Source organism: Microcebus murinus, chromosome 16, assembly GCF_040939455.1.
Source record: "Microcebus murinus isolate Inina chromosome 16, M.murinus_Inina_mat1.0, whole genome shotgun sequence".
Taxonomy (NCBI): Eukaryota; Metazoa; Chordata; class Mammalia; order Primates; family Cheirogaleidae; genus Microcebus; species Microcebus murinus.
This window is the reverse complement of record NC_134119.1, coordinates 51,478,215-51,607,716: the sequence shown is the minus strand read 5'-3', so window position 1 is coordinate 51,607,716 and position 129,502 is coordinate 51,478,215. Positions and strand designations below refer to the sequence as shown.

Sequence of the window (129,502 nt, the reverse complement as noted above, 5' to 3'; positions counted from 1 at the left end):
GAGGGGGCGCGTCCTACCCCAGCGCAGTCGCGCCCCAGCCCCCACAGCGGCTGACTCCCTTCGGTGACGTCAGGCTCCCGGCTGAGGCGTGGATGTGGGAACAGGAGAGAGCCTCAGGGAATAGGCGGGAGCAGGTGGCCCCCAATGTGCGTAGCTGCAGACAGGCGGGCAGGAGACAGGCCTGCGCGAGCCTGGAGCGCGGTGCGAAGGCCTGGCCTGGAGGAGCATTTAGGAGGCAGAGGGGCGGGAACCTGGCCCTGCATGCAGAGAGAGGGGCCAAGGACTATTGGCTTGGGCCAGGGCTGTTTGGAGAAGCTACCAACAAGGGAAAGAGGGCCGGGCACGGACATGTGGACTCTGAACGGAATAGTGAGACAGGAGCACATATTCCTCCCTTGCCCCCAGCAGTGTCCATCTATCTACTCCTAAGAGTTTCTAGGACCAGAGGCCAGGAGCGCGGGCCTGGCACGCCCCTTCGGGTAGCCCCGCCCCGCCCCGAGCCGGCGGCCGGCGCACCCTGGGAAGTGTAGGCGCCCCTTCTGAGAGTGTCCTAAGCACTATTATGGGATGCGAGTTGTTCCAGTGATGTTGAGAGAGCAGCCTCAGATCCGTGGGATGGGGGTCAGGTCTTCTTGAGCCAAACTGCTTCCTGTGGGCACCAGATTATAAATTTGGGGTCCATTCCTGGCGACTTGAAGGGGGTCATAAAAAAAAGGAATTAAATGCAAAATGTGCTTTCCCAAATGTCTGTTGAATATATACAACGAACCACTCAGTTGAAAAGTTCAGCCAGTGGTGGTGTGTCTGGGAATGTTTTTTCTGCATGGGCTGGGCTGGGTGAGGCTTCCTAAAATATGAGTCCTGTGACCCATGGGTAAAGACTCTTTGTTTGCATGATAAATGCCTCTGTGACAAGCACAGGCACCTGTCACTACTCTGCAGCCTTCAAATTGCTTCAGAATTAGGGTCATTTGTCCTGAAAATGCTCTTGCCCTTTGGAGAGCACGAAGGTCTTGGAGAATGTAGTGTAGGCTGAGTGGGGTGTCAGCTGGCGTGGCCCCTGGAGTGCCAAGGTCATGGGCTGGGGCATGTTGGGTTTCTTGAGGCTGGGACAGGAGGGCCAGGACAGAGGGTGGCCAGGGACCGGTGGGCTGGAGGCTGCTTGTATGGGACAGAAGAGCCTCAATGGAAGGGTCCTGTCTAGGCCTCAGTGGATGGACTCCACACTGGAGCTGGCTCAGAGGTGGAGGGGGTGAGGATGAGTATGAAAGCACACTGGAGGGGGACCCTCAGGGGCCAAACCAGGTAAAGCAAGTAGTCTCGACCAGGGCTGCCGTGTCCTGGGACTGCTCTGTGCCAAACCTCATATTTTATAAATGTCATTTCAGAGGGCTCCATGATCATCACCATCATCCCCATTTTACACATGGGAAAACTGAGGCATTAGCTCACCCACTTGTAAACTGTGTCCAAGTGGAGGATGTAGGATGCTCACACAGGCCCTTCTGAAGAGGAGCCGGTGGGCTCTGGCACCTGGCTGAATGTCCTGAATCTGTCATCCCTGCAAGGGATGTGGGGAGGCCAATGACGAGGCTGAGTCATGGGCCAATCATGAGGTGCGTGGCCAGGGGAACCTGCCCCCGGGACCCAACCCACACGGGGCCCTGTGACCCCGGGCTGCTGGGAATGCCCCGTCTTCTCCTGGACAGCCCAAACTCGCCCGCTGGACTCGGGCTGAGACTCCCTCCTAGGAGAAGCCTCCCTGGCCCTGCGTTCCCCAGGCTGGTCTGTCACCACCATGTCGTTCCCCTCTCGAGTTTTGTTCCTGTCTGGCTCCCTCACAGATGCCAGGCCTCCTAGGCAAGGCTCCACCTGGCTACCCCCGGGGACTCCCACACATCCTGGGGGTTTCTGAGCACCTTGGGGTTCCCAGCGCAGAGGGGAGGAGCCCGGACCACAAGCTCAGCCCACGTCTGCGCCGCAGTCCTGTGGAATCCCCCACGCGGCAAAGGAGAGAGGTCAGACCCGCCCCAGCCCCTTCCCTCGTCCCTGACCTGTGCCCGGGTTTGCCAGGGCTTCCTAAATTGCTTCCGTGGAGAGCAGCAGTGTGGCTGGGCTCACTGGGGGCCTGGTCTACAGAGGAGGTGTCCCTTTGGACACCTGGCTGCACACAGTCCTGCAAGTCAAAGGCACGTGGCAAGCAGCAGCTGTGTCCAGAGGCCGGTAGCCCCGCTCGATAAAGGAACCGCCCGGCGTTTTCTCACCAAAGCTGCAGGTGGCTTTGTCCTTCCTTCACCTCCAAACACGGCCCAGGAATTGATTTACTTTACAGCCAAAGGGAGAAACAAATGAAATATGATTTCACTGTGGGATCTTTCCAACTGCTCAATAATTTAAAATCCTGCCATGTGAAACCAGGAGTAAAAATAGCATGTGACTCGCGCTCAGAGCCTGCCTCTCACACCCAGACCCACACACCTGCACTGCTCGCCCTCACACACCTGCGCTCGCCCTCGCACCCTCCGCTCGCCCCCGCACGCCTGTGCTCGCCCCCGCACCCTCCACTCGCCCTCGCACACCTGTGCTCGCCCCCGCACGCCTGTGCTCGCCCCCGCACCCTCCACTCGCCCTCGCACACCTGTGCTCGCCCCCGCACCCTCCACTCGCCCTCGCACACCTGTGCTCGCCCTCGCACACCTGTGCTCGCCCCCGCACCCTCCGCTCGCCCCCGCACCCTCCGCTCGCCCCCGCACCTTCCGCTCGCCCTCGCACACCTGTGCTCGCCCCCGCACCCTCCGCTCGCCCCCGCACACCTGTGCTCGCCCTCGCACACCTGTGCTCGCCCCCGCACACCTGTGCTCGCCCTCGCACGCTCCCCTCGCCCCTGCACCCTCCGCTCGCTCCCGCACACCTGTGCTCGCCCCCGCACCCTCCGCTCGCCCCCGCACCCTCCGCTCGCCCTCGCACACCTGTGCTCGCCCTCGCACGCTCCCCTCGCCCCTGCACCCTCCGCTCGCCCCCGCACACCTGTGCTCGCCCCCGCACACCTGTGCTCGCCCCCGCACACCTGTGCTCGCCCTCACACACCTGTGCTCGCCCTCACACGCTCCCCTCGCCCCTGCACCCTCCGCTCGCCTCCGCACACCTGTGCTCGCCCCCGCACACCTGTGCTCGCCCCCGCACACCTGTGCTCGCCCTCACACGCTCCCCTCGCCCCTGCACCCTCCGCTCGCCCCCGCACACCTGTGCTCGCCCCCGCACCCTCCGCTCGCCCCCGCACCCTCCGCTCGCCCCCGCACCCTCCGCTCGCCCCCGCACCCTCCGCTCGCCCCCGCACCCTCCGCTCGCCCCCCGCACCCTCCGCTCGCCCAGTCCTCCAGGCGGTCAGGAGGCCGCTGCCCTGGGTCACACGTGCACTGCTCCTCTCTAGCGGCCCAGTCTGGGCCGCCGTTGCAACTGCCCGCGCAACTCTGAGTGGTGTGCAGACCTGTGTTTTGCCATCACAGAGGATCACGAGTGACGGTTCGTCACATTGCGGGAATGAAGTGGAATAAATAGGCCTGATCCAGAAGTGACTCACCCCGCACGAGGCTGGGATTTGGCCGGCATCAGAGCCCTTCTCTACTCACGCCCCGCTCCTGAGCAGCGGAAACAGACGGGGAGAGCGAGGAGCACGTGAGAGGAGCAGAGAGTGGGGAGGAGAGCAGGCAGCAAGATGATGCACTGCATTTAGTGAGTGCCTGCTGTATACTGGCCCTGCACTGGAAACAGGGATGAAGAGCACCTGGAGCAGGCAGGCGCGTTGGTCAGCTAGGGCTGCGTAACTTCTGCAAGCCCTCTCTTCTGGGCTTGCAGAAGTGTCACCTCGATCTCTGCCTTCTTCTTCATGTGGTTGCTCCCTGTGTGTCTCAGTGTCCAAATGTCCTCTTTCTGTAAGGACTCCAGTCGTTTCGGATTAGGGCCCACCCTAATGACCTCATCTTAGTGAATTGCACCTGCAACGACGCTATTTTCAAATAAGGTCACATTCTGAGGTCCTGGGGTTAGAACTGAACATGTGAATTTGGGCAGGGAGACACAATTCAGCCCATTACAGCAGCGACAGGTATGGAGAGAGGTCACTTCAGGATGATGTGTGGGTGTGTAGTGGGTCCACAGAGTGGCATTTTGGCTGTCCTGGAAGGGGAGGGTGGCCCTGGCCTGAACCAGGGACATTGGAAGGGCCCAGGCTGGGTGCAGGGGAGGCCCTAGGAGGCCCAGAAAGCACATGCGCCCACACCCAAGCCACCAGGACAGGGTAGAGGCAGCTGGGGCCCTGTGTGGGAAGCCTGTGGTAAGAGGGAAGGCCGATGCTTGTCCTCAGGGCACCACAGAGCCCCAGAAGCTTTAAGCAGGGGCGAGACATGGCCAGCTTTGCATCTTGGAAATATCACTCTCCAGCACCTCAGGCAGAGGAGGCAGACCCTAGCAGGGGGCTGACACGAGGTGAGGACAAGGCCAGGCCAGGCCAGAGGGGGGAAGGGACAGGGAAGGATTGGGGGAGTGAATGTCTAGAAAGCACAGGTGTCAGGGCTTGGTGCCTGGACGTGGAGAGCCAAGGAGGGCCAGAGTTGAGGGCCCAGGTCCTGGGACTCCCTGCCCAGAGGGCGCAGGAGCACTGGAGGAGCGCCAGGCTGGGGCACTGCCAGGACGGGCACCTGGGGTGGGTTGAGTAGGTCGGAGGGACCTCCTGGGAAGCTGCCTGGTGGATGCTATCTGCGTCCAAGGCCCAGGGCCACAGCACACGGGAAGTAATTGAAGCGGGGAGAGTGTGTGACAGCACCAAGGGGCAGTGTGCCAAGAGGGGCAGGAAGGGAGAGGCAGGACTTGAGAGAGCCCACAGGTGAGGGGACCCAGGACAAGGGGAGCAGGAGGGCCGGGGAGGTAGATACAGAGTCCATGGGGGAGGGGGTTCAGGAGGGATTGGGGTGGGTGGATTTGTGTCCTAGGGCTGCCATGACAAAGTCCCACCAGGGGACGTGCTTGTCCAAAAGCTCTAGAGGAGGATGCTTCCTGCCTCTTCCCCCTGCTGGCGGCCCAGGCACTCCTTGGCCAGCAGCTGCACCACACCACCCTCTGCCTGTCATGGGCCACCTCTGCACACGACTCTCTCCTCTTTTCACAAAGACTCACCTGCGATGTAGGGCCCACCCCCAGGCAGCACGGGATGACCTCAAAGACTCTATTTCCAAATAAGGTCATGTTCACAAGGGGCTAAGTCTTGGGGTTAGGACTTCAATATATGTCATTTTGGGGTGCACAATTCAACCCACTCTCAGAGCTGTTGTGCGGTGTGAAGGAGGCATGGTTTGATGGCTTCATCGCAAGCTCACTCATGTGCACCTTGTAGAGGGCTTGTCCACACGGCCTCTCATTCCAGCATTCCTTTGAGGTCACAGTGGTGAGTACCGCCCAGTTTTACAGATCAGCAGCCTTGGGCTCACCAAGGCTCAGCGACGTGCAGAGGGCACCCTACAAGGGAGAGGCCAGGCTGGGTGGGTCCCTTGGTGACCAGCACAGGGCAGTCCCCACTAGAATTTATTTTTTGGGGATATGGAATACCACTGTGGGGGCAGCTAAAAGGTGCATGTTCTAGAAGCTCTGCATTAAAAACAAACCCAACACAGCCCCTAAGACCCCAGAGCTCCTCATAGCGGACCTGTGACCCCCAGGATCTTCCCAGTTGTGTTTCTGGAAAGAAGACTCATCCCTTGCTGTCTGCACTAACTCACCTGCCACTCACCTGCAAACCCCTCAGTCTGCCTTCCCCCCAACACCCCGACGCTGTCAGTCACACACTGGGAATTACCAGGTGCTTCCACGCAGTGGGCAAATTTTCTAAATCCCTGTCTTGAGCTAATTTGCTGTCTCAGCAGGTCCCACAAGGGCCCCTTCCTGATGCCCTGTGCTCTGACCCCACCTGTCATTGGCTTCTCCAGCTCTGACCCTCCTTGTTCTGCCCACCTCACCCCGTGGGCAAGTGCCTGTCACAGAGGGGATCCCACCTCTCTGCTGACCACTGCTGCAGTGGTCAGCTGTGTGTCAGCTCGGCCAGCCTCCAGTCCTCAGTTATCCAACAAACATCCACCTAGGTGTTGCTGGGATGATTTTTAGATGTGGTTAACATTGCCAGACTGTTGACTTTAAGTTGAGGACATTATCCTCGATAATGTGGGTGGTCCTCATCCAATCCATTGAAGACCTTAAGAGCAAACACAGAGGCTTCCTGGAGGAAGAAGGAATTCTGCCTCAAGACTACAGCACCAACTGCTGCCTGAGTTGCCAGCTTGCCATTCTGCCTTGTTGATTTTGGACTTGCCAGCTCCCACAATCCTATGAGCCACTTCCTTAAAATAAATCCTTATCTATCTACCTAACTTCCTACCTACATACCTACCCATCCACCCACATACCAATCTGTTCATCCATCCACTCATCCATACACCCACCCACACATCCATCCACCCACCCATCCATCCATCCATCTACCCATTCCCCCCATCCATCCGTCCACCCATCCATCTATCCATCCATCAACCCATCCATCTATCCACCTATCCATTCATCCGCCCATCCCTCCATCCATCCATCCATCACCCATTCATCTATCCACCCATCAAACCACCATCCATCCATCCAACCATTCACCCACCCATCCACACATCCATTTCTATTGGTTCTTTATCTCTCGAGAACCCAGGCTGATATACCTTCCAGATCTATAATTTCCTGGGCTCCCTGGCTGATCTCAGCCTATCCTCAGCTCCTCCCACCTCCTCTCAGCTCCAGAAATGGCACCTGCTGCCACAATGTTGCCCTCCCCCAACACCCCAGAATTCCTCTGGGGCTTTTCTACCTATTTGATCTAGCTCCAAGTCCTTCCTCCAAATCCTTCCACTTGTGCCCAGCTCTGCCCCACGGCCCTGGCCTGAGCCCTCTCCTACTTGGATTATCACAGATGCTTCCTCCTGGTGTCTTTGCTCCCGCTCCCTCCACCCCAATCCCTTCTCCCAAAGCCAGAGGGATCTGCCAATCAAAGCAAATCAGACCTTGTCACTCCTCTGCTGAAACCCTTGGCCAGGGAGGGAACTCCCTGAGTTTCCACGGTCCTGGGGCTTCCCTTTGCAGCCCTGATCCGTGGGGCTGTTGTCAGCTGTTTCCTTGTCTATCTCCTCATTAAACAGGGAGCTTTGCATACTGTAAGCTCCTCTGAGGGAGCTAAGATCTGCGGGAGATGGAGAAGCAGGCTGGGTAAGGGGCGAGGCAAGAGAATCCAGGCAGGGGAGCGTGTTTTATTTGACTATTTATTTATTTATTTATTTTGAGATACAGTCTCACTCCGTTGCCCGGGCTAGAGTGCTGTGGCATCAGCCTAGCTCACAGCAACCTCAAACTCCTGGGCTCAAGCAATCCTCCTGCCTCAGCCTCCCGAGTAGGTGGGACTAGAGACGTGCACCACCATGCCCAGCTAATTTTTTCTATATATTTTTAGTTGTCCAGCTAATTTCTTTCTATTTTTTAGCAGGAACGAGGTCTCGCTCTTGCTCAGGCTGGTCTTGAACTCCTGACCTCGAGCAATCATCCCGCCTCAACCTTCCAGAGTGCTAGGATTACAGGCATGAGCAACCGCACCCGGCCTATTTGACTTTTTAATTCCAGTATCTAGGACATTTAAAAATCGAATGCTTACGCCCTATCTTGTTCTAAAAAGTATTTGGGATTTCTTACAAAGAAGACTTAACTATAGAAAGATCTTAAAAATAGCTATTAATAGTAAGAAAACTAGAGTTAAGGAAAACTATGCTAGGAAGAGTAGGAGGAAGTCAGGGCTGCAGTCAAGCTCCGAATCTCTGCTGTGGGTGGTGACACAGCTGAGGGCAGCCCTGCCTGTCTCCGCACTGCCCAGCAGCCCCAGTGGAGAGGGACACGGCCGGGCACATAACTCCCTGTGTCCACAAGACCAAGACAGTTGCTGAGAAGAAGCGCGCAGTTCCCGGCCCCGACACTTGGCAAACGTGCTCCTCCAGGTCCCTCCTGGAAGACCAGCCTGGCTTCCCCTGGAGCCCACAGCAAGTGCAGTACGTGCCCCGCGGGCTCCTCTCCTGGCCACCCTTCCCTCCTGTCCCTTTGTGTCCCTGATGCAGAGGTCTGGGGCTGCTGATGGGCCCAGGGCACAGGACGCCTGGCCTGTAGCAGGTGATGAGCAAAGGTCTCCTAAAAGGAACTTAGTTGTATTAATGAAGAGGTATTTTTTAACAGAAAAGTTACACATAATTTTATGGGGAAAAAACATGCTATCATCCACACTTCTCACAGTACCGTGCTTGAGGGAGGCCCTAGCTTCTCAGCAAGGCGAAGGAGCTTCTCCGCTTCGCTGCCCCCGGTGGCAGAGTGCCCTAACTGCAGGCTTATCAGGGAGCGCGGAGTCCCCTCCCGTCTGTGAAAAGTGGGCATACCTTGCTCTCTGCAAACATCTGTTTTCAGCCAGGACAGACAGACAGAGAGGAAGGGGAGATTTCATATGAGATCTTTAAACATCCCACCCTTCCTGATTCTGTGGTCTTGGATTCAGGGCTGTGCCAGTTTATAACCACAATCTAAGCGTATGAGTGGAGGTGGGGGGCACCTGCCAGAAATCCCATCGCCTGTCTCCTGGCTGGCTGTTCACTCAACTCCAATCCCTCTGCCTCTTGCTTTCTTACAGAGCCCCGATTTTTGTTCAAGGGCCACTCCCCCTCCCCCATGCAGCCCACAGACTTCACATAAGTGAGCCCTCGCTCAGCTCAGAAGGGGCACCCAGAAGGGGCTGGTGGTGTCTCCAGCCACCCCTGGAGACAGAGGTAGGCTACATCAATCAATCAGCACCCTGTATTCCCTGGACATAAGGGTCTGCTCCAGGAAGGGCCTATGACCCAATTCCAGCCAATGGGACGTAGCAGGTGGTTTCCAGCTGGAAAATATGTCTTCTCACCTTTAGGAGAGATGCACACCAGTCAGGGCTATTGGAATTTTGCCCAGTATGGGAAGCCAGCCTGAGAACAAAGCCAACACCCAGAGAATCGTGGACAGGTGGGCCCAGAGCCCCTGGATCAAGCCAGTCCTGAGACCCATATTCCTATGTATGAGCTCCCAGGTCCATGAGCCAAGGAAGACCTTTTGTTTGAGCCACTCAGACTTGACTTGATTCTTTGTTATTTATAACCACCAACCCTCAAATCATCGGTGTTTATAGTGTCACTGAAATGAATGCCGGTAGGCTTAAGTGTCCTTGGCACAGTCTCCCTCCAGATAGGACAGTGCTTGGGTTGCCTTTGATCTAAGTGGCAGAACAGTTGAAGGCCCTAACCCCTCACCTGCTCCGGCTCTGGCGGGTGTGCCTGGAGGATGCCTAAGAGCCTTGGGCTTACCTGACCCCTCTTGAGAGCTGGAAAGAAAGATGACACCTCCCAACTCTGCTTTGGGCAAGATGCAGGGGGAAAAGGGACATCCACTGTGGGTCAGGGAAGCCAAAAGATGAAAGGGGAAGTGAGTTCACCATGGAATATCCTCCAGGTCCCCCAATCCACCCCCCAACGTGGGCAGAAAGTCTTACGGACCAGGGTGAGGATTTCATTGCTGATAATAAGTGGCGGCATTGCCTGTGCGGGCTCCTGAGGAGGCTTCAGACCAAAGGTCCCATTTTGCAGCAAAGAAGGTGGAACAATGGGCCCCACACCACAGGATGCACTCGTCCTTCCACACACCCCACCTCGGGGAGCTGCGGCTGCCAGAACGGCCCACCCCAGGCTCAGCCCACTGAGCTGTGCACCAAGGCCTGGGCCCTGCTTCCTGGGACGCGGCACGTGCCCCGGGCCAACGGGCACAGCTTGGGGCCCGGAGCCAAGGGGCAGAAGCTCGCCCTTTGCAGCAAGCCCCTGTCGACTGTGCAATTAGAGGTCCTGCTTCAGGGTGGGGGTGGACGCTTCCACCGAGAGACAGAGTAAACGTCCGCGAAACTGTCAATGAGCGCCTCATACCAGGGGCCCAGAAGGCAAAGAAGAGTGGCTCTGGCGGGTGGGGGGGTGAGACAGTATTGGCCCCCACTGTCCTGGGGGGCGGGGAGGAGGAAGGAGTCACTGGGGCATTTCTAGGTTCTTCCATGCCCAGAGATAACAGCAGATAGACAATTGCAGCAGCCACTGTGTGACAGGTGCAAGCAACTTGGGCCCAGAGCCCGTGAGGGTAGAGGTGTGGGCTGCTGGCCCTGGCCCTGACGTGTCTTCAGGTGAGTGGCAGCAGGTGGGGGGAGGAGATGGTGGTATCGTGTGGCCTCAGGGTCACCTGCAGCAGTGGGCCCAGGGCTTGTCCACTCCGCCTCCTGAACCAGTCTGCAGAGACGGCCGATCTGGGGTGGGCTGTGTGGACCAAAGGCAGGGCCAAGAAACCCGCTTTGCAGAGCTAGAATCTGAAGCCCCACTCGCCTCAGCCTGCAGACGCTTCTCGGATTCTGCCCTGGCTTCGCCACACTGGGCGGGCAGCTCGTGGGGCCTCCTGGTGCGGCAGCCCACGGGCGAGGGAGTCGGCACCCACAGCACTCTTGGCCATGGGCGCCGGAGCCTGCACTGGACAGCCGTGAGGCACGTTCCACAGCCCCGCAGAGACCGCGGTCATCACACGCAGCCGCCCATAGTGTCCAGCTCAGTAAGGCCCCTTTCTCGGCTGTCCCCACCCCCTCTCCCCAGGCCCACTCTGTTCCCTGGGGGCTTTAGAAACAAAGTGCCTCTTCAGGAGCCCTGTCTCAGCTGGGCTTGCCGGTGGGAGGGCAGGCTAAGGCGGGAGGGAGCAGGGAGAAAGCGGGAGTGGAGGTAGCCTGGCTGCCCAGGCGGGTCCTAAGAGCCTCAAATTCTCAAATGCCGGCAGACCGGGCAGGTGCGCTCCTTGGGATCTTGGCTAATGAAAGTGGCTGAGCCTTCGTGCCTGAGCTGTTTGAGTGACGGCCATTGCAGACCAGGAGAGACAGGCCGACAGACCACAGACTCCAGATCCAAGGAAAGGGAGGAGGGAGAAGGAGGTTGAGTGAGAGAGAGAAGTGACAGAGGGGTAGTGAGGGGGGACAGAGGAGCTGTGACTGCAGGATAAACTGAGCAGCCTTCTCAACCAGGGCTCCAAGCGCTGGGCTCAGAAAGTGCCAGGAGGCCTGCGTCCCAGCTGTGCCCGGGCCTTCAGCACCAGGACGCTCTGGGGCAGTCAGTCATTACAAGGAAGGATGCCGGGGCATGAGGGCTTGGTTTCCTCGTGGAACCCTTGCGAGAAAGGTAGAAGGGGCCGGGCACGGAGGCTCACGCCTGTAACCCTAGCACTCTGGAAGCTGCTCAGATGTTGCCTTTTCCTTTTTCTGAGCCACCCCAGGCTGCAGCGAGGGAGAAATGAGAGGGTGTGGAGAGTGTCTGCTGATGACGGGTAATCTGACCTGCTCTCCAAACAGCAAACTCTCCTCTTTCTTGCAGACACGGCGGGGGGAGAGAGGGAGCCGGAGCGCCCAGACACCACTGGGTTCCGCGGTCTTGACTGTTTAATCAGGGAAAATTCCACCTGCGGTTTTCTCAGCAGATGTGCCCGTAACCTGACTCGAGCTTGGTCCTTGTCACGCCACCTTTCCCTCGCTGGGCCTCACTCTTCTTATCTTCAAATGGGCACGTTCACACACATCTCGCAGGCCGGTTGTGACCGTTTCCCGAGGTGACGCGTATAGGCAGGTGCTCATGGAACATCCAGCGCCCTCACACGTGGATGGCGTGAGGAGAGGCTCCCCGGCCGCCTGGACTCTGAGAGGTCAGGTCCTCGGGCGTCCTGGGCCTCCAGCCCCCGTCATGTGCTAAGTATGTCCCCCATGCCAGGGGTCAGGGGAGGCCACTAGAGAGCTCCCAGCCTCCCCGCAAGCTGCATGTGCCTTGGGGTCTGACCCTAAAGAGAGCGCTGTGCGGTGCACCACGGGCAGCTGGCCAGGCGCGGCACAGTCCACGCGGAACCGACACGGGAGCCCCATCCACACGGACCAGACCAGACCTGACCAGCGGGACGTCCGACCTAGCCAGCTCCAACGCCTGCCAGGGAAGACCTTGAGTCCACAGGACCTTTTGTGGGGGCTGGTGGATCTGCTTTTCATTTTTGCAGGGGTGGTTTCATGAATTTTGGGGGTTTTTTTGAGACAGAGTCTCACTCTGTTGCCCGGGCTAGAATGCCATGTGCCATGGTGTCAGCCTAGCTCACAGCAACCTCCAACTCCTGGGCTCAAGCAACCCTACTGCCTCAGCCTCCTGAGTATCTGGGACTACAGGCATGTGCCACCATGCCAGCTAAATTTTTCTATATATTTTTAGTTGGCCAATTAATTTCTTTCTATTTTTAGTAGAGACGGGGTCTTGCTCTTGTTCAGGCTGACCTTTAGCGATCCTCCCGCCTCAACCTCCCAGGATTACAGGCGTGAGCCACCACGCCCAGCCTGATTACATGAATTGACGCATACATTGAAACTCAAACTGGTAAGTCAGAACAATATAGATTTTACTGGGTATAAAATGAAATAATATGTACAAAAACAGCACATACACACCCTCCACACACAGGCCCGAGGCATTCCCAATGTTATTGATCCTCCTTTACTGACCCTGTGTTATGGTCTCCCTTGCACAGCTGGGGAAACTGAGGCTGACTCAGGGAAGGGGCTCTCTCAGGGTCACATAGGTGGAGGTGGTGGTGCCAGGACTGAAGACCCAGGCCTACACTGTGTTCTGTAGGTGCACAGTAGGTGGAGAAGTTGTTTTGCTAGACTAGTCTGCATTCTGGAATGCATTCTGGAATGTTCTAACTTGACAAAAGTAGCTTTGGCCAAAGCCAAGTCCTGCCTGTCCACTATGCCAGGGTCGGCGTGCCTGCATGCTCGTGCCCTCCTTCTGAGAAACCCCTCCCTGTGGCTCCCTAACCAGGAGCATACCCGGTGGTAACTTGAGCCACCACTGCTGCTCAGGGCCACGATGAGCACGCCTGCCCCTGCTGGAGCCAGGAGCGGAGGCGCCAGCCAGCTTGGCAGATGGGGGCCGGGACCAGGGCAGAGGCCTGGGAGGGTGGCCGTTGCAAACCCAAGGCCCAGCCACGGCCCCTCCCCGCCGCTTTCCCCTGCCTTCCTCAGGGTCTCCAAGCCCCGCCTGGCCTGTGGCCCTGCTGGGCTGGGCCTGGGTCCCCAGCAAAGGGGCCCTTGGAAATGAGAGAGACCCAGGCAGGCGTCCTGGCCCTCACAGCCTTGGCTCCTCCTCCCCAGTGGGGACGCGCTGGCCTTGCAGGCCGGGGGCACGAGGAAGAAGAGGCAGCTGTGCAGGGAGCGCCGCTAGAGGCCTGGGCGGCTGTGGTTCAGTCTCATCCGGTGAAAAGGCAGAGCAGGGAGGCCAAGACCGGCAGAGGTGGTCAGGAGGGGAGAACGGGGCAGGGCCACCCCACATCTGCATGTCGTCCGCCCCACCTCCCCGCCGGGGACACTCAGGCTTACAGAGAGTGAGCACTGTGCCTGAGGTCACACAGGCAGCCATCGGCAGGGCCAGGGACACACCCAGGGGAAGAGCTTTCCAGGGAATTGGAGGGACCAAGGGGGCCTGCCGGAGCATTTGATCAGCTCACTTTCATCCTCATCCTTCCAGATAATCGGGTTCTGTTTGTTATTTGCTCTCCCCAGATGCAAACATACCTTGGGCCTCCCTGTGCTTCCTTATTCAAAGAAGGAGCGGACTTTCCAAGGCCTCAGGGAAAGGGAGTGGACACTCGGGGAGCAAGTGGCAAAGAGCTGACTCCAGGACAACAGGGGTCCACCTGAATGATCGCATTCGTTCTCCCAGCGCAGCCCCAGGCTGCTAGCCCCATTTTGCAGATAAGAAAACTGAGGCATGAGAGGGTGTGCCCTCCCCAGGTCAACCCACAGCCAGTAAAGGGCGGAGAAGAAGCCCAGCCCCCACATGTGCTTGCCGCGCGCGCAGTCAGGCCGTAACGGCCTGTCTGCCGCCCTCATTTAACCACAGCAGCCCTCTGTGTGCAGTGGGGAGACGGTGGCGGGAAACGTTCGTCTTTGCAGTTTCCGTGGGTCAGGAATCATGTGCTCTGGCTCAAGGTCTCTCGCGAGGTGGCGGGGGTGTTAGCCGGGGGTGTCGGCCCGGGGTGCTGGCCAGGGCTGTGGGCTCACCCGAAGGTTCGCTAGGGGAGAATCTACTTGAACTTGGCCCTGTGTGAGGCTCAGTTGTGAGATGAACAGACGGAGGCTTGGGGGGGTCAAGTGTCTGACTCCAGAAAACACAGCCGAAAGCCTCAGAGCGAGGTGCGTTCATCACCTGTGCAGAGAGATGTGGGGCCAGGTGGGAACAGCTCCCGGGGCTCCCCCGGGAATGGAACCCGTTCTGTCTTTGATGGCAGCTGCCACCGAGAGGAGCCCGCAGCGTGCTCCACAGACACCGGTTCACTGAGTCCCATCCGGGGCCAGCTCCTCCTTATTCCCGTCCTGACTTCACAGATGTTACTTAGGCTCGGGCTGGGGCCTGCCCACGGCCCCTCACTGGGACCTGGTTTCCGACCTGCAGCTGGAAGCCCGTGTTCCAGTCTTGTTCCCTTGTGTCCAGTGGCAGAGACACCTGAGCACTAGCGCAGGGCCCTCACCTGGACGGGCCCGAGTGATGACCCTGGGCATCGTGGACACGGCGCCACAGGCACAGGCACAGCCCTCTCAGGGAGGGAAATATGATGGCAGCTGGTCACAAGTCCAGGCCGTGGAGACAGAGCGCCCAGGCCGTACCCACGCTCGCCCCAGTGACCAGCCTGGGATGTTGGGCGCCCACCTCCTGCCCCAAATCATCCCTCTTTACTTTACAGGGTGAGGCCAAAGACACCCTCACCAGGCTGCGCTGCCATGAGACAAGGCGATCCTTGGGGGCAGCACCTGCCGGGGACAACACCATGCCACCCAACACACATGTGCAGTTCAACTGCCAATACCACCGTGTGCTTAAGATTAGGGACCTCCCAGCTGGAGAGAGCCAGGAGAACCCCAGCTCACCTCTTGGGAGGGGCTCCGGAGCCTGTCCCAGACCAGCTTGCTGTTGGCCTTCGGTCTTCCGACAGAGGGCAGTGGTGGGCCGAGGCCGTCCCTCCCCTCCGGCTGGGCGGGGGAAGCTGAGCGGCTGCAGGGGGCGGTGTCTGGAGCCAGGAGGGACTTGTTCAAAGCCATCAGGGAGAGGCGCCCCTGGCTTCCCCAGGCCAACCACACGCTTGTGCACAATGGGCACTTGTGGAGTGGCAGCACAAGCAGGAACAGCCTAAGGCCCTGCAGACTTGTCCTGGGGAGTCGGGGTCCCCACCAGGATCCCAGAGCTCCAGGTGTGAGGTGTGAAGTCCCTGGGCTAGTCCAGGGGCTCTGGACCCCTGCAGAGGGGACGCCTCTTTTGTCTATAAACTTGCTCAGAAACACCTTCTTTTATAAACTTGCACCAACAAATAGCTTTTATTATCACACTAATCACATTTTTTTTCTAATTGAAGAAATCATCATCCTCCGATTATAACAGTAACATACATGGGAAATACAGAAAGAGGATCATGAACACTTAGTCACCCAGCCTCACCACTCTGATGACCACAGTGAGCGTTTTCATATTCTTTTGTTCAATTTTTTTCCTCTAAGGAATATTTTTAAAAGCAAAAATTGAGCCAGCCATGGTGGTGGCATGTGTAGTCCCAGCCACTTGGGAGGCTGAGGCAGAAGGATCACTTGAGCCCAGGAGTTCAAGGCTGCAGTGAGCTATGATTGCACCAGCCTGAGTGACAGAGCAAGACCATGTCTCTAGGGAAAACAAGGCAAAAACGTGGAACAGAATCCATGCTATTATGAAATCCTCCCTCCCCAACCTCTCGGAGAATTCTCCTAGAGTGTCTCCCATGTAATCCCAAACTGTTCTGCCCAGCGGCTTCTGATGCCTGTCTGGGCAGGGCAGCCCCCTGGCATGGGACGTGCTGACTTTGGGGAGGACAGGTCCCAGTTGCCTTCCCAGCATGGACCCCAGAGTGTGGTGAGGGCGAGCACCTCGGCCCCATCAGAAGGAGGGAGTCAGGCCCTGTGTGGCCTTGGCGTTGGCCACCTGGCTGGCCTCAGCCTTCCGTGTGTGCAGCTGGGTTCCCGGACTCTGTACCCGCCACCGCAGCTCCCGCCTCTCCTCGGCCTCTGTGCACGTGGTGCTCTAGCCCCAGGAGCATCTCTAACCCCAGAGAGACACGACCAGGCGCAGTCCACTGGAGGTGCAGCACCTCCCTCCACTGCTCTGGGTCTTGGAGCTCCGCATCTCAGGGTGGCCTTCACTCAGGGGTCATGCCTGTCCCTCAGGCCGCCTCTCACCTTTCACTGAGTCACTCGCCCCATGAGCGCCCCAAGAGGTGGGAGACCTGCTGCACACAGCCCCACTCAAGCCTTGATCCACCTCTGGGCAAACAGGGTGGCCTGGCCAGCACTTTTAGGATCAAGGCCAGCCAAAGGCAGGTGCGCTTGGCTGTATGTTTTGGGCAAGATTTCTAGAATGGTCTTTAAAAGAATATGATAATAAATGTAGGACTTAGGTGATCTGTGTGTTTTTCAATCATTTCTGGCTCCAGTGTCCATTTCCAAGGCACGAAGAGTCAACACCCCTGGCACACACCAACACAGCCCCTCTTCAGTGTGAATTCTGAATGCACCAAAATCAGATTAAAAGCAGAGGGCTGGGAGGCTGCAGTGTGGACACTCTGTTGTTGGGGCATTCTCGAATAGTGAGAAGTGGGCAGTGCTGTCTCACCCCGGCTCCCGACACCGCCCAGTCCCCCAGCCTGGCCGCGGCATCACCCCTGGCCGGGGTGTCGGCTGGAGAAGGAACAGGCGTCCTCCAGTCTGGCAGGTGGAAGTGCTCGCCCTGCGCCCCACCGCGGGGTCTCTCAGGGACCTCCTAGCACAGCCCTTTCCAGAGGGGGATGGGAGGCTGAGGCTGGGGTCTGGAACGCAGGGCTCCTGGGCAGCTTCGCCCGTGGGAGGCCAGCTGAGCTCGGGGAGGGCAGAGGTCGAATCTCCAAAGAGCTACTGGACCCTGCGCCTTCGGTGGAGGGAAATCCCGAGGCAGGACCAGTCCTGGCACAGACCCCAGCTTGGGACTTTCAGGCTGAGATTCTGTCCAAGTTGCTGGGCTGCTTGGCCCTGGTCTGTGCGCCTGGAAATGGGGCCAGCTTCACAGACCTGTAGGGTACATAGCATCAGAGCCAACAGCATTTGGGGAAACAGCCAGGAGGTGCCCAGCCACATTCGGGCTCCGGACCAGGGGGAGGGCCCATCGCAGAGGGTGGCCCAGGACTAATTGCCTCTAAGCCTCAGGGCCCGGGCTACCCTGGTCTACTGGCCAGACCACCACATGGCCGCCAGGTGGGGTCTGTAGGTGCCAGTAGGTGCCTGGGGGCTGTAGCAATTCCAGGGACGGAGCCACAGGGGTCAGTCCCAACTCAGCCCCTGCAGAGTGTCAACCAGCGGAGAACCCGCAGGCCGTGGGCACTGAAGATCTCACCCCACGACGTGGCAGTAGGCCCTCAGCGCGCCAGGTGGGCGGGCGGGGGGGGGGGATCCATGCCCGTGGGACTAGGCTTCCTGGATTTTCAAGAATAGCTAGATGTCTGGTTTCACTGTGAAACCTCCACGCTCTTCATTGTTGAGAACTAGTTCAGAAGTCTTTGACCATGACACCAGTGGGCTGAGGGCTACTGACAGTAGGAGATGCTCATGGGAGCGGAGCTCCAAAGGCCGGGGCTTGTCTGGAACTCCTGGTCCTGGCCCAGCACCAGACACGCGGACAGGTGCCCAGCGACCACTGTGGAAAGGAAGGCCAGGCCTCTGGACTGCAGGGGCCGATCGGGGTCCCTGTGACTGTCGTTATCAGACATCAACGAGCAGGGCACTGGAGAAGCAAGTTCAGTGCTCCCTAGTTGAAAGCAAAGGAAAGGTCAAGCATTTCACACGCAGTCGTTCATGCGTTCATTCGTGCAGGTAAGAGCTGAGTGGGCAGCTCGGCCCACAGCCCAGCCGGCACAGCGAGCGGCACCGTGTGTGCTGAGTCGCAGTCGCCGGCACCAGGCGTGGGTGCACCTCCCCCACCGCCCGGCCGGAGGACATGTGTCCCTTCTCTACCCGACACCCCATGGCACCGGCCAGGCGGGGCCGTGGGCGCCGTGAGCCAGGGTGAGATGGCGGCGCCCCCTTCTCGCCATTCGAGGATGCCCCACAGGAGCGTCCACACAGCGGCCTCCCAGCCGCCTGGCTTCATCTGATTTTGGAGCATTCGGAACTCTCACGAGAAGATGCAGACGCGTGGGAGTGTTTCAAGCCCTGAATGTCTACTGACTAGCTTAATCCTCGTAAGCACCGGATGAGGCAGGCCAGCTACCTACTGTGCCTGCGTTCCAGAGGCTGGGAAAGGAGGCACAGAAAGGTTAGGACACCTGCCGTGCCACACAGCCAGGCATCGGTGGCAGCCCTGCCCCTGGCGGTCTGCGGAGGGGCTGAGGAGGAAATGTCTGTCACAGGCGACTACATCCTGCTGAGGACCTGAAGGTGGAAGTGTTGTTTGAAACAGGGGTTCCCAGACTTGCCTGATAGCAAGCATCACTCGGCAACTTGTTAAAAATCCAGATTTCTGGGCCCTGCCCCAGGAGATGCTGACACAAGGGCCCAGAGTCAAGAATCTATAACTTTAGGCCGGGCGTGGTGGCTCTCGCCTGCAATCCCAGCACTCTGGGAGGCTGAGGCGGGAGGATCACTTGAGCCCAGAAGTTTGAGGTTGCTATGAGCTAGGCTGACACCACGGCACTCTAGTCTGGGTAACAGAGTGAGACTCTGTCTCGAAAAGAATCTGTAACTTTAGGCTTTAAGGTGTCCCAGGTGACTCTGTCTTGAGCAAGTTTGGGGCCTAGTCTCTCTGGACACCACCAGCGAGACACTGGCCACCCTTGCGGACCTCCTGCTGGCCTTACGCTGGCCCAGTGCTACACAACAGGTGCTCAATACACATTTGCTGAGCTCCCCACCAGCTGCCATGAAGGCCCAGCTGCAGGAACCAGGCACGGGCAGGAGTGGCCAAGCTGTCCTCATCCCTGTCCCCGGGGCCCAGCCCCTCTCCTCTCTGAGGGCGGAGGGCCAGGGAGGTAGAGCCTGCCTCCCCCACCCCACGCTCCCAAATCCCCTGGGAGCTCCAGTTCCAAGCGCCTCCTCCCTGCCCTGCCCAGGAATTCGGCCCTGGAGAGCTGACTGCCCTGGCCGATCAGGGGAGGAAGGTCACGAGGAGACCCAGCCCCTTCCAGGAGGCGTGGTGGGCGGGACGCCACAGGCAGCACAGCCAATGATCTGGGCTGACAGCTCAGGCCACCTGATTGGAGCCTGGAGGGCCGGCTGGCTGAAAATGTGCACCTTCCTGCCGGGACCGGGCACTGCCCTGGGAACGGTCTGGATGGGCTGCAACAGCAGCGGATGCACTGCAGCAGGCAAGGCGCCGAGAGAGCCCGTCCCTCCTCTTCCTTGGCAGTGTCTGACCTCCTGGCAGGGTAAGTTTTAGACCTTTCAGCCGGGTCTGTCCCCCAAGGCTACAGCCCCCGAGCCCCAGGCTCAGGGTCACCTGTCCAGACAGGTGGGGCAGGGAAGATTGTGCGTAGGGCAGGGTGTACCCGAAACCAGCCTGGCCAGCAACAGCAAAGCAGGTGCTGCTTTGGGTGGGGCTTCAGGCATCCCGGGAGGGGCCAGCCTGGTGTCCCCACATCTGGGAAACAGGTTGAGAGCCCAGCCGGTGGAGCTGGGTGCTGTGAGGGTGGCAGGTGTGAGGTGGGGCTGACGTTCCCCACAACCTCACGGACTGGGTGGGCAGGTGCCTCACAGGAAGGTGAGGGCCTGAGCGGCATCCTCCAGAGTCTCCGGTCCGGCTCCCACTTCTGGCCGAGTGCTCTCGGGCAATGGTTCCACCCGTCGGAGCCTCAGTTTCCCGGTGTGTAAGATGAGAGTGTTCATGGTGGCCGTCCTGTGCGGTATCCACGTGCGGTCAGCAGCCACAGTTGATAGAAACAGTCCCGTGCCTGTGACCCTGGGGAGGTGGAGGGGACCTGGGCTGGGGGCCAGGGCTGTGGCCCCTCCAGTGGGTGCCTCTGCTGCCCCTGCCCTCCCAGGACCCCGCTCTGGCACCTGGGGATTCTGGCTGCTCCTCCCCCACCCCCATCACAGCCCTTCCCTGCCTCTCCAAAGCTCATCCACCCCCCACTTGGGGACAAAGTCCCTGCCAGCGCCTGGGGGTGACCCCTCCTTCCCTCAGGGGTAGGCTCCAGGTGGTTTCGAAGGAGGCCCCAAGCCCCGTCAGGGCCCACTCCTCATCCACACTGCACCTGGGTTTGAAGGGGTCAGAGGCTGTCAGGGCGGGAGGAGGGGACGTGCCCCACAGCCAAGACTCGAAGGACGTCTGTGAACTTTGCACTGGCTGCCCTGGGGGTGCGGAGGCCACTCTGGCCCCAGGCGAGCCTCGGTTTCTCAATGTGCCATGAGCCAGCCCCCCAGACTCCGTTCCCCACGGGGGCTGTGAGGACTGACTGGGGCCCCTGCGGACTGTGGGGGCAGCGATGTGGCCCCAGCTCTGCGGAGCAGCCTGTCCTCGCTCATCCTCATTTGCAGAGGAGACGCCAAAGCACAAGGTGGTGCACCTTGGCCGAGGTCACTGGGAGGTGGTGGCCAGAGCGGGGGTGCCGTTCCAAGGCCTGCCTCAGCTTCCCTGGCGTGCGGGACAGTAACCAGAGGCCAGCTCTGCCCCAGGTGTCTCTGCTCCTAATGTTCCAGGGAGGAGGAGAGCACTGTTCCTCCAGGTGAGGTTCAAAAGGCTCCTGGGCTGGCCACAAGGCAGGTGGCCTGGGACGTCACCCAAGCTCCAGGCCTGGTTTGGATCCACAGGGTGAGCTGTGACACCCTGTTGTTTTGAGACCTTAATGGTTCATTCTCCAAACACATCAAGCTTCTTCCACCTTGCTGGGACTTTTTTTAATAGACTTGATTTTTGAAGGGAAGAGTTTTAGATTTACAAAACAATTGGGAAGATAGCACAGAGAGTTCTCATAAAACCTCACCCGGTTTCCCCATGAAGAGCATGTTACATTAGTATGGGGCATTTGTCACGGCATCGACGCCTTACTGCTGCCCAAAGCCTAACCTTCATCCACATGTCCTTGCTTTTACCCAACACCCTCCCTGTCCCGGGCTCCCACCCAGGACGCCAGGTCTCCCGGGCTCCTCTGGGCCGTGCCCGGTTTTCCCGCCCTTGACGGTTTGCAGGGGACTGGTCAGGGTGTTGCAGACCGTCCCCACCTGGGACTGTCTCCTGGCAGGCGGGGCTCCTGGGGGAGGCCGGGAGGGGGCGCAGAGGCGAGCATCGTCCTCCTCGCGTCCTGCCAAGGCGCACTCTGCCTCCAGGACCGTCCCCGCAGGCGCCATCGTGCCCAGCTGGCCGCCGTGGTGCCTGCCGGGTCTCTGCCGAGAACATCTCTGTTTTCCGTTTTACTCCAGTTGCACACTATTCTCTTTGGAAGGAAGTCACTGCGCTCAGCGCACACTTAGAGCAGAAGTCGTGTCTCCCGTCGGAGTGGAACAGCTGCGGGAACTGCCTGGAGTCCTTCCCGGTCCCCCAGCTATTCCACTGCACTGACACGAGGACAGACCCTCGGCGTTATTTCTCACTTCGGGTCATAATCTGATGCTGCCTTATTCTTTGCTCAAATATTTCAGCTCTTTCCGTTGACTCCTGTGTCCCTGTGACATGTCCCCACCAATGTGAAATTTCGCTCATTCACTCGTCCATTCCCTCATTCTGCGCAGCCTTACTTCCTTATATGCTTCCTGGCCGAGTCCTAGGAGCAGCCATTTCTCTGCGGGGCCTGTTTCTTCTGTCGGGGATGGTGTTACAGGCCAAGATCTACCTGGGCACCAGGTCTGCTTGTTGCTACATGGGCATCTTGTCTTTTAGGTCCTCTCAGTCGACTGGGCCTGGTGACACACGTGTGCATGCTAACCCACACATATGTGCACATCTGTAGGTATTCCTACAGGTGGCATCTGTATCTCTATGGAGTTAAATGTGCATTCATGCCAATGTCTCCAACCCGTTCTCATGTGGACCACTCCAACCACTGCCCTGGTTGTCTGTGACCTCCCACTGGCGCACTGAGAAGCCCCGTCCTCACGGCAGCCGCCCGCCCCTTGAGGGCTCAGTCCAGGCTGCGTGCACAGAAGTATCAGCATAGCTGAAGCGAACCCAGGGGGAAGCGGCTTCTTCAGCCCAGCCACGGCGCATGCGTCCTTTCACCTCCAGCACTCCAGCCTCCACTCATTTCTAAAGCCACAAAGGCAGGGACCTTTCCCCCCTCTTGGTAAGATTGTTTCTTACATTTGTAACACAGTTAATTGTTTTGTCACATCCTACATCCATGTAGAAGGATTCTTCTGTCCTATATATATATATTTTTTTAAGACAGGGTCTTGCTCTGTCGCCCAGGCTGGAGTGCAGTAGCTCCCAGGCTCAAGTGATCCTCCTGCTTCAGCCTCCCAGGTGTTCCCATTTTGTAACAAAACACAGCAAGACATATGTATCGCTCTGCATCTTGCTTCGTTCTGCTTAATGTGTCTCAGGGTTCTGTTCTTCTTGGCACAGAGAGAGAGTCCTCATTCTGGCTCACAGCTGTTTGCTCTTTGGTATGTGGATGGGTGTGATTTGCCAGACACCTAGGGTGTTTGCAAGGCGTTGCTGTTACAGAGGAGCTGTGGGCAATCTTGAACCTGCCGTTGCAGAGGAAGGCGGTACTCTGCAGCGTGATATCCCAGAGCTAGGCTGGGGTCAAAGGGCAAGCACTATTGCGGGTTTATGGGTGTTGGTCACCTGCCCTCAGATTGGCCCTGTTGGCACCATGCCCTCTGCAGCCTGCTGAGGGTGTGCTGACAGGTGCTGGGTGTTGCCAGTCCCCGAGGTGACAAAGGGTTCCTCGGGGTCATTTTGCATGTCTTTTTTTTTTTTTTTTTTTTTTTGAGACAGAGTCTCGCTTTGATGCCCAGGCTAGAGTGAGTGCCATGGCGTCAGCCTAGCTCACAGCAACCTCAATCTCCTGGGCTCAAGCAATCCTTCTGCCTCAGCCTCCTGAGTAGCTGGGACTACAGGCATGCGCCACCATGCCCTGCTAATTTTTATATATATATTAGTTGGCCAATTAATTTCTTTCTATTTATAGTAGAGACAGGGTCTCACTCTGGCTGGTTTCAAACTCCTGACCTTGAGCAATCCGCCCGCCTCGGCCTCCCAGAGTGCTAGGATTACAGGTGTGAGCCACCGCGCCCGGCCGATTTTGCATGTCTTGAGAGGGCAGAGATTGAGCAAAAATGTGTTTTCGGGCAATAGACAGGAACTGTCGCTCCAGTCCCTCGCTTTTCCTCTGGCGTCTGAACGGAGGCTGCTTCCCAGGTGTGGTTTTGTTCTGCAGCTGCTGGCAGAGGGGCCGGGGTCCAGCCCGACTCTGTGAAATAAAACCAGCAGCAAATTTTGTTTGTTGAAAATTAAAAGTAAAGGGACTGAGAAAAACACCAGATAGATCCCAGCTGAAGTATATCCACAAGCAATTCATGGCCAGGCCTCCCAAACTGCCTAGGCCACGGTGAAGGGAGGGCGGGAGACGGTCACAGCCAAGAGGAGCCCACAGAGTCACCTCGCCTGGGTGCCTGGTCCTTCCCGCGGCGCTGCGGCAGCATGTCTTCCCTGCTGGCGCGATGAGACCTGCCACGTGCTGCCCCGGGCGATCCGGGAGGGAAGAGGGACGCTGGGGAGCTAAGGAAGTCGAGTGGCGGCACCCTCGCTGGCCACCGCTGTGCCCACATGCCCTGGTGGAGGCAGATGGTAACTTCGGGGAAGCCCTGGACTGTCGTCCGCCTTCTCTGTCTATCCGGAATTGTTTTAAACTAAAAAATATAGCTTTAAAAAGACATAAAAGAGGCTGGGCGCGGTGGCTCACCCCTGTAATCCTAGCACTCTGGGAGGCCAAGGCGAGAGGATTGCCCAAGGTCAGGAGCTCAAAACCAGCCTGAGCAAGAGCAAGACCCCGTCTCTACTAAAAAATAGAAAGAAATTAATTGGCCAACTAAAAATATATAGAAAAAATTAGCCAGATGTGGTGTCACGTGCCTGTAGTCCCAGCTACTCGGGAGGCTGAAGCAGGAGGATGGCTTGAGCCCAGAAGTTTGAGGTTGCTGTGAGCTAGGCTGACACCATGGCACTCACTCTAGCCCGGCAACACAGTGAGACTCTGTCTCAAAAAAAAAGACATAAAGGAGAAGAGCCGCTTGAGAAGGTGAAAGGACCCAGACTGTGCTGGCTGCGTCCGAGGCCGCCTGTCTGGCTCCGGGCGCCCGTGAGCCACTCTGGCGACTGCGGTGCAGCCACACCCTGCTTGAAACCCCAGCGCAGTCCCGGGGGTGAGGACCGCCGCCCCTTCCACAGACAGGGTGAATGCGCGAGTGGCAAGACAACCTCCCCAGGCGCCCCACCAGCACGAGGCCAAGCTGGCACTGGGTGGGATGCCTGCAGAGTGCCCGCTGCGTGTCCGGCACCAGGGCTGGGGCTGAGCCCCGGGCCCAGGCTGGGAGAGGCGTTGCTGCGGTGCCGGGGAAGGGCCAGCAGCCAAGGGAGGCGGGGGTGGGAAGGGGCAAAGGGAGACGCTGTTTCCTCCCCTCCTCCCCCAGCTCCTGCCCAGAAGCAGGTGCAGTCTGGGAGGACTGCCAGCGGAGGTGATGGCCGAGCAGGGTTTAGAAGGATTCATAAGAACGGTCAGGCAGCCCGGGGTGGGGGCGGCCTGAGTAGGCCCTCCTTGCTTGAGAGGGCCGAGTGCAGGCTGTGCAGTCAGCTCCTGTCCCCCTGCTGCCCGGCTGGAGAGGGGTGGCGATAAGGGCAGCGCGGAGGCCCAGGCCGGCCGAGGCACACCCGGGCCTGTCCTACCCCCAAGTTCCTGCCCACCCCCAGAGGGGCATGTGTTTCCGTTGAAGCAACCCCTCGTCCTTCAGGTTCACGTTTAGAATCTAAAACCTGAGACGGGCTGGGAGGGTCCGCTGTGGCGGAACCCGTCAGCCTCCCACAGAACCCGGCAGATGATCTGGGTGCTCACCGGGCCTGGGCCTGGGCCTAAGCCCTCATTTTGCTCAGCAAATTTACCATCTTTTGGCCACCGTGGGGCCTGAAGAGGGCTGCTACTCTGTCCCAATGTCGCTTGGCCCCTCCTGGGAGCCACATTCCTTCCCCTTCTCAGCAAGAGAGGGCTGCAGGCGAGCAGTACAGACCTTCCTCACTGTGGCTCCTGCCCCCCTCTGTCCTCCTCCCACTCCCCATCTACCCTGCTCGCTGCACCTTTGCCCATCCTTCAAGGCCCTGCTCAAATGTCACCACCTCCAGGAAGCCTTCCCTGACTGCCAACCTGAGTTAATGTCCTCATCTGTGCCCTCACCATCCTACCCCATCTCTGTTCTACATGCTCAGTTGGATTTATCTGATGTTTTTCTCATGACTAGGCTGGGGTTATGGCTTCAGAAGAGGGAGACCACAGAAGTAAAACACCATTCTCATCACATCCTATCAAGCAAGGGCTCACACTGTCGCCAGGGCTCATCAGTGCTGGTGCTGGCCCCCGGCACTGGCTGCAGTGGTGTCCGCCAGGAGCGCCCCCAGACTTCCTCCTTCCCTTCCTCTCCGTACTGTCCTCCTTGGAGCCCACGCTAAGGAGTGGGGTCATGGCCCCCCGCCTTTGGTTAGGGCAGAACTCCTATGTAAATATTCAGAATTCTTCTGCATGGGGGTTTGCCTCTTCTCCCCATCTCTTAGTTATACAATCATTTATTTATATCCGTGTGGACTCATGGGCATTTATTTTATATTTTGTGTATAAATTAGTACCACTTACGTGTATTTGCTGCTCAGATTGCTCCAGCTTTGGCCGTTGGGAGCTCTATCAGTGGCTCCTGTGTCCCCTTGACACACTCCCTTGCTTGGGGGTCTGTTGGTCCATCCATCCGTCTGCTTATCGATAGGTCAATCGCACTTCCTGACTTCCTGGCACTAAAAGATGCTCCAGGCCCACTGTGTATGTTTCCTCCCAGGAAGTGCATTTCATGAATGTGTCACGTGCCACGGCTGGCTCTGACCCCTACTCCAGGCAGCCTCCCGGCCATTCACAGGGGCCGCTATGCCCGCTGGCTGCTGCTGAGCTGTCTCGTCCCGTCTGTGCCCTGGGCTGCCTGTGCCTCGAGGCCGGGCGCTCTGCAGGGCAGGTGTCTGTCTCACCCATGTTCCAGGTGCTCAGCCCCGGGCCAGGCCAGAGTAGGGCTGCACATTTGGGGCTGGGCAATGCCACCTGCCGACTGTGCCCCTGTGCCCTTGTTGAATGACAATGACAATGTTCTCCTTTGTGGGGACCCCTTCTCCACGGTGGGCACTGGGCCTGGGCAGGGCCAAGGCGAGCGGTGAAGCCACTTGCCCACGGGCTTGGACCCGCAGTCGACTCCAGAGTCTGCTCTCCATCCCCGTGTTGCACCTTAGCGCGTGCTGTACGGGTCAGTGAGGGAGTCCCAGGTCAGGAGGCTGAGGTGCCGGGGCCACCACACTCCCCTTGGTGAATGGGGGGCTATGCCGGAGTCAGGGGGTGTGGGACACGTCTGTCCTGCAGCAGGCGAGGGTAGACCTCAGGGCCCACGCCTGGCCAGGCACCAAAGTGGCGTGCACTCGGCCATGCCTCCCCGAGATGCTGCCTGGGAACCATCCCAGCTGGGCACCGGGCACGTGAAGCCTGCAGGTGTGGACATCGGCCTGCCCAGGGGCTGCTGCCCAGAGCCCGCAGCAGGGACCCGTCACGAGGTTGCCCCCCTGTCCCTATCTTTGCAGCATCCCAGGGAGGTGTGGCGAGTGCTGCAGCCAGCCCTGCTCACATCGTGAGTCTCTCGTGAGGTAGGACAAACCAGCACACCTGCCTGGCTCTAAGCCTGGGTAACGCCTCCCACCCGGCTGCCGCCTGGACAGGCAGGAGAGACGTGTGTGACCGCAAGAGGGGTCAGCATCCCGCACAGCTTTGCTGACGAGGCGCTGTTTAATCGCGGTCTGGCCACTTGCATGTCTGGGAGAGGCAATCCCGTTCGGCACGCATGGGGCCGTAGGCTCCACCTGGCTTGGGTGGCCCAGTCCCCCGTCGCAGGCACTTGATTTGTTAGTCATTCAGCAAACACTTGCAGAGTCTCGGTGCTGTGTTGGGTATGGGGGCCGCAGAGTGTAAGGCCCTGCCAGCGGCCTCCCTGGAGGAGCCCACAGCCGTTGGGGGGGGCAGGGGGGACCTGCCTGTTAAGCAAATGCAGTGATGGATGAAGGTCCCAGTTACAGCACAGTGTGCTCAGGGCTCCCGGGTGCCCGGCAAGGGCTGTCTGGCCATGGTCATGGTCAGGGAAGCCTCCCTGGGAGGTAATGTGCCCCAGCCTGGAGGAAAAGGGGAGGCCTGAAAGAGTGATGGTAAATTCAGGGAACACGTGAGAGAGCACAGAGTGTAGGACCCCACCAGAGATGGGGTTGGAGGGGCGAGGCTGGCAAGGGTAGCTCGGATGTGACCAGGTGGGGAAGGGAAGGGCCGAGTGCCCAGTGACCTGCAGTACCACTGACTAACCCCAGGGAGAAGTGGGGAGGGGGTGGGCAGGCCACCGGGGGCAGCACCTGCCCCGTCAGGCTGTGCGATGTCCGGGCCGGCTGTCGACGACTCGAGGGGAAGCCCTGCGGCGCTGGCTCAGGCACTCGGTCTGAGCTGGAGCCCTGGGGATGTCAGCGTGGGCTCTGGAAGTCCCTGCCTGGGTGAACTCACCCCACAGAGGGGATCCTTAGAGGGAGCGAGACTGTGAGATGGAAGGAGGGCTGGGGCGGGAGAAGGTGCTCAGAGGAGGGCGTGGGCAGTGGATGGTCACTCTGAGAGGTGAGTAAGGTGAGGCTGGGAAGGCTGCTGGGCTTGACCACAAGCAAGGTGCTGGTGACTTTGGCCAGGGTAGTTTTGGGGAGTGTGGGGAGGCCAGGGGACGTGGACAGTGCCTAAGGGTTTGCAGAGGGCCGAGAGACAGGAGGCAGTGGGTGGTGAGGTGGGCAGGACCCGCGTAGCCACAGGTGCCCACGGTGGCCGTTGCCAGCACCTTAGGGAGGTCTGGCATGGCCGAGATGCAGTGGGAGGCTGCAGCAGCCTGGACCTCAGAGCCTCAGGTTCCAGGCTAGGAGGACTTTGCACCCCAAGGAGGTGTAGGGATGGGGGGACGTGTGCTTGGGCTGGGTTAATGTTTGCCTGAGACAAGGTCAAGATCAGCCCCCTGGAATTCCAGCCAGGGCCCCATGCTCTGAATCAGGAATGTTGGGGCTGGGGTCATGCAGGCCCGTGGTGTCATCTGAAAGCTGAGTTTGACTTCCCCAGGCTCTCGGGAAGAGCAGCGACCACGCAGCATGCGCCCTGCACCCTAGCCAGGGACCCTCTACCCCCATCTCCTCCACACAGCCCTCTTGGTCACCCTGCAACCCACCAGCTGGACGGTCCTCCAGGCCTCACTGTTTCAAAGGAGGGGCTGCTTGGGGCTGGTGGGAACTGCAGGGCTGTCCTGGGGTGTGCCAAGCCCCTGGGTGGCTCCCGTGTAGGCAGTGAGTGTGACCTTTCTGGCCAACTTCTCTGAAGGGCCAAAGCAGCATTATTTTGGGTGTCCCTCTTATGAAACTTTGCCTGTGCAAGCTGCTCACCGCCCGGATGAGGAGCACTGTTCTGAGGAGTCCCAAGGTCCTAACCCAGGAGAGGAGGAGGGACCTGCCAGCCTGCACAGTCAGCGATTCCCAGGCTAGAGGGCGGCACCCACCCCACAGAGAAGGACGTTCCAGGCAGGCGGCAGCAAGCGTCTTGGGTCCCAGCAGAGGCCCGGGAACTGCTGACCGTTTCCTGCAGGCCTCTGACCCGGTGCCCCGGCCACCCTTCCGGCCTGGTGGCCATCAGTCATCTTGCAAGGCTGTTTGGTCCTTGTTTTGCAAAGAGCAGTTCCTGAAATCCAGGGGCCTAGAACTCTGCTCATCTTTGATCAAGGGCTGGTTTCAGCAGTGAAGTCCAGAAATAACGAACATTCCAAGCATTTTCCAAGCGGGGCACCGTCCTAGCCCTCCAGGGCCAGGCTCCAGGCGGCGGCTTATCATACTGCCCAGACGTGTTTGTTCCCAAGCTTGGGTGTGCAGAGGAATCCACACAGAAAGAAACCTCAGGGCAGATTTTTGCAGACCTTCCCCCTAGATCCTGGGTCTGGGTGGAGCTCGGGAATGCCTCACCCCGAGGGTGTGTGGTGGTGTCTTTGTCTTTCTGGGAAACACTGCCTTCAGCCCAGACAATTCGCATTTTACATGTGAGGAATCAGAGGCCAGCAAATGTGACTGGGCGGTGTCACAGCTGGGCTCGGGCCAGGACACATTCACCACGGGTGGGGCTGATCTCTCAGAGTCCCCTTTAAAATGAAAGGGTCATATAAACACCAGGAACTCTCCTTCCTGTGACCTTGGGTGAAGGCCTTTCTCCTCTGGCACCAGCCTTTGCATTTGCAAGCCTGAACATGTGAAATTACAATCTTATTACCCAACTACCGGTCTTTATTTGGGGCCATCTCTCACGGTCTAAGTTCAGGTTCTTGACAATACTTGATAATTTAACTGTCCGTGCATGTGTGTTCACAGTTGCAGTCATAACCGGGGAGCAGGGAAGCTGGGCCTGGGCAGAGGATGAGCTCAGCTCCCAGTCTGCAAACCACACCTGTGGGCCAAATCCGGCCCCATGTTTTGTAAATAAAGTTTTATTGGCATGCAGCCACACCATTCACTTGCCAGTGTCTGTCTGCTCTCCTGCCATAATGGCAGGGTGCGGTGACCCCATGGCGGGCAAAGCCAGCCACACCCCACTCGCCCTTCACAGACAGAGTGCCTGCCCTGCTGGCGAGTGACCTGCACGGCTGGAGTGGGGAGGGTGCGGGTAGCCCGCACTGCCCACCCCCAGGCCTCTGCATTCCTGAGAGTGTTTTCTGGCCCTTGGTATGACCTGTTGTAGATTAACCCTGGGGGTAAGAGTGTTCCTGGGTGGGGCTCTGCACTGGCTGCCAGTATCTGCGGTCCTCTGTCCACTGCATTGTCTGTGGGAGACTTTAGCACTGTGCCTAGAGCACAGCTGTCTGAGCTGGTCCTGTCCCCTGAGAAGCCCTTTACACCCCATCTTTGCCTGGTTCCTCTCCCTCTGAGTCTCCGCCCAGGTACCTCCGCTGTCAGGAAGCCTGCCTGGGTTTTCCCTTCCCAGGTTTCCCTTGGCCGGCTGCTGCATTGATAACCCTGTGTCATCCTGGTCTGTTTAATGGTTGGTTTCCCCACCTTGTCTGAGAGCTTCTATAGGGTGGGGTCCTAAAAGGCTGAGCTGGGATGGGGGGCTGCCATTGTGGGGGGCAGGCGTGGCCGCAAACCACAAAGGGTGGAGTTCTCGAGGTGGAGAGTGCTATTCCTCAGCGAGGCACGAGGCCCGGGGATCCCAGGGGCAGGGCCAGGTCCAGGTCCCCTCTCCAGCTGTGAGATCCTGTGCTTATATGGCTCATGGCTGTCTCAGAGGCTGAACGTGCTCTAAGATGACATGAGGAAATCAGAAACCATCTTTATATGACTGCGGCTGTCACTGTTTTCCCCAAGGGTCTACAAATAACAAAAATAAGAGCCTTCTGCCAGGCAGGAGGAGGATGACAGGCCCACCGGCCCTGCTCTCCCGGCTCCTCGGTCGTGCCGGCCTGTGTCTGTGGATCTGGCAGGGCTGTCCCGGGCTTACCCGGAAAGCCAAAGCAGGAGGGCTGGGCTGGGGGCTTCACGCCACAGCTGGGTCCTGAGGAGTAGCAGGTTTGGCCACTTCTCGGTGCCACCTGGGGGGATGCGTTCCTCTTGAAGGTGGCCTTTGCGCATGATCCGGGAGGAGGACGCTGGCTCCAGATGCAAGTGGCAGGGTGTGTCGCAGGAGACGCTCGGACAATGGCAATCGCGGGCACCTGCGGCCCGTGGGTCCAGCCCCGCCTCACTCACCCGGCTGCCTCCTGGCTCTCAGCCCCTTGGCATAGCCCCAGCCCAGCACCACGAGGGCCGTGGCGAATCCTCCGTCTCCGCTCTGAGCCTGGGCCTCCCCCGGGGTGAGCCCCGCGTACTACGCTGACAGGGGCCCGCCCTTGAACTTGACGACTGGATGGTCACAGGAAAACGTCCGAGGCACACGTGCTTGAACATGCGTCCCTGGCACTGGTCTGCCTAGACTCCTGCGCGGCCAAAACACGTGACAGGAAGAACTTGCCAAAAACGTCCTTATCCCTCCCTCGGGGAAAGCCCCTCTTAGGGCCTGTTTTGCTTCCCTCCAACCCTAACGCACCTGTCCTCGCTCCGTCCTGAGCGGGCTGGCAGTGGGTCAGGACATGAGGAAGCTCTCAGAACATCCCCTCGTCCTGCCAGCGGGTCACCATACCTTGTAATTCAACAAGCACTGGGGAAAGGGCCAGATCGCCATGCTGGAGGGCAGGAGAGTTTGCTTATCTGAAAACCCCAGGCTCCCTGGACAGAACTCACTTCCTGAGGTTCCTGGGAATTGGCCACGGCTTAGAGAGCCCCAGAGGGCAGCCGAGGGCAGGGGGAGCACAGGCTTGTGCTGGAAGGATTGGGCCCCAGGCCGGCTCTGCTGCTTGGGAGCTGGGAGCCGCGCCCCCGGCAGGCCGTGCCTTGTCCGGGGGTCCTGGGGGTGCTCACTCTGCTAGGGCCGCTGTGGAGACCCACAAGGTGATGGTCCACGCGAGGGACTTGGCATTCTCTCTGCAAGTGATGACTTGAATTTGTTACAACCATGTGAGGGATCAGAGCTGTTGGCTGGCACTTAGAGGTCCCAAGCCCAACTCTACCTCTTGCAGGAGGAGGAAACCGAGGCCCAGAAAGTGACAGGTTGTACGGGAGGGGGGGGAGTCCAAGGCTGAGCTGGGGCTCCAACAGGCCCTCGGGCAGGCAGAGCTGTGTGACTCTGCCCCCGTGTCTGCAGCCTCCAAGAGGCACACGTGCTCACAGCCCTGGCCCTGCACGGCTCAGGTGTGTCCCTCAGAAGGCCCGGGTGCACTGTGCGGGTCGGTGCGCTCTGTGGGGAGGCCCGTGGAAATCCGCCTGGCCTTGGGCCGAAAGCACAGCTGCAGAGACAAACAGGATACGGGGTCTCCAGCCGCTGCGGGGGACAATGGCCAGGAGAGGAAATGTCTCCAGACCCTTGTGTAGACGGAGCCTGTCTGGGGCCTCTTTCAACACAGCTTTTAGAAAAACAAACGGAGGCGAGGCCGAGCACCTCTGGCCAGGGAGGAAGTGTGCTCTGCACGCTGGCGCGCGGGTGGAGGTGTGGGTGCGATGCAGCGCTGGGCCACCCTCCCCTTGGGCCCCACGTCACAGGTGGAAACTGAGGCCAGGGGGAAGAGGAGGATGTGTCACGGGCAGGCTGCGAGTCGGTGGGGGATGTCTCGGGCGCTCACTTTCCACTTTTCTCCACAGCCCCTCGGGACTGTCACCTGAGCAGTGGGACATGCCAGCCCTGTCCCATGGGGGCCAGGGGAGTGTGAGGAGGCGCCGACCCCTGGGGACAGTGGTGCTTCCCCACTGGCCCACCCAGCACCCTCCCCAGCGCTCCTGGCAGGGCTGAGGCCCCAGAGAGGACAACACTGGCGTCTGTTAAGTGCACCGACGTGTCAGCACGACCGTGCTTGTGTTGGACTGTTAGAAAAGTTCTCGAATCTATTTTAATCCTCGTGATGACCCAGAATGCCCCCCAAGCCTCTGAGAGGACGGAAGCTCTCCGTGAGGCGTGTTGGTGCGGCGCCCCGGCCTGCCCGGTCCCGTGTGTGGTGGCCTGGGCTAGGGGGGAGTTGGAGCTGGAACAGGCGTCGCCCTTGGGTGGAGGAGATCGCGCGAGGGGAGCCCCAGGGGCCAGAGCTGTGCAGAGGCAGGTGGGAGAGAAAGACCTGGAGGGGACGGGGCGGTGCGGGGCATCTCGGGCACACAAGGGTCCCAGGTGCCCATGCAAAGGGGGGCTTGGGGCATCTGCCTCTACGTGGAGGTGGCAGCTTGCCCAGAAAGCGGCCCGAGCAGACGAGAGGCTGGTGCCCTGGGTCACACCCATCCTATGGAGAAGGCGCCAGAGAACTCCAGCCCCCAAGGCCCTGTGGGCCGTGGCAGTGGGACACCATGGAAGGTGGGGCGTCACTGGCCCCAAGGGCTGACAAGGGGGAGGCAGAGGGAGCTGGCCAGAGGCCACCAGTGGCTGAGCGGGGCAGGAGGCAGCTGAACTCTCCTGAACCGAGGCAGGAGGAGGTGGGAGACAGAGCAGACAGGTGTTTGCAAGGCAAGGTGTGGGAGCAGGTGCCCAGGGCCGGGGTCAAGAGGGGCTTTAGGGTGGGCCCCTGACCTTGCTTAGTCCATCCCCAAGGCCCGAAGGGGGACCGGGAGGACATGAGGCGTGAGGGACCACAGGCCACTGAGGCTGAGGGGGTTGTGACCCCGTCCCTAGCCTGCTTCATGAGCGAGCACAAATGCTGAACTGACCCCAAAAGTCAGGTCCACCCAGAACCTGTGGATGAGGCCTTGTCTGGAATAAGGATCTTTGCTGATGTGACTAAGTCAAGGGTCTCGAGATGAGATCCTCCTGGGCGACCCAGGTGGGCCCCAAGTCCGGTGACAGTGTCCTTAGAAGAGACAGAAGGGAAGACACACACAGAGGAGGTGGCATGGAGACGAGGCAGAGACTGCAGTGACACTGGGAGCCACCAGATGCTGGAAGGGCAGAAAGGAATGTCCCCCAGAGCTCCTGGAGGGTGTGTGGCCCTGCAACACTCTGGTTTTGGACTTTTGGCCTCCAGACTGAGAGCAGGGGCCTTTGCTGTCTGAAGTACCCAGTCTGTGGCCTTTTGTTGTGGCAGCCCCAGCACACTGATGCAGTGACCGTCACAGCTACCGCGGGGAGACCAGAGAGACCACTGTTTCCAGCACACACAGCGGCAGCCAGGGCTCCAGAGCTGCTGCCCTCTGTCTGGTGGGTCAGACACTCAGATTGCTGTCATCGGGGACTCTGAACCTGGCCACCACGTGCCTCTTCCTGCCCCCATGTGGTCACCGAGCATGTGTGTGGCCTGGGGGCCTGGGGAGGTGGGGGGGCAGGCCTGGCTCTGCCCCTGCAGGCCTTTTGGGGTGGAGTGGGACAAGCATCTCCACTGGGCCCTGGCCTCTTGGGGGTTGTTGTGACTTTAGGGGCTGCTGTGCAGAACCTCAGAGGGCTGAGGAAGTGGAGGCTCGAGGCCAGAGCCCGTGGTTAGAGGACAGAGGGTGGGGAAGAGGGTGGGAGCCCCCGGCATGGGCTGGAGGGGTGCTGCCCAGACCCCCCAGGGGATGAACACCTGAGCTGTGTCTGGTTGTCGTGACTGGGGGAGGGGCTGCTGGCATCTGGCGGGTGGAGGCAGGGATGCTGCTGATCACCCTCTGGTGCACAGCACAGGCCCTCGCCCCGCCAATGACACAGCGTGATTTGGCCCCAAATGTCAGCAGTGCTGTGATGGAAAAATCTAGGCCTAAAACTCCAGGCAGACCTGGTTCTAGTCTCATCTTCTAGCTGGTCACTGGCCCTGGGCATGTCACATTACCTCTGAGCCTCAATTTCACTGTCTATGAAATGGGCACATTACTATTTAACTTAGGGATTATTCCTGGTGTTATTAAACCAGCCCACCACAAGCGCACAGTGGAGGGAGCCCTCCTTCTGCGTCCTGGGGCTGGGCTGGAGCCATCAGCCCATGGCGCTGAGTGCGCATGCCCATGGGTGCCCACTCCCGGGCGTCAGCAAGGGTATGGGAGCAGGCCAGCAGGTGGGGGCTGATGGGGCCCGAGTTCAATTCCGGCTTCTTGCCCCAGCTGACAGGAGACCCGGTCTGGGCTTCCCACTGAGCTGGGGTGAGAATCCCGCCTTGGGTGGCCCCAGCCTAGCTAGGAAGGTTCTTTTTCCCAAACCGAGACCAGCCCTGGAACCAGTGGGCGGGTAATGAGGTAGACCCCTGGGAGGCGCCAGACTCCTGGGAAGCAGAGCTTGGGGAAGAGCAGGAGGGCCCATCTCTCCTCTAAAATGTTTCCACTGATGGGCCATTGGGCCAGACAGAGACTGAAGGGGCTGCATGCATGTGTTTGTGCATATGTGTGTTTGTCCTGTGTGCACACGGGTGCCCATGTGTCTGCCTGTGCCCATGCTCATGTGGGTTTATGTGTCTTTGCATGCATAAGCATGTGTATGCCTGTGTGTGTGCATGTGTGTCTGTGTGCATGCATGTGTATGTTTGTGTGTGCACTTATGTGTGTCTGTGTGTGCATGTGAGTGCATGTCCGTGTGTACGCACAAGTGTGTCTGTGTGCGTGTATGTCTGTGTGCACATGAGTATATGTGTGAGCATGTTTGTGTCTGTGTGAGTGTATGCCTGTGTGTGCACACGAATGTGCATGTTTGTGTGTGAGTGTGTGTCTGTGTGTATAAGTGTATGTCTGTGTGTGCACATTAGTGTGTGTGCACATGTGCAGTAAGTGCAAGAGGAGCAGAGAGCAGAGCTGAGGCTGGCAGGGCACAGGGCTGGCACTGGTGAGTGTCCCCTGGCCTCTACAGTGGAGCCTGGGGGCTGGGCAGTGGGCAGGCAGGACAGGGCCTGGGGCTGGTCCAGGAAGGAGCTAATGATCAACCGGCTACAGGCGCTGCGCAGCGCTGGGCCTGCCTCATCCGCCCCCAGGCGCGGGGAGGAAGTGCAGCAGGAAGCAGGGGCGGTGGCGGCCGTGCAGTCAGCCTGGCTGTGGGCGGCCCCGGCCTGCCCTGGCCAGCTGGAGACAGCCAGGCGGAGCCAGTCAGCGCTGAGCCGGGATCAGCCACCTGGTGCCTGCGTCCTACAGCCGTGTGGGCCTGGGAGCTGCCCCTGAGGAGCAGAGCAGGTACAGGGGTGTGTGAGACAGGAATGGGGGACTCTAGGGCAGGTATAAGGATTCTGGGGCAGGCATGGGGGCTCCAGGCAGGCAGGGTGTGGGCCCACCAAGCAGGCTGCGGTCTGCAGAGCTGGGGCTTGCCACAAGAGGTAAGAACCGTGTCCCACCTTCTACTTTGTCGAGGACTTTTCTGGCCTGCCTGGGGTCAGGGCAGAGCACTGCTGCACTCTGGGGCGCGCGAGGCTGCCCGCACACTGCGTGTGGGGCTCATGCGCAGTGATCACAGACAGTGATTTCAGATTTGGCAAAGCACCACTGCTCTGGGACCTCGCTCCACCCACGCTGCCCCCAGCGAGAGTGGCCCAGGGTCTGGACGGGACACAGGGATCCCAGCAATAGGGCATACAAGGTCCAGTGGGTCTCAGTGTGACCCCAGCCCTGGGTTAGCTGAGGCCACATCGGCAGGCCCACGAGTGCTGGCACAGTGCCTCTGAGCCGCCCCCGGGGCCGCTGTGGCTGTGACCTGGCCATTCGGGCATCGCCGTCCCTGGCTTCCTTTCCATCCACCAAAGGGACCAGTGACTTGACCGGGAACACCAGCCAGAAAGTTCCAGGGGAGGTCCTGGGTTCAGCCTTCCAACTCCAGGTGTGGCCGGGGCATGTGGTCCTATGCACACCACCGAGACCCTCTCTGGGCCTGGGGGTGACCCCCCAGGAGCCCTGCCCCGTCTGTGAGGTGGGAATTTCTGACCTTTTGCCGCCTGCAAGGCTCAGATGCGAGGGACGGCAAAGCGATGTTGGGGAGGTATGGGTGCTGGAGCCGGGGCAGCCTGCGCGGGGCTGCCACTCGCTCGGGGCGGCCTCCCAGCCCCACAGGCGGGCGAGGAGCTGCAGCCGAGCTTGTGGCTGCAACAGGGGCTGGGCGGAGCCGGTGCATCCAGGTCCAGGTGGGGTCCCCATCCCAACCATGTCCCTGACTGTATGACCTTGCCCATACAGAGTCACTGTGGCTGGCAGCACGTCTGTGAAGTGGGCCCGGTGGCACCTGCCTCCTCCAGGTTAGCCGAGGTTGCTTAGTGAGCACCTCAGAGCGGCCTGTTGTCACATGGCTGTCAACACCATTGTTGACGGCCACGAGGCTTCCTGTGTCACGCATTGGGTCAGCATTTTATACGTGTGACATCATGAAATCCTTTTCACAAAAATGCACTGACATGGGTAATGTTGACCCCACTACGTGGCAGAGGAAATCAAGGCACAGGAGGGTACGAGGTGCGGTATTTTCCCGTGGCTGCTGTCACAGAGTATCACCAAGCGGGGGCTTAACGGCAGCATTTGTTCTCCCACAGTCCCGGAGGCCAGAAGCTGGAGATGGCAGTGTGGTGGGGCTGCACTGACACCCGCTCCGGTCTCTCGGAGGGGCTCCTCCCTGCCCCCCCAGCCCTGGTGCCCCCAGGTGTCCCTGGGCGGTGGCTGCAGCACCCCATACTCTGCCCCCCGGGGTCACCCGGCCTCCACTCACTGTCCCCTCTGCATGCCTGCGTCCTCTCTTTCTTACAGGGACGCCAGTCACTGGACTCAGGGTCTGCCCTAGTCCAGTACGACCTCATCTTAACTAAAGTTAACTCCATCTCCAGAGACCCTATTTCCAAAATGTTCCCATCCAAGGTTCCAGATGGGCATGACTTCTGGGCGTGGACAGTGTTCACTCCAGGATATGGGATGCCAAGACACCTCTGCAGAGGTGTTTTGGTGGCGTGGGTGAGGTCTCCATGGTCCCTCAAAGTGTCTGTTAAGTACAAGCCCCAAGAAAGCTCCGGCCAGACCTCTCCAAACCCATTCGGGGGGTCAGAGCCATGTCCCTACTTTCAGCCCACAGCAGTTAAACTTATAAAGCAGGAGCCCATCTGTTCCTTCCAGCCGGCCTCCTTGTGAGGTGGGCGTGTTCATCCCATTCTCTGGTTGAGTAAACTGAGGCATGGACAGGTTTCCCCAGCCACTGTGTCTGACCCCAGGTCTGCATGTTCTGGTGCCAAACTCTCCTCCCCAGCGGCTGGAAGCTGGAGTGGGCTGGACCCCATGGCTGGCCCACCCAACAAGCAACTGAGTAAGATGAAGCCAGCTGGAGAAAGGTCCCACAGGCTGCTTGGTGGTCCCCCTAATCTGGTGAGCTGGCACTGGGGAGCCCCAGACACCTGCCTGGCCAGGCCTCCACCTCTGCAGTGTGAGCCAGGCTGCAGGGCCCAGGGAGGCGGTCTGCTGGAGCGGCAGAGGGGGAGCTCTGCGGAGATTGAGCCCACTTCCTCGTGGGGCTCTCACCCAGCTGTTGTGAAACTCCCTGAACCTGGGAGCCTTCCCTTTTCTCAGAAAACAGTCCCTGAGTCCCAGCTCTGGGGGGCCCGTGGGGGCCCCAGATGCTGCCTCACATGGAGCTGTTCCTGGCCCGGAGGAGGTGCAAGGCGGCGGGAGGGGCAGGCACCAGCCAGGGGGTGGAGAGATGACCCGCTGCTGGGGCACCTGCTCCAGGAAGTAGAGACATCAGACCTGGCTCTTGAAGAACCAAGTGACAGAGAGGGGACCCAGGGTCAGGGTCGGGAGCGAAGATCCCATAAACCAGGGATCTTGAGCATTGTTGGGATGGATTCCAACGCTACTGAGCTCCTCCGGGTGCTTCTGAAGGGAGGGCAGGAAGACAGTCTGGGCTGCAGGCCGTGGGCTTCCTGGTCCAGGCCAGACTTGGGCCCCGGCGGCAGTACCCACGACACCAGGTGCCAGGACTGTGGTTCGGCAGTGAGGAGAGAAGAAAGGAAAGTCCGAGGCCGGGGGAGGGTGGCCGGGCATCCCCAGCTGCACACTAAAGGGTGCCGAGGAGCTCTCCAAGCGTGGCCGGGGTCCTGGGACGAGGGACAGTGAAGCCAAAGGCACCAGGCATATAGTCATCCAGCAAATGCCCTGGTGGGAGCCCCGCACCAACACAATGTCCCGGACCTACAATCCTGCGTTAGCTTCGTACTCTGGAAAACCGCACGTGGTTGGGCCTGGGCTCTCCTCCCTGGGGCTGCCTGCAGGGGTCCAGGGGACCCTGGGGGCCCTGTGGGGTCTGAGGCCCCCTCTGCTTTGTTGTCCCCCAGGCCCTGTCCCTGCTCCTCACAGGTAATTGGGGGACAGGAAGGGTTCAGCCACAAACCAACCAATCAGGTTACAGTCGGAGTTGGTGGGCAGGTGGGAGGGGCTTGCTGAGGCCCCTTCACAGCTTCAGGGCCTCCTGCTGCCTATGGCACAGCCCACATCCTGTGACCCCAACTCTGACCCCACGGCTGCCCAATCTGACCCCGTCCCCTGTGTGTTCCCTGCGCAGGGACCAAGGTGCAGGTGGGAGACAGGACAGAGCTGGGAGGCCCTCGGGTCACCAGGGGAGCCTGCAGCTGCCTGGCCTGGCCTGGCGGGCACGTCTGGGCTGCAAGGCCCTCACTGCTGGGCCAGCCATCTCTGCCTGCTGCTGGGTGGCCCGCCCCCCAGAGTCCACCAAGAAATGGGCAGGCAGGTCCACAGGAGGCTGGACTTGTATTTTTATCCCCAGACAAGGAGTCAGAGGTGGTGCCCCATTTCTCCAGGCACCGTGCAGAGGGAACACCTGCCCGCTGTCCCAGATGGGCAGAGTCGAGCCTTCCCAGCACACAAGCAGCCAACGGTCAGGCCTGAAATGAGCAGGCCGAGGTGCTGGGCATTCCTGGCCACACTCCCCCTACACAGGCAAGGCCTCTCGTTATCCCCCTGCCCCTGCGGCTCAACTGAGGGGTCGTGGTGGATCCCATCCCTGCAGGCCCCCAGCTGGGGTCCTGTCCCCTGTGTGCCTCAGCCCTGGCCTAGGCCGCCAACCTCATTGGCTTCCACTTACACCCACATTCGTTGCCTACAGGGACCTCTGTGTCCTTCTGTGTCATCCAGTGGGCAGCAAAGCACTAACCCAACCCTGGGAGCACAGTCCATCAGGGCGTGACGCCCCCAGGAAAGGGTGCTGGAGGGGAGAGGCCTGGGAGTACCAGTGGCTCCACCCTGAAGGTGAGGAGGGGCTCTCTAGGCAGCAGTCACAGCTGTGCAAAGGCCCTGTGGCAGAAGGGGGCACAGCAAACGCGAGAGTGAGAGGAGGCAGAGGCGGGTGGGCCAGATTACACACACCACGCCAACATGGCATGGTCACACTAGGGCCCCTGCTGGGTCTCAAAGGTGCCAGGCACTCTGCGATGTTGGCATTCTCTCCTCCTGGCCCCACCTCTGGCCACAACGTCCATGCCAGTCCTGGCGGCCTGTCTCCCTGGAGAGGCCGTCCCTGCTGACCCTACCCTCTCCTCTCTCCACAGAGGCCAGCCGGGCATGCCGTGCCCTCAGCGCTGAGACCACAGCAGGTCATGGAGGGCCCCGCCACGGCGACTGCTGGGCAGCTGGCCCTGATGGGGAGGGGCCTGGCAGCGCCCCCGGGAAGCTGCAGCAGCAGAGATGAGGTCCAGACTGTGGCCCTGAGCTCACCTGCCGGCCAGGAGTGCGCGGGGCCTGAGGAGGCCAAGGCTGCCATCAGAGGCGGTGAGTCCATCCCACCCGCCCGTCTGCCCTGCCCACCCCTGCCTGCCTTGTCCCCCGCCCGGCCTCCCTGCAGCCCCGGAGCCGGGGGCTGCTCTCTGGCACTTCTCGTTTCCTCCCTTGGCTTGTGTTTGGAGAACAACTGAGCCAGTGAGTCATCTGCCAGGCGAGGGCCAGCTCACGCTTTTCCAGGGGTGCGTCGCGACAACAAAACTGGCAAGGGAACAGGGAGAGGGCCTGGGGGCCACTCGTGCATTCAGAGACTGTTCTAGAAACACCTCCCAACAAGTTTGGCCTTTGCATTCCAGCCCTGCTTTGCCCTCAGAGAACCCGGGGATTACTGGGGATGGGGCATCCCTCAGTCCCGAGGAGGAAAACCAAGTCCCACAGAGGGGAAGGGCTGGGCCCACGCAACCCCATGGCCAGTGCCTGAGCAGGGGCAAGCGTCCGGTCTCCTGAGGCCCTGGGTGGGGACACCTTCCACCCGACCAGCCCCATTGAGCGAGGACGAGCTGGCCCCTGGGAGACCTGGTTCTAATCCTGATGGTTACTGGGCCACTGCTTGACTTGGGCCTCAGTTTCCCCCTTGGAAAGCTGGGAGGTAGCCTAGGTGATCTCCAGGACCACTCTCCCCACCACCCTGGGACCCTGGGAGAGAGGAGGGAAAGGAGAGGGGAAGACCAAGGCCTGCCTGGCCCTGCCTCGCCAGAGACCACTGTGGCCCGGTCCCTTCCCGGCTTCCTGCTCACAATGTCTAACCTCAGCCCAGTCACCTGCCTAGCTGCCCATTGCTTGGGTCTCCGGGGCTTGGCACATAGCAGATGCCCATTGCTATTTGAGTGACGGATGAATGAAGGACGAGTTGGGAGAATGGAGTCAAAACCTCGTGTGCAGCTGCCTGGCCCAGAGTCTGACATGGCAGGTGCCTGGCGCTCCGAGTACTTTGTACCTGGTATCTTGTCTTTCTGTGTGTGAGGGGACTGGGAAGGGGCCATGGTGGCCCCTGGGTGATGACCCACAGGGGAAGTGGTCTTGCAGGCACTGCCCACTGGGCTAGGACGGGAGGACTTGGAGGGCTGGGGGTGCGGCCTGGTTCAGGGGAGCCCACTGGGGCCACAGAACCTGCTCCCTCCAGAGCAGGCCTGGGTGGGAAGTGCAGACAGCAGGGCCAGAGCACCCTCCCACGGAGTCCAGCCCAGGAGGAGTGGCGAGCCTCAAGGAGGGGGACCGGGGACGCCCCTGCGGTGGCAGGAACAGGAAGCATTTGGCCGAGTTGCTGGGTGTTTCCTCCCTGGAGGCTCAGCAGAGCACGCTGGCATCGGCACCGGAATGAATCTGTGGCCCAGCCTCGTGGCCATGAGCTTCTGCTTTCCTGGGAGGCTCAAGGGTGCCAGCAGCGCAGCCAGCTCGTGGGCAAGCTCTGCCTGTGCCCTCAGCCCCACTCTTCTCTGCGCAATTTTGGACCGGCTGCGAAGGTTGCAAGAAATAGTGTAAATAATTCTGTTTGCCCTCACCCCAACTCCGGGTTCCTCAAATGTTCATGTTTTACTCATTTTGCTACCCCGCCCCATTTATTTTTTCTGACAGTTTGGGAGTGAATTGCAGACACAATGCCTTTCATCCCAAAGGCATCCATATTTCCTAAAACCAGGACATTCCCTTACATAACCACAGCACAATTATTTCAATGTTAATTTCCTGGTTTTAATAATACTGTTACCTAATCTACAGACCTCATTCACATCTTACTGTTTGTCCCAATATTGTCCTTTATAGCCAAAAAAAAAAAAATCCTGGGTCATGCCTTGTGTTCTGTTGCCACCTCTCTGCGGTGCCTTTTAATCTGGAAGTTGCTATTTTGAAGGGCACAATTCTTCAAGATGCAGGTAGTCATACTGTTTCTTCATGGTGACATCAAGGATTGGGGGCAGGAATCCCCAGAAGTGATATGTCCCTCTCAGCACACCGTGTCAGGGGCCTACAGTGTCCCTCTGTTTGGTGACAGGAGATGCTGACTTTCGACCCTTAGTGAAAGGGTGCCTGCCACTTCTCGCCACCTACGGCTACTATTCTTCCCTAGAAAGGAGCTCCTGGGAAGATGCTGGGAGACTATGTGAATATCCTGTTCACCAGACTCATAAAGCCTTGTGTTGTCATCCATGGCTGGTTGTGGCTGAAATATTAATTACTAGGATGGCCACCAGACAGTGACTGTCCAACCCGTCACCCCTTCTGTGTCCATTGGCTGGCTCTGGGGTAAGGAAGAACGGGTCCCGCTCCCGTTATCCACGTATTTATTTTAAGGTCGGCTCATACATCTTTAATTTAGTCTCTGAACCATAAAGGCCATTCTTTATTTTGTTGCTCAAATCGCCCCAATTTGGGCTTTTGAGAGGTCTCCCCCACTCTCTGAGCATGTCCTTACTTTCTGGGACATGAGATGTCATCTTGCGCGTCCCTGCCCGAGCCCCAGGATCCGTCGTTTCTCCAAGGAGCCCTGGCTCCTGAGTTGGAGGATGGTGTTTAGAAGCCAGGATTTGACAGACGTTCCCGAGCCCCCACTGCTGGGCTTGGGCCCGGGACGCAGAGTAAGCGAGGCCCGTGAATGTGCCCTGACCATACAGGGCAGCCGGACTCCCTGGGCCGGGGTGTATGCAGACAGTCAGCAAACGTGGTGTGAAACGAGCACCGTCGGGATGCAAGGTCCAAGGCCACGTGGCTGAGCTGCGCCCCGGCCTCCAAGCAAGATGTCTGGCTGGGCTGAAGTTCAGCCGCAATCACAGGCTTTTCCAAATTGCCTCTCCCTTGATCCTGGGGCCCAGGTGAGGAAGCCGCACAGGGCAGAGACGGGGCACCCAGGCCAAGATGCGGACCCTGCAGGGCGGCGAGGGTAGGAGCTGGGGCCAGAGGGGGTGCTGACCAGCCGAGTCTGAGCGGCCAGTGGGGGTCGGCGTCCCGGCTCCCACTCACACGGGCCGCGAGGCTAAGCCCGTCTGGGGTCAGCAAAACACAGAGATGTCCCGGTCACTACGCCTGGTCCTGTGTGCACTCCTCATGCAGCAGGCGGGATCAAGCTAAGGATCTTGTGCTGGGAGATGACCCTGGATGGTCTGAATCACGGGCCTTGGTAGCCAGAGGTAGGAAGGACAGCCAGAGCAGGAGTCAGAGCCCGCTTTGAAGACAGAAGCTGGGGCCACAAGCCAAGGGTCGCAGCGCCTCCCGACGCTGGAATAGCGAGGACGGGGGTCTCCCCAGAGCCCCCACAGGGAGCTGGCTGCCTGACACCTTCATTTTGTGAAACCCATTCGACTCGAGAAGGGCAAGGTCATCCTTTGTGTTGTTCTGCGTGTGCCACTGTGGCCTGCGGGAAAGCACGGCTCGGCAGCGCGGCACCGAGCTGGAGAACGGCCGGAGGGCACAGGCGCCTGTGCCGGGTCGCACCTCTTTCCTTGCAGAAAGACCTGGGTGTTCGGCCCTGCGGGGCCCCAGCGCTGCTCGCTCTCCCCTAATGGTAGGACCCTGCTGTATTGCAGACGCGGCTCCTCCCCTGGGCACCCCTGGGCCTGCTGCTGAAAGCCCCCCGGGCCAGCTGGGAGCATATCCCACAGGTAAACGTCCTCCACCCCACACAGTACCTCAGGTTCAAACTGGGCACCTGGGAATGTCTAACCCAGGGCTTCTCAAAGTGGCTCCAGACTGCCTGCCTTAAAATCCTGGTGGGGGACAGGACTTGATAAATGCAGATGCCCAGGCCCTGCACCCAGAGGTTCTGATTCAGCGGGGCTGAGGCAGGGCCCAGGACTCTGCAGTTCCATCTGCCCAAACAGCGAGCATGCCCCTGGAGGCCCTGTAGGCAATGCTCTGGGGGACGTGGAACGAGGTGGAGGAGGGGGTTGTGGGGGACAGGGGAGGGCAGAGCCCTCAGGAGAGGTGTCCAGGCACAGGCTTCCGGGGCTTTGCAGGGCTCCGAGGAGAGGTGGGATCTCCGTGGAGCATGGGTGGTGGCAGTAGCACACACAGACAGGGCCAGGAGGCTCCGGGCCCAGCAGGTGCAGGTGCCCCTTACTCTGGGGACTCTCCAACCCCAGCTGTGGGGGAAAGGAGATCCCGGCATCCCTTCTTGGCCTTTGACCTTTGCTCACACCCCTGCCTGTCCTCTGACTTTCCTCTCGTGTGGTCAGTGCTGCCTGTGATCACTTGAGATAAGCAGGATCTTGTGCTGGGCAATGGGACAGATTATTTTGTGTCTGAAAGTGCCACACCCACCCTCCTACCGGAGTAGGAGCTGTGAGCGGTTGTGAAATGCTGGGCCGCTGCTTCCTCAGGGGTCATGGATTCCAGATTCCAGAAGTGTCTGTACTACTAAGCGCCAGCCCTTCCCCCCAGGGCTGGGCATTTGCTCTAGAGTCGCCCCCAAGAAAGCCTGAGGCAGGTGCTCCCAGCTTACCCAGGGGGTGGGGAGCCAGTCTCTCTCCCCCCCACCCCGCCACATCTTTCCCCTTCTCCCCCTCCCTCTCCTCACTCTGTAGAGGGCTGGCAGCCCTGGGACACCACTGCCAGGTCTGCACTTGTCCCAGCCTTGGGCAGCAGGGGACTTATTCCCCACATTCCCAGGCCTGGGACTGGGTAGGGCCGGGACAGATTCTGGCAGGAAATCACATCCTCAGATGGTGGCAAGGGAAGGTGGCCCCCAGCTCTGTGGCCCCATATGGCTGGTGGCCAATGCATGGCACAGCACAGAGAGAGTACACCTCCAACCCTGCAGAAAGTTCTGTCGGACCATGCCACCAGGGAGGGCCAGGCGCTGCCAGGGCCAAGCCAGAGCACATCGTGCCAGGCCCTCGTGCTCTGTGTAGACCAGGGGACTGGCCATAGGGAGGGCCAGACACAGACAGCTGGGCCTGGTCATGAAGGGGACAGGGGTTGTGTTGGGGGCAGAGCCAGTGGGATTTGCTGGTGGGCCAATGTCCTGTGTGATGGAGGGGCGGTAGGTGGTCTCAGCTTGGTTGGGAGCCCTTTGAGAGATAGGGAAAAGGGGGAGGAGGCAGTTTAGAAGGGCAGAGTGGAGATTTCTGGGATGCCCCATGATCCCAGACATGCCTCCTTAAAATCACCGTGGGGTGGGGGAGGAGCTTGTTCAATGCAGGTGCCCAGGCCCTGCCCTGCGTCCAGAGGATCTGATGCAGTGACCTTCTGGAGCTGGGGACCACATGTAGAACAGCCACTCTGTGCTGGCCTGCCCTGGGGGGACACGAGTCCCTTCTCCCCATCTCTCTGTAGGATGGGCACCCACAGCTAGGGACACCAAGACTGGCGGCTAGGTGACAGCCCCGGGTCATCACATGAGCCCACAGCCCAGCCTCTGGGGGCAGGTCTGTGAGTCGGAGGTTAAACAGGCCAGGCCAGCATCCCACAGAGCCCCGGCCGGGCCAGGCTGACTGCCCACCTCCGTCTGCCCCTTCCAGACCTGACGCTGCAGCTGCTGGCCGTGCGGAGAAAGAGCGGGCTGCGGGACCCCCGCCTGCAGCAGGCCCTGCGGGCCCGGCTCCGCCTGCTGGAGAGCGACAGCCGGGCGGTGGCGCGTGCACTGGGGGTGAGTGGCCCCGTGGCTGGAGACGGGTGCTGCAAGGAGCCGCAGTGAGGGAGGTGCAGGGGCTGGTGCCTGAGAACAGGCAGAGGAGGAAGGTGCAGAGAGGAGGGCCACTTGGGGAGCACAGTGACTTTGGAGGGGAGGGCTGTGACGGCAGCCCTCGGGGTGAGGGGGTTGGGAAGAAGGAGGCACCACCCCACCAGCTTGCCTCGTGGGGGTCCTGGGGCCCACCTTGTGCTGTCCTGGACCCCAGCACAAGTGGACAATGCGTTGTCCCTCTCTCCATGCACCCCCTCCCTGCGAGGGTTTTCAAAGCCCCTTTGACAGGGAATCAGAAGGGCTGGCATGAAGCTGATCTTATTGGGGAGGACAGCGGGGACATTGCTGGGCAGGGGTCCTGGGGTTTGGGAGCTGACTCGGGGTCAGCCTGGGCCAGCCCTGCTGCTCTGTGAGCCCAGCTTTCTCGGCCGCATACCAGGGAAGCTTGGAATTTCGTGCCCATGAGGACTGTGCCCCCAACACACACCAAGCACCCGGCATGGTGCCCGGCAACAGAGTAACTCCTCACGTGGGCTGCCGTGGTGACTCGGACAGGGTGGGGCAGTTAAGGGGGCTGGCTCTGGGTGTGAATCCTGGCTGAGCCATTTACAGAGGTTCAGACCTCGGCTAAGAAACGGGGCCTGATTTCTTATCTGTCAAGTGGAGATGACTGCAGTAGCCCCGGCCACACGAGTCAGCATTTGTTCGTGCTGCCGTGTCAGTTGGTGCTGCTTTTAATGCCCCGTCACCACCAACTAGTGGAGCTCAGAGCAGAGGGGACACTAGAGTTAGACCTGAAGCCTGAGTGGATGCATCCCGGGGTGCGGGGAGGTGAGGTCGGTTCACCCAGGACTGAGAGCACAGCCTGAGCAGGACAGAAGGTGACAGGAGAGCCTGGGGCCATTGGTGTGCAGGCAGTAAGGCAGGTGGTGTGGTCAGGAAGGCGTGGAGGGAGAGGGGCCAGGGCTTGGAGCCCATTCGGGCTCTGGGAAGGAACGGTGGGCTTGTGAGCAGGGGAGGAGTTGACTTGGGCTGTAAAGGGACCCACCCTGTCCGTGCCACTCTGTCCCCTGCCAGGGCCACTTTTACAAACTGTTTCTGTTGTGTAGCTCCTATCCTCTGTCCACCAGATGCCCCGAGGCCCTGGGGAAGGTCTCTCATCCCTATTTCTTTTTCTTAAGGAATTATCGGCAAGGCTGTTGTCTATCCACAGTGACCAGGATCGGATCGTGGTGATGTTTAAGACTTTCGAAGAAATCTGGAAGTTCTCTACCTACCATGCTCTTGGTAAAGAAGTGACCCTCCCATGATCGGTTACATAACTTGATAACGGTCATGGCCGCAGTGGGGGGTGGGCTGGGCTTGACCACTAGAGCCCAGTCCGACTATGGACCGCTGGGTCGTGGCCAGCTCCCTGGGTGCCCCAAAGGCAAGGTTGAGGGTCTCCCTGGCCTGGTCAGTGCAGGGCTCAGCCAACACCGGGGCCACACAGGCTTCCCTGCCCCCCTGAGCCCACTGGCGACTGTGCCTGGCCTTCCAGGCTTCACGCATCACTGCCTGGAAAACCTGCTCGTGGACCAGGCCTTCTGGCTGCTGTCGCCCGGCGAGGAGGAGGAGACGGCCATCCGAGTCCACGTGGACGAGAACGCCTTGAAGCTGACCCACGAGAGCCTCCTCGTGCAAGAAGGTGAGTGCTGTGCGGGGCGACGGTATCCTTGACTAGGTCTTGACAGGCACCCTGGTCACTGAGACCGTAGTCCACCCACAAAGACACATGGGCACCCGGGAAACAGCAGAAGAGACATTCTGTCTCGCAGCAGCCCCAGCCCGCGTTCCTGACTTGGCTACGGCATGGGCCTTGCGGCTGGCCCCCGTCTGTGGGGCACGGAACACAGCCGTCTTTCCTGCCCTGCCACAGAAAGGAAGGGGCCACCCAGCCACAGCTGGACTCGCTGGTGGCAGTCGGAGAGGAAGGGCCCTGGAAATCACACATCTGTCCCCACACAGCACAGATAGGGAAACTGAGGCCCAGGCACAGAAGTTGAGGCTAAGGCAGCCTCACAGAACACGTCGGGGCAGAGCCAGTTCCCAGCCCCCCATTCTGGGTCCTTTCGCGTTTCTGTGGATATAGAAATTGGGGGTGGGGGGCTCGTGCAGGTGGACTCCCCTTGTGTGTCCTGGCTGGGGGGATTCTGCCTGGCAGAACTACAGCTGCCCCGGGCAGGCCACCCTGAATGACCTCCTCCATCCCTTTTGAAGGGCCCTTCTTTGTCCTGTGTCCTGACCACCACGTGAGAGTGACGACTGGCCCTGGGGGTACAGGGAGGGGCCCCCAGCCCCTCAGGCGGGCTTCGGGGGGTCCCCAGGGAGAGGTGGCCCCAGAAGCAGGCCTCTCGGCGAGCCCCAGCATGTCCTGCGAGGAGGTGGCAGCGGCCACCCCAGAACCGCTGATCCCGTTCCATCAGTAGGTACCAGCCATTGCTGCTCTGCTTCCTGCCAGCTCTGGGTGTGGTTGGGCCGTGGGGAGACTCCCAGGCCCTGGTCTGTCCATAGGCCAAGTGGGGCGACAGAGAATGGTGTGAGCCCCAAACAGACCTGGCCATGGGCCATTCTGCTGATCTCCAGCTGTGTGGTCTTGGCGAGTCAGTCCAGCTCTCTGGGCCTCAGGCCTGTCACCTGCATGATGGGGCAACAACATCTACCTGGCAGGGCCATCCTGTGTTTAGACGGCACAGGAGTATGTGGCATGGAGCTCTTGCCAAACTTGTTCTGAAAAGATTTTGAAGGAGCTGCATCCATGCATACCCACAGTGGAGAGGCACACAGAAACCTGCACAAACCAAACCAAAGGCAGGTAGAGCCAGGGGATGTGAGGACAGGTGACGTGTAGGTTCCCGTTCATTTGCAGAATGTGGGGCATAAACTTGGCTTGGAACTTCCTGTCGGCCAAAGCAAAGAGAGAAACTCAGTCTCCTGATTTGCAGGGTCCGTGAAGTAACAGGCTGTGGCTCAGCTTTCCCGTTACTGAGACCTGGGAGGAGTTTCTCCCAGGAACCCTCCCTGCGTGCTGTGGGCAGGGCTGTCCCCACAGGGGCACAAAACATGTTGTATGCCACCTGGGAAGGAGGAGCTGTCAATCATCTAGTCCAGCTTCCTTTGATTCTAACCAGAGGAACTGAGAGGCCCAGAGAGAGGAGCACTCTGTCCAGGTCACATGGCAAGGTCACAGTAGAGCCAGGATTTGAATCCAGGTCTCCAGATCCTGGGGCTGGTCCCCCGTCACCCCGTTGTATTGAGCTGCCTTGAGGGGAGTGATGAGGCAGATGTTTGGGGATGTGCAGGGCTCCCAGTTAGCAGGGATGGTGGTGTCCCCCAGGACGAGGCACCTAGGCGGGAGGTCTGGGGCCCCCGGAGGCCATGTCCCCGGGCAGGTGTGCGTGTGTGTTGGGGGAGGGGTGGGGCGCACCGAGGCTGCTGGGAGACAGCTGACCTGTCCAGTCTCTGCACAGAGTGTACCTGCCCCCAACCCCCAATCCACAGCAAAGACCCCCCTCTCCCGGCTCCAGGTGGGCTCTCAGGCTCCACTGGGACCCCGTCGATGACCCCGTGGGTGAACCAGCGACACCCAACACCCTGCTGATGGGTGAGTGCTTCCACCGGCCTCTCTTCCCCTGGGGCAGGCAGGTGATGAGGGGTGGCACCAACATTTTGGAGGTTTCTGTGCGTGTCCTGAATCCTCTCCAGCCGTGAGTGCCTGAGCTCAGCCCTGTCCACAGGCTGACCCGAGCCCACAGTGCGCAGGGTGGCCACGCGGCCTGTCACAGCCCCAGAGAGCTCCCAGTGTGACTTCACACACAGTCTGACAGGACAGCCTGGGGGCTCTTTTTTGGGCACCACGCTAAACACCTCGAAGGCCGGGCCATAGTGGGTGGGCTCTGGCTGGGTTTGCCACCTGCATGCTCTAGGGCAGGACCGTGAGGCCCGGGCTTGCCCTGTCACGGGTCCTCTTTGAGAGAAGCTGGCACTGCCAGAAGCCCCTGGGCTTGGACGCCCGTCCAGCTTCTTGCTCTGCGAGTTGGGACGGCCCCGCACCTGGGAAATGGGCCCGAGGCCCCGGGCGCCGAGGTGGGGAATAGGCGAGACTTGCGACCTTCGCCTCGTGGGATAAGAGTGCCTCTTTGAGGGCCACGCAGGCGTCCAGCCTCTCATGTTCGGGGGACAAGCTTCAGCACAAACCTCCGAACGGGCAAAAGACGAATTCCCCGTGTCCAGGGTGTCTGGGGACCGCCCCATCTGCCCGCCCTGGCCCCTGCCCAGGTCTGCCCTGCACTGACCGTGCGGCCCCCTTTCTGCAGCTGTGGGCCTGGCCTCGGCGGTGGCTGACTGCCAGGGCTCGGGGCCTGAAGAGATGACCTTCCGGTGTGGTGACCTCATCAAGATCCTCGGCGCCCAGGTGCCTGGCCTGCCCTGGTGCGTGGGCCGACACGTGGCTTCAGGCCAGGTCGGGTTTGTGCCGACCCAGCTCATCAGCGCACAGGGCCCAGCGACCGAGTGAGTGGCTGGGGCCCCGCCCCTTTCCCGAGCCCACCCCTCCGCTCCTGCGGGCGCCTTGCACCTTCCACCCCGCTTCCCATGCACGAGGCTGGATGTGTCCTGGGCGACTCCTTGTCCCTTCCTTCATCCCAGGCTGGGCTGAACTCCAGCCGCTGCCCCCTTGTCCCCAGTGCCCTCCCGCAAAATGCTGCCAGGAGGGTGTTCTCTGAGACACACTTGCCCATGTGTATGTGTTTTCCGTGGCTGCTGTCGCTCAGCACCACACACTGGGGGCTTACGGTGACAGAGATGTACTGCTTTGCAGTTCTGAGGGCCAGAAGTCTGAAATCAGTGCCAGCAGGGCCGCCCTGCCTCTGTAGGCTCCGGGTGGGCCTCCTGCCTGTTCCAGCTCCGGGCAGCTCCGGGCATGCCTTGGCTCATGGCCGCCTCCATCCACTCTGCCTCCACCTCCATGCGGCTGTCTTCCTTTGCGTGTCTATGTGTCTGTGACTCATTTTTCTCTTCTTATGAGGGCACCAGTCCAACCTCATCTTAACCAAACAAATTACATCTGCAAAGATCCTAGTTCCAAAAGATTACCTTCCAAGGGTCCAGTAGATGTGAACTGTGAGGACAGTATTCAACCCCCTACACCAGCTACTCTCCTCTATAAAGCCCTTCAAATCTGCTGGACCCAGCCTTCAAGGCTCCCCATGGCCCATGCCCTGGTGACTCCTATTTCAAAGGCTGCCATCACCACTGGCTTGCCCTGAGTCTCCTGCACAGGTTGGCTTGTCCCTTCTGAGACAGGTCTGGGTTGACATCGCACCCTGTCCAGGTGCCCCTTTCCATCTCGACCTTCTGGTGTTCCTGGGGGCTCTCACCAGCCACCAGTCACACCTGTAATGGTTAATCCCCAGGGACACTCCTCTGGCTACACACTTGTCCCTGTATGAGCTGCTCCCCACTCCACCCAAGACTGGCCTGCCACCATCAAGGAATGCCAAGAGGAGGGCTCTCTGGCCACCTCCGTGTCCCTGCTACCCAGCCTGGGGCAGCGCAGGGGAGTCTTTGGAGAGTGGTCGGCAAGCAGAGCTGTGCCCATCCTTTGGCAGAGTTCCATCCCCCTGGACTTGACCTTGTCAAGACGTCAGCCAAGAAGCCCAGAGAACATGGGTATATGGGAAGGGCCCTTTACTGGGTCATGTGACTCTGGTCCTGTCCCCCTCTGTGCACCTCACTTCCCACCCACGAGATGCTCGTCTTCAGTGGAGCTGTTCTGTGTTTGGTGCTACGACAACCCAACGCCTCTCAGCCCAAATCGCAGAGGCTGTTTGGTGTTATGCCTTGTCCAGCCAAACGTCTCGTTTTGTCCTCCAAGTTTAAAGTGTCTGTCTGCCTTGGTATCTCTCGCATCCGTGCCTCAGAAGCAGGTAGCAGCTGGCCACGCCAGCATGCTGACAGCACTGCTAGGCCAGCGCCTCCCAAAGTGTGTTCCTCCCCGAGCTCCGTCACGCACATGCTCGCCCATGTCTCCTTGTTGGTGCTCTCCAGGGATTCCCAGCACAAGCAAGGTGTCTTTTCCTGTTGAAATGCATTTCCCACAGTTATTGACTTCCAGAATCTTCTTCTCACACAACCCTATTTGCTTTTCGCCAGGTTGGTGTTCCCTGGAACACTTTTTGGGGACCCTTTGTCTAGCTATTCCCACCATCTCCAAGGGAGGCTACAGTTTCTCAACAGACTGCTGGGGCTGTGTGCACTGGACACGTGCTGAACTTGCCATGGGTCAGAGAAGAGCTATGGGAATGAGTTGGTCCCTTCCCTTCCCTTAAATCAGAAGGATGACAGGGCCGAGTGCAATTGGTCCTATCTACAGCCAGAGAAATCCTAACCGTTTCCTTCATTCAGTCAGCGGATGTTCGCTGAATATCCTTCCTGTTGCAAACCCTGGATTTTCATCCGTTTGTTTAATGAACAAGCTGGTGACTCTTCTTTTTCTCTTTTACTTTATTTTGACATACTTGCAGACTTACAAAGAAATTGCAAGAAGAGTATAAAATCCCCATATGCTGTCACCCAGATTGCACAAATGTTAACATGTGACAACATTTGCTTTATTCTTTTCTCTTTTTTTTACTTCTATTTTTTTCCTAAATCGTTTGAAAGTAAATTGCAAACATGATGTTCCTTTACCTCTAAATAATGCAGCACATTGTTTCTAAAACCAGGGTATCTGCTTACATAACCACAGTACAGTTGTCAAAATCAGGAAATTAACTTCAATACCATGCAGTTATCTACAGACCTTATCCAGATGTTGCCAGTTGTCACAATAATTACCTTTATAGCCAAGATAATTCCATACCCTGAGTTACATTCAGTTGTCCTGTTTCCTTAATTTGAAACAGCTTTTCACTTTTTCTTTGTCTGACATTTTTTGAAGAATACAGGCCTGTTATTTCATAAAATGTCCTGCAAGCTACTCTAAGACTTAAAAAAATTTCTCAATCGGTGCATTTTGAAGTTTCACATTATTCTGGTAATTTAGTCCTATAAGGAAAAATTGTCTCTTCCCCCCACCCCCGCCCCGTTCCTTCCTGTTGTCTTCTCCCTGACTCTGGGGGACACTCTGTGCTATGGTTGTGCTGAGCACTGTGGGATGCACCTGCAGAGGTGGTATGAGGAGCAGAGGGAGCTGACAGCGTGGAGCAGTTGGTTCTGCCTGTAGATGCCACAGCCAGCTTTATGGAGGAGGGAGCATTTGAGATGGGGCTTTGAAGGCTGCCTAGGAGCTCACCTTCCCAGGATGCCATGACCCATCACAGCCTTTCCTGCTCCTGGGCATCTGCTCCTGGCCAGACAATTTCCTGGAGGACAAGATATGTTTTGTTTTTTATCTTGTGGTCCCCACTGCTGGGCAGAGAGCAGTGTTCCAGGACTGTCAAATTAGGGAGTGAAAATGGGTCCTCCTGTGAAATGTTTACTTTGTTTGAAAATATGTTATTTTAAATAGAGCACTTTATTTTTTCAAGGTTGGAAAATGTGATCTTTCTCAATGAGGAAGAAAGGTCATTCTTCGGCAACGAGGGCCGCTTTTCTGAAGAGGACGCCAGGCAGCTACTGAGGAGAATGTCGGCTGCAGCCGTCTGCACCGGGTACAGCCTGGGTACGTGCGGCCGCATGGCGGGCGGCTGCTTCTCCCTTCCCTTCCGGCCTTTGCTGCCTTCATCCTCTGACAAACGGCGGCTGCGCCCTGGGCACTGCGAGTGAACAGACAGGTGCTGTCACCGCCTGCGGGGCATGCGGGGCTGCAGAGAAGCCAGGCACAGGGAGTGGGGCCGGGGGTGTGGCCCTGAGCTCCTGCTGCCCAAGGACCGGCCCCAGCGCCAGCCCGAGACACACGGACAGCCTGAGGCCTCCCTCCGCGGGCGCAGGGGAAAGCACAGGGCCCGATTCTAACTTGGCCGGCACCGTGGGGCTCCTGCCGGGGCCAGCCCTTACCCCCGTGCTCTGCTCCAGCGGCCTCTGTGGGAGTGACTTTCCTCCTGTGTGGTTTGCCTGGGTCACCTGGCGGCTGGGCGTCAGGTGGGAGCCCAGTGCGGCAGGCTCTAGACAAGGCTGCTCCTGTCTTAGCTCCAGCCCCTGTGTGTGTGAAAGGCGTCTCCGCAGGCTGCACAGCAAAGCCTGCACAGAGGTGGTGTGTGCACCTCTGGAGGGCAAATGTGGCTGGGGCAGTCGTGGCGCTCGGACGGACCTGCCTGTCGGCCGCTGCAGGCAGTGGGCCGCAACTGCGGCTTCATAGCTTTATCCTACAGGGCGGAGAAAACACAAGCGAGCGTACACACCCACCCGTGTGCATATATGTACACACAGACACACACTCACAGGTGTACATGTACATACAGACACACAGGGATATACACACACACCCACGTGCCTACACGCATGTACGCACGCCTACACGTGTGTGCATGTATGTATGCATGCATATTCACACGTATATGTGAATATACGTGTGTGCATGCATATTCACACGTATATGTATACATACACAAGTATAAACACACATTTCTACACACACTTTTTCCCTGCATGCTCAATGACATGCATTGCAAGATCATTTTTCTCACCGATGATAGATTTAAACTTTTTAGACCCCACAAACCAATTTCTCTTCCTAAATAGACAAACTTGAACCTGACTTTAATATATCAAGGCTCAATCCAAGGTGATTACCATCTCCTGTCTTTTCTAGGAGGCAGGGTTGCGACCCTTCATTAGGGGACGCGGCATGGCGGGGGCGTCTCGGGGGCCTCTGCGTGCCTGATTCTGCGTGGGACCCCAGGGCCACATGCCTGTGACCACAGTTCATGGCACTTTATGCTTCACACATGTTTTTATAGCTCTTTTTCTCATTTGATTTCTATGGAAACCCAGCAGCTAGTGACGGCTGCCTTGGGGCTGGGGAGGTGCCTGCCCTGGGATGGGGGGGCCGTGGGGGAGCAGTGTCAATCCAAGCTCTGTCAGACTCGGAGCTGAGCCGCCCCCTGTGCCCCACTCCCTGATGGAGCCAGTGGAAGTCCAGGGGTGCCCCTCAGTGAGGGGTGCATCCCCTGTCCCAGAGGATGGGGGGATGGAGTCCCCTGGGGGTAGGCAGGGGTGGGGGCAGACAGCTGTGTCCTGGCCTGAAGACCCTGGAAGACAGGGATTCTCCAGCCCCCTGACCAAGGGTACCCGGAGCCAGGCCTCTCCCTCGGGAGTGTTGGTGTCAGGCATGTTCCTATCCTGGTGCCACCATCCCAGGTGGACATGACCCAGGCCCAGAGTATGCTGGCCAGAGGTGGTGAGTGCCTCTCTGCTCTCCCTTTGCAGACAGATTAGAAGAAACTGCGCTTGAGCAGCCAGAAGGACAAGGTAGGTCCTGCCCGTGCAGCTGGGGTTCTTCTGGTCATAGTCTGGGCCTTGGGGGTAACACGAGGCGGAGGCAGCAGAGCTGGGCCCACTTGGTGTTGGGTGTGGCTGTCACTCCCCGGGGGTTCGGGCTGGGGGTCTGGGGGAGGTCGCCTGAGGTGGGCCTAATGTCACCCCCAACTCCGGATGAGGCAGTGGAGGCCTTGGGGGCCATGCCTCTTCCAACGAACGTGCTGGGCCCCACTGGCTCCCCAACCGAGGTGGGGTATTTCTACCTCTGCTGAGTCCACATGTGCCTGTGGCTTCCTTTCTGGTGACCTCGAGGAGCTGCCACTTGTCCCAGCTCTGCCTCAGAGAGCTGAGGCCAAGCTGCCCTCAGAGGGTGGTTGAATTTGGAGCCTCAGGTTAGAGAGGATGCCTCTCCCTCGACTGAGGTCCCTCGAGGGTCTCCTCCTTCCCGAGGGGCCAGTTTGGGGAGACCCTCCCCATCGCCCCTCTGCAGCCCCCCTCTTTCCTCACACAGGGTCCACATAGAGGTGAGCCTGGGCTGTGGACACCCAGGGGCCTTGGAAATCCTCTGGGTTGTGCTGGGGTATGGCGGGAGGGGAGGCTGGGAGGGCAGGCCCCATTTGCCTCCCAGGGACAGGGACAGTTCCAACCCTGCTAATGTGCCCTGCAGCAAAGGCTGGGGGTCTCCTGGAGGCTGCACGGTGCCTCTGGGGCACAGGAGACGGTCGGTCAGGTCAGACACTCGCTGCCAACCCATATTTAACTTTTTTCTTATTCCAAGGCTTGTAAAAATCTGAGTCTGTAAGACTAACAAGGAGACAGTTTGTTTGAAAATATTTTTTATATGTGAACTCGAAACAGAAGAGTCTGTTTAAATTCTGATTCTTTCCTTTCCAGTAAATTCTCCTTTAATCCCATGTTTTCCAATAGGAAACACAGCTTGTTTGCTCACCTACTGAGACCCAGCTCTGGCTACTGTATCCACCAAAGCCAGCAGTGGCGCCAGGGCAGTTCTGGCAGCCTGTCCTGTGTTAAGTCTTTTTTTTTTTTTTGAGACAGAGTCTCACTCTGTTGCCTGGGCTAGAGTGAGTGCCATGGCGTCAGCCTCGCTCACAGCAACCTCAAACTCCTGGGCTCAAGCAATCCTCCTGCCTCAGCCTGCTGAGTAGCTGGGACTACAGGCATGCGCCACCATGCCCGGCTAATTTTTTCTATATATTTTTAGTTGGCCAATTCATTTCTTTCTATTTTTAGTAGAGAGGGGGTCTCGCTCTTGCTCAGGCTGGTTTCAAACTCCTGATCTTGAGCAATCCACCCGCCTGGGCCTCCACGAGTGCTAGGATTACAGGCGTGAGCCACCGCGCCCGGCCCTGTGTTAACTCTTTAGGAACCGTAGGCCTCAGATTCTCAAACACCGGTGAAGGTAGAGCCCCAGGTTCTGCGAGCTGTCCCGATCTTCCCTGTTGGACCCATTTCCCACAATGGAGCTAGGCAGAAAGACACAACACCCTGCCCTCCGCTGTGGCTGGCTCTGTCAGTCTTGTGGGGCAGCCTTGGAGCTCGTGCTGATCAATCGCTGATTGGCTGATTTCCTGGATTCCTCTACCTGATCAGAAGCCTGAGATGCTGACAGAATCATCCATTTGCAGTTGTAGCACTGAATGTGGATGGGGCCAGTTAAGTGGCTTCGATTCTCTGTAAGAGGGAAAGGGACCTTGGAATGATCGCTGAGCTATTGGACAGGAGGTCTCCTAAAACTACGCTGTCAAAAAGGCAAAGGAGGCTGGGCGCGGTGGCTCACGCCTGTAATCCTAGCACTCTGGGAGGCCGAGGCGGGCAGATTGCTCGAGGTCAGGAGTTTGAAACCAGCCTGAGCCTGAGTGAGATCCCGTCTCTACTATAAATAGAAAGAAATTAATTGGCCAACTAATATATATATAGAAAAAAAAATTAGCCGGGCATGGTGGCACATGCCTGTAGTCCCAGCTACTTGGGAGGCTGAGGCAGGAGGATTGCCTGAGCCCAGGAGTTTGAGGTTGCTGTGAGCTAGGCTGATGCCACGGCACTCACTCTAGCCTGGGCAACAAAATCGAGACTCTGTCTCAAAAAAAAAAAAAAAGGCAAAGGATAGGAAAGGCAGGTTATTTGGTAAGAGAGTCGGCCCAATAGGTCTGTACTCTCCCTGCAATCGTAATTACTGAGTTCCCACTCTGCCCTAGGCCCTGGTTTGGCAGTTCACATAACTCTCCAGTGCTTGCTGGGAGCCAGTGGGGAGGTGTTGTCTGGAATGTGCTAAGGGAACACTAGGCTGGGGAAGGGGAACCAGGACTCACGTCCAGACTCTCACCCATCTGGATGTTTTTTGTGACTTGCAGAAATGCCTCCACCTTGCCTGAACCTGGAGCCTCATAAGACCCTGCGGAAAGTGAAGAATATTCTAAAACAATGCAAGACCTCTCCGGACTGCCCTAAGGAGCCAGCGTCCTGGGGTCTCCCTGCAGCGTCCAGTGCTGTGAGCTCGCTGGACACAAAGGAGCCCTTCCACCTGGACGCCGAGGACGACTGGGCCGACCCAGAAGCCCTGGGCCCACTGCTGCTGGTCCTGAACGCCCCTGGGTACCAGGCCTGCTTCCGAGGCCTGTACGACGCCTCGCTGCCATGGCTGAGCAGCGTGTTCTGCAGCTTCACCGACGAGGAGGAGCTGACTGCGCACCTGGCGCAGGCCCGGGGAGCAGCCAAGAAAGCCGGCCTGCCCATGGCCCTGGCCAGGCTCTGCTTCCTCCTGGGCCGGCTGTGCGCCAGGAGGCTTAAGCTGTCCCAGGCCCGGGTTTACTTCGAGGAAGCCCTGGGGGCCCTGGGGGGCAGCTTCGGGGACCTCTTCCTGGTGGTGGCCGTGTACACCAACCTGGCCACCGTTTACCTGAAGCAGAAGAACAAGGAGAAGAGTGCGCAGGCGGTGCCCAAAGCCGCGGCCCTGCTCCTGGGGACGCCCGGCCACGTGTGCAGCACCGAGGCGGAGGCGGAGCTCCTCAAGTACGCACTGCGGCGGGCCGTGGGTGGCCGGAGCCTGCAGGCCGAGGCCCGGGCCTGCTTCCTGCTGGCCAGGCACCACATCCACTTCAAGCAGCCCGAGGAGGCCCTGCCCTTCCTGGAGAGACTGTTGCTCTTGCACAGGGACCTGGGGGCCCAGGAGGCCTCGTGGACCTCAGACTGCTACCTGCTCCTGGCGGACGTCTACAGCCGGAAGTGCCTGCCCCACCTGGCCCTCAGCTGCATCAAGGTGGCCTCACTGCAGACACAGTGCTCACTGGCCAGCTCGCTGAGGAGTGTAGACCTGGTGCTCCGGAATGCCCCCCGTCTCCACGGCCAGAGGCAGGTGGCCCACAGCCTCCCCTCCCAGACGGCCCACTACCTCAGACAGGCGCTGGCCTCCCCGGCCTCGGGTGCGGGCTGTGCACTGCGCGGCCACCTCTACGCCAGCCTGGCCCAGCTACACAGCCACCACGGGCAGCACGGGCCGGCCATCGTCTTCATGATGCAGGCGGTGGAAGCGGATGCCGTGGCCGGAGTCCACCCTGTTGTGGATCACCTGGTAGCCCTTGCCTGGCTGCACGTGCTTCATGGGCAGAGCCAGGTGGCCCTGGGCATCCTGGAGTCCGTCCTGGATGCGGCAGTGGCCAGCATGGACCAGGAGGGTGTGATCACCAACATGGCAGCTGTGGCCCTGAAGAGGACTGGCAGGACCCGGCAGGCGGCTGAGGGCTACTACCGTGCCCTGCGTGTGGCCAGGCGCCTGGGCCACCTGCAGGACCAGGCGGTGGTGCTGGCCAACTTGGGGGCGCTGTGTCTGCACACGGGTGCCAGCAGGCTGGCCCAGCACTACTTCCTGGAGGCCGTTGGGCTCTTCTCCAGGCTGCCCAGCAGGGAGTGTGGCCGAGACTTCACCCAGGTGCTCCTGCAGCTGGGCCACCTCTGCACCCACCGGGCCCTCACCCAGCAGGGCAAATGCTACTACGAGTGGGCCTTTCTGGTCGCCGTGGAGACGGACCACCTAGAGAGTAGGTGCTGCCCAGTTACCTCTTCCATACCTCCCGGGGATCCTTGGGGTCTACGTCAGGGCTCAGAGCACACCTGGGCTGTGTGATTCAGAGGCGAACAGTGGTTTTTCCAACAGAGAGAATGCGGAGTAGGTGAAACCAGCAGATGTTCGCACACGTCCTTGAAGAAGACTGTTTCCACACGGGGCGAGCATCATGCTTTGCCTGGGGACTTCCGGTTTGAGCTCTGAAAGTCTCCCATCCTGGGAATCCTCAAAGTCCAGCTAGTGGGATGGTGGGTCCCCTCGGACATACCCTGGTGCTGCAGGCTCCCCGAGCTGAGAGCAACCCAGGCCCTCTGTGAGCCCGGCCTTGAATGCCAGGTGCTTGCACTAGTGGTATCTCCTTGGGATCTCCCAACAACCCTGCACACGGGGCTGCACTTCCCCTCCCCGACACAGCCCCCTTCACAGAGCGCGCTGAGTTGGGCGGTTAACCCCAGGCCACAGAGCAGTTCAAGTTTATGCAAAAGCCTCTTTTTGTGCAGGAAACACCCCACGTTCCACCCACAAATGAGACTTGTGTGGTTCTCATGGGAGGGGGCAGCACAAGTGTGGGAAACTGACGTCAAGCCAGAAAAGCCACAAACGGGTGATTAGTGTAATAGCAGGGCAGCTCCTGGCCCCAACTTGTGGGCGAGGGGCATCTCTTTAGTCTGGGACCTGAGGGTTGAGGGTGCAGCCCAGCAAGAGGGTGGGGGTGAGGGGCTGGCAGTGCAACCCCTGCAAAGGCCCAGGAACAGTGAGCAGGCCAGTGCAGGGAAGCAGAGTTGGGAGAGGGTTTGGGGGCTGGATTAGGAGAACCTCCATTGGCCCAGGGGTCCTCAAGAGCACTGGGGAGCCACTGAGTGCTATAGCACACTCACTCTGGCTGCATGCAGTGAATGAATAGCAATCCAGGTAGCAGGGGACAGACAGACAGAGGAAGGAGTTGAGGGAATAGGGACAGGGGTCCCATCCCCTGCCCTATGGCACCAGGCCTTCATCATGGCACAATGAGACTGCCCAGAGATGCCTCTGTCACATGGCCCAGAGCCCCAGGGGATGTGCCAAATCTGCCCATTTTCAAGCCAGGCCTGGCACACATTCCTGGCCCTTGAAGGAACAGAGCTTCGGGAAGCCCTGAACGTGTCTACCCATGGCGGGAAGGGAGGGTCTAAATCCAGACCTTTCCCAACAGGTGGGGCCTTGACAAAGAGGTGGCCTCTGGCTGCAAAGGTACCCTCGTAACCTTCAGGAGGAACCAAGTGCCACAGACCCCCCTGTGGCCTCGGGCAAGTCATGGCCTTAATAGCCAGTGGCACCTTCTCCTAGGAGGTACCCCGAGGGTGCTAGGGGTTCAGATTTGGGAAAGCCAGGCAGGGGACCCAGGAGACCATGTTTCCTCTCTCCCATGTTGAGCATCCAAGGAGACCAAGGGCAGGCAGGTACCCCAGGGCCACCAGGTACTTACTCCAAGTCATTTTCAAGTCACTCTGGAAGTTTGTGTTTTTCCAGGAATTTGGCCATTTCATCTAGGTTATCTGATTTATTGGTGTCCTCTTATAACTCTTTCAGTTCTGTCAAGAGGCAATAATGTTCCCTCTTTCATTGCTAATTTTAGTTATTGATATCCTCTCTTTTCCTTGGTTGATCTGGTAAAAGATTTGCCAATTTTGTTAATCTTTTCAAAGAACCAACTTTTGGTTTCATTGACTTTATTTATTTTTCTATTCTCATATTATTGTTTAATATACTCTGTTGCCTGGGCTAGAATGCTGTGGCATCAGCCTAGCTCCACAGCAACCTCAAACTCCTAAATTCAAGCAATCCTTCTGCTTCAGCCTACCAAGTAACTGGGACTACAGGCATGCACCAACATGCCCGGCTAATTTTTTCTTTCTTTCTTTCTTTCTTTCTTTCTTTCTTTCTTTCTTTCTTTCTTTCTTTCTTTCTTTCTTTCTTTCTTTCTTTCTTTCTTTCTTTCCTTTTCTTTCTTTCTTTCTTCTTTCTTTCTTTCTTTCTTTCTTTCTTTTCTTTCTTTCTTTCTTCTTTCTTTCTTTCTTCTTTCTTCTCCTTTCCTTCCTTTCTTTCTTTCTTTCTTCTTTCTTCTTTCTTTCTTTCTTTCTTTCTTTCTTTCTTTCTTTCTTTCTCTTTCTTTCTTCCTTCTTTCTTTCTTCCTTCTTCCTTCCTTCTTCCTTCCTTCCTTCCTTCCTTCCTTCCTTCCTTCCTTCCTTCCTTCCTTCCTTCCTTCCTTCCTTCCTTCCTTCCTTCCTTCCTTCCTTCCTTCCTTCCTTCCTTCCTTCCTTCCTTCCTTCCTTCCTTCCTTTCTTTCTTTCAAGACAGAATCTTGCTTTGTTGCCCCGGCTAGAGTGAGTGCCGTGGTGTTAGCCTAGCTCACAGCAACCTCAAACTCCTGAACTCAAGCAATCCTCCTGCTTCAGCCTCCCGAGTAGCTGGGACTACAGGCATGCGCCACCATGCCAGCTAATTTTTTCTTTCTTTCTTTTTTTTTTTTTTTCCTTTGGAGACAAGAGTCTTGCTTTGTTGCCCAGGCTAGAGTGAATGCCGTGGCATTAGCCTAGCTCACAGCGACCTCAAACTCCTGGGCTCAAGCAGCAATCCTGCTGCTTCAGGCTCCCGGCTGGGACTACAGGCACGTGCCACCATGCCCGGCTGATTTTTTCTATATATATTAGTTGGCCAATTAATTTCTTTCTATTTATAGTAGAGACAGGGTCTCGCTCTTGCTCAGGCTGGTTTCAAACTCCTGACCTCGAGCAATCCGCCCACCTCGGCCTCCCAGAGTGCTAGGATTACAGGCGTGAGCCACGCGCCCGACATAATGTTTATTATTTATTCCTTTGCTTACTTTGGGTTTGTTTACTCTTCTTTTTCTGATCTCTTAAGGTGGAAGTTTAAATTTTTTATTTGAAATGTTTCTTCCTTCTTTTAATGCAGGCATTTGCAGTGACAAATTTCCCTCTAAGCAGCTGTAGCTGCCTCCCATAACTTTGGTTTTCATTCATCTCAAGGTATTTTCTAGTTTCCTTTATCATCTCTTCTTTGACTCATTAGTTGTTTAGGACTGTATAGTATAATTTTCACGTATTTGTGAATTTCCCAAATTTTCTTTTGTTGTTGACTTCTAGTTTCATTCTAATGTAGCTGAAGAACATATTTTGGTATGATTTCAATCATTTTACATTTACTGGGACTTGTTTTATAGCTTGATATGTGGTCTGTCTTGGGGAACCTTCTATGGGTACTTGGGAAGACCATGTATTCTGCTGTTGTTGGGCGGAGTGTCATTTTATAGATGCCTATCGGGTCTTCTCGGTTTGCGGTATTGTTAAGGCTCCTATTTTCTTCTTGACCCCAAGAGTATTTTTGGCAGTAGCAGCTCTGCACTGCCTGCAGCCCTGCTTTTAGGAGAGGCCAGGAAGCTTGTGAGTTTGGAGCGTGGCCTGGTGGAGGCAGTGTCAGCTTTGGAATGCCAGGAGCCGGATCTGAATGGCATAGGCTGGGTGTCAGGATCGACACTCAGCCTTGGACTCTCAGGGTGTCCATCTGCAATTGGGGTGCCAGTGTCCCCGACCTCATCAGCTCGGTGTGAAGCTGGCCCCTGTCCTGGCCGGAGGGGCTTCATGAAGCAGAAACAGGTTTCCTGGTGTGAAGGCTGAGCCAGGCCAGGACTCCCAGCCCTGGGGGTTGTGAAGAAGGTGGGTGCCATCTCTTGAGCACCTGCCACATGCCATGCATGGGGCTTATCTTGGCATGCTCATCGTCTGCGTGCCCTCAAGCAGGCCACCTCGCTGTTCAGGCTCAGTTTCCCATCTGCAGTGACCCTGGCTCACAGAGCAATGGGAGAGGCAGGCTTGCAGCAGGGGTCTCGAACCCCGCAAGCATCTGCCATGAGGCCATGAAGCCGACCTCCTCTTTCTGTGTCCCCCATGCAGGCCAGCTGCAAGCCGTCCAGTGGCTGTGCCACTTCTACAGCACCGTCATGCCCAGCGAGGCCCAGTGTGTCATCTACCACGAGTTCCAGCTCACACTGGCCCGCAGGGTGGCCAACAAGGTGCTAGAGGGACAGCTCCTGGAGACCATCAGCCAGCTCTATCTGTCCCTAGGCACCGAGCGGTGAGAGCCGGCTCTGCAGCGGGGGCTGGGGGCGCACAGGGAAGCTGGGCCCAGGGTCCCAGCGGACCCTCTCCTCGGGTAGGCTTGGGGTTGCCTTGATATTGTTCAGGACCTGAGTCCCAGCTTGGCCTCCCTTGATGGTTGATGCACCCTCCCATCTCTGCTTGCAACACCTCCCAGACAGGTATCTCATCCCCAACAGAGGCAGTGCATGCATTTCTAGGCCATTTGTCCTGCCACAGTGGCTTTTGTAAGCTGTCATTTCCTGCCCTGAATCTGCACCCACTGGTCTGGTTCTGGGCTAGGGTGGTCTGGCCCTTGTCTGTCCCCTCTAATGTGACCACAATGGCCACATGTGCCTGGAGGTTCTTCGCCCATAGAAGGTGGTGCTGGTTGTCTCACCTGCTTCCCCAGGCAGAGTTTCAGGGTCCCATGTCCCAATTGTGGCCCACAGAGTGTCCTGACCTGGTGGGGTAATGATGGCTCCAGCCACACTGCAGTGACAAGCCCTCAAGAGAGCAGGGAAGGAGCCACATCTCCACAAGGACTTGGGAGACAGCTCCAGGCTTGGCCTCGGTTTCAAGGCCTATGTGCTAGAGCCGTGTTTCTCAAAGTGTGGTCCCCGGCCCTGTCACTGGGAAGCCTGTTGGAAGTGCATGTTCTCGGGCCCCACAGGGCCCAGCAAGCTATATGTGACTGTCCTCTGATACATTTGCACATCTGAGAACCAGCGGCCTGGATACTCTTAAACCTCTGCTCCATGCTAATGGCTCCTGGTGCATCCGGAGAAGGCACAGGCTGGTCTGGGGAGGTGGGGGAGAGACAATAGCATGTTCCTCCTGGCCACTTGGCAGCGTGACTCCAATTTCCCTCAGAAGAAGATACTTTATCTTTTCCATGCAAGATGTGTTCATCCCGGCTCTCCCAGAAGCCCAGGGAGGGCAGGATTTGCACATGCCAGGGGGCCCGTTCCCATCCCAATACTCCAGGTCCACCTGTCACCAGACCTGCAGGGGGAAGAACCCCAGCTGGTCCCCTGAGGCTGGCCTGCCTGGGAGCTCTCCTGACACCCTCGTTTGGTTCCAGGGCCTACAAATCTGCCCTGGACTACACCAAGCGGAGCCTGGGGATATTCATCGACCTCCAGGAGAAGGAGAAGGAGGCACACGCCTGGCTGCAGGCGGGGAAGATCTACTACATCCTGCGGCAGAACGAGCTGGTGGACCTGTACATCCAGGTGCAGGGATGAGGCGGGAGGGAGGGCCAGTGTGTGTGTTCACTCGTGACAAAGCCACTGCTGAGCACCTGCTGTATGCTGTTCCCCCTCGCTCACCCCCAGCTCCCTCCAGGGCTGGCATGTTCACAGCCATCTAAGCTCCCTGGGGCAGAGGCGTGGGAGTGCCCGGCATTTGCTGGTACACAGCGCATGCTCAGTAAGTGTGCAAATCATGCACCCACTCAGGTGACACATACAAGGACTTGCTGCAGCAGCATGTGGCATGTCTTCTTAAAAAATGCATTTACATAGAAGCTCTGTTTTAGATGCTTCCCCAAACAAGCGTGACTTGGAACAAATTGAGAGGCCCACGCACCTCACGAGCTTTTTGTTTTTGAGCATCTGCTGTGTGCCTGCCTGAGCCAGGGGCTGAGCACCTAGGGTCAGGGGCTCATGGCGAGGAGGGCACTGAGCCCATCAGTAAGCAATGCTGACGTGGGCCAGGGCTGTGGCAGGGACATGGGGATACGGGAACCATAGGGTGGGCTCCTGGCAGCCTGGGGACAGGAAGGCTGTGTGCGCAGCAGCGCCGTGCGGCGAGCACCTCAGCTGGAGGAGGGCTGCTGGCAGCAGAGCCCCAGGCATCGGCAAGCAGGTGGGTCTGGCTGGGTTGTGGTCAGGGCCAGACCGCCCAGTCATTCACTCAGCGGGTATTTGTTGAGCGTCTCCTACACGCCAGGCGCTGTGGGAGGCCCAGCATATAGCAGAGAAGCCTGCTGTCTTAGGCCCATCCTTGTGGGCTGACCCTTCTGGTGGGAGACATGTCAGTAGGGGCTCAGAGGGGAAACCGTGGGCTGGACAAGGAGGGAGTAGTGGGAGCCCAGTGACACCAGAGCTGAATGCGGAGGTCCCAGAGTGGTGGGCAGGGTGGGGTGGCGCTGAGCTCTGTCCCAGCTTCTCACCAGCCTCGCCTGGGCCCCTGGGTTTCAGCCACACAGGTGCCCCATGGCACTCAGGTGTGTACAGTAATTGTCCTCGTGCCAGCAGATGATGAAGGCCCCCAGTGCACAGGGACTCCTGCGGTGTGTGAGAGGACAGAGGCTGGCTGCGGTTTGCCACCTGGGTGGGCCTGGCCACCTCCTAGGTATATGGGCCTCGAGAGCTTTTGCCTCCTTGTAGGTGGCACAGAATGCAGCCCTGTACACAGGCGATCCCAACCTGGGGCTGGAACTGTTCGAGGCAGCTGGAGACATCTTCTTCAATGGGACCAGGGAGCGGGAGAAAGCTGTGTCCTTCTACCGGGTGAGCCACTGCCATGGATCTATATGGGTGGGCTTCCGGTGGGTGCCGAGGGCAGAGGCAGCTGGAGGCAGGACCACCCATGCACATGCTCAGTTTCCTGGTGTTTCACCACCCGGCATGATCTTGACCCCATCCTGACTGGGGTGGGGTGGGTGTCACTTAAGGCCCAGAAACAGCCTTGGTCTCACACATGCACCCCGTGATCTCAAACAACCCTGGCCAGGAAATACTGTTCACATCTTACAGATGAGGAAACTGGGGCTCAGAGAGGCACAGGGATGTGTCAAAGGACACACAGCACGTCAGTAGGGGACCCAGGATGATGCCGGGTCTCCATGTGCCCCCAGGGAGGATGGCTTATCCCTTCCTCTGCCCCCACAGCTCAAGGGCGGCTCAGGCCCAGGCCCAGATAACAAGGCATTTCTAGAACAGAGCTGAGCACCAGATCCTCCCAGTCAGGCCCATGATAGGAGGGGCTCATCTGGGGCTGTATGGTGTAGCTGGACAGGCCAGGGGCAACTCTCCAGCCCCAGCTCGGGTGTCTAAGCTGACGTTTCTCTTGTGAGGTGGGAAGCTCTGGCACGTGTTTGGGGCTCTGAGGAAGGCACTGGGCATGGAGGTGCTCCAGGAGGCCTGACCCCACCCACCTTTGTGGCAGGACCGGGCACTGCCCCTGGCAGTGACCACAGGCAACCAGGAGGCAGAGCTGCGGCTATGCAACAAGCTGGTGGCACTGCTGGCTGCACTGGAGGCGCCCCAGGAGGGCCTGGAGTTTGCACACACAGCCCTGGCTCTCAGCATCACCCTGGGTACGCTCCCTGGGCCCCTACCCCACCAGGGCACCCACCCACCAGGGCTCCCCCCACCAGAGTCCAGCCCCTCCAGACCCCTTGCCTCCAGGTCTGGAGGACAGGAGCAGAAATGGTTGCCAGACTCTTCTGGTCTCCCACCCAGGCAGGCTGAGGTCAGCAGCATATCTGACCAGCGGGCTCCCCTGCTCAGCCCCGGGGGCACAGTCCAGGGCTCTTATGAAGTGCAGAGTTCCCTGCATGGCGAGGCCATGCCCAGCTCTTTGGCTTCATCAGCCTCTTCCCCTTGCTGAGCATCAGGGCCACCCAACATGCCCTTCATTCCATATGGGACACTCTGGGTGTCCCACCGATGCCTAGTGTGCAAAGCTGGGCCACCTGTGCCTTTGTGAGAGCTGGTTCCTTCCCCACCCTCGCCAACCACCACTGTTCTCTGGCTGATGAAATCCCAGTTCCCTTTCTAGAAGCCCGTCCCTCAGTCCCAGGCATCCCTCTGTCCCGTCACCTCACTGCACTGTACTGGGATAGTCTGTCTTTCTCCAGAGAGGGAGCCCTGAATGGGCTGGGCAGCACCTCGTGCCCCAGGTCCTGGCAGAAGGTGTGCAGCAGTGCTTGAATGTGTTGAATGCAGGCTTCACAGCACCTGCCCTGGAAGGGGTGGCCACCAGAGATGACCTAAGCCAGCTTGTCCATGTGCAGGAGAGGACCTGGGACTCAGACATGCAGTGACTCCCAAGGTTGGGAGGGTGCTCTGCTGCTGATGCTCCCAAGAATGGTCAAATGCCACCTCTGCAAGTTGACTGGAGCCCTAGTGCTTGGAGTGCACAGACTGAATGCCTTTTGGGGTCTTCTCACTAAAAACAGTAACCAAAGGCACCCTGTGCAGGTTGCTGTATGCAGGCACAGAGCTGAGGTGTCCAAACTCATGACTTTGCCAAACCATGAGGCAGGTAGCATTGTTAGCCCCACTTTATAGGTGGGAAAAGTGAGTCTCAGAGGTAGGCAGGGCTGGCTGGGGCTGCCCAGGTGACGGCCTGAATGTGCCTGGAGATAGGGCAGGGCACCACTAGTGTCCTCATGCATGCTCCTGATGGGCCTGTGCCCTCACACCTGCCCCCTGCCTGTGTCCCCAGGGGACCGGTTGAATGAGCGCGTAGCCTACCACCGGCTGGCCACCCTGCACCACCGGCTGGGCCACAGTGAGCTGGCTGAGCACTTCTACCTCAAGGCCCTGGCGCTCTGCAGCTCACCGCTGGAGTTCGACGAGGAGACCCTGTACTACGTGAAGGTGTACCTGGTGCTAGGAGACATCATCTTCTACGACCTCAAGGTGGGGGTGGGAAGGGGGCAGGGGACACTTGGAGTGGGATCTGCACCCAGACCCCAAAGGCCTGGGTTAAGCCTTCCTTAGTAATGGCCACTAGCCCCCCAGAGGCCAGCCGACAGTGTCGGGGTTCCCATGCTGCCCAGGCCCCACCCTCAGGAACTCAGGGTTGGTCAGGAGAGGCTGACAGGTAAATGGACGATGGCAGCCGTGGGTGAAGAGGGATAGTCACGGAGGCCTCCCAGAGGAAGAGACACCAAAGCAGAGTCTTGACAGTCAAGTAGGATTTAACAAAAGTGGGGGCCGGGGAGGACATTTGAGGGGATCAGCATTATCCCCACCTTAGACCCATGTTGTAAGATCCAGCCCAAATCCTGGCACCTCCTCCAGGGAGCCAGCCCAGGACGCAGGCCTGTGCTGAGCAGCTCTTTCCGGGAATTCTGAGACCTTTCAACCTTCACTTTACCCAGGTGGGCGGAGCAGGTCTGTTACCGTCCCACTCAGGCTGCAGAGGGAGGACCCCCTCAAGTCTGTCTCAAGGGACACCAGATGGGGCTTCTTTTCCATATGCTCCAGCCCTGTGGGGAGTGGCGTGCTGAGCACCTACAGATGAGGACCAGGGGTGCTGCCACACATGCAACTTCCCCCTTCCCACCCCACCCCCCAGCCCAGCATTGTCCCTGCACGGTGTCAGTGTCATGCTGTGTTGGCCGAGGGGCAAGGACACCCAGTCCAGGGGCTGGGCTCACAGGGGCCTTTGAACGCAGGAGAAGCAGGGGCAACCCTGGAATACCCAACCCTGCTGCACCTTCCACCCCTGCCTGGGCTGCCCAGAGGCCCTGGCTGAGCACTGGCAACACCTGGTGGCCAGAAGTGGTCCCTGCAGCCAGCTGCTAAATCCAAGCCAGGCAGCGACCCCCACCCCCAGTTGCCAGACATCAGGCCACCCAGAGGGACCCTCACTCACCTGCTGGGGACAGGGCCTGGGAGAAGGGACCTTTATCTCTCCGTGGTCACACCCGCCACCCATCTACCTGGGAGGAAGGAAAGGGCTGAGGCGCTGCTGAGAGGCCAGGGTCCAGGGGCTGAGTGAGGCTGGGCTCAAAGGGCAGAGAGCTCACTCCTTACTCCCCAGGGCACACTGCGCTGCCACCTCAGTTTGTGTTGGGCGGGGCCCATTATCTTTCCAACTTCACACCCTCCTCATGTCCTGAGTGAGCAGACCCTCTTATGGCTTCTCATCTCTCTCCTTCCCATCCCAGACTGGGCCTGGAATGCCAACCAGAAGGCAGGTGCCATGGGTTTCTTTGCTGACTGTCACTATTAATAAAATGGGGCCACCATCAGTCCACACATATGTGTCAGAATGGAAAGAGTGAGGCTTGGAGTAGGACGGGTTTGGGGTGAGCCCCAGCTGGGCCCGCCACTCACTCGCTGTTGCATACCTGCGCACACAGAGGCATACGCACACACAGCAGAGCACACTTTGGCTGGCTCCTTCCTGTTTAGTTGGGATGCCCCCTCCTCCAGGAAGCCCTCCCATACCACCCCAGGCTGAGGCGGGTGCCTCCCAGGGCTCCCACAGGCCACCCTGTATAGTCACTATCCACCCCGGACCCCCAGGACTGGGAGCAAGGGTACAGCAGGATCAGCCACGAGCCTTGGCACAGTCTGATGCTCAGCAGGGTCCGGGGGAGCATTCACCGTGCTGCTGCACAACGGGTTTTTCTCTTCTTGGGCCCTTGCTCCGTTTAGGGGAGTAAAAGGGTTGGTGAATCTTGGACTTCGTCCTTGGCCCTGGGGAGTCCTCTTGAGATGGTAAAGAGGGAAGGGAGGGCAGGGGCCAGGTATGGGGCCTAGGGGGTCCCTCGGTGACCTTGGTGTGGAGGAGGGGCCTGGTCGGGTGGAAGGTAGGAGGGGGGGGGTCCTGACCTGGGGTTGGTGGGTTTGAGGCAAAGATGCATTTGAGATGGGAGTGGATGTCCGGGGGAGTCACAAACCATCTAAGTTTCAGCAAAGATTTCCAGATTTGATGCCTGTGAGGTGCTTTGTGCCAGGGCTGGCCGGTGGAAGGGCCCAGAAATGGTGGCATCAGGGTAGACAAGGCTGGAGCGAGGCTGGGTTACTCACATGCTCACCCAACAGAACCATGGCCAGGGGCAAGCAGCCAGTGCCCACGGTGAGGGGCTGGCAGAGGCTGGGTGGCCCTGGATAGAGGGACAGCTGGGGAGGCTTCCAGGTGGAGTCAGGGCAGGAAGGGAGCCTCTACGGGGGTCCAGAACATGGGGAGACCCAGGGGGCTGCCTGAAACGCCCTGATTCCAGGCCCACCTGGCCCTCTGGGTCTCATGGAACCTGGTAGAGCCAGCCCTGGACCCATGTGGCACCTCCTTGGCACAGCTCCCAGGAAGTGCAGCTGGAATGCCTGGGCACACGGCCATCCTGCTGGCTAAGCTGCGGCAGTGTCCCAGGATACAGGGCTCAAGGGGTGAACCAGAGTGGGGTGTAGACAATGGAGCGACCAGGGACAGGAGGGACCTCTGGGGACATGGGCTCTGTGCCCCTCATGCCCTGCCACAGGTTGAGTTAGATGAGGAATCTGGGTTGACCGCAACATCTCCCCTCAGGACCCATTCGATGCAGCCGGGTACTACCAGCTGGCGCTGGCGGCAGCCGTGGACCTGGGCAACAAGAAGGCCCAGCTAAAGATCTACACACGACTGGCCACCATCTACCACAACTTCCTCCTGGACCGCGAGAAGTCCCTCTTCTTCTACCAGAAGGCACGGACCTTTGCCACTGAGCTCAATGTCCGCAGGATCAACCTGGCTCCCCCGAGGCTCTGCGGGCGGGCCCCCTGGCTGGCACCCAGCCACCCACCCTGAGGACAGTCCCCAGGAAGGGGGCTTTGTGGAAGGGGGACCTTGAACTCTCCCAGAGTCTCCAGGTGCCTCATTTTCTGGGAAATGGAGGCCCAAAAGCAGGGGTCAAATAGCAATAAATGGGTTTTGCAGCAACTTACTGAACTTGCCAACACACCTTCCCTGGTCTGCTTCCTGGGGAGTGTCTAGGGCCCAGGCCCTTCCCAGAGTCAGCCTGCTGTGTGCGCTGACCTTGAATATGAGAAGGACGGTGAGTACAACAGACCTGGGCAGGTGCCCCTTGCTAGCTCTTCACGGTGTGGCCTTGGGCAAGTCCTGTCAAGTCCTCAAACCTCAGTTTCCTCACCTGTCAGAGGAGGAGGCAGTGGGGTTCCCTTAGCAGGTCCTAGAATGGCGGCACCCCTCCCCCAGCTCTCACTGTGGGGGCACTGCCCTGTGCCTTTAATTCTCAGACCTCCCATGAGGAGGTCAGGACTGCTATTGCCCCGTTGGCTATTGAAGAAATGGAGGCACAGAGGGGTTATGCGCCTGGCCCACTGGCCCACAGCAGGTAGGGGCTGAGCCTTACAGCCCAGCATGCTGACCACCATGCCACTCTGCTGGCCTGCTGCCAGGATGTGCCACCCATCGGGACCTGGGGAAGCTCTTGTATTTCTCTGCCCCTCGTCTGTGCCAGAGGCGCCACAGGCCAGGGAGGGAGGCCCAGGTGCTCCCGTGGAATGTCCTCTGGTCCCAGACATGGCTGGGCCAAGCCTGGCCAGTCCCACCTCCAGCTGCTGGTCAGCCCTGCAGGAAGTGAGGTGCAGGCCCTGCCTGTGTGGATGCTGCTACAGTGCATTTAAGGGCCCTGTCTGGGCCCTGCAGGCCAACCCTAACCCTAACCCCCCACATACCCCTGCTGCAGATCGTCCAGGCTGAGAGACTTGGCCTTTAGCCTGTCCACGTGTCCACAGCCACAAGGCCCTGCCCTGACCTGTGCAAGAGAAGGTCATGTAGCAACCTGGGGCTGGGCCATCACTGCCCAGAGAGGAGCCTGAGGCATCTGAAGGGTGTCCCCTCCTCCCACACACCCCCTCTCCCACACCTGGACCTGCTTGGAGATCTGCCCTTACCTGGACCAGCACACCCCCAGCACCCGCTGAACCGCAGCCTCCAGAGGGAAGATGCACAGTTGCCAGCGTCCAGCTGCCAAGGAAAACAATGGGAAGCGGGAGCAGGGTTCACCTCCCCCAGCTCTCCATCCCAGACCTCCCTCAAGGGCCAGGCATGTTCACATAATGCAGGAAGCACCGCATGGGATACCTGCCCGGCCCGCCCACCACTCACCAAAGCATGTCACCGTCTCCTTAGGAAAGGCTGGGCCAATCACCCTTGTTCCAGCCTTCTAAGTGAAAAGGGGGCCTAGCAGGAAGGGGCTGTGAGTAGCTGTGGGCCCTCCTCTAGCTTCCTCTGATCCCTCCCATTCCTCAGCTCCAGGGCCCATGGCACGGCCAGGAGAGGTGCTCACTGTCCCTTGCAGTGCAGTTTCCAGATGCCATGACCCCAAGATGCTGGGCTAGCACAAGTGCAGTCAGGCTGTCCTGTTTTTCCCTTGGATTTGGTGTCAAATTCTGGTGCAGGTGGGTGTTTCATGATAGCAGCCAGGAGACCATGAGAAACCACATCCACTCCCAAAAGTCTGTGGGGTCAGAGGCCACGTGGACAGGTGTTCACTAAGGTTCATAAGGACAGTTCCTCCATGAGCACAGAAGGGCCCTCAGCCCTGACACTTGTGGGCCTTCTCCTATCTCCTTTGGCAACAGCTGGCCTCCGGGTGCTCTCGGCCCTGCTGGGGAGGGTGGACTGGGAGCACAGGGATCCCCTGGAGCAGGTGTACCCCACAGAGGCCTCTTGAGCTCCTAGTTCCGGGTCTCCAGGAAGCACATGGCATGTTTGTGATGGTGAAGGCAGAGGCATCTGCCAGCTCTCTCCAGTGGCACCAGGGCCTGGGCACCCACGGTTCAGCTATCGCCTGGCCTTGTCCCCACACTCCGGGATGCTGGCTCCCCCACACCAAGGGTCAGGAGCCAAGGTCACATCACATGCTGCCATCCCAGGCCCCTCAAAGAGCCACACCCATTTCTGGTGAGGCCCCAAGAAGCACCCACCTACTCATCCCTCAGTATCAGCTGCTGTAGCATCTGGGGTGGAATTTTCCACTTTCGTGGCTTCTTGGTAAAGCAGCACTTCCTGTTCACAGTTCAGGTCGAGCCCCTGGGGCTTCAGGGATACCCCAAGCACGTGCTAGGACTGGGCGGTGCATACACGTTCTCCCCATCCAAAGGACTCTCACTGGTAGATGTCAGCCCGACCTCCCGTCCCTCCTGCTCAAGACTCACAGGGTCTGCCTGAGGTGGGCTTTGCACCAGGACAATGGCTCCCCTCCAGCCTGAAGCTCTTCCTGCTGAACAGGTGCCAGGCCACAGGGGGTTCACTGGATGAGACTCCCTATATGCACCCCAATTGTGGCCCCTGGAGGTACAGCCCTGCTCTGCCGTTGGTTCCCTCAGTAAACACCACTGGCCCATCCTGGGGCACTTGAGCCCACGTGCAGCAGCCATAGCCTGCCCTTCCCAACACTGCCGGGCCACGGCATGACTCCAGTAGACGCCCCCACCCCCACCCCAGGCAGAGATCATGGCCAAGGAGTGAGCTCCAGGAGACACAGACCATGGAGCAGTCAGCAGACCATGGAGCAGACAGTAGTCTGCTCCACCAGGAAGACCACATGGGGTCTAGCTGGAATCAGGCTCAGGGTGGCAGGTGGCTGTGGGCTGGCTGAAATTGTGGGGGCAGGCCCCAGAGAGGACGGCTCGGTTCCCAACAGGCAAGGATGATGTGACCCACACCCCCATCAGCTCACTCGCAGCTGGACAAGGTGCCCTCTCCCCAGCTCCTGGACAGGCCCCCATCTACTGAGCCACAGAAAATCAGTTGGTCACTGGACCAGACTGCAGGGACAGTCATCATCAATCTTGTGTTCTCCTACCCCAGTTTTCAGGATGGCAACAAATGCATTCTGCTCACCACTGATGGGTACCAGAAAACAGCAGTTTCACTGAAGACCCCTCCAAAGCGTGGGCAGACGCCAGCACCAGCAATCCCAAGTGGGCAAGAATGGGGACTTGGGGATCCAGATGGACTTCTCTGCCTCAGGGCAGAGAAGTCCATTACTATGGTTGAGGTTGGTGAGCAGCTAGGACCAGGGGCCCTCCCCACCATGGGGCTCCCTTCAGCATCAAACGCCCCTAGGAACTGCAGCCGCCCGTGCAGAAGCCAGGACTTGGGTGGACGCAGACCAGCCCCACTGGGTGGGAGCAGCAGAGGCCCCAGCGGCTCTCACTCAGCTGCTGTTAGAGCTGGGGATGGTTCTGGAGCATGGCACAGCCCCATACTGAGTGGGACCTAGTGGACGAGAGGCCTAGAGACCCCTTGCAAGTGGCGGGGCAGGGAACATAGCCCCATCTGCGGCGTCGCCAGACAGAGCCAGGCGTGGTCAGGACAGAGGAAGCACCTGGTCTGTGGCCAACGGCGTCTCATTCTATCTGAGTCCAGAGTGACGTTGAGGAGGGCTGGGTGGAGGCTCCAGGCCAAGAGACCAGTGGCAGCGTCAACTGCACAGGGCAACCCACAAGAGCACCTACTGTGCATTTCATCAGCCTCCCACACACCATCCGCACACACGCTGGGCAGCCGCAGGAACCAGGGGGACCCCGCAGACAAGCCAGTGCCTCCCGCCAGCAGACTGCGGCCAGACACCCATTATCTATGATCAAGAATGTGCCCTTGACTATTTATTTCTACACCATCTGTATTTTCTTCATTTCCCTTGGTTTTTAGTAAAGTTCCTCTTAGAGATATTAGTCATGCTGATCAGTGCTACAAGGGGAAGAGGGGAGTTTGGGTCTTTCTGGGCTGGGGATGGCAGAGCAAATGGGCAGAGTGGGGATGGGGGCCCACATGACTCCCTCAGCACACCCTTCTCCACGTGAGCACCCAATTCCTAATAGACCCTGACAATTGAAGAGTACCCTAGAGGGAGAATAAAAGCCAAACTGGGCAGCACAAACCCTAACCCTAACCTTAAACCCAATCCTAACTCTAACCCTAAACCTTAAACGTAACCCCAACCCCAAACCTAATCCTAACCCTATACCCTACTCCTATCCCTAAGTCTAACCCCTACCCCTACTCCTAACTCTATCCCTAACCCCACCCCCTAACCCAAACTATCCCTTAACCCTACCTAACCTTCCCCCAGCCCCAGCCCTAGCCCCTAACTCTAACCCCTATCTCTAGCCCTAACCACTAAACCTAACTCTAACCCTAACACCCTAACCCTAACTGATACCCTCTCCTTTTGCTCCCCAGTCCAGGATGCAAACAGGGCCTGGCAAAATGCATCTCTGACGCCCAACCCTCCAGGAGACACTGAGGATCTCAGCAAAAACACTACTTCCCTAAGCTTCCAGGAGACCATGGGATCCCATTTCATTTCCCCTCACTGCCACTGTGCCCCTGTCACGAGAGTTGGGTGGGTGACATCATAAAACTGTCCCCAACTACCTATATGACTCCTGCTTCTGTGAAATGTGGGCACTGCTGTCAGCAGCAGCCCTATGTCACCAGCTCCCTATTGCCAATTCCCTCTTTTCAGGGGACTGCAAGGAACCTGGCCAGGCCACACCCACTGCCCTGCCACCCCTCCAATGAAGACAGTACCCTTCACAGATTGCCCTTTCTCCTACAGATGCTGAGAAACCCTACAACCACCCCCGCCCACCACCACTCTCCACTGGGGACACAGAATAGCAGGGACTCCAGCAAGCCAAGCGGCAATGCTGTCAGAACCCTTACTACCAACATGATTCCTAAGAGACAGATTTCTAGGAGACAGAGTTGTTCGTTTGTTTTTTTTTAAATAACCCTGAGTGTCTTGTATGAGACAGAGTTATTGAGCAAGCAGAAAGCCGTGCTGCCCAGCCATTTTCCAAGTGATCATGGTGACCTTAACTCATATCAAACCCAATCCTAACCCCAAGGATTGTGGTTAACAAACACTACCCTAACTCCAGCCTTTAAACTGAAACCTAACCGAGGGCCAAACAACCTGGGCCCAACCTCAAACTTAATCTAACACCTATCCCTGATGCAACATCTATAACTAATCCCTAACATTAACCCTAACATTCACCCTAATTCTCATTCTCATCCAAGTCCCAAGCCTAACTCAAAGCTAACCCTAAAACTAACCCTAACTGTACCCTTAGCCCTCACCCACCTGGCCTGGCCCTACCTATCTGAATTCCATAAAGTAGGTGGGCTACGTCATCCCATCCGACCCTGGACTACACAGGCCAGCAAATCTGTCCCAGGTGAGGACCCACTCAACAGTTCTTTCCAAGAGGGTCTGGTGTACTTTGCAGCCTAACCTATAGGGCCCGCCTCCCATGGAGGCTTCAGGATGAAAGCTGGTGCGAGGAGCCTGGGACAAGAACATGAGGCAGAGGTGGCTGATGCTGCACCAGGCAGACTAAGAAACATCAGGGGTCCCAGCTCAACGTGGAGGCACCATTGGTGTTAAGTCAGTTCAAAGAATGACTCGGCTTGTGAGAGGCCAGTGAGCCCAAGGCCTGAAGACCCCTGTTGTGGGACTGCAGAGCCTGGACTGTCTGGACAGCATGTGATTTGGGGGATCATTTTCCTGGGGTGAGTTCTCTTGTTCCAGAGTAGCTAACAATATCAAGTCCAATGAAAACAGATGGAGCTAGAGTTGGCAAATTGATCAAAAGTAATGAAGAAAGTACCTGAAACCTTTTAAGCTTTTGAGGAAAAACTTAAAAATTGTAAAAGTAGCTTGTAAAAGCAAGCAGGAAGAGTAATCTGTGTGAGAAGTGGCTCTGCGAGCAGAATGCATGGAGAATCAAAGGTTGCGGAAAATTCTACTTCTTAACTGGAAGCCAAGGAATTTTAAGTACATATCAGAGAGCCAGATCTCTCTGGAAATATTACACAATAATATGGGGAATTATGAACAAGATTCCAAGGGAAATGGGACCTGATGATGATCCTGGTGTGTACAGAGAAGCCCTTGGCTGAGCTGCCAGGTTAAGGAAGCTTTGAGATTAGAGGTAACAGACGGATTACAAAGGAAGCCAATCAAGGGTGTTAGAGACACACAGCTCTGTAAGCTGAGCCTGCCTCTGTAATCCTAAACCCAAACCTTAGCCTATTGCTAACCATGGGATCATCAATCCTAGCCTTAATCCTAAACCCCTAACCCTAACCTTGACCCTAAAATCCTAACTCTAGCACTGGCCCAAAACCCACAACCCTAACCCTAAACCCAGCCCTAGCTCCAACTCCAGCCCAACTCCAACCCTACTGCAAGCCCTAATCCTCACTCCTCCCCTCCATAACCCCTTCTGTCCTCACCCCTCCCAGACTCACACTTGCCCTCCCCACCCAGCCCCTGCCCACCAGGCCTGGGCCCTGCCCCCAAGAGATGCCTGCACCCCCAATTGGCCCCACAGCCTGCAACCTCATTGATGCCACCCAGGCAGGCCTGGCCTTCAGCAGCAGGAGCGGGGATAGCCACGCAGTGGGCACTGGCTGAAGACATCACCTCCCAAGAAGTGGAGACATTTTGTGAGCACAGGCAGGGCCAAGGGGCTGGGGCCTCTGGGAGGGGCCATGCTGATGGAAAGGATTCTCTTTCCAGTGGAATTTTTTTTTTTAATATGAAGGAAAAATAAAGACATTGTCAGATAAAAAACAAAATCTGAGAAAATGTGTCGCAAGACAACCCACAATATAATTCTACTGGCTAGAGAGCCCAGGAGGCTGGCAGTACTGATTGTCACACCTCTGTAAAAGCCTTGGGACTGTGCGCCCCACCTAGCAAGTATCCAATAAACACTTAAAGAAAAATAGCTGCCATTTACAGTGATGAGGCAACAGAAATGCCTCTGCAGTGTGCCTGCGGGAAGTGCCACCACATAGGTTCACGGTGTGGACACAGAGCAGCACTTTAGATACATGACAGGCAGTATGGGAGATTGCTGGGAGGGTGTAGACTGGAGCAGTGTGCCTGCGGGAAGTGTCACTGTGTAGGTTCACAGTGTGGACACAGAGCAGCACTTCAGATACATGACAGGCAGTATGGGAGATTGCTGGGAGGGTGTAGACTGGAGCAGTGTGCCTGCGGGAAGTGTCACTGTGTAGGTTCACAGTGTGGACACAGAGCAGCACTTCAGATACATTACAGGCAGTAAGGGAGACTGTTGGGAGGGTGTAGACTGGAGCAGTGTGCCTGCAGGAAGTGTCACTGTGTAGGTTCACGGTGTGGACACAGAGCACTTCAGATACATTACAGGCAGTAAGGGAGAGTGTTGGGAGGGTAAAGACTGGAGCAGAGCCATCAGCAGCTTTCAGAGATCTGCCTATGGATTTGGGAATTATATTCCATTATCCACCTAACTCTGTCTGTATACGGCCATTCTCACCACTGTTCCTCTCCTCTCCCCTCACCCAGATGTAAAGCAACATTGGCAGAAGAAAATATTTGCACCTAACAAGAGGTTAATAACCAAAACATATAAGAAATTTAATAGCAAAAAACAAATAACTTGATTTAAAAATGGGCAAAAGACCTTATTAGACATTTCTTAAATGGTAACATACAAATGACCAAGAGGTATATGAAAAAATGCTCAATATCACTCATTATCAGGGAAATGCAAATTCAAAATGATATACCACCTCACTCCAGTTATTAGCAGAATAGATATTATCAAAAAGACAAAATAAAATAAGTGTTGGTGAGGATATGGAGAAAAGGGAACACTTACACACTGTTGGTGGGATTGAAAGTCAGTACAGCTGTTATGGAAAACAGTATTGTAGTTCCATAAAAAATTAAAATTAGAACTACCATATTGCCATCAATCTCACTACTGTGTATATAACCAAAGGAAAAGAAATCAGTTATGTTGAAGAGATAACTGCACTTCCATGTTTACTGCAGCACTAGTCACAATAGCCAAGATATGGAATCAACCTAAGTGTCCAACAATGGGTGAATGGATAAAGAAAATATGATATACATACACAATGTAATATTATTTAGCCATAAACAGAATGAAGTCCTGTCATTTGCAACATCATGGATAAACCCGGAGGACGTCATGTTAAGTGAAATAATCCAGACACAGAAAGACAAACACTGCATGATCTCACTCACATGTGGAATCTAAAGTACCCCAAGGAGGTCTCCTGGAAGCAGAGAGTAGAACAGTGGTCACTAGAGACGAGAGGGCAGGGGGAGAGGAGACTGAGGAGGGTTTGGTCAATGGGCGCAATATGTTCCAAGGTTTAGCGCACAGCAGGGTGACTTCGGCTGACCGCAAGGTATGTCACCAAATCGACAAGAGAGGCTTTTGAAAGTTCTCCCCGCAAAGGCACGACAAACGCGTGAGGTAATGGACATGCTAACACCTGATGTGATCATTACCCAACATATATATAAGGAAATATCAAATTGTACCCCATAAATATGTACAATTACAACATGTCAATTAAAAATAAAAAATTAAAAACACCCGGACTCACGGGCGCACGGCTCCGGGGGCGGGGACTCGCAGGAAAGCCGGCCGCAAGCGCCTGAGAGTCCCGTCCCTCGCGTATTTCCGGCGCGCCTGCGGAAGTGACGCAACGGAGGGAGCCGTCGCCCGTAGAGTTGTCAGCTCTAGCCGGAAGTGGCTGCGGCTGGGCCAGGTTCCGAGTGGGTCTGGTCCCTGCATCACGGCCTGGCAGTGTGCACGATGCGGCTGGGCTCCGGGAGCTTCGCTGCCTGTTGCGTGGCGATCGAGGTGCTGGGGGTCGCAGTCTTCCTTCGGGGATTCTTCCCAGCTCCCGTTCGTTCCTCTGCCAGGGCAGAGCATCGAGCAGAGCCCCCGGCGCCTGAACCCTCGGCGGGTACGGACCCCTCCCCTGGCTTCTCCGCTTCCAGGGCCCCACTTTCCCCAGAGGACCCTTTTTCTGAGCCTCGGTGTTCCCGGTGGTCTCTTCCATTGTGTTCCCTTTTTAAACCTCCCCAGCATTTTTTTTGTATCCTACAACTTTGTGGCAACCACCACTACTGGCCCCATCTCGACCTACTTTCCTGATCACCACAAAGTAAGCTATCTATACCCGGGATCCCGCCTCTCTCTAGCTCTACTCATCCGTGACTACTTCTCCTCTTTCCTGAGCAGCCCTTTGGGTCACTATCTGTTGTGGGCACCTCGTTTGCCCAGTAGGACACAACAGATAAGATTCCTGCTGACCCCCTTGTGTTTTCTTCCTTGACATTATTCCAAGACCTTCCCCCCACCCCCACCCCAGCCAGTGACTAAGGCTCCTGCATTAGGCCCCTGCTTTGCCCTCACCTACCCAGAACACCCACCAGGTAGAGGCACTCCAGTTCTGTACCAGATGTACACAATACCAGCCACTGACCATGTAAACAGTGTTTGTAAACACTGTAAACTCATCCCTTACCTGCAGCGCAGTGTTTTAGGTCAAGCTCCCTCAATGTCCCACCCATTCCAGTACCCTTATGTAGGGACTCCGCTGTCCCAGTACTCCTCACCATGCTAAGGGCAATTCACTACTTTCAACTAGGGCTCCCTAAGATTACTTGCCCTTAACACCCCCTCCTCCCAGTACTGCCTGCCAAGTACAGGCCTCCTTCTTTTGGGTCCAGATATGGCAGAATATGTGCTGGAGAAGTAGGCAGAAGCTAGATTATAAAGGTGCTTGAATGCTAAGTTTAAAATTCAATTTCCTTTTTTTCTTTGAAACTCTTAGGATCCAGTTCTAACTGGACCAAGCTCCCACCACCTCTCTTCAGTAAAGTTGTTATTGTTCTGATAGATGCCTTGAGAGATGATTTTGTGTTTGGGTCAAAGGGTGTGAAATTTATGCCTTACACAACTTATCTTGTGGAAAAAGGAGCATCTCACAATTTTGTGGCTGAAGCAAAGCCGCCTACAGTTACTATGCCTCGTATCAAGGTAAGTTTGCCTTAATGTGTTTTATGAATCATGGCTTGGCTCTTTTGAAGGTTTAGAGGGATTTTCTGTAATCTTTGACTTAGAGTCCCAGTTTTAACTAAGTGGAAATTTATTTGTTGCTATCAAATTAGCTGGGACAATAGAATGCTGAAGGAGCCTCACAGATAGGGTTGAACTGAGACCCACAATTTGTGCCCCTTGCCAAGTAGTTCATGCTCCACGAGAATTCTGAAGGATTTAGAGCTAGATTGTCCAGGCCAGCCTAACTCCAGAGGTATTCTCCTCAGTAACCTGTTTTCTTCTTTAATCATCAGTGGGTCCGTTACAATCCTGGAAGGAGCCCTTAGAGTTATCAAGTTCCGTTTCTTGACTCTACAGATGAGGAAGCAAACTCAAATCAGTTTAAATGACTCATCCCAAAATGTGGTATAGCACATAATGATCAAAACAGCTTGATCTGGCTATGACAGTTTTCACTGATGCTGCTATATAACCTTCAGGCGGTCAGCCTAGTGAGCATGGCTTTGAAGTGTGTAGTGCTTTCCCCAGGAACCCCAGAGGTAAAGGAAAAACTAAAGCTTTGTTGATTGCCTCAAAACTATTTATTGAGCATTGAGTACTATGTGCTGTTACTTTAATGGATATACAGTTGGGGAAGAATTGTATCTCCGCCTTCATGGAGCTTTTAGTGTTTAGTGAGATACATATCCATTAAACAAATGAGCATATAAATAAATGTGCAGTTATAAAGCATGATTAGCACATGAGGGAACAGAACAGGTGTGATGCTCAGTGCTGGGTGGGAGGGTTCAGTTTAGATTAGGGGGACAGAAAAGCCTGTCTGAGGAAATTACATTGAAGCTGAGGCTGGAAGGATGAGTAAAGAGGTGGGGACAGAAAGGAGCAGAGTAGTTTAAAAGTTTGTGGATATATTGCATATTAAGATGGCATAAAAGTCTCTTATTGAGCTTTGCATCCATGGCTGATCATGTGACACTTTACTCTTTGGTGAGAAGGAGCCACTTACTGATTAAAGACTTGGGGACAGCATTTGTAAGTACTCAGCACAAATGTTCCCTGGATAAAGAGAGCAGTCAGGGATTGGAGGAAGGCCAGTGCCAGATTGTTCACTGGCTTTTTCCTTGAGGCTTTTACTCTCTCTACCACTTTTGGATGTGGTGTGTCCTTCATTCAGCAACATTTACTGAGCATCTGCTGTGTACCACACAGTGCTCTAGACCAGGCGTCCTCAAACTATGGCCTGCGGGCCACATGCAGGTGGTTTTTCCTGTTTGTTTTTTACTTCAAAATAAGATATGTGCAGTGTGTATAGGAATTTGTTCATAGGGTTTTTTTTAAACTATAGTCCGGCCCTCCAACGGTCTGAGGGACAGTGAACTGTCCCCCTGTTTAAAAAGTTTGAGGACTCCTGCTCTAGACAAAAGGCCTGTCAAGGGTTGCTGTTCTGCTAAAACTAGTCCCGGGAAAGCTGGAAGAAAGGCATCCTGGCTCCAGATCATCAGGAACACCGATTTCTTTATCTGTTGCACAGAAGTGTGGAAGGAGCCCTTTTCTCTTTTATTCTGTTAAGAAATATGTTACTAGGGCTCTGGGCAGATTTGAGAAAATGTGTAATTGAGTGTGTAGGCTCCAGGTCCTATTTAGACCAGCACATTGGCAAAGAGGTTCTTAGGGCTGCCTGTCCCCAGCCCATCTGCTTCATTTCACCTTTGTTGGGGAGCCTCACCCCAAAGCAAGTGTTTTGTTCAGTCCTCTGCAGATTCTTGCTCCTCGGTCCCCACCAAGGAGGAGCTAGAACAGAAAGTCCATAGCTGGGGTTAGGGCTACACAACTCTGGGTTTGGTGGGATTGGGTAGTGTTGGCTGAGGAACATTCCCCTGCCCTGCCTCCAGTCAGAGAAGGGGCTTGGTTAATCTCCTGGTATGGATACCAGTGGCACTAAATGCTGGTCCCGATGTTTTAAGACTGACGTTCCCAGTGTGCTTTCACTTGCTAAGATCCTGCAGCAGCTTTGTTTTAAAAGTGTATAATTTGTGAATGCCACCTTTTTTATTTCTTTTTTTCTTTTTAAGTGAAAGTGAGTTTTATTTGGAAAGTATAGAAAATGTACTCCACAGTCAGAGTAGAGACTAGTTCTCCCTGCAGAGGAGAATTGGCCTGAATGCCTTCCTTTTCTTCCAGGACTTTATAGTCATAATAATAGCTGGCATTTATTGACAGATTTGAGCCCTCCCTTAGATTTCCTAGGACAGCGAGCTGCAACCTGATTGCACCTGCATGCTTCCTGGGGTGAGGGGCTACTGTAGTCCCTGCCCTTTTTACAAATATCAGTGGGAGTCCAAGCTAGTGTGAGGAGGAGGGAAGGCCTTGTAAAAGCCACAAAGGAAAGAAGGAACAGATTCAACTACATGAAAACAGAAATCTTTTATATGGCCAAGACATTACAAACAAAGTCAACTAACAATAAACTGAAAAAGTTATTTGCAACATACATGACAACAAGATGTTAAATCTATGCTATGTAAAGAGGTTCAAATCAAGGACAGACAATCCGATAGAAACTGGGCCAAGTATATAAAGAAATCCACAAAGAAAGAAAGAAAAATGGCCAGTAAACATGTGAAAAAATTCTTAACTTTACTATAATAGTAATCAGAACAGAGAATACTAAAGATTGCTAATATCTACTCCTCACAGCAACAAGGTGAAAGGTTCTCCTAATACTGCAGATGTGACTGTAAGTTGACTGAGCGCATGTCTCCACTGCCGTCACCACAGTCCAGGCTGCTGTGGTCTCTAGCCTGAACTCTAGAAGTCCCCAGGACCCCAGTCCCATCCAGACACAAATCAGAGCATGCTACTCTACTTTCTTACAGCCCTTTGGTGGCTTATCCACTGCCTGGCTTGAACACTGAACACCTCAACCCTGGCCCCGAGGTTCTTTGTGGTCTTGCTGCTGCTGACCCCTGCATCCTCAGTGGAGCCACTTTCCCTCTGCCAGTGTCTTTCACCCATGAAGATCACACACAGCTCAGCTCCTCAGGTTCACTGCTCCTTTCTGCCTGGGCCCTCTGCAATTTGCAATGTTTTCCCCTGGAAAACCCCACCTCTTCTCCAACATTTTTCAAACTTCAGGTCTCAGCTCAAATGGCACTTCCATGGGAAACTTTCAAAAATTAATATCCATGGCCAGGCGGAGTGGCTCACGCCTGTAATGCTAGCACTCTGGGAGGCAAAGGCAGGAGGATCAGATGATTGTTTGAGCTGAGGAATTCGAGACCAACCTGAGCAAGAGCAAGACCCCGTCTCTACTAAAAATAGAAATAAATTAGCTGGACAACTAAAAATATACAGAAAAAATTAGCTGGGCATAGTGGCACATGCCTGTAGTCCCAGCTACTCGGGAGGCTGAGGCAGGAGGATCACTCGAGCCCAGGAGTTTGAGGTTGCTGTGAGCTAGGCTGACGCCACGGCACTCTAGTGCTGGCAACAGAGTGAGACTCTGTTTTAAAAAAAAAAATGAAAACAATGTCCATAAAAATGGTCTTGGTTAAATATGTTATTGTATATGTGCATGCTGGAATACCTGTAGCTGTTTAAAGAAAGATAAAGTAGTTGTATGTTTCCTGGGGAAAGAGGTTTGTGATATATTATTGATGAAAAAACAAAAGCAAGTTACAGAATAGTTTCTATAGTTTGCTGCCATTTTAGTAAAAAATGTGTACATTTGTATTTTTGAATTTGTATATATACAGAAAAGAGTCTTAAAGGGTACTTACTAAAAGTAACTGGTCGCCTTTAAGGAGTAGAATTTTGGGCTAAGGGAGGGTCATATTTAAGAACAATACTTTACTGAGATGTAATTTTCATACAGTAAAGTGCACACAGTTTTGTGTTACTGTGACGAGGTTTAACAAATGTGTATGTCCCTGCAGCCCCTGCCTCAGCTGTGATTCTGATTCCCCACCCTAGGGATGGTGGTGGTTGTCACTGTTACTTTGTTTGTTTGTGTGGTGACTTCCCTAAACTAATTCTGCAGAGTCTGTCTCCCCCAGGGTGCGCAGCAACTGATGTCTCTGCTTAGGGTTTTGTTTGTGTATTTTTTGGTTTTGTAATTCTCGCCAGTCTTCCTGAGGGCTGTCCCTGGCTCAGCACAGCTTTGTGGTCAGCCAGTGCCTGGTCAGAGGTTGAGCTTAAGCACATCATGTCATAGTGCATCTGCCCTTTGGGGGGGATCTATGTGGGTTGGGACACATGTGAAAAGACTCAAAGACTGTTCTGTTTTCAACCCTGCCCTGACTCACTTTGTGTTTCAGCAAGACTTCCTGCTCAGGCAGAAGGAGTGGGTAACTGGGGCCCCCTCTGGTCTCCTCAGTGTGTCTTCCAGATTCCAGGAATATGTGGGAGCTTACAAAAGCCTACTCTAGCCGCCTCAGTCCTCAGATCTGACCCTTTGTGGAAGACTCAGGCAGGTGGGACGTCAGCATTCTCTGTTGTGTTTTCACAGCCTCCCTGGGTGTGGGGCTTTCCCTGGAGTCCACAGCAGGTCAGGCCCTCCGCGCTGCTGTGTCCTGGTGCTGGGGGCGGGGGTGGGAGGGTGACGATGGGAGCTGCCCTGTGTGAAAACACCACAGGTACTTGCTGTTCTTACTGAGATTTAGTAGTTTTTTTGAATAAGCACTTCTCAATTATATAATTTTGGTGATTTTCCAAAGTTCTGAAATGGTTGATTTTGACAGTTTCAAATGGTTTTGTTATTGCTCTTAGGGGAGAGGATTCACTGAGCTCCTCACTCTGGCATTTCAGAAGTCTAGTTATTTCATATTTGTATTTATTTGCTATTAATGAAGTTTTGGCAAAATCATTACATTTGTTGGCATTATCCAGATTCCTGTTGATTTTTATCAGAGAGGCCCTGATGCCAGTGTGTGTGTGGTTGTATAACTTCAAGTCACAGAGATCCATTGGCCATTACTGTGACCTCTGAGGTCCTGTGCTCAACTCTATGTCAGAAAGTATGAGAACATGTCACCCTCCTCTGAAAATACAGTGCAGCATGGGAGGTTACGGCTAAAGGGACGGTCCCACTAACATCCCTGGCCCAGTTTACTCTGCAAATTCTGGAGGTTCATACTTAGGGACTGCTTTCCTCCTGATTTTTCACTCAGAGGTGGACATTAGAATTGCTGGGTGATTAGAATTTGGAGTTTGTTAGAGTTAATGGAGTTTGCTTATCACACGGAGCAGGTCTGAATCTTAAGGGGGAACCTGACAGAATGTTTGAATATGCAGGTTCATGTTTTCAATGTGTACCATGTTCTGCCATGTGCTTCACTCCTGTTATTACTCTGTATGTTTGGCCGCTGCTGTTGTCTGGTTGTCCCTAGCCACCTCCTTTATCTTCTCAGCAGCCAAAAGGATCATTCTGAGCCACAACTGTTCTCTAATGGTTACATCTCTAATGGTTACATCTTTATTATTGAGTTTGCCATTTTTGCCCAGAATCTGTGTAGCTTTCCCTTCTTTACTGTAATTGCTGTCCTAGTATTAACTCAACCTCTAGTCTTGGGGATGCCTTAATTTCATGCTCACCTGCTTCACCAGTAACATGATCTTCTGTGCCCGCCTCATGCTGCGCTTTGGGACTCCATGGTCTAACCCTTGACTGTTTCCCACTGCAGGCATTGATGACAGGGAGCCTCCCTGGCTTCATTGATGTCGTCAGGAACCTCAACTCTCCTGCACTACTTGAAGACAATGTGATCAGACAGGCAAAAGCAGCTGGGAAAAGAATATTCTTTTATGGAGATGAAACGTGGATTAAATTATTTCCAAAGCATTTTGTAGAATATGATGGAACAACCTCATTTTTTGTGTCAGATTACACAGAGGTCAGTTTTTAAAATAAGAGAAACCTGTCATGCTTGGTAGAACCTGGCACCACCCTTACTTAGTAAGAGGCAATAGTATTTTGTATGCAGCTTTTATTAATTCATCAGGAGTAGAATAGAGAGATTATAAAAATGATCTGCGCACATAATTGTTTCCAACCCAGAGATGGAAACCCTGTGATCAAAGTTTTATGCAGCCCAAAGCATGGAACAGCTGAGCGTCCTTTGAGGGGTACAGAGGATCAGGAAGGGCTGTGTTGAGTTTGATGGGTGAATGGAGACTTCCCAAGTGGATAGGACAGGTGGCAGAGCTGCAGGACTCCACAGCCTGCCTGGGATCCGTGAAGCTATTTGGTTCTGCAGGTGGAGCATCATCCTGCTCTGAGGAAAGGTGGTCAGCTGGGCAGAGCTTGGTCCTGAGGGGCTTTGCCTGCTTTTCCAACAAGAGACTGAGATTAGACCCACACTTAAAGAGTTGACCCAGGAGCAGGGGCAGGAGCACACCCGTGTGTCTATGCTTGGCATTGGTCGGGCAGCCTCACCCCTTCATTCGCTGGGCCTGATGGAGCATGTGCAGTCCTGCTTATGCTGACAGTCTGTGCCACGGTGGCTCTAGATTGACCTGTGCAGACACACCGGTTACTTGTCAGTGCTGTCTGAGTTCCCCATGCTATATGTGGCATTACTCGGAAACACTACCCTTTGTTGTAGGTGTTTCAGTGGGGAGGAAGGTGGGCTAGCTGAGGGGTCTGGGCTGACCGGGCCACGCTCTCCACAGTGTGTGCACTGAGTGCTGTGTCCCTTTCCCTGCAGGAGCAGCTTCTCCTCAGCTGCACCATCCTGGTTACTTTAACTCTGGGCACCGTCCTGTCTTTAGTTAACTGCCCTTTGCCCTCAGTTACTTCATGACAACTTGGGGTCTATTTAACTTGCTCATTTGCTCAGCTTTTGTTAAGACCAGCAGTGATCCCACAGGACAAGTTTTGTCAGAACAATTCATTTAAATTATCAGTATGTTTGATCTACAGCATAGGGTCACAAAAACAATATTAATAAAAGTTTAATGCTAATGTTTATTTATTTATTTATTTTTAATGACAACTTTTTTGTCTTTCACCTCCCACAAGTTCTATTACCTAAAAGCCCCCAGATTTTAAAATGACTTTTCATTTTGTCCTTGGGCAGTAAAGATCGAGGGAAAGTTAGGTAAGCTGCTTGTGTGTACCTCTTCCCCTTAAAGGTGGATAATAATGTCACGAGACATTTGGACAAAGTATTAAAAAGAGGAGATTGGGACGTGCTAATCCTCCACTACCTGGGGCTGGACCACATTGGCCACGTTTCTGGGCCCCACAGCCCCCTGATCGGGCGCAAGCTCAGTGAGATGGACGGTGTCCTGATGAGGATTCACACCGCGCTGCTGTCGAAGGTGAGGCTCACTGGAGTGCATCGTGTGGTGATGATGGAGGGTCACATGGATACTTCCTAGAAAAAATAAAACTACCCACGTGAACTCAAGTGACCTATGTGAATGTCGTGTCCACTTTCAGTCTGCCAGCCATGGTCCCCATCCACGTGCACACCGCAGCCCTGCAGAGCAACTGTACAGGTTGAAATATCCTGAGCTATGTGAGAATGCAAATTAATGGGGCAAAATGCATCAGGATTTGGAGTTTACATCCCTTGCCCTGATCCTTAAAACACAGATGTTTTTTGTTAGAATTTCATAATATGAATGTTACTGCCTGGATATCTGGAACTGTTAAAAAAAAAAGTTGCAGTTGTTACCTCCACCCATTTATTTGTTGATTTCACCAATATTTCCTGAACACCTTCTGCATCTTTCTGTCTGGGCATTTGAGTACAGCAGTGAGACAGTCAACAGCCATTTGTGGAGCTTATATCCTAGCCAGGAGAGACAAATAAGACGTGCTGAGTGTGCTAGGAAGTGATTGGTGCCACAGACAAGCAGGGTAGGAGGAGGGAACGGCACTCCTGTGCCTGAGAGAGGCCGTGGTTTTAAATGGCACCTGCAGGCCAGATGCAGTGGCTCACGCCTGTAATCCTAGCACTCTGGGAGGCTGAGGCGGGAGGATTGCTTGAGGTCAGGAGTTCGAAACCAGCCTTAGCAAGAATGAGACCCTGTCTCTACTATAAATAGAAAGAAATTAATTGGCCAACTTATATATATATATAGAAAAAATTAGCCGGGCATGGTGGCGCATGCCTGTACTCCCAGCTACTCAGGAGGCTGAGGCAGGAGGATTGCTTGAGCCCAGGAGTTTGAGGTTGCTGTGAGCTAGGTTGACGCCACGGCACTCACTCTAGCCTGGGCAACAAAGCGAGACTCTGTCTCAAAAAATAAATAAATAAATAAATAAATAAATAAATAAATAAATAAATAAATAAATAGCACCTTCAGAGAAGCCTTCCATGAGGACATGTGCAGTGTGAGCAGACTTGAAGGGAGGGAGGGAGAGCCGACACGTGCTGCCTGTGCAGGTGTGCTCAGCCGGACGTGGCGAGGGCCAGGCAGGACCTGCTGGCACATCCCGTAGCAGCAAAGGCCCAGTGGCTGGAGCCTTCGCAGGCAGAGGAGCCTCGTAGGCACCCCCTGAACGGCTCAGGGCTCTCTCCGTGTGCTTTGTGTTTTATTCTCACAGCAGTCCTATGAAATAGATTCTGTTAGTATCTCTGTTGACAGATGTGGAAACCGAGTCATGAAGAATAACATGCCAGGGTCTCACAGCTTGAAAGTGGCAAAGACAGAAACCAAATACAAATCCTCTGCCAGCAGAGGCCAAAGGACAACGCTGCTGTGTTCTGTGAGCTGTGTGTGATTCTGTGTGTTTCGTTTATGACATTATTTGACTTTGACCTTTCGATCTGACTATAAGCTGTTAGGAAAAATACATATAATTCATTGAGAAAGAATATTAATACTATTTATAAAGTAAAGCTATACTTTTAAGTTGTTTTCTTAACAAGATCATGTGTTCTTTTCAATCAGAATGCACGTGAAAATATTTTTCCTTTGCCTTATAGGAGAGAGAGACTCTTTTACCCAATTTGCTGGTTCTCTGTGGTGATCATGGCATGTCTGAAACAGGAAGTCATGGGGCTTCTTCCACAGAAGAAGTGAACACACCTCTGATTTTAATCAGTTCTGCGTTTGAAAGGAAACCTGGTGAGAATTTAGGGATGTATAACATTTTGTAACTGTATTATATCTGTTTTGTATAGTCTGGTTTTAGTTTTTAAAAACCATTTTTGAGAAGCTGTATAGGTTGAAATATCCTGAGGTATGTGAGAATGAAAATTAATGGGGCAAAATGCATCAGGATTTGGAGTTTACATCCCTTGCCCTGATCCTTAAAACAGATGTTCTTTGTTAGAATTTCATAATATGAATGTTACTGCCTGGATATCTGGAACTGTTAAAAAAAAGTTGCTAGTAGCTTAGAGACATCTGAACCACACATGTGGACTGAGGAAATATGCGTACTTAAACTTTTAAGGAAGTTTTTCATCATTTAAAACCACATATTGAATAGCAGTGTCAATAAGAGTCATGGGATCCAGTAAGAGGATTGACTGGGGACCCACCTTTCAGTGTTCAGACACCCGATACACACCAGACACACACCACTCACTTTGACCCATGCCCTGACTCTGCTGCCAGTTGCTGCTCGTTCCTCCCTCCTGGCCACTTGGGTCTGGCTTCTGCCTACACGCTTTACTGAAACACTCTCCGTGGGCTCAGCAGTTATTTTTGCGATGCTGTCAAGCACAGCAGGCACTTTCTGGCTCTGTTGTCACTGGCCCTTTGGTCCCATCCAGTTCTGTGGGCCCCGTGGCCTCAGAGAACTCACTTTTTCTCATTTTCCTCCTATGTCTGTCACTTTGCCATGTCTGTCCTCTTTGCTGGCTTGGCTTCCTCTCCCTGGTCTTTCTTTCCAGACTGCCCTCCTGTTTCATTCTGCATTCACTCCTGATATGGTCTCACCCCTTCCATGGTTGTAGATGCTGTGGGTAGGCCCCACACCTGTCAGATTATCCCTCTAGCTGTGTCCACTCCTCTCACCTCCAGACCTGTCTACCCAACTGCCCACTTGACACCTCTACTTGTATCTCTTGCAGGTAGAGCAAGTGTGACAACTCGACATTCAAACTTTTTCTCCCCCAAATCTGCACTCTCTTATTGCTATGCCAGCATACGTCACCGCCATTCATATGGTTCCCTCTTACTGTCTTTCTCCCTTGCTCCTCGCAGTTCATGACATCACCAGTCTACCCACATGTAAAACTGAACTTAGGATACAGTGAAAAATCCTGTGCGAGACTTCCTGCCTACCTTATTGCTTTGTCTTGAGCCATACTCCCCTTTACACTGCCTCCTGGCCTTTGCCCTTCTGCCCTCCTGTGAGTCTTCCAGGCCCGCACGCTCTTCCTCACCTGCCAATTCCCCTGTCCTCACTCCCACAGCCTCTTGCAGGTCTCAACTAACATCACTCACTCACCCACAAGACTAAATTACATCCCTCTGTCAGTCTCTTCCATCACACCATCAACATCCCCAGCACAGTTTGCCACTGCAAACTTATTTATGGGATTTATTCATTTATGCAATTCATGTAACATCTGCCTCTGCATTATGGTTTAAGCCAGATGAGGGCAGGGCCATGTCTGTTTTGCTCATTGCTATCTATCTACAGCCTGGAACATTGCCTGGCATGTGACAGATGCCAGCAGATATTTGCCAAATGAATGGTTCTTCCATATAAGGATTGGTTGGGGAAGCATCTCCACCTGTTCGCTTTGTCTTTTTTTTTTTGAGACAGAGTCTCACTCTGTTGCCTGGGCTAGAGTGCCATGTGCCATGGTGTCAGCCTAGCTCACAGCAACCTCCAACTCCTGGACTCAAGTGATCCTTCTTCCTCAGCCTCTTGAGTAGCTGAGACTACAGGCACACGCCACCATGCCTGGCTAATTTTTTCTATATATTTTTAGTTGGCCAATTAATTTCTTTCTATTTTTAGTAGAGACAGGGTCTCACTCTTGCTCAGGCTGGTTTCGAACTCCTGACATTGAGTGATCCTCCCACCTCAGCCTCCCAGAATGCTAGGATTACAGGTGTGAGACACTGCGCCCGGCCTCCCTTTGTCTTTTTATGGAGCTTCCTCCTCTTGAGTGTCTGACCTTCTAAGATGTTATTGGCTCTTATAATCTGAGCCTTTCCTAGGTGCCAGGCTGGAAGCCTGCCTTCTTGTGGGTATGCATGCACCGTGAGTCACAACACCCAGCTTTCTGTACCTGCATTTCACCGCACTTTGTGACCAGAGTAATGTTGATGTATGGCTCACTCTCCTGAGTGAGAGCCCCATGCAAGAAAAAGGAACACCAGCCAGGCACAGTGGCTCACACCTATAACCCTAGCACTCTGGGAAGCCAAGGCAGGAGGATTGCTTGAGCTCAGGAGTTCGAGACCAGCCTGAGCAAGAGCGAGACCCCGTCTCTACTAAAAATAGAAAAATTAGCCAGGCATTATGACGCGTGTCTGTAGTCCCAGCTACTCAGGAGGCTGAGGCAGAGGATTGCTTGAGCTCGGGAGTTTGAGGTTCCTGTGAGCTAGGCTGATACCACAGTACTCTAGCCTGGGCAAGAGAGTGAGACTCTGTCTCAAAAAAAAAAAAAAAAAAAAAAGGAAAAGAAACACCCCTTCTTCCATCCTTCCATCCATTCATTTAGCAGAGGTGTCTTGAAGCTCCTGTGATAGGCCAGGCACTGTGCTGGGCCCCGCAGACTCACACAAGAGAAAGACACAGCTTTTGCCCTTGAGGCTGGGGAAGAAGAGAGATGATTAAACTGACATTTTTTATTATAGGAATATTAGGGCTATTGTTTAATTGGAAGTCCTGATGTTTCATCTCTAAACTGGATATTTAATAGATCAGAGGCAGGAAGGGCGAGGGCAGCATGAGGACAGACTACCTGCAAGTGCTGCCCAAACAACTATCCTCAGTCCTGATAGTTGGTTCTGTTTGTTTTTTAAGAACAGCTGTATTGTTTATTCTCATCGTGCCCAGACTATTCTCTTTGGTATATTCACAAAGGTGGGCAACCATTGTCACAGTCATTGGGACATTTTCATCAACTCAGTGAGATACCCCATACTTGTTAGCAGTCACTTTCCACTGCTCCAAACCCCAGGCCATCACTAATCTGCTTCTTGTGCCTCTTCTGGATGTTTCACATAAATAGAACCGTTTCATCTTGTGTGTATGGCATTTTTCACTTAGGACAGTGTCTTTCCTATTCATAGTTGTAGTGCATTTCAGGACGTCATTCTTCTTTGTTGCCAAATAGCACTTCAATGTTTGGATTTACCTCATTTATTTACTGCTCATCAGTTGATGGACATTTGGGTTGTTTCCACTTTTTCGCTATTACAAATAATACTGCTGTGAACATTTATGTACAACCTTTTGTGTGGGTCTGTGTGTTTATATGATGTCACTTTCTTACTCGACTCCAGCTGTGCCCCACCCACTCCTCTGTGCTGTTATTATCTAATAGTTGCTATAAATGGTAGACCCACACCATAATTACACAGTTTTATATAATTATACAGTTTTATACAATTGCTTTTAAAATCAGTTAAAAGAAGAAAGAAGAAATATGCTTTTATACTGTCTTTTGTAATCATGTGATTAGCTTTACTGATCCCCTTACGTCCTTATAGATCAAGATTACTATCTGGAGTCACTTGCTTTCAGCCTGAAGAACTTTAGTATATCTTTAGTATAACTTTAGTATATCCTTTAGTATATCTTACAAGGCAGGTTTGCTAGCAATGAATTGTCTATTTTTTTAATCTGGGGATATCTTTATTTCATCTCTTTTGAAAAATAGTTTTACTGAGTATTCTTGATAGACTTTTTCTTTCAACTTTTGACTATGCAATCCCACTGCCTTCTGGCTACCAGGGTTTCTGATGAAAAGTCAACAGTTAATCTAATTGGGTTTCCTATTTCTTTGTCTTCTAGCATTTTTACTGTAATGTGTCAGTATATTTTGTGTTTATCGAATTTAGAGTTTATTGAGCTTCTTTGATGTGTAAACTAACGTTTTTCATTAAATTTAGGAAATTTACTCTGTTCTTCAGATCACATGATCTCTATTGATCTATCTCTAAATTTGCTGATTCTTTCTTCAGCCACTTCAAATCTGCTATTAATCCCCTTTAGTGAATTTTTCATTTTGGGTATTACATTTTTCAACTCCAGAATTTCTATTTGATTCTTTTTTTTAATAATTTCTCAACCTTTATTGATATTTTCTATTTGATGAGAAATTGCCATCACACCTTCCTTTATTTCTTTAAAGCATAGTTCCCTTTAGTTCTTTGAACATATTTATGTTGGCTACTTTGAAGTCTTTTGGGCATCTGGCCCCTCTCACAGAAAGGTTCTCTTAACTGATTTTTTTCCTGTGTTTGAGTTGCAGTTTCCTATTTCTTTTACATTATTTTTATCTTAAAAATGTATGCAAATTTATTTTAATAAAAACAAATGTTAAGGTATTTATTCTGAAAAATAAACAGTTCTGGACTGTATACCATGTGATTTCATAGACCACCAGCATGTTAACTGCTTATTCCCAGGGTCCTCATCTCCACGTGAGAAGCATAGGTCTGGGTCACTCCAGGATCAAGGGATCTGGGAAGGAGAGCATGCCTGTTCTTGGATTTCCAGAAAGGACAGAGCAGATGTATTTTATCCTTTCCCTCTCAGTTCTAGAATGTCTTATCATGTTTGTTGTTCTATCCCCCAAGCCTAGAATAGTGCCTGGCACCTAGTGAGTGCTTCATCAGTATTTGCTGATTGAATGTTTAAAATATTGCTTAGGTGGGAACGTAGTAGGGCTAGTGGAAGTAGAGACTGTTGTCAGACTGTGAGAGTGGTTTCCTGAAATGCTAAAATGTCTTCAATGGCTTCCATTGCCTATGAGATACAACTCACTCTATCATGTGGCCTATATTGTGTTTATATTATAAAATTACATTTATTAAAATAGTTTGTGCTGACAACAACTGGTCAGATGAATTAAAAAAACAAAAATCAAGAGGCCAAAAATAGACCCCAGTGTATATGGGCATAAACACCATTAATTCCTTAATATCATCAAATAGTATTCAAATTTCCAAAGTTTATTTCTCTCTCTCTTTAGTTATTTCAGTTTATTTGAATTAGGGTGCAAATAAGATCCATGCACTGTGATTTTTTTGTGTGTCTCTTAAGTCTTTGTTGAAGTATAGGTCCCCAGCCCCAACCTTTTTTATTTTTCCACAGTTTATTTCTTGACGAAACCTGGTTATTTGTCCTGTGGAGTCTCCCACAGTCTGGATTTTGCCAGTTGCTCTCTGCACTGTGTGCTAAGATGTCCTCTGTCCATCCCATAAATCTCTTCTGACCACAGGCTAGAGCAGATCCAGATTTCACTGGTTTAATTTGTTTTGGCTTGGTCTGGTGTGGTCTGGGCAGGGCTACTTCTAGCAGAAAGGACATACCGCCTGGCTCTCTGCTTTACTGTGATATTAGTAACCACTGATGGTCAGCTAGGTCCATTAATTCAGTAGAGGTTGTAAATTATGATGTTTTAATTCGATAACTCTTTCATTAATTAACCAGTGTCTTAGTCTATTTGTCTGTAACCAGATACCACAGATCAGGTAATTTACGAAGAACAGAAATGTATTTCTCACAGTTATGGAGACTGGGAAATCCAAGGCTAAGACACTGGCCTCGGGGGAAGGTTGCTGTCTGCTTCCAAGACGGTTCCTTGAACCTGCTGCGTCCTCTGGAGGGTGGAACCCTATGGACTTCCGTGGCAAAACTGGAAGAGCAAAAAGGTCAAACTCTTTTGTGACAGATTAAACACCTCCCTAAAGGCCCCACCTCCCAACACTGTTGCCTTGGGGAGCTAGTTTCCAACATATGAGTTTTGGGAGGTGCATCCAGACCACCACAGCCAGAATAATTCTATAAAGAAACTCTTCTTCCATCTGCTTTTTGGTTACTCACTGGTATCATTTATATAAAAGAAATAGGGTAAATGGATTATTCTTCTCACTTAAATACCTGATTCAAATCAGTGAATGAGTTTGCTAGCATCCTTCAACTGTGACCAATTAAGTTTGTTCTTTTTTTGGTAACATTGTGAACTCATGGCCTTAGGCATATTTGATTTGTTTCAATAATTCACTGTAGATACTACTTTTTTTTTTTTTTTTTTTTAGACAGAGTCTCACTGTGTTGCCCAAGCTAGAGTGCCGTGGTGTCAGCCTAGCTCACAGCAACCTCAAACTCCTGGGCTCAAGCAATCCTTCTGCCTCAGCCTCCTGAGTAGCTGGGACAACAGGCATATGCCACCATGCCCGGCTAAATTTTTCTATATATTTTTAGTTGGCCAATTAATTTCTTTCTATTTTTAGTAGATACAGGGTCTCGCTCTTACTCAGGCTGGTTTCGAACTCCTCACTTTGAGCAGTCCGCCCACCTTGGCCTCCCTGAGTACTAGGATTACAGGTGTGAGCTACCAAGCCTGGCCAGATACTATTCTTTTTAATATTCAAATTGTCCTATCTTTGGCCAGTAAGAGCATCTTCAGATTAGCTCCCGATTCCTCTTGGTAAAACGTGGTGGTGTTCAATAGTTTTACTGCTCTCTGGTCTGTCACGTGTTCCAGGTTGTCATGCACATTGCCTTCTTAAGACCTGCTGTCAGCTACTTCTCCAAAATGTCCTGGCTCCTTTTAGTAGTGTTTGAAGTGGTATTTGAAGACTACTGTCTCAGAGCTAGAGGCGCTCACTGATACTGGGTTAGTCATTATTTCTAGACAGAGTAAGGAGATTTTTTTTAAGATAAAATGAACCTGAGATTGTATAGATACTTCCAATACACCTTTAAAACTCTAAAAGTAACTTCTTAGATCTTACATCTCTACTTTCTTCTTCCTAAGCTTGGAATCCTGGTTGTCAGCACCCCCAGACATGATAGAATTAGGTCATCGTGTAGTAGCTTATTTGCCTTGTCCTGGCGAGCAGACGCGCCGCAGTCTCAGAGTAGCAGTGCCAGCACCGCCACTACCGGTGTGAGTGCCAAGAGCAGTTTAAGGTGGATTTGGTTTTGTGTTTTATTTTGTTTTTTTGAGCTTAAAGCACTTAACTTAAAAAAAATACTAGAAGAGAGAAGCACTGGAAGAAAACAAATAATAGCACCGGAGTGGGAAATTCCTTCTAATCATAACCCAGCAGCCATCATTAAAGGGTTGGTCAAGAGATGATTTATAAATTTGGCAAAATTAAGAGGAAAAATTCTATACAACCAAAAGTTACCACAAAGTAAAACCTCCACAGACTCACACTTGAGTATCTGAGAAACTCACACTGAGTACCCTCACCGCCTGTCCTTCCCTGAGGGCTCCTTGGCACCCCTGCAGAACCGCCTTATAGCTTCTGCGGTGAGGGGGTGTTTACTCTTTTTACAGATGGCAGAAACTCTGACTCTGTTGAGTTTCTTGTCCAAGGTCATATTAGATGGTGGCAGAGTGGTGGCCTAAGCCCAGCATGCTGCTATCACAGCCATTCTCTTTATAAGGAGTTAGTAGGATGGCCAACCACTATTGGGGCTTGAAGAGCATTAGTGGATAGGCAGGTGTCTTGCTTGTCCACGTTGATTACAGCACCTGCCCAGATGAGCCCAGCCTCGTTCTGCTCCCCTCAGTGGAATGGTTCAGGTCCCTCCGTGAGGGTTGTGTGTGCACACAGAGAGCAGAGCATGGAACATTCCAAATCCAAAGGGGCAGGACCTCAAAGATCCCACCCTCACTTTTGTTCAGGGATTGATTGCTTACTTTGCCAAAGTGACCTTACCTTGGTGTCTGCTGGGCTATCTGCTCCCTCTGTGCCCATCTCCAGCGCCATAGCTCACACTCTATTGAATTTCTTGCATTGGCCTCTCCCAGTGTATTGTAAGCTACTGTAGGAAAGGCATTATCCTCAACTTACAATGGGCATTTAGTAGATTTATTGACACAAATAGCAACAAGGTGATTTCTGTCTGAATCTATGTTAAATGACTTGAAGAGATGGATAGTTTGACTTACGTTGTAGAAGGTCAAATTGAAGAATGACTACCATCTTACACTTTCTAGAAGCCTGTTACTTAAAATGTTTTCTTTTTTCCAGGTGATATGCGGCATCCAAAGCGCGTTCAGCAGACAGATCTGGCTGCGACACTGGCAATAGGGCTTGGTCTGCCGATTCCAAAAGACAGCGTAGGGAGTCTTCTATTCCCAGTTATAGAAGGAAAACCAATGAGAGATCAGTTGAGATTTTTACATTTAAATACAGTACAGCTCAGCAAATTGTTGCAAGAAAATGTACCGTCATATGAAAAAGGTAAGTCAATCCATAGTTGCTGACTTCTATCAGAACTGTATGTTTCCATTGAGCTGGTGTTTTTCTGATGTTTCTGTGGTGTGCAGTTTGTCACAGGAATACTTTACAGTCAACACTCATTGATTATGCAGGTGTGTTATTGTTTTCTTAGAACTTTAACTGTCACCTTTAGCAACACACATAGATGCAGTTATTTAAGTGAAATTCTTTCATAAATTTATTTATTCACCAAATATTTACCAAATTCTTGTTATCACGGAGGGACTGTTAAAATCACCTGAAATAAAGCATTGAGCAGTGCAATGGCTCTGCCCTCATGAAACCTTCCAGAGGAAGGGGAGAAAAAGTACAGTGATAGATGCCAGATGGTGATGAATCCCTTAGGAACAGAATAAAGGGGGAAGGTGTGCAGCATGCAGGTGGGTGGGAGCCATTGGGGCAGGCCTGGCCTTTGAACAGATGTCTGGGTGGGAGCCTTGCAGCTGTGGGGTGCAGACAGGGTCCTGCCATGGGACGTGCCTGCACATTCAAGGAATGACCAGGGCCAGAGCAGCCACAGGAGGGCAGAAGGCTAAGACAACAGAGATGTGAGACTGTTCAAGCGTTGGTGGGGCTTTCTCCTTTGACTGAGTTAAGGGGGGAGCTGCTACCAGGCTTCGTGCAGGGCCTGAAATCTTCAGCTTGCCTTTTCCAGGGCTCTCTCAGGGACAGCCTTGAGGGTGCAGCCTTGTGGTGTAAGAGGTGTAAGAGGTGAGCAGTGAGGAGTCGGCTGCCATACTTTGGGCAGAGGTGAGGGTGGTGAGGGCTCAGGTGATGGCGGAGTCTGGGAGGAGTGGTTGCATTCTGGATACATTTTGAAGGTCATGCAGACAGGATTTACTGGTACACTGGTCTATAAGGTACAAGCAGACCAGAGGTGTGAAGAACAACTCCAACTTTTCAACTGAAAGGAAAGAACAGAGTGACTATTTCCTAGGGGGGCAAGATGGTAGGAGGAGCAAGTCTGTGAGGCAGGGTGCTTGTGGGGCGAGGGGTTTGGTGTCCAGAAAGCCACGTAGGGAAGGAATTTCAGGAAGGAGGGAGTGAGCAGCTATGCTGAGTGCTGCTAAAATAAGATGAAGAATTGAGAACTGACTGTTAGACCTGGCAGTGTTGGGTTATTGGTGACTTTGTCAGGGGTAGCATATGCAGCTGTTGGGGCAAGGCCTGGCTGGCTGGTGCGGGTGAGGGCCGCAGATCACAGATATGGCAGCTCTGATGGCAGTAGGAGATGGACTGGGTCTGAGGTGGATGCGGGGCCAAGAGAGGGCGTTTTTTTTTTTTATTTTTAGGCTGGGAGATAGTCGGGGTGTTTATATACCCGTAGAAATGATCCAGGAGAGGAGAGTGCAGCTCCCTGGGACATTTCCACATGATTTACTCTGACACATCCAGTTTCATCAAAATAACGGTATTGACACTAGAATTCGTTTGAGAGTCTGGAAGCAGTGGGCTTCTATTTTGAGGCAGCATTTAATATGATGTTGGCAGGTTTTCTTAAATTAGTGAACAAATAGTACTGCCAAATAGAGTGAACACCTATGGGTCTGTGCAGAGATACAAACTGACCTCGAGTCATGTGTGTAAGCCTGAGTCACCTGCCAGCTGAGGAACGGTTGGGAACCAGCTCTCGGTCCTCAGACGGGCCAGGCAGTGCACTTTGTTAAAGGAGAGGCCTGGCTACAACGCACCTTGCAGTCTAGACCAAGAACAGATGTTAGTTTTATCTTTGTTTTTTTCAAAAATAGTATTAGCTTCGTAGATTTTGCATATTTGTTGTTTCATTAATGTGTCCTTTTTTCTATACTAACAAGCAATAAAAACACCACCAACAAAAAAGGACATTGGAGGGGTCGTTTGCCTCTTTCAGAAACAGCAGGGTAGAGAGAAACCGAGAACTGATGGATGTGGAAGGAAATGAACCTGCTAAATGAACATAGGACTGTTCCTTGGCCAAGAAAACAGTCATGGGGTCTTACACCCAGGAAGCCTGTTGTCCACACTGTCAGTGATCATGTTTCCCGAGACAAACTTGGGTACGTGTTCTGACGCTGAAATATATTTTAGAAGCCACAACAAGGCCTGCAAAGCCCTCCAGGGTACCCAGCTGACAGCTCGCCCATCTGGCTATCTTTCAGTTCTAGGGACCAGCTTCTTCTCACCTCAGAACCTTTGTACACACTGTTCCCACTGACTGGGTGCTCTTCCCCAGTTTTCCACTTTGTTAATTCCTGGGCATTCTTTACATTTCAGCTTAAATATCAGGACCATTCTTGTCCCCCACCCCCACTCACAGTCTAAAATCAGTTCTTCCCCACTACCAAAAATCTCTTGTTATACTCTACTTTTCCTTCATGTTCACACTTGTAATTAACATGTGTGTGCATGTTAACCCTGCAGGATCCAAGCAGGCAGGAACTGTACCTGTTGGCTCACCTGTTATATTTCTTGCCCCTTGCCCCTTGCCTCTGGCATGTAGTCAGTGCTCAGTAAATATTTGGGTACATGTACAGGTGTCCCTCATGTCTCTGTGACTCCTCGATAGGGTGTAGACTCAGGTGCCCCCCTATATCTCTATAATTCCCAGGTGGTGGGGTGTGGACAGAGATGCCCCCCACTTCTGGGTGGTGTGTGTAGCAGTTAAGGGTGCCAGCCCTGGAGCCAGACTACCTGAGTTCCAACTCCAGCTTTTACCAAGGAGCTCTGTGACCTGAGCAGGTGATTGGCCCTCTGTGTCTCAGTTCCCCCCTCTGGAGAACAGGTGTGGTACTCATCCTTGCCTCATAGGGTCATTTGGGGGGGGTGAAATGAGTTAGCTGCTCAGGTGCCAGGCACTGGCACTCTGTGCAGATCATTAGTGCCAGCTGCAGTTAGGGGCCTGGGATTAGGGGCCAGGCATTAGGCTTCATGCTCAGGAACTTTTGCCACAGGGCCCTGGAACCCAGCAGCCAGGGCACCTGCAACAGCCTCTCTGTCACTGTGGTGATGGGGGAAGGCCTGAGGGTATGCTCATGGTGTCCTTGGTGCAGTATCCTGTTGGATGGTGCAAGGCTGAGAGGCGTAGCAGAGACTATCCTTGAAGTGGCTCTGCTGGAGCAGGATATACATATTAAATGCCAGGGAGTCTTGGAAAGAAAGTTCTTGCTTTGCAGACCAGTCTAGTCACAAGCAAGTGTGGTCTAGGCAAAGACTCAAGACTGGCCAGCCCTGTAAAGGAAGTACATCAGTCTTGACCTTGAGCAGCATGCTATGTCATCTAAAGGGGGAGTCAGCCACAGCAAGGGCTGGGCCTATGAAGAAGCAGAGCATCCACATTAGCGACATAGCTTGCCAGCATGAGCAGGGGGACTTGGAAACTGCTGTCCTTTTCCAAAGAGGAAAAACAAGAAAGAGAACCCAGGTTCAAGGGTGGGTGGTGTTAGTGCAGGGGAAGTAGATCCTGGACTGGGAAGTGGCCCTGGCAGAGAAGGCCCCTGCCTGCCCTGTCCTCACACAGCGCTGCAAGCATTAGAGAGGTTCTGTAAAACTATGGGGTGTTAACGTGGTGCATTTCAACACTTTTTATATAGCGCAGTGAGGAAGAGAAGAGTAGAAAGAAACAGAGAGAAGGGTGAGGAGGAGCTAAGACCAGGTGAGGGAGGTAGAGCAAGGCCAGGCAGAGCAGTGGGCAGATACTTGTGTCCTCCGTGTGGCAAGGCCCAAGGGCCCTATAGTGCTGGGGCTGACAGACCAGCACCCTCAGCTTTTATGGTTTTACTGCAGGTGCTGCTGCCCCTCCCCCACAGGAGTACTCATTTCCATTAGGTGTCAGTCCCCAAAATTGAAGACTTTGCCATATGCCATGAATAACTGCATTCTTTGAAATTATATGCATGTATATATGTCCATGATATGTGTGCATGTGTGTAACCTTTCTGTCTTCTTGATAGATCCTGGATTTGAGCAGTTTAAAGTGTCAGAGAAGTTGCATGGGAACTGGATCAAACTGTACTTAGAGGAAAATAAATCAGAAGTCCTTTTCAACCTGGGGACCAAGGTTCTCAGGCAGTACCTAGATGCTCTGAAGACCCTCAGTCTGTCCCTGAGCACACAGGTGGCCCAGTACGACATCTACTCAATGATGGTGGGGACTGCGGTGGTTCTGGAGGTACAGATTCTCACATAGAGTCATGGCTCAGGTGTTAAATTGATTTGATAACTCAGCCAAAATATTCTAGTTTACAATATATATCTTGGTGTTACTAAAAATGGAAAAATACTAATTTTCTAGTCTTTTTCATTGTGTGTCCTGATTTGTGACAATGCACAAAGTTTTGTGAGGTATCAAGTGGCTTCACTGGCTGCAGGTGATAAAAAATCAAGCCAGCGTGGCAGTTAATTAGAACTAACCTTTTGTTGGGCTCTCTATAGTAAGGAGGTTTCCTCAAGCCCAGCAGTCTGTGGACGCTGCCGTTGTCTCTGTCCCAGGTTCTCACCCTGCTTCTACTCAGCATCCCGCAGGCGCTGCACAGAAAGGCTGAGCTGGACATTTCGCTGTCTTCTCCGGTGATTTCCCTGCTCTTTTATTTGATGTTCCTGGTTCTGTCAGCCTTTCACGTCATCGTGTGCACCTCTGCTGAGAGCTCGTGCTACTTCTGTGGCCTCCCGTGGCTGGCGGCGTGCGGAGTGATGGCATTGATCTCTGCGCTGCTCTGTGCAATAATGTCTGTTCTGACCAAGATCTTTGTCCGTGGAAGTCTCCCGAGTAAGGTACAGCTGGTTCCTGGGAGTACAGCATTGTCTTTCTGCACAGGCTGCTGTTGCTATTTCAGCCGATCTTTCATTTCTCAGATACTAGTTGAACACCTGGTGTGTGCCGGGCGCAGTGGGGCAGGGCACGGCGGGGGAGTACTCTGAGCAGCCTTGCCAGGCCTCTGGGTGTAATGACACAGGTGTCCAGAGCTGTGTTGGGAGGTCACATGCCTTAATTCTTGGTTAGAAAAACAGTGTTCCTGCACTGTAACAAAGTTGTTTGTAAAGAGCTGCCTGCTACAGAGGAACGGGCACCCCACTGATGGGTACATGAATCAGACCATCTCTCTACAGAGGCGTCTGAGCTGCAGCCAAGGGAAGAAGAAAAAGTCAGCTGGTTGGACACTCAGGAGGATCAAAAGGGGACTTGGTCTTCCTAACTCATCCTGTTATTTTGGGAATCTACTCTTTCTCATAAGTCCAGATTTCTTTTCAAGGCTGGCATTTTCCATTGGAATTCTTAGTCTTTGGCCTCTGCACCTCCATTTGTTAGCTGGGTAGTGGTGGCTGGGCAGTGAAGGGGAGGGGTAGGTGGCTGCATTCAGGTCCACAGTGCCAGATCCCAGGACCAACGGGCCCGGTGCACTGACAGCACACTTTACTCACCCCCTGCCCCATGCCTGTGTAGCCCTCATCCCCTCCCCTTGTCACAGGGCCATCAGAGGCCCTTTGTTCTGTGTCTGTCTTATCAGGCCATAGGTTTCCCTAGAACTGGGATTACCAGTTCCCTAGAACCAGGGATTACCTTTGCCCACATTGGCATCCCTGGGGCCTAGCTAGGGTCACAATCTCCCTCTCTATTATACCCAGCTGTACAATAAATAGTTATCAAAAAGAATAAATGACAGTAATTGAATCCTCATCTTTAATTTTCACTGTTTTAAGTTAGTATATTTAAAGGATAGTACTGTGATACCAACTTTGTTATTTCAACAGGATTAACCATTTTAGTGGAAACTTTCTGGATTGCTGGAAAATTCATGGAGAAATTATATGTCTCCTTTGGTAGAATGTATCATTGGGTTCTTTGGTTTCAAGCAGCAGGAACTGGCCATGGCCAGTTGAAGACCTGGGCTCTGCAAAGGCACAGAGGAGGGAGTGTGGAGGGCCAGCAGAAGCTACTGGGCGAGCTCTTTGGGCTCTATCACCGCCCAGAGGGATCTAACCATTTTCAGGCTCTTTTTTGCTCATCTTGGGATTTGCAGTCCAGTGTGAGGACAGCTGATTGACCGTGCTGTGTCCATGTCCCCTGGCTGGGATAAGCGCATTTTGACTGCCTCCAGTTGTGTCCTGGGAGGAGGGGCTGTCCCACTGAAGAGGAAAGGGCCTGGCAGAGCTGGGGAGAGGTCCTGGGCATGAGGAACAGCAGGTGTCTGTTGCAGGGGATGATTTATTGTGCAGGCAGCAAGATGTGTATAATTTTCAGATTATCTCTTACAAAATGCATTTGCATCTTTGCAGAATCCAGCTCATCCCAACTCAGGGTGGTCAGAGTTAGACCTTCTGATGGTGTTTGGGACGGTGGGCCACGTCTTGAGTTTGGGTGCCAGCAGCTTTGTGGAGGAGGAACACCAGACCTGGTACTTCCTCGTGAACACCCTGTGTCTAGCTCTGAGTCAAGAAATCTACAGAAGCTACTTTCTGAGAGATGACGGTGAGCCTCAGTGTTGCTTCCATGTGGAACAAGGGTTTGCTGGTACCACTCCAGCATTGCAGGACAGGACCGGCTATGACATGCAGGAGCAGGACAGAGTGCACATGAGCTCCTCTCTCTCAGAAGTGCTCAGAGGCCATGAGAAGTGGATGGTGCTGGCCAGTCCATGGCTGATACTGGCCTGCTGCCGGCTGCTGCGTTCACTGAACCAGACGGGCGTGCAATGGGCCCACCGGCCTGACTTCGGCCACTGGCTCACCAGGTGAGAGCACGTGCCTATGGCCGCAGGCTGGACCTTCCACATCTGACTGATTGCAGGCTAGACTCTTCTGTTTCTAAATTTAGCTTTATTTCCCATATTAAGAAGGGGATAGGCCAGACGTGGTCAAGGCAGGCAGATTGCTAAAGGTCAGGAGTTTGAAACCAGCCTGAGCAAGAGTGAGACCCTGTCTCTACTAAAAATAGAAAGAAATTAATTGGCCAAATAAAAATATATAGAAAAAATTAGCCAGGCATGGTGGCACATGCCTGTAGTCCCAGCTACTCAGGAGGCTGAGGCAGAAGGATCGTGTGAGCCCAAGAGTTTGAGGTTGCTGTGAACTAGGCTGACACCATGGCACATGGCACATGGCACTCTAGCCCAGGCAACAGAGTGAGACTCTGTCTCAAACAAAAAAAAAAGAAGGGGATAGTATTTGAGATCTGTAAAAGTAGGACAATATACCAAAACCCATGAACCAATGTTGAAAGGTGAATTTATTTTGAAGCTAGCCTAATAGGTGTCTTTTATTCGTGTTGATTCACTGTAATTGTTCATGATTGAAAGCCTGTAAGTTTTAAAATGACCATGGTAGTAAAGATATAGTTTTGATGTCCAGCTCACTGGTGGCTTGTTCTGGACTGCCACTGCCCGTGCTCTGGGCCGTGGCCCTGTGTACCGTGCCCTTACTTGTCACACCCTTGCTGACAGTCCCTGCGAGGTAGCCATGGAGCGGGACTAGGCCAGCCAGGCACAACAGGACAGAGCCTCTGTGGGCAGCTGTGCCCTTCACCCACCCTATTCTCTCTCCCCATCCCTGAAAGGGGCAGAGCCAAGTGGGAGGATCTTCAGCCACCTCCTGAGCCTGTCACCAGTGACTAGAAAACCTCATAGAAGGAGGGAGAATTTGAAGTAAGGAGTGAAGTAAATAGGAGAAACGTAAACTTGAAAAAATCAAGATTTGACTATGTTTAAAATGGTAATTATCTGGCAATGAAGACTTAGGAAACTAAAGTGAAAGAATAGCAAAATGAAATAATACAGCGAGAGTGACATACAGGGAGCTGACTACCATGAACAGCGTCCATCAAAACTAGCGGCAGAAAAGAGAGGGAAGTGCTCACTCCTGGTGATTAGGGCACTGCACATTAAGTTACAAGGTGTTGCTTTATACCTCTTAAGAGAGAGAAACAAAAATAAATGATAAAACCCAGTCTTGGTGAGTGTGTGATGGCTGCTAGGGCCATATTACTGACGTAGTTCTTTTGGAAGATATTTGGAAATTCATGTTAAAAGCTATGAAATTATGGATTCCTCTAACCAAGTAATTCTTGTGGGAAATTTCTCCTAAGTATTAGCTAAATTAGCCATGCCTTGGTAAGCCCATTCATCACAGCACCCTTCAGGCACCTGCCTGCTGTGTGCCACTACCTTTCATTTGCACAGCAACCCTGGGGAGAGGACGTGGTTGTGCCCACTTTAGCGGTGAGGAGGCTGAGAGGGAGTATAGCTAGCAGGAAGCCACGTGGGACATGCTCCTCGGGACCAGAGCCTGTGCCTAGAGCGGCTGGATGCGTTATGGACCTCTGGGTCCCGGAATAGCACAGGGACACCTCGTTTCTTATTTTTCTGGAAAACTGAAGCACTGGGAGAGAATCAGCTGGCTGCCACGCCCAGATGCGCTCAGCATGTGCGTGGCGTGTCCCTCGGGGCATGCAGTGCTGCCTGTTGCTGGCTCCGGACCTTCCCCCGTCTTCAGTCTTCCTGTGCCGTGAGATTATTCCCACCAATTTGTAAAGAGGCCTCTGTTTTGTACCTCCCGGCAACCTTCCATGCCTCGAAAGGTGTCTAAACCTGCTTCGCTATTGCTTTTTTTTTTTTCCAATTGTGGCATAACGGTAGCCCCCCATCCCTGGTTCTGCTTACCCGAGGTCAGCCGTGGTCTGCAAATATTACAATATTTTAAAAGAGAGAGAAAGACCACACTCATATAACTTTTATTACAGTATATTGTTATATTTCATTCTTAGTTATTTTTTTTTAGGTTATAAAGTCAACTTTATTTTATTTTTTTTATTTTAGCGTATTATGGGGGTACAAGTGTTAGGGTTATATATATTGCCCATGCCCTCCCGTCCTCCCTCAAGTAAGAGCTTAAAGCGTGATCATCTCCCAAATGTTGCACATGTTACTCGTTTGGTTGTATATACTCATCCCCTCCTCCCCCCCACCCTCCCTACACCCAATAAATGTTATTCCTATATGTCCACTTTAGGTGTCAATCCGTTAATACCAATTTGCTGGTGAGTACATGTGGTGCTTGTTTTTCCATTCTTGAGATACTTCACTTAGTAGAATGGGTTCCAGCTCTATCCAGGAATATACAAGAGGTGCTATATCACCGTTGTTTCTTAAAGCTCAGTAGTACTCCATGGTATACATATGCCACATTATATTAATCCATTCACGAATTGATGGGCACTTGGGTTGTTTCCACAGCTTTGCAATTGTGAATTGTGCTGTTATAAATATTCGAGTGCAGGTGTCTTTTTTCATAAAGTGACTTTTGATATTTTAGGTAGATGCCCAGTAGTGGGATTGCTGGATCAAATGGTAGATCTACTTATATCATTTTGAGGTGTCTCCATATTGCTTTCCACAGAGGTTGAACTAGTTTGCAGTCCCACCAGCAGTGTAGGAGTGTTCCTCTCTCTCCGCATCCACGCCAGCATTTGTTGTTTGGGAACTTTTTGATAAAGGCCATTCTCACTGTTAAGTGATATCTCATTATGGTTTTGATTTGCATTTCCTTGATGATTAGAGATGTTGAACATTTTTTCATATGTTTGTTGGCCATTATTCTGTCTTCTTTTGAGAAGTTTCTGTTCATATCCTTTGCCCATTTTTTGATAAGGTTGTTTGATTTTTTCTTGCTGATTTTCCTGAGTTCTAAATAGATTCTAGTTATCAGCCCTTTATCAGATGTGTAGCTTGCAAAAATTTTCTCCCATTCTGTGGGTTGTCTGTTTGCTCTCTTGTCAGTTTTTTTGGCTATGCACAAGCTTTTTAATTTGATCAGGTCCCATTTGTTTATTTTTGTTGCTGTTGTGATTGCCTTTGGGATCTTCTTCATAAATTCTTTGCCTAGCCCAATGTCTAGAAGGGTATTTCCAACATTTTCCTCTAGAATTCTAATAGTTTCACACTTAAGGTTAAAGTCTATTACCCAGCGTGAGTTGATTTTTGTGAGAGGTGAAAGGTGTGGGTCTTGTTTTAGTCTTCTACATGTGGCTATCCAGTTTTCCCAGCACCATTTATTGAATAAGGATTCTTTTCCCCAGTGTATATTTTTGTCTGCTTTGTCAAAGATTAGTTGGCTATATGAGGATGGTTTTATATCTGGGTTCTCTGTTCTGTTACCTGGTCAATGTCCCTGTTCTTGTGCCAGTTCCATGCTGTTTTAATGACTATAGCCTTGTAGTATAATTTGAAGTCTGGTAAATTGATACCTCCTATTTTGTTTTTGTTGCCTATGATTGATTTTGCTATATAGGGTCTTCTCTGGTTCCATAAGAAGCGTAAAATTATTTTTTCTATATCTGTGAAAAATGATGATGGTATTTTGATAGGGATTGCATTGACTCTGTAGGTCACTTTGGGTAGTATAGACTTTTTAACAATGTTGATTCTGCTAACCCATAAGCATGGTATATTCTTCCATCTGTTTACGTCCTCTGCTATTTCCTTCTTCAGTGTTTCATGGTTCTCCCTGTAGAGATCTTTTACCTCCTTAGTTAAATATATTCCAAGGTACTTTATTTTCTTTGTTTCTATTTTGAAGGGAATTGAGTCTTTGATTTGGTTCTCACTTTTACTATTGTTGGCGTATATGAATGTCTCTGATTTCTGTGTATTAATTTTGTATCCTGAGACTTTACCAAATTCATTTATCAATTCAAGGAGTCTCTTGGTTGAATCCTTGGGGTTTTCTAGGTATAATATCATGTCATCAGCAAAGAGTGAGAGTTTGATCTCTTCTGCTCCCATTTGGATGCCCTTAATTCCACTCTCTTGTCTGATTGCTGTAGTGAGGACTTCCAGCACTATGTTGAACAGAACTGGAGATAGTGGGAAACCTTGTCTTGTTCCAGTTCTAAGTGGGAATGCTTTCAATTTTTCCCCATTCAGTATGATATTGGCTGTGGGTTTGTCATATATGGCTTGTATCATTTTTAGGTAAGCCCTGTCTATGCCTATTTTGTTGAGCGTTCTTATCGTAAAAGGGTGTTGAATTTTGTCAAATGCTTTCTCTGCATCTATTGAGAGGATCATATGGTCTTTGTTTTGCTTCTGTTTATATGGTGAATTACATTTATAGATTTGCATATGTTGAACCATCCCTGCATCTCTGGGATGAGGCCCACTTGGTTTTGATGAATTATTTTCTTGACAAGCACCTGGATTCGATTGGCTAGGATTTTGTTGAGGATTTTTGCATCTATATTCATAAGGGATATTGGTCTGTAGTTTTCTTTTTTTGTTGCATCCTTTCCTGGTTTTGGTATCAGGGTTATGTTCACTTCATAAAATGTGTTGGGGAGGCTTCCATCCTTCTCAATGTTGTGGAATAATTTCTGCAGGATAGGCACCAGTTCTTCTTTGTAGGTGTGGTAAAATTTGGGTGTGAAACCATCTGGTCCAGGACTTTTCTTTTTAGGAAGGTTTTTTATTGCTGTTTCAATTTCAGTACTTGATATTTGTCTGTTCAGGAATTCTATTCCTTCTTGGTTGAGCCTAGGGAGGCTATGTGTTTCTAAGAAATTGTCCATTTCCTCCACATTTTCCAGTTTGTGTGCATGGAGGTTTTTGTAGTATTCATAAATTATATCTTGTATCTCCATGGCATCAGTTGTAATTTCTCTTTTATTGTTCCTGATGGAGCTTATTAGAGATTTTTCTCTTCTGCTTTTTGTTAATCTAGCCAATGGTGTGTCAATTTTGTTTATTTTTTCAAACAACCATCTTTTTGTTTTATTAATCTTCTGTATAGTTTCCCTGTTGTCAATTTCATTTAGTTCTGATTTGATCTTAATGATTTCACTTCTTCTGCTGGGTTTGGGGTTGGTCTGTTCTTCTGTTTCCAGCTCTTTGAGACGATTCATTAGGTTGTCTATTTGTACTCTTTTTGACTTTTGGATATAGGCATTTATGGAAATAAACTTTCCTCTCAGGACTGCCTTAGCTGTGTCCCACAGGTTTTGGTAACTTGTGTCTCCTTTGTCATTTAGTTCAAAGAATCTTTTGATTTCCATCTTGATTTCTTCGTTTATGAAGTGATCATTCAGCAGAAGGTTGTTTAGTTTCCATGACTTTGTGCAGAAATGAGAGCTCCTGTTAGGATTGATTTCTACATTTATTCCATTGTGGTCTGAAAAGATACATGGTATAATTTCTATTTTTTTAAATAGAAAAATAGAAATTTTGCTTTGTGTCCTAGGATATGGTCAATCTTAGAGAATGACCCATGAGCTGATGAGAACATATATTCAGTGGTTTTGGGGTAGAATGTCCTGTAAATGTCAGTCAGGCCCATTTATTCTAGAATTTTGTTTAAGTCCATTATTTCTTTGTTGATTTTCTGTTTGGAAGATTTGTCCTGTGCTGTCAGTGGGGTGTTAAAGTCTACAATTGTTATGGTGTTGTTAGTTATCCATTTGTTTAGATCCAGTAGAGTTTGATTTATGAATCTGAATGCACCAAGGGTTGGGTGCATATATATTTAGACTTGTTATCTCTTCTTGTTGAACTGTACCCTTCACCATTATATAGTGACCTCTTTGTCTTTTATTACTTTTGTTGATTTAAAAACTAAGTTATCTGTAATCAGCACCACCATGCCAGCTTTCTTTTAGCTTCTGTTTGCTTGAAATATTGTTCTCCACCCCTTTACCTTTAGTCTATGTGTCTGTGCAGGTTAGATGTGTTTCCTGAAGGCAACAGATACTTGGCTTGTGTTTTTTTATCCATTTGGCTAGCCTATGTCTCTTGAGTGGGGAGTTCAAGCCATTCACATTTATTGAGATAACTGATAGGTGGGGCAGATTTCTGTTCAATATGTTTGGTTGAACTTTGTTGCTTTGTTTTCTCTCTCGAGCCATTGTGGAATCTGGGCTTTGATCTTTAGCTTTGAGTAGATTTACATTCGTGAGTGTTTATTGTGCTGATCTGTGGGTGACACTGTTTTGAGAACTTCTTGAAGGGCTGGTCTTGTCTTGGTCAATTCCCTCAGTCTTTGCTTATCTGAGAATGTCTTGATTTCTCCTTGATATACAAAACTTAATTTTGCAGGGAATAAGATTCTAGGCTGGGCATTGTTCTGTTTCAGAAGATTGAGAATGGGGTCCCAGTCTCTCCTTGCATGTAAAGTCTCAGTAGAGAAGTCTGGTATTATTCAGATTGGCTTTTCTTTGTATGTTACTTGTTTCTTTCATCTTACAGCTCTTAGAAGGGCCTCTTTAGTTGATATTTTGGTCAGTCTGATGACTGCATGTCGTGACGTCTTCCTGTTTGCATTGAATCTCCCAGGGGTCCTCTGAGCTTCTTGAACTTGTATATCGAGATTTTTGAGCAAGGCCTGGGAAATTTTCCTCTATTATATCTTCCAATAGCTTGTCCAACCCTTGAGTGTTTTCTTCTTCCCCTTCTGGTAACCCTATGACCCTCACATTAGGTTTCTTCACATAATCCCACATCTCTTGTAGGCTTTGCTCTTTTCTCTTGTTTTTCTGCTCTATCTCTGCGACTGCTTTACTTAATTGGAAAGTGTTATCTTCAATCTCTGAGATTCTTTCTTCTGTTTGATCTACTCTGTTCTTGAGGCTTTCCACTGTATTTTGTAATTGATTCTTCATTTCCAGGAGTTCAGTTGAACTTTTCTTGATCGTATCAATTTCTTTAGTGAATTTTTGTTCCAGGTCCTGGAGTTTTTTTGTGTTTTCTTGTGTTGGTTATCCAGTTCTTGCAGGTCGTTCAATTTTCTTATGATCCACATTCGAAATTCCTCTTCTGTCATTTAGGTTGCCTGATTTTGGTTGGTGTCCGTTTCTAAGGGGCTGGTGTTCCTCTTTGGAGGTGTGGTTTCTGTTTGGTTCTTCATATTTCCTGAGTTCCTTCGCTGATTTCTTCCCATCTCAATCAGTTGTTGCTTCTTTCCTTTAGGTTTTTCTTTGGGTAATGACATGACTTGTTTAGTCTCTGAGCCGGTAGGTGGTGTTTGTGGGTGAGATTCAACCACGCCCTGCATGATGAGTCAGTAGGTGCCGTGAAAAGGGTGTGCACAATGTCCTCCCTGTCAGTAGGTGTCACTTGCTTGAAGGAACAGGCTACGCTGTTGTTTTTGTGACCTGTGACCAGCTCTTGTTCTTCTAGAGAGGCACTCTAGTGCCGCAAGTGGTCGCTGGGGCCCTGGGACTTCCAGGTGTGTCCTTTTCTCCCCCTCAGTGTGGGCTGGTCTGGGAGTGAGTCTGGGCGGAGCTGGGTTGGGTAAGCCTGGCCTCAGGCACCACAAATGCTATTAGCAGGGATCAAAGTTCTGTTCTCTGCTTCTGGTAAAAGCTGCCAGGGAGGGGCTGGAATGGCCTGGCTCAGTCAGAAAGTCTGTGTGTGGGGGTGGGGCTGTCTGAGACTGGCAGTCTGCAGCAGGCCTCACTCCTTTCCACCCTCCCCAACTCCCCGGCTACTCCTGGGCCTCTGCCTGCAGGCCAGACCTCACACCACCGGGCCTTCCCTGGCTGTGATGCGGGCGGGAAGGTTCCCTGCACAGGAACGCCACCTGGGCTGGGTGCAGGGCCTCCCTTTGGGAGGAGGGTTGCCCTCTAGGACGCTGATCTGCCCCTGAAGGCACACACACCTCAGTAGGCTGTTCATATATATCCCTTCTGTGCCCCGGGCAGTGTGAACCTGGGTGCATGGGATCTGGTCTGCAGGTCTGACCTCTGGGCTCCGGAGTTCAATCCCTATCCCCACCAGGGAGAGGAGTGCCAGTCCCAATTCACCCACAGGGAGCCCAAGCTGGATCTATATCTCTCAGGCTCAGGGTCTGCCCCGTTCTCCTGGGATCACCGGGGCCAGCAGCACCTGGGAGGACTGACGGGTAGGGGGTTCACCGTCTGAGTTCCCCCCAGTCAGCTGTAGGGCCCCAAAAGGGAAGGTCCCATTCCCTGGAGGTGCCTCCAGCTGGTGGCTATATTGTCTCTTAGGGGTGGGAAGAATGAGGCAATATGGTACCTTCCGCACAGCTCTGGTCTGTGCACACGGAGGTGTCCCACGGGAGTTGGGAGCCTGCTGCCGCGTCCACTACAGGCTTACCACTCGCTGGCGGGGGCCGTCTCTGGGCTGGTGTCCGCAGGTCTCTCCACCCTCTGGGGAGCCCACCTGGAGTCCGAGATGCAGGGGAGGGGAAAATTAACCGCTCCACCTACCCTGGCCGCTGGTCTCCAGGCTGCTCCGGAGGTCTCTGCTTCCAGTTCTCCTCCGCAACCTCCTCCCATGGAGTCTCCCATGGTCTCAGATACCCCTCCTTCCGACCCTCGTCTCATGTATGCTCATCTTCTTTCATCTAATTTCTGCTAGAATCTGTCTTTTCTGCAGAGACACTCTATCTGATGGTGTTTCTCATCCGCCATCTTGATTCTAAAGTCCCATTGTTAGTTATTGTTAATCTTGTGCCTAATTTATAAATTTAACTATACTATACATATGTATAAGAAAAAACTGTATATATGCGTGTGTGTGTGTGTGTGTGTGTGTATGTATATAGGATTTGGTACTTTCTGCAGTTTCAGGCATCCTCTGGGGGTCTTAGAACATAACTGCTGCAGTTAAGGGGGGACTACTGCATAATAATCCAGAACAGTGTGTAAAAATACATGTGATATAAAGTGATAATAAACAAATGCCCGGTACCCCATCCCAGGTAAGGCCCAGGCCCTGATGTGGCTCCAGTCTGCCCCTCCCTTCTCTGAGCCCCATCCTGATATTGGCAAGGTCTTTCCTCAGCATTTTCTGAAGTAGTTTTTCCATTTGTATATATACCTTGGCAGAATATTTACTTGTGCTTTTAACAGCTGTTAACTTTCTGGGCTTTGACTTGTGTCAGTCAGTAAAACAGAAGGGATACTAGCTTTCCCAGTGTTCCCACTTGGGCCGAGGTGGCAGGCTGGTGGCAGGACCAGGCAGCGGCTGCACCACAGGGGCAGGGGCCAGGGCCTCAGGCTCTGTCCTCAGTGAGCTGTCGACTGCCACACTGTCTCCTCACCCTGGAGCAGGGGGCAGCAGACACTGCACGAGGCTGAGCGTGTCTACTGAGTTGATCCAGGAGCTGGAGCCAGGAGGCGAGCTGGGTGTACACAGGCAAATGAAAAGCTGCCCCAGAAGAGAGTGTCAGGGGCCAAGAAGACTTTTGCGTGTCGCCACCTGGCCTTTGATCATGCAGAGCTGAGGGTGGGGCCCTGGTGAGTGAAGAGTGAAGAGTTCAGGTTGCTGGGCTATTACCTGTTACATTTTAAGCAGCTTTGTGTGAGTTTCAATAACCAACAGTTTTATTTTATTTTTACTTTTCAGGAAATTCTGTTATTTTTAATATAGTTCTTGGAAAACCACTTGGTGTAGATTGATAGCATCACTATTTGGTAGTGATTTTGGCATTTTCTATCTCATTTCAGCTCTGATCACAAAGCGGAGCTCTCGGTCCTGGCCGCCCTCTCCCTCCTTGTGACTTTCGTGTTGGTTCAGAGGGGCTGCTCGCCCGTGTCCAGGGTGGCCTTGGCACTGGGGCTGCTGGGCGTCTATTGCTACAGGGCGGCCATTGGCAATGTGCTGTTCCCCTGGCAGCCGGACAACAGAGACATTTCAAAGTAAGTGCATGGGCAGACACAGTGGTGTGCTTATAGATCTGTTTTAATATTTTATGTTCTAAAAAAAGCCATGCCAATCTCTAGAGCACTAGGGTTTGGTGTTTGTGAGTTGGCAGCCACTAGAGCCTAAGAAAGCCTCAATTAATGGCTTTGTTAGTGCCTTTTCTTTTTTAAGGAGACAGACAACTTGGAAGTCATGTCATTGAAATCTATTTTTTCAATTAAAAATAAAACCTCCAGGGTATAAAATAGACATACAGATGAGTATAGATGGATGTCTAAGTTAATGGCAACATATAGTTGCAGAGTTCAGTTTTGCTCAGTCAGGGACTTACTGTAGTAATACAGGTGACAACAGTGGATACTAGAGAATTCAACTGGCCCCATGGTTTTCAGCAAGCTCCTGTGAGGGGCCAGGAGCTCGTGCCACCCGAGCATGTGAGTGCTAACTGGGAGGGCTCAGTCATGGATACCATGTTTTGCATATCAAAGTGGCTGCTTTTCTGTTTTTAATCATGCTGTGGTGAAACAGACTCCCTCCCTGTCCCGAGAGGTGGGATGAGCAGAGGCCATTCTGGAGGGAAGTTTTGAAAATGCATCTAACCCTCTGGCATGGCCTCTCTGATCAAGTTTATCTCAAGAAAACAAGCAGAATGGCAGCCTGGGAATGGGATGCAAGCATGCTCCCTGAAGGTTCATTTACAGTCGCAAAGAGTAAAGACAAGGTAGTTATCCAGCAAATAGTAAGGTGATCCTCTCAGTTGTATGGAAGTTTTGTAATAAATCTTGTAGCTGTCGGGGGGGTATGTTTTCACAGAGCACAGAACAACACTGTGGAGCAATAGGCTGTAAAACTGCAGCGTGACCCCAACTTACCAAGTGTGCACATGTTCTCTTTCATATTTATGTGAAAGACTGAATACATAACATGTTGGTTGTGGTTATATTTAGGATCTGGGATAATAGGTGGATTGTGACCTTCCTTTTTACTCATTTTTGTACCTTACAGATGTCTAGAATTAATAAGTATGGCTTTTCTAATCAGAGGAAGGGTCAAGGTGAGAGCTGAGGGCTCTGGCCAGGCTACATGGGTGGCTCTGGGGAGCGTACCTGGAAACACCGATGACTGATATGGGGGTGATGGGGGGTTGAGGTGTCGCCATGGGGCCTGGCTGAGGTGACAGCTATGTGGCAGGTCTTCACCTGAGGCGGGGAGGCCAGGTGGAGAGAGAATGGTGAGTTGCAGGCACCAGGGGTGTTCTGTAGAGATGTAGGCTGTTAACTTCAGAGTCTGAGACTTTGGGCAGATATCAAGAATGGATGTTACATTGAGGGGTGTTTGTTTAAATCTCAAAATGCAGCATGTGAATAAATTTCTCATTTCCTGTCAGATCTATGTACCTGATTTCAGCATCACTCATTTCAAGACTTTGTTCGTCTTACCTTACCTGCTTACTACAGTGTGTATGTTGCTAGTGTCCAGAAAATAGCCAGTGTGCCTTTCTTTCAACATCCCTGCTTGATTCGCATTCTTCCTGTATGATACTTCCACTCCTAGTATTCCCTCAGTCCTGATTCTGAATACATCCTGGTTCCAGACCCACCCTGATGCTAGAGCCATCTTGGTTCTAGATCACGGTAACAGCTTCTTTTCTCCCACCAGCCCCCAGGTGCTGCCATCCATTGGCATTACAAATCCTTTGCATTTGACTGCTGACTCTCTTCTCCACTGAGAAGCCCAGGCTTGGCGGGCATGGACGGTCGAGTTGCAGTGGTCCTGGGTGTGCAGGAATGGGTGCTGGCCGGTCAGGGCAAGGAGGAGGAGGGCCTACTGAGGGCGTCTGATGCTGTTCTCCCTCCTGTCCACCTTCCAGCCCACCCTGGCGTCCTCTCTTGATACAGAGGCCAGTCCCTTTTCTGCTTTGAAGCTTCTGCAGTGGCGCCAACCTTTGCTGATTTTTCCCTTCTTTGGGCCCCCCTGGGCCTGTCATTCCCTCTCAAATCAGCACACAGCTTGGCCTGCGGGGCTTGTCGGGTACCTGACCCCAGCCCATCAGCTGGGCATAGCCCCTCATGGCAGGCCACACTGCCAGGCATGGGGTGCACCGTGCTCAGACTGTTTGAATTAAACTGATCACAGTTTTGTTTTTAAATATATAAACCTTTCTGAGAGAATCTGATGGAAAAATTCAGTTTTTTAAAAGTTATATTGTTGTGATATTTCATTTTAAAATTTATTTACTTATTATTTTAAATTATCGGCTTTTCTAGTGTATATAAAATATTTCATTTGCAAAATTTATTTAAAATATTATCTTTTAGGAATATATCTGTTTTATAAGATGAAATTCTTTGGCATAGTATCATAGATTGTATCCTTTACAGATGACCATCAAGGAAATGCTAAAATCCTTAATTCATAATAGTACTTAATATTTACTAAGCATGTACTGTGTACTAAATACTTTATATGTGTTTTCTTGTTTAATGCTACACCTTGTGAGGTATAGATACCATTTTCTCTTCCCCTTTTACAAGTAGCACAGCTGAGCATCAGAAGTCTTGCTTAACTTGCTCCCAACACCAGAGCTAGTCGCAGCAGGCCTGGGCTGAACAAAGCCCCACCTTTCCCCCAGCCCACAGTCTGAACTGCCACTCCATTGCACATGAGTGTGCAGATCAGTGTGCAAGTACTTTTCTAAGGCTGCTTGATTGTGAACATGCTCAGTTGTATGATTCGCATTCATGAGCTCATGGAAGGTTGTTTTGTTTTGTGACAGAGTCTCACTCTATTGCCCTGGCTTCAGTGCAGTGGTGTCAGCCTAGCTCACAGCAACCTCAAACTCCTGGACTCAAGCAATCCTTCTGCCTCAGCCTTCCGAGTAGCTGGGACTACAGGCATGCACTACCACGCCTGGCTGATTTTTTTTCTATTTTTAGTAGAGATGAGGTCTTGCTCTTGCTCTGGCTAGTCTTGAACTCTTGACCTCAAGCAATCCTCCTGCCTCAGCTCATGAAAGTTTCCAACAGAATTAGAACTTATACTAGTGCAATGGTTTTTCAAATTAACTGCGCAAAGCAGGTGGATTTTCTGGTGTGCTACAGGGCATAGCTTAGGTCTCGCCACCATGTGATCCTTGGGCCAAACAAGCAAGATCTCCCAGAAGCCGACTGCATCAGAAAAGGGCCTGCTGGGGCACACCTGTTGGCTGTGGTAGAATGCTCCTCCAGGGCTGATGTTCAGAGGCAGACATGCGCACTTGCGTGGTATTACCGGGGGTCAGGGAGGGTGCCGAGGTTCATTTAGCCAGCCACACTGGCCCATTTAGGCATCACCCAAATAGACATGTGTGTTTTTCGTGGGAAAATATGTACTTGAATTTTTCTAGCTGGTGCTAATGAATCTAACTTGTTTTGCTTTTTTTTAGGGGTATTATTGAAGCTCGTTTTGTTTATGTCTTTGTCCTTGGCATTCTGTTCACGGGCACCAAAGACTTACTTAAATCTCAAGTCATTGCTGCAGACTCCAAAATCAAGACTGTAGGTTTATGGGAGATTTATAGTGGATTAGTCCTTCTGGCAGCCTTGCTCTTTAGACCACACAATCTTCCGGTCTTAGCATTTAGTCTCTTGATTCAGACTGTCATGACTAAATTCATCTGGAAGCCCCTGAGACACGATGCAGCTGAGATTACTATAATGCATTATTGGTTCGGTCAAGCATTCTTCTATTTCCAGGTAGGTTTTCCTTATTACCGTGGGTAGAAGACTATTAACTTTTTATATGTCTATTTTTTAGTTTTTCTTTGAGAAAATTTTACCACAAGTTGGAAAGTTATGTTTATTCAGCAAAAGAACTGTCAGTATGGCACAGTAAATTATGCTGAAATCTTATGTATATTTTATAAGATAAAGTACAGTTAGTCACTTAAGACAGCCACCCTAAGTGCTGGATGGATTGTTGGTCTGCTGGGTCGGGCCTGCATTTGTTTATTACGAGCAGTTGGAAACATGTTATGTGTTTCTCTTGCTTTCTTCAGTGAATATAATACTTGTGCTTTCTCATGCCCTTTGCCCCTGGTATCAGGACTGTCCACACTGGGGACCATTTGGTGTCCCCACTTGGTTATTAGTCCCTGGGGCCTTGTGGGTCATCAGGTCTTCTCTCTGGTGTTTAAAGACTCATCACAGACAAGCTCAAGCTCACCTTGGTTATGCACAGGCATAGATAAGCAGCACCTGGACAGGTAGACAGGCCTTGAAGGTATCCAGTTCCATCCATCCTCATGGCATCCCCAGGAGAGTGGGCAGCCATAGTTGCCCACCTGGCTCTGGCTCCCTGGCTGAATGACTTTGCTTCTGCTACTGAACACCTTGGGTTTACTTTCTTGTCTTGACAGCGAGGGTCTGTATTTCCTCTGTGCGCGCCAGCTTCTTCCCCTCGTCCATCCAGCCCCGAGGGCGTGTCTGGTTTTGTGTCCTGACAGGTTGGCCTCTTCCCCGTCCTGTCCTCCTCTCCTGGTCTCCTGGTGCTCCTGGCCTTATAAACAGAGCAGCCCACAGTTGTAGGCTATTGTCTGTCTGTCCCTCTGACCCTGAAGCCCAAAGGTGGCAGGAGTGAAGTTACAGAATTATAGAAATCTGTAAGTCCTCAAGCACCGTGGTGTAGACCATGGCCAACACACCGATTCTTAGTCCCATCTTGGTGCCGCCCTGCCCTTCTAACCTACTCAGCCCTCCATCGCCTTGTAGCAGCTGTAGCTCCCCCTCTGTCGGATCCCGCACCTGTGCGGGGAGCACGGGCATAGGGGCACGAGAGTGGGGTGATCTTGCCAGAAGTGCAGGTGGCCGCAGGCCTGGGTGCTGGTTCCCAGCACTTCCAAGCCAGGTGGCCTCTGCCAGGCTCTGCTGTGCCTCAGTTTCCTTATCTATAAAAAGGAAATAATAAATAGTTCCAGGCTGTTGTTAGGGTCAGGAGCTCAACTAAGCCTGGGCTGTGCCACAACGTCGTTGTGACTCTGGGCAACGAAACAGCCTCTGGAGTTCGCTGTGCTCCTCTGCAGGGCGCGGCCGTGATTCCATGGTTGTCATGAGACACAGTGTGGCAGTGGCTGGGCAGCGTGTCTGAGGGCCACTAGTGTTCATGTAGCAGCTACCTTCCTAGCGCCAGGGACTGCTCAGCAGGCAGAGTCAGCAAAGAGTCAGGCCTCGTGGAGGTGGGCCACGGTCTGTCAAGGTGTAAGTAGCAGAGCAGGCCCCGCTGCCATCCACTCCTGCCCTCCCTACACTCCAGCCCCCTGCACACGGCCCTCCCCAGCTCTCATCTTTCTGTCTTTCCAGGGCCCATTTCTTTAGGTTGAGTCTCTTTCCCTTCACTGTTTGGTTTCTTGGGAGAAGAGCCTATGGGTTTCTGCCCTGTCCCTGCCTCCTGTCCTCAGCTTGGCAGGTTCTTAATGGCAGGGCACAGGAGCATGGCTGTCAGCACTCATCTAACCACCCTACACTTGTGCTCAGTCCCTGGGTCTCTCTGCCTCAGTTTCTACCCTATACGACAATAACAACACACCGCATCTGGACTGTTGGTACCAGCAAAGCCTCAGAACACACAGCATGTGCTGTTGGCTACTGAAACACCACCATGGTCAGCACTCAGTGCATGGCTGAACCTGCTGGGGTCACCAGCGACCTCCCAGGTATCAGACCTGCTCTAACTTTGCCACATTGCCCTTGAGGTACTGCATGAAACTCTGTCCTCCCTCCTCCCGTCCCTCCTGCCCCACCTGCCGCATTTCCTGATGCTCCTCGGTCTCCCTGGGGAAGGGCTCCAGACAGAGGAATTACGTGATCCCAGTTGCACCTTCCAGGAGAGCCCAGGTGGCCATGAGTCGCGGGGATTGATGGGGAGGCATAGAATGGAGGTTGAACCGAAGGGATGGGGCCTAGGTAAGACAGCGAGGATGGGAGTAAATGCACATCTCTGAGACGTGGCATACGTCAACGTGGTGGCCCCTTGGGCCCACAGATATCTTCGTGGAATGAAGCTACAGCTGAAGGAAGTGGGGTTTGACCACTGAGTTTGCTGAGCTGGTGAGCACCAGCCAGAGTTGTTTCATAAGCCCGCGGACAACCAGTTCCAGAGAGGGGCGTGGCCAGGCTTGATAGAGACATGAGCTGTCAGGTGGTAAATGCCTTGGGTGTCTGAGGAAAGGTCAGCATGATAGGCCAGGCGCGGTGGCTCACGCCTGTAATCCTAGCACTCTGGGAGGCCGAGGTGGGCGGATTGCTCGAGGTAAGGAGTTTGAAACCAGCCTAAGCAAGAGCGAGACCCCGTCTCTACTATAAATAGAAGGAAATTAATTGGCCAACTAATATATATATAGAAAAAATTAGCCAGGCATGGTGGCACGTGCCTGTAGTCCCAGCTACTTGGGAAGCTGAGGCAGCAGGATTGCTTGAGCCCAGGAGTTTGAGGTTGCTGTGAGCTGGGCTGATGCCATGGCACTCACTCTAGCCTGGGCAACAAAGTGAGACACTGTCTCAAAAAAAAATTAAGCATGATAGATGACACAGCATCAGAATCAATACAGATTGAAGGGGAGAGGTAGAATCTTAGGAGATCCTTTTTTTGTTGTTTGAGACAGGATCTCACTCTGTTGCCCAGGCTGGAGTGCAGTGGCATCATCATAGCTCACTGCAACCTCAGACTCCTGGACTCAAGCGGTTCTCCCACCTCAGCCTCCCAAGTAGCTAGGGCTGTAGGTGTGCACCACCATGCCTGACTAATTTGTTCTATTTTTTATACAGACAGGATCTCGGTATGTTACCTAGGCTGCTCTCAAAACTTCTGGCCTCAAGTAATCCTCCCACCTTGGCCTCCCAAAGTGCTAGGATTACAGGCATGAGCCACTGTACCCAGACGGAGATCCTTTTCTTGGATCTAAAATCTTGCCACTCAAATGCAGGGTGAGCTGTATGGCATTGGCCCTTGTGTCCCATGGCAATTTACCCACCAGGGCTGGGCCATACTGACCAGAATCTTGGCAACAGTCAGGTGTAGTTAGTTGTCATGTCCGACATACAAGCTACATGTGAGTTATCCGTCTGTGCCGGGGCTGCGCTCCCCCAGCATGTGGCCTGCTCTCCACAAGTAACTCACAACACATGCACCATGTCACTGTCAAACAGGGCCCAGCCGTGTGGCCACCCTTTAGTCTTTGGCCCAGCATTGCCCCATCGGCCGGTCCAGGCAGCTGTGCCCCCCAGGACCATGTGCACCACCCTCTGACAGCAGGTTTTTGTGGGGAGGTCCGTGTGTTTGTCCTATGAAAAGTCCATGGATCTGGATGAAGGGTGAAATTTGCCACAGGCCATCAGCAGGTTTATATGTGTGTAGTTCCTTACAAGGGGCCAGGCATTTCTTCATAGGTCATCTCACCTGCTCCTCCCAGGCCTGGAGTGATGCAAGCAAGTGCAGGGTCAACTTGTGCAAGGCCAGTCAGTGGCCTGAGGAGCAGCCAGGCGGTCAGCTCTGACCAATGTGTGTGCATGCTGGTGAGGTCACCTGGGCCGTGTACACATTCACACTGACATCACCCATTCTGCTCTGCTCTTGTGTTCCAGGGCAACTCCAACAATATCGCCACTGTGGACATCTCAGCAGGCTTTGTGGGCTTAGACACCTACGTGGAAATCCCAGCCGTGTTCCTGACAGCGTTTGGCACGTACGCAGGGCCCGTGCTGTGGGCCAGCCACTTAGTGCATTTCCTGAGCTCAGAAACAAGCAGGTGAAGCATCTCCTGTGACTTGCAGCACAAATGTGGTGGCAGGTTGTCCGATTCTAAGCCTTATCCAGATACGGCTGTCTTGGCTGTACGGGCTCTTCATCAGTCTCTTTTCCCTCACTAGGAAGGATCCCTCCACAGCTTGACGGCCTGACGCATGTCAGAGGCGTGTGCACAGGGACAGGTTCAGGTGCAATGTGGGGCCTTACTGGTTCCCCCAGTTCATACCAGCACGTGGTTCCTGGAGGCAAAGGAGGAGAATTTCTTCCCCCAGCCCCCCAGTTTTTCTGCTTGCTAGTGGCCAGGTTTTCTGAGGAAGGAGTAGTTCTTCCTCTTTGGGGACCTGAAGGCAAAAGACACTGCTCTTGGCCTCTAGAAACCCTGCTGGACAGTGAAGGACCCTGGAGAGGGCTGCTGGCCGGAGCTGTTCACATTCCACGTCATCTGTGAGCAGCGGGGGCACATCCCTTCCACTCAGAGGCTGATGAGTTGAGTTGGAGAGGCAAGGGTGGTGCAGGGAGAAGTTCAGGGACACGTGAGCACTGTCCCTGTCACTGAGAGGTCCCTTCAGGCTGTGTCTGCCTCGCCTGCCAGGCTGCCCTACCCAATTTGGCCTCAGTCCTCTTTCCCTCCAGTCAGCCTGGAGTCTCCTCCAACACCCACGTCACTCGTGGCCTTGCCTCCTCCAGGGCTTTGTGCAAATGTGCCCCTCAGGGCCACCCCAGACCAAAAGTACAACCCTCCATGCAGAAAAATGCCTGTTTTCTCCACAGCATACCCACCTCTGGCATTCACTGCTTCCTTATCATTTGTATGTCGTATTCCCTAGAAAGAAGGCTTCATGAGGCGAGGACTTTGCCAGCTCTGTTTGCCACAGGAACCTCAGGGCCTCGGCCTGGCCTGGCAGAGCCAGGTGCCGAGTGGTGCACAGGAAGCTTGATCCTGTGCCTCTTAGGCTGGCCTGGGCATGTGCCTGTACCCCTGGGCCCAGGAAGTTATGTGACTTCTCTGTGCCTGGTTTTCCCCTCTGTAAAATGGCAGTTCCTGGGGGTTAAACAAGGGGGTTAAACAAAGCTGCCTGGAGGTGCCAGGGGGGTCTCCCTCATGCTCTGCCCCCATCCCTGCCAGCAGCGCCTGTGCCTCTCCTATGGGCTCACGTCACATACCAATGACATGGCCTCCTCCCCAGAAAGCAGGTGTCTGTCTGATGCTGGGCCAGCCTCGCGCACACTCTGGGTGGGTGCGGCCAGCTCAGCCGTGTCCTCACACATGTCCTGCTGTGGCCTTTCATGTCTCCACAGTCCCAAGCTTGGGATATGAAGTTGGAAGTTCCCTTCCTGCCATCGTGAATGGCATAGCTCTTGTTGTGGTGGCTGTTGGCCCCACATGCCAATCCCAGCCGTGTTCAGGCTTCTCCTGATTAAGGTTCAGTGACACCACAGAGCGTTCCCCACGTCCTCCCCTCTGCCAGCAGTTTCTGTGGCCTCCGCTCTGCCCTCTGGCTTCTGCTACACAGCCTCCTGCATGGGGCTGTCCTCTCGCCACACCCAGGTGAGTCGGAGGGGGTCAGCTCCAGCGGTCACCAGAGACAGCTGCCGGGAAGGTGAGGTGCTGGGCACTCAGGACAGCCCTATCCTTTGCCCCTGAATGGCTGTGGTGCCCTTCACAGGACAGTGAGCACTGAAGCAGGAGCAGGAAACATTTACAGGACATTTTAAGTGGCACCTGGTGGAGATGCCACGGCAACAGGACTAAGGAGCCCCTTTACAGAACATGTGTGTACAGGTGCACACACTGCTGCTCTGCCTTTGAGCATTAGCCACCCTACAAGGAGCACCTCGCCGCTCACCTCCTGTGTCCAGGCCACAAGCACTTCTGAGCCAAAGGAACTGTCTGTTCTGGCGGAGATGCTCACGCCCCTCCCCAGCCTGAACCAGAGGCACCTGCTTCACGTCAGTTGTCCCCATCCATGCTCTTGCACTCCCAGTGCTCATGCGAGTGCAGACAGTCAGCAGAGGCAGCCCATGGGTGACGGAGACCATGCCTTTGGGAGACCAGGCGGTAGGGATGTGGGACGTGGGCTGATTACTGGGGAGAGACCACAGAGTAGCTAAAAACTCATCACAGTGTTCCAGGTGAGGCGACAAAGCTGGCTTGGATTAGGGTGCTGGAAAACCTGCCTGCCGAGGATTCTCAGGAGCCCAGGAGCCCTTGCAGGCGGGACTTATGGCTCATTAGGGGTTGTGGGTGAGGCGTGAAGATGCTCAAATAATGGAACTTGTAATTGTAAAATAAGCACAGACTCACGTTGTGCTTGGTGTAAGGAATAGGTTAGATGTTTGTAACAATTGTCTTAATGGTTTGAAAACAAAGGGAGGACATCAATGTGCTTTGAGGGGTGGTTCTTATTTCTAGAATGCTGTTCTTCACTGTTAATTTGCTTAGCAGACACTTTTGGCCAATGCCCTCAGATCAGACCAGTGTGACAAGATAGTCCACTAGACAGCAGGACGAAAAGTTCAGAACTGGAATTTGTATTTCATTCTATTCATTGGTTATATTTTATAATATATGTGATATAATAGTGCATGGATATAATTTTTAAATAAATAACTATGCAAAATTGGGGGTATATTTTCCACAATGTTTTATGGACTGCAGTGGCCCCGAAAAGCAGGGAAGCCACCGCCCGCACCCAGACAGACCACGTCCAGACCTCTGTGGGGAGGGCGTGCTAGAGAGACACGGTGTCTGGCGAACACCTGGGTCCTTGTGTGCAATCGGATTCTGAGAGCATTTCTGGAGAGCTCAGGGTGCACATGGAACATGGGGGCTCTCACCCATCACTCCTCTGTTGCCTCTGCTTTATTTTTCTTTGTAGCATTTATCTTTTCCTGACATGTTAGGTATTTATCTGGTTTTTCCTGTCTCCTTCACTTGAATGTATATTCCTTGGGAATAGTAGGGCCTACTCTCTCTCTTCTCCTGGACATCTGGAGGAATGCTGAGCCTAGTGTCACAGCGAGCCTAGTATCACAGTATTTTCCAAAACTTGTGCGGAAGAGAGCACAGCACCTTCCAGGAGTAGGAATTGCTGTAGTCCTTTTCCAAGTGAAAGCGTTGGTTACACTTGTGTCCTCGGCTTACGTGGCATTCAGTGACACATGTTAATGCACATTTTTTTTTCTATTAACAGTGGTTCAGCACTGAGTCACGCTTGCTTCTGCTATGCACTGATTGGTTCTATTCCAGTTTCCACATATATCATTTTGGTGACATCCCTGCGTTACCACTTGTTTATATGGAGTGTCTTTTCTCCAAAGCTGCTCTACGAGGGGATGCACCTGCTCATCACAGCTGCTATCTGTGCGTTCTTCACGGCCATGGATCAGACCAGCCTCACAAAATCTTAGACTAAGCTGGACACTAGGAAAATAATAGGTTTTTAAAATCTGCTGTTTACTTCATGCATCTGAATATTGTAAAATCTGTTTAAATGCAAGATCATTCTAAAAATATAGATATGAATTTTATGAAGTGATGAATAGTTTTAATTTCTTTGACCACTATGCCTGAGTTTGGATTAAATAGTAAGTAGTTTAATAAAAGGCCACTTTAAAATCTTTATGGTTTGTATCACATTTCCGCTATTGACAATCACTCTAGAAACTTCTGAATTTTCAATTTCCTCTGGATAAATTATATGACCCAAATATAATATATTCAGTGTTTAAACTGAAGAATAAAAAGGTTTCCAGCCTTTTTGTTGGCATGTGTGAATTTAAGAGAGCCCTGGAGCCCTAGGAAGAGGTGCATCTGCTGCCAGAATTTACCTCACAGCTCAGAGCTCTCAAAATCCTAAAAACCCCTGAGGGCCCCAGGGAGCTTTGCTTTATTATGTGGGTTACATGTATGTGTTTGTGGCACTGGTATAGAATGAAACTAGGATAAAAAAATAATCTATGGCACATGAATATAACATTTTGTAGAAAAATAACCCTATTTTCCAAAACAAGAATATTTAATGAGAGGAATGACATTGTTTTACATTTTCGTAAATCTCTATAATGTCTGGCTTAGTTCTGCATTCAGTCTGTTGCGATGTATGTGTTTGGTTGAAGTATATGAAGAAAATCCAGCCTCGCACAGATAAGTAGTTGCAGAAAGGAGAAGTATTTTAATGTCCTTATTCTGATCATTGTGGATGTCCCTTTTTGATACAAGCACCAAAATTTGACAAATGGTGTTTTCTTAAAGGTTAGTTGGACAACAGAAAAAGAAATGAGTGCAATAAAAACTGGTCAGATCCTACTGAGTTCTGTAACTGACTTAACAGAATTGTACCCATATCATTTTCCTGCTTTTAACAATGGAGTGTGGTTATGTTAGACATCGTCACTGGGGGAAGCTGGGGGAAGGGTACCTGAAACTCTGTACTGTTTTTGCGACTTCTTATGAGTCTTAAACTATTTCAAAATAAAATTTATTTTTAAAAAGATTAGTAACAATGTGGAATCTAAAACCGTATCAATGACCTTTCTTGTCTCTGTTGCTTTAAAACTCATTGATGTTGCACTCAGAGTGTATCTTTTACCCAGATATGATTCTGTAACAACTGCATTGTTTGGAAAATAGCAGTTCACTGAGTTATAAAGATTTCCAAATGTTGACGTAGTTCATTATTCAATACCAAAATTCCTGTTATATCACCCCCAGTCTCATCAGGAAAGTCTTTAAAAATTGAGATGCTCACTTTGGCAGATATTTTCCAAAACTTTAATTTACATGTGAAATCACAAATTTTGTGATTGGCAGCACGTAGTGTGTTTTTTTTTCTTGAATTGTTTGTCTTCAAGGAAATGTCTGCCAGATACCCAAATCCAAATAACCAGTTTGTCATTCTCCCAGGGAAAATGGTGCTCCATGACCCAGTGGCTCATCGCTGAGACACTCGCGGTTCTGGGTGCGGCTCTATGCACACTTCCCACTTCCCACGGGCCGCTGCAAAGACACGTTCACAGGTCAAGATTCAGTTGAATCGGTCACTGCCACTGTTCAGCAAGGCTGCCCTTGAGGGAGACGCGCTTTCTTTGCTCCTGTGTGTGGCAGTGACACCAGGGCAGGCAGCGCCCTACCCGATCCTCACTGAGGCACGAGCAGTTTACCTGCCGTGGCCTTGCCTTTAAAACTCTTCTGATTCGGAAGAATAATGTAATCTAGAAGGAATTAGGGAATTGAACTCAAACATTTAAAATCTCGCCATCCGGAAGCAACAGCAACAGTTAGTGAATCCAATTCACAACATCCGGATGGAAGAGGGAGGGAGAGAGGGCAGGCGCGTAGCTGGACTCACCTGGAGATCATGCCGTATGTCACTATGTTGAATCTGAAGTAGTTATGTAATTTTTCTGAATATAAAGAAAAATTAAAGTAAAACCAAAAGAAAATGCTGAATTTTGAATAAAGTTTTTATTATAAGAAATATTCATAAGACATTCTTATGAAATTAAAATAGATTATTTCTAAAACATTGAGATTAATATTGATTTTTGAAAGCTACTCTCTCCTATGTAGTCCCTGTCTAATGGCTCCCCGCTATAAACGATAAACTTACCGCACATTCTTCCTTCCCCCACTTACCAAATTTTCTGCAGAATTGTGATTTGTAACCTGTATATTTTGTTCTATAAATTACATAACTGGTCGGTTTATTCTGTACTGACTCATTGCTCACCCCCAGTCCTTCCCACCTGCTAAATTCTTGATTTTCTTTTCCTTAATTTGCAGGGTGGATTTTGTTGTCTAGTAATTTTTTCAAAAAGGAATCAAGGATGTTTAATTCCTAAATATTTACATCTATGTACTATCAGTCTGGTGTCTTTCTGCCTTGTGTAGAATTCTTATGCTGTAGTTTCTTCCCTCAAGACGTGATAGAAATTGCTGTGCTTTGGTGTTACGTGAGGTTGTGCATGATCTAAAACCAAACTGATTTCCTCCCCTTAAGC

At 53.5% G+C, this 129,502-nt stretch overlaps 2 protein-coding genes and 1 long non-coding RNA gene across 12 annotated transcripts; 2 read left to right on the top strand and 1 right to left on the bottom strand.

Annotated features, from left to right (window-relative positions):
- The first annotated feature begins 19,540 nt into the window (after positions 1 to 19,540).
- Positions 19,541 to 71,731, top strand: SH3TC1 (SH3 domain and tetratricopeptide repeats 1). Of its 6 annotated transcripts, none has more exons than XM_012783435.2 (18): positions 19,541 to 19,653; positions 40,544 to 40,763; positions 44,294 to 44,368; positions 46,226 to 46,353; positions 47,571 to 47,676; positions 47,930 to 48,076; positions 48,649 to 48,853; positions 49,956 to 50,032; positions 50,745 to 50,940; positions 53,958 to 54,091; positions 55,798 to 55,839; positions 58,221 to 59,903; positions 63,880 to 64,060; positions 65,147 to 65,297; positions 66,456 to 66,578; positions 67,237 to 67,387; positions 68,521 to 68,717; positions 71,338 to 71,731. In XM_012783435.2, the coding sequence occupies exons 2-18, from the start codon at positions 40,592 to 40,594 to the stop codon at positions 71,593 to 71,595; spliced, it is 4,026 nt and encodes a 1,341-aa protein (XP_012638889.2). In that variant the 5' UTR covers positions 19,541 to 19,653; positions 40,544 to 40,591; the 3' UTR covers positions 71,596 to 71,731. The 6 variants fall into 6 exon arrangements, with proteins under 6 accessions (XP_012638889.2, XP_075849045.1, XP_075849046.1 ...); XM_012783434.3 differs by lacking the exon at positions 19,541 to 19,653 and adding an exon at positions 36,065 to 36,191; XM_075992930.1 differs by lacking the exons at positions 19,541 to 19,653; positions 71,338 to 71,731 and adding an exon at positions 36,064 to 36,191 and having other exon boundaries at positions 58,221 to 59,907; positions 68,521 to 68,661.
- Positions 68,981 to 80,325, bottom strand: LOC105881672 (uncharacterized). Of its 2 annotated transcripts, none has more exons than XR_012912429.1 (5): positions 80,242 to 80,325; positions 72,705 to 72,777; positions 72,486 to 72,565; positions 69,679 to 69,745; positions 68,981 to 69,314 (listed from the first exon to the last, which is right to left on the bottom strand). It is a non-coding gene; the product is annotated as an uncharacterized LOC105881672 (long non-coding RNA). The 2 variants fall into 2 exon arrangements; XR_012912428.1 differs by having other exon boundaries at positions 68,981 to 69,289.
- Positions 80,326 to 80,368: 43 nt separating this feature from the next.
- PIGG (phosphatidylinositol glycan anchor biosynthesis class G (EMM blood group)) lies at positions 80,369 to 127,995 on the top strand. Of its 4 annotated transcripts, XM_012783430.3 has the most exons (13): positions 80,369 to 80,607; positions 81,481 to 81,686; positions 87,389 to 87,598; positions 88,839 to 89,027; positions 90,644 to 90,785; positions 98,847 to 99,059; positions 103,028 to 103,245; positions 103,566 to 103,847; positions 105,351 to 105,805; positions 115,525 to 115,716; positions 119,145 to 119,454; positions 123,337 to 123,500; positions 126,694 to 127,995. In XM_012783430.3, exons 1-13 carry the CDS (start codon positions 80,454 to 80,456, stop codon positions 126,908 to 126,910), a joined length of 2,952 nt encoding a protein of 983 aa, XP_012638884.2. In that variant the 5' UTR covers positions 80,369 to 80,453; the 3' UTR covers positions 126,911 to 127,995. The 4 variants fall into 4 exon arrangements, with proteins under 4 accessions (XP_012638884.2, XP_075849042.1, XP_075849043.1 ...); XM_075992927.1 differs by lacking the exon at positions 119,145 to 119,454 and having other exon boundaries at positions 123,337 to 126,822; XM_075992928.1 differs by lacking the exons at positions 119,145 to 119,454; positions 123,337 to 123,500; positions 126,694 to 127,995 and having other exon boundaries at positions 105,351 to 105,543; positions 115,525 to 115,707.
- The last annotated feature ends 1,507 nt before the right edge of the window (positions 127,996 to 129,502 follow it).

Bases quoted from the DNA above. Each gene is read 5' to 3' on its own strand.
- PIGG (XM_012783430.3), top strand. From the start codon at position 80,454: ATGCGGCTGGGCTCCGGGAGCTTCGCTGCCTGTTGCGTGGCGATCGAG. The intron at 90,786-98,846 runs GTGAGAATTTAG...TCTTTTTTCCAG, and splicing joins TGCGTTTGAAAGGAAACCTG to GTGATATGCGGCATCCAAAG. The intron at 103,848-105,350 runs GTACAGCTGGTT...GCATCTTTGCAG, and splicing joins GTGGAAGTCTCCCGAGTAAG to AATCCAGCTCATCCCAACTC.
- SH3TC1 (XM_012783435.2), top strand. From the start codon at position 40,592: ATGGAGGGCCCCGCCACGGCGACTGCTGGGCAGCTGGCCCTGATGGGG. The intron at 44,369-46,225 runs GTAAACGTCCTC...TGCCCCTTCCAG, and splicing joins GCTGGGAGCATATCCCACAG to ACCTGACGCTGCAGCTGCTG. The intron at 65,298-66,455 runs GTGCAGGGATGA...GCCTCCTTGTAG, and splicing joins TGGTGGACCTGTACATCCAG to GTGGCACAGAATGCAGCCCT.